Below are 144179 nucleotides of genomic sequence, written 5' to 3'. Positions count from 1 at the left end.
TACATATAGAAGCTGGGTATGATACGGGTACATATACCCTAGATATACGTATAGAAATCTTGAGGAAACGAAATGAGAATTCAAATATAGCTATCTTTTGTGAACATACTTATATTGTTTTATGTATTTAAGTCCTTAAAAAGTGATTAAATACATTATATATACGATACATGTATAAGCATTATAGGTTATAAGTATATATATCAAAGAATGTTACGTATAGTTATCGTTTTGAAAACTTAAGTTAGTAGTTTCAAAATATACTTATAACTCATTGTCATTAGTACACAATGAGATGTTAAACCATCCTTAGATCATGTTAAATATATATAAATACATATATATACACAAACGTATAATTATCGTATGTTATATAGTTCGTGATATCATCGGTCAAATTGGACTGTCAAACGTTGTGTAAAACTCTTTTTAAAAACACAAGTCTCAACAATTTGGATTGCTTATCATGTTGGTAAGGTTTAATTTATGTAAATATTAATCTCATAAGTATAAAACGATTGGAAAAATCTGGGTCATTACAGAATACATGCAATTTATTTTATATTTTGGACATAAGTGGAAGTTGGTTTAAATTATTCATTGTGGGTTGAACAAAAATATTCTCTAGTCTGGTAACTGTAATCACTGGTTTCCACTGGTGAACGCGAATCCTACGGATAGATCTATCGGGTTTGACAACCCCATTTCGAGCTAGTCGCGCTAGCAATTTATAATCGGAATGTTTAGTACTTCGTATTTTGTTGTAGATACACTTGTTCGGTGTATATTATTTATTGTGTTTGGAAAGGGTAAATAAATGGTTAAGTGGTTACCAGGTGGCTCACGGTAAATGGAATAATGTTTTATATGTTTTCTAGCATATAATTTTGTGGTCCAAAAAGGAGTTTTTATGTTTTTAAACATAAATTTTTACGGTTTAAATTAAATATTGCTTGCAATATTAAACCTATAATTCACTCAATATTTTTGTTGACAGTTACTCGCATGTTTTATTCTCAGGTTCATGATTGATTGCTTCCGCTGTGCTTAGAGAGTCTGCATATTTATGATGGTAGCTTTTGTTAAACATTAACTTGCATTCTATTTTGATATATTTAATAGTGGATGTTGTTGACTTTGTTTAGGTCAACTTTTGGTTAAGTAATAATGTATGGTTTTTCTAAACTTACATATTTTGATAGGTTTCCTTTATAGGAAATCATTTTTAAATAAAGAATGCAAGGTTATTTATTAAATTCATATAGAGTTATGATCAAGCTGTGGGACCAAGATAACGATGGTCGTCAAGTGTACTTTGAGGGTCGTTAAAGCTGGTATCAGAGCTCTGGTTGTAGGGAATTAGGCTGCATTGATGTCGTTACCCGAGTCAATAGGGTGCATTAGTGAGTCTAGTCTACAGCCCGGCCTATAATATATTATTATATGTGATTATTTGTATCGTATTGGTATGTATATTGTTATCATACATACATTCCAATTATGTTCTGAATCCGGGAGGAACTCCCATTCCGACTTAAACGAATTCTCCGACTCATGCGAACTTATCCTTATAAAAACACATCGGGTAGTGAAACCGAGGGGCGTCATTCTTGACTTCTGAAATTCGCGACATTTCTATGTCATCTATTATGGTTATGTATATAATGTTTGAGTTATTTTACGCGAGATGTCATTCTTGACTTCTAAATGCTCGGCATTTCAATGTCAGCTATTATGTTTAGGTATATAACATTCTTGTTATATTACGTGCCTTTGTGCCGTTGTGCCGTTGTGCCTATGTGCTTTGGTTTTTGAACTGGAAGACGTCATTCTTGACTTTTAGAGATTTTTGGCACTTCGAAGACATTTCTATGTCATCGTTACTCCTATTTGTTACTTATGATGTTTTGTCCCTTGTGCTATCCTTAACACGTTGTTTAAGAAAATGTTTTAGAGAAATTTTGTGGAAATCCGAGGTTGATCGCGTGTCCTGACCTTATGTAGTGCTATTGGAATGGAGATATGAATTAGTGAAATATAATGGCGTCAGGCCAACGTGATTATATTACGTTAATTCATAAAGAAGTCCCAATATTGTGACATGAGGAATAGAAAGCGAGTCAAAGAAAATTTTTACACTGCTCATTCAGAAATTCCGATGTATTACATGGGTAGGGAAGATATTCATTATCTTATTTGTCGATATACTAGAAGCTCATTTTAACCAGGTTATCTATCTCATGCCCAATCCTCCATAACTCGCTTGTTAGCAACTGCTTCGCTCAGGAACAGTTTTGGCCCAAGGACTTCTGTCCTGATAATAGTCAAAATAACATTTAACTCATTGGGTTTCATGACCTTGTAACATTTATTGGTCAAATGTCGCATGACGATACAAGTCATTTACTCGATCTTTCACGATCTTACTTCAACTTGTAACCTCTAAAATACAGATACTCTGTTTATCATCGGGAGTTTTACACATTTGTTTAATTGGGCGGTTCTCACGGGATTTATGGGTGAATAGAAGTAATGAAATATTTTGTCATGTATACAATTTATAAAATCGTATATGTACGTATAGATTCAAATGAATAAGTTTACCTTAACTTATTTTGATTAGTACATACTAAATTATGCCTTCAAAATAATTTTAAAACCACACCTTTATTGAGTTGTTTAATTAAGTCAGATTATTTTATATAAAATGGTACACATTGTACATACTTCTAAATTACTAAGAACTTCATTCCGTTTATGTTGTCACATCAAACGTTTAAAGCTTTTTCAAAACCCCTTTTGATTGATCTTATCAAATTTTTGCATTACTCTACAGAGTGTTTGGATCACGGTTCTTCTTATTCTCCGTTTAAGGATGAAACTTACCATTAAGTTCGTTGATAGAAACTCTTACACCACTTTGGATTCCGGTTTTATGAAAATTGTTGGAAAGTCTTGCGCTCATAAAATTTTCCCTCTTATGGTTGGACATGGCCGAAACACGGACCGATAAATCAATTTTTCGGGGTACACTCGGTGGTCACCCTATTGTAGAAAAGGCGCTATGTGGGTTTCTACCCCAACTGTTGTTATAGTGGGTATCATGGATATATATTTCACTAGACCGTTTGAGGAGTTTCTACTCTCAATAATCGCTGTCAACCACAACACCCTTTTAAACATCAATCCTAGGATTCAATACTTTGAGGTGCACGAAATTATTTTTAGAGATTCATCTCACCTGGAGGCGGCCATTATTTATAACCCATGATTCGCGTTCTTTTCATCCGCACATAAATTTAAGAATATGGATGAATCCTAGATTTCCTCGCTCATTGTACAAGGAAGTACACTCTCGTTGAAATATCACACCTTTCGTACGTCTTCCTTTCGGAAATGTAATGAAAATTCACTTTGAAGTCTATGATCCTCGTTATCTCCTTTGAGAGAATTGCCTTAAATATCTATGCCACCGATGTGACTAATCCATAAATTTCTTCCTTCATTGTTGCAACTATATTTTATTCGTCCCAGTTCGTCCCCTTAGGGAGCTTCTGTTTTGTTTGTTAAGAACAAAGATGGTTCATTCCGAATGTGCATTGATTATCGTGAATTAAACAAGCTTACGGTTAAGAATCGTTACTCTCTTCCGAGAATTGATGATCTGTTAGATCAACTTCAAAGTTCGTCCGTTTATTTTAAGATTGATCTTCGTTCCGGTTATCACCAACTGCGGGCTAAAGAAACTGATATTCTGAAAGCCGCTTTCCGTACCCGTTATGGTCACTAAGAATTTCTTGTTATGTCGTTCGGATTAACCAACGCACCTGCTGTGTTCATGGACCTCATGAACCGCGTGTGTATACCCTATCTGGACAAATTCGTTATTGTTTTCATCGACAACATCCTTATTTATTCTAAGAATGATGAAGAGCACGAAGAACATTTGAAGTTAGTGCTTGATTTATTGAGAAAAGACGATTTGTACACTAAGTTCTCTAAGTGTGCTTTCTAGTTAAGAGAAGTTCAATTCCTTGGACATATTGTTAGTGAACAGGGAATACAAGTTGATCCTGCCAAGATTGAGGCAATTGAGAAGTGGGAAATTCCGAAGACTCCTACTCAGATTCGTCAGTTTCTAGGGTTGGCAGGTTACTATAGAAGGTTCATTCAAGATTTCTCTCGTATAGCGAAACCTCTGACTGCTTTAACGCACAAGGGGAAGAAGTATGAGTGGAAGGATGAACAAGAGACTGCTTTTCATATTTTGAAGAAGAAGTTGACTACTGCTCCGATATTGTCACTACCTGATGATAATGATGATTTTGTCGTTTATTGTGATGCTTCGCGTCAAGGCTTTGGTAGTGTTTTGATGCAACGAAAGAAAGTCATCGCTTATGCGTCACGTCAGTTGAAGATCCATGAACAGAATTATACAACCCATGATTTAGAATTGGGAGCTGTTGCGTTTGCGCTTAAGAATTGGAGACATTACTTATATAGAGTCAAATGTACTGCGTACACTAATCACAAAAGTCTTCAACATATCCTTGATCAGAAACAGTCGAATATGAGGCAACAAAGATGGATTGAGACGTTGAACGATTATGATTGTGAACTTTTATATCATCCGGGGAAGGCTAATGTTGTGGCCGATACATTAAGTCGTAAAGAGAGGACTGAACCTCATAGGTTTAGGGCCTTAAATATGACCATTCGAACAAACCTTGCAAGGCAGATTCTTGCAGCTCAATAAGAAGCCTTGAAGGAGGAGAATTTTGTAACGGGAAGGTTCGAGGCTTGAGTAAACAGTTAGAGGTACGAACCGATGGTACTCGGTATTTTACGGAACGCCTTTGGGTTCCGAAGTTTGGTGATCTGCGACAACTTGTTCTAGAGGAGGCTCATAAGTCTAGGTACTCTATTCATCCTGATTCAGGAAAGATGTATCATGATCTTAAGGAGCTGTATTGGTGGCCTCATTTGAAGGCTGATGTGGCTACGTATGTGGCTAAGTGTTTGACCTGTGCTAAGGTTAAAGCTGAACATCAGAACCGTCAGGACCTTTGGTGCAACCTGAAATTCCCGAGTGGAAGTGGGAAGGTATTACTACGAATTTTATTACAAAACTACCGAGAGCTGTGGGTGGTTATGATACCATTTGGGTTATTGTTGACCGACTCATAAATTTAGCTCATTTCTTTTCGATTAAGGAAACAGATTCGATGGAGAAGCTTACTCGTTTGTATTTGAAGGGAATTGTTTCAAGACAGGGTGTTCCTGTATATACTATTCCAGACCGAGACAGTCGATTTACATAGAGGTTTTGGCAATCCTTACAGGAAGCTTTGAGAACAAAGTTTGGATATGAGCACCGCTTATCATCCACAGTCGGGGGGTTAGAGTGAAAGGACCATTCAAACGTTAGAAGACATGTTACGAGCGTGTCTTATTGATTTTGGTAATGGGTGGGATAGATATTTGCCGCTAGCTGAATTTTTTTTTATAACAACAGTTATCATGCAAGTATTATAGCCGCACCGTTTGATGCTCTGTATGGTAGAAAGTGTAGGTCTCCTATCTGTTGGAATGAGGTTGGGGATGCTCAACTCACAGGTCTAAAAATTATTCATGAGACTACCGAGAAGATCGTATAGATCAAAGGAAGGTTAAGAATTGCCAGGAGTCGGCAAAAGAGTTATGCCGAGGTTAGAAGAAAAGATTTAGAATTTCAAGTTGGTGATCTTGTCATGTTAAAGGTATCACTCTGGAAGGGTGTGGTACAATTTGGTAAGAGAGGAAAGTTGAATCCTCGTTGTGTTAGACCGTTTGAGATTATTGAGAAAGTTGGACTCGTGGCTTATCGTTTGAAATTGCCACAAGAACTCAGTGCTGTTCATGATGTTTATCATGTATCGAATTTGAAGAAGTGTTTGGCCGAGGCCGATAAGACTATTCCTCTAGAGGAACTTCGTGTTGATAAGCAACTACATTTTATTGAGGAACCTGTTGAAATTATGGATCGAGGGGTTAAGACTCTTAAGCAGAGTAGAATTCCTATTGTTCGAGTTAGATGGAACGCCAGACGCGATCCCAATGTCACTTGAGAGCGTGAAGGTCAGATGAGGCAGAAGTACCCGCATTTGTTCCCAAATGACGAGGAAACCCCTGCACCTGCTTAAATTTCGGGACGAAATTTCCGTAACGGGAAGGTACTGTAACGACCCTACTTTTTTCGTTATCTTTTACCTTTAATTATTTAACGACCGTTAACTGTTATTCGTGCCACGTCATTTCTATGACCTATATTATTATTTTTGTAATAATATATTAATTATTAGGTGTTATATGAATATTTGTATTCATATCTTTAATTTTACATTTCTACGTGTCGCGGATTTCTATCCGACGAATATTCTCGATTTTCAAACCAACGGTCGAGTTTTTGGGATTTTAAAACCTAATTATTTTAAATATGATATTTTAAGGTCATGTTATTATATAGAGTATTTATATTTATTTTTCGTCGCGCGTTTGTTATCTTTCCGAATAATTAATCGCGTAGTAGCGTTTTCGCGTTTCGGGCTTCGATCGGGCGTTCGGGCTAAAAGCAATTATCCAAATTATGAAGTTGGCCCACCATGGGGCCCACCCCATGCCAAATTCGGCCGAACCCTTGTAGAGGGGGGGAGCCTTGCTTTTTTTTTTTTGTCATTCCACATTTACACTTCAAAATTTATTTCCTTTTCATTAAACCTAACAACTTTCTCTCAAAGTTTTCTTCTCCTCTTCTCCCTTTTGTGGCCGCCACTTTCACATCACCATTATCATCAATTGATCATCTTCTAGTACTTGGGTCAAGGGGCTTTTTGCATAATCGGATTCATCTCTTCAATCTCTACGCGTACATATTCATCAATTCTTGATTTGGGTATAAACCCTAACCCTAGATTTTCAATTTTTCAATTATTTTTCTGTTATTACATGTTATATTGATGGTATGATGATTATATGTTATTGTATTGATGATTGTATGCATAGAAATGCTCAAATATATATGTTTTCGGTTTGATTGAATTGGGACAGCATCATATTCGTTCATTTTTGGTTATGTAACTGATATAAAAGTGAAATTAAAGTATCTAGATGAGTTTCTCTCATCAAGACATTAATTTTAGACTCCGGATTCATGTCGTTTCGATTCCCGGAGCCCTAAATATGATCAAAGTGGTATTTTGTTAAGATTGAAATGTGATTTTGGTATGAACCAGGTTTGGTCCGACTTTGTGACCATATTTGGTGACTTTAGGGTGTGTTAGTGTGTTAGGACTGATGGTGGGGCAAACTTTCATGTTCGGGTCATCTCAATCCGAGCCACGAATCACCCGTTGCGTCTAAAACACGATTTTGGTTGAATTGAAGTTCCAAGTAGTGAATTGGCTGTACATCATGACTTGTGGGCTGTTCATGGTGTGTTCTTGAGTTTACCAAAGTGTCGGGTGGTTTGCTTAGGCGGAGATATATGTAGGGCTCGCCGAAAACCGACACCCGGGGCTCAGGATACGACCCGATGAACTTTTGATTTAAAACTTGTGATTAATTATTAAACTTATGATATAAATAATGGATTTCATTATCATTTAATTACTTATGATAAAAAAAAGTAATTATTATTATTTACAACTTATGATATATATTTATTATATCATTTAATTAATACTTATGATTTAATTAACATTTTAATTAAACATATGATTAATGATACTTCATTATTAATGGAAAATACTTATGATAAGTATTAAACTTATATTATGAGATTACTATTATAAGACCTATAATAAGGATTAATTAATTATTTAATTTTTATAAGGCTTAGTTATTATTTAATTATAATTTAATTATTAAATACTTATGATTTAATAATTATAATTAGAAACTTATGATATGATTAATAATTCATTATTAATTAATAATACTTATGATATGATTTAAAATTTATTATTAATTAATAATACTTACATTATGACTAATATTTAATTAATTAATTAATTACTTATGTTATATTAATTATATCATTTAAACTTATATTAACTTTAATAATTTATTTTAATTTAATTAAACTTATGTTATGACATAATTAGACATATCTAACTTTAATAAACGTTATAACTTATATTATTATTATAACTTACACTTTTAAAATTAACGTTGACTATGTTTGACCAAGGTTGACTTTTGAGTTGACTTTCGGTTGACTTTGACTTTCAATTGACTTTTGTTGACTTTCTAATTAAGGAAACTTTCCTAACTTATAAACTTTCCTAAAATAGCAACTTTCTAAATTTGGAAACTTTCCAAAAATAGAAACTTTCCAAAAATAAAAACTTTCCAAAAATAGAAACTTTCCAAAAATAGAAACTTTCCAAAAATGGAAACCTGCTAAAAATAGAAACTTTCTAAAAATAGAAAGTGTGTTATAGTCCCATTTACTTTACTTCTTTATAGGTCGGCGTTGTGATCATTCCTGATCACTTTACTTCATTTGCTGTTCGCATATTTGTGTGATTGCTTCGTTTGCTATTAAGGTGAGTTATAGTCCCATTTTTCTATTTTAAAGCTTTTGGGATGAGAATACATGCAATTTATTTTATATTTTGGACATAAGTGGAAGTTGGTTTAAATTATTCATTGTGGGTTGAACAAAAATATTCCCTAGTCTGGTAACTGTAATCACTGGTTTCTACTGGTGAACGCGAATCCTACGGATAGATCTATCGGGTTTGACAACCCCATTTCGAGCTAGTCGCGCTAGCAATTTATAATCGGAATGTTTAGTACTTCGTATTTTGTTGTAGATACACTTGTTCGGTGTATATTATTTATTGTGTTTGGCAAGGGTAAATAAATGGTTAAGTGGTTACCAGGTGGCTCACGGTAAATGGAATAATGTTTTATATGTTTTCTAGCATATAATTTTGTGGTATAAAAAGGAGTTTTTATGTTTTTAAACATAAATTTTTATGGTTTAAATTAAATATTGCTTGCAATATTAAACCTATAATTCACTCAACATTTTTATTAACAGTTACTCGCATGTTTTATTCTCAGGTTCATGATTGATTGCTTCCGCTGTGCTTAGAGAGTCTGCATATTTATGATGACAGCTTTTGTTAAACATTAACTTGCATTCTATTTTGATATATTTAATAGTGGATGTTGTTGACTTTGTTTAGGTCAATTTTTGGTTAAGTAATAATGTATGGTTTTTCTAAACTTACATATTTTGATAGGTTTCCTTTATAGGAAATCATTTTTAAATAAAGAATGCAAGGTTATTTATTAAATTCATATAGAGTTATGATCAAGCTGTGGGACCAAGATAACGATGGTCATCAAGTGTACTTTGACGGGTCGTTAAATCAAATGTTGGCGATGATGATGCGGTTGCTGGTGATGAACGTTGGTGGTGATGAGGTTTATAAAAAGATGAAGTTGTTAAAAAGATAACAAATGGTGAAAGGTGTTGTTCATGTAGATGAAATGAATCACATGGTGAAAGGTGAATGATTTAAATGCAGGTAAAAAGCAGTACGAGAGACTCCAGTGTCTCTTAAACATCACAATATTTTTCAGAGTATCCTATCGGGAATTTTATTCTGATAAGTTAAGTCGCAAGGCGAACCTTGCGAGTCGTTCATCACCATTGTATGCCTCATAAAACTTGGTAAGTCGCAAGATGACCGTGCGAATGTGCGACTCGTGTTGTCTCGGTCAAGAGTCCATGTCTCGGTCAAGAGTCCATGTCTCAGTTAGTGACTCGAATTTCCTCGGCAATGACTCAAAATCACGAGTCGCATGAAGGCCTTGCGACTTGCGAGGGCATTTTGGTAATACCTTTTTTCAGGACAAATTATTAGAGTTAGTTGGTAAAATCAGCGTTTTGATCAATAACCCTATAAATAATCTATTGTCACGACTCGGAAAAATTTCGACTAATTTTGAACCAAACTCACGATACGATTTCATAATTCTGACATGATAAGCAAAGTCCGTTATATTGCGTCTCAAAAATTTTGAACTGTTTTCATACATTCATTTAACCTCGGCCAATTTCCGACGAATCACGAACAACTATTTGTAAATAGATACATATATATATATATATATATATATATATATATATATATATATATATATATATATATATATATATATATATATATATATATATATATATAATAATTTGGAATATAATTTGAAATATTGTATGATGTAATTGATAGAATTAATAATATAAAAATAAAACAATATATAATAATTAGTAGTTAAAACACATCTATATATATAAATAAAGTATATTAAATATATACTTTGTGATTTCGAATCTATTTAGTAAACGACGTTAATACTCAATTGTCATTCGATCGATATTAAACAAGTTAAAAACGAACTTATGTGATTTCTAAAATAAATGGTGATCCGAAAATGAGTCATATATATTATAGGCTTATTAAAAATACATTTAGAAGATAATTAATAAATTTTAACACTTTTTATATTTTACCTGAGATCGAGCGCGGATAGTGATTTAAATTTTATTTAATAAAAACAGTTAAGGACCACGATATAATCTCCGTGATAAGACTGTTGATAGATTAAAACAAAATGATGGCTGTTAATTCTAATTCACATGTTTATTATTTATTATTATAATATTAATAGTATTATAATATTATATATATTTTTGTTCTAAATTTACACATCCGTGAAATTGATTTGAGATGTACTGTGACTGATTGATGAATTATTTGGATATTACTATGCTTGTTTGATTCTCTCCACTTACTGCTGCTACGAAGATTACTGCTATTGCTGCTAAACGAGTTTCTGTTGCGTTGTAAATCAACCAATCACCCCCATCGTTGCCACCATCAACCCACCACTTAGCCCATGATCACCATTATTTTCGCAAACTACCACCACCACGAAGACCTGCAACTTCCTTACTATTCCCGTTTCTTGATTCACATCGAAATCCATCTGCAAATACCTTCTTTTGCTGCAGTAAGTTTCTGTTTCGATTTCTGTAATAACAAGATGATGGTATTGCTTTATACGAATGAAAAGATGAGATAGAAAGATGTTTTTCTTGTGGTCGACAGATAAGAAATCAATCACCACTTGGACGTGGACCCATTCCCTAATTAACCGTGAAACCTTTATTTAAAACCTTGACATATTCATACTTCTAAATTGTAGTAACCCGTCCTAATCCACCTGGATGAAGTCTTCAACAGCTGGTCCCATTGCGAGGTACTGACCTCTATATGCTATGAACGACTCCATGTAATATCTTTAAAATGAGCAAATGCACAGCGGAAGATTTCTTTCAGACCTGAGAATAAACATGTTTTAAAAGTGTCAACCAAAAGGTTGGCGAGTTCATAAGTTTATTATAAACAATAAAATTCAGTAATTTTGATAGACCGCAAGATTTAAATACAGTACACCTATCTCGTGTATGAAACCATTTTTCATAAATGCTTGGCAGAGTAGGTTCATATCCTTTTCTCCCCCGTAGGTTGCCTCACGATTTTTAAATAACCGTACACATATCTCGTGTACAAAATAACATACACATAACCTGTGTATAAAATCATTCCTTTTATATATAACCTTTGCTTGATAATCGACCTTAACATATAATGCGCATAAAGAATATCCCCAAAACAGAACATCTCGTCTGTATAAATATATAAACCTTGAAGTACCAAACACCACGCCCACTAGCTCTTCTGTCTAGTGAACATTCTGGGTGGGGGTGTTAAACCTGGTAGCTACCTTTAGGATTCGCGTCAATTTGGGGCCAGTTCTTAAAATCTTAGGTTACCAAGCTATAATAATCAGGGGGAAATATTCGATATAACAACTTACAGAACTTCTGTCTGTATAATAATTCATTCGAGGAATGTTTTGCGTGTGTCTATCGCGTCAAACATTTATAAAAGCATTTCATGTATTCTCAGTCCCAAAAATGTATATTACAAAAGCATTTAGTAAAAAGGGAGCAAATGAAACTCACGATACGATATTTTGTAGTAAAAATATGCATACGACGGAACTGAACAATGCAAGGTTGGCCTTGGATTCACCTACCTATATCAGTTATATATATTAAAACGTATGATTATCATGTAATAATAATCAAACCAGTTTATATATATTAATTATATAATATATTACTTATTATAATGTATTTGTTATTTCAAATGTTATATATATCTATATGTTTCTTTTATATTAAAATAGTAAATTAGATATACTTATGATATATGTAATAATTATATTTTTATATAAATATCTTTTATTTGTTAAAATAATAATTATGATAATACTAAAATAATGATAATAATACTAATAATGATATTGATAATAATAATTTTGATAATAACATTAGTCTTTTTATTTGTAGTAATAATAATTATAATAATAATAATATCAATAAAATATTAATAATGATAATAATAATAGAAATAATGTTAATGCTAATATTAATAATACTAATAAAAAAAATGGTAATAAATTTTAATTAAAAAAATACTAATAATGATAATTTTACTTATGTTAATAATGATAAAAATACTAATTTTAATGATGATAATAATGTTAATTCTAATACTAATGTTAGTAATAATAATAACAATAATTTTATTAATCATTTTAATACTAATGATAATAATATTAAGAGTAATAATAATAATAATAATAAAAATAATAATAATAATAATAATAATAAATAATAATAATAATAATAATAATAATAAATAATAATAATAATAATAATAATAATAATAATAATAATGATAATAATATTAATCGTATTAATGATAATAATAATTATATATATATATTTTTTAGTATTAGTAATAACATAATAACAATAATAATTAATAATTAATAATAACAATAATAATAGTAATAATAATAATAATAATAATAATAATAATAATAATAATAATAATAATAATAATAATAATAATAATAATAATAATAATAATAATAATAATAATAATAATAATTAAAATGTAATTACTACCTTAATGAGTGAGTTTCATAAAAATTGCCTCAGTCTGGGCTTGAACCCGAGACCTCTCGTTAACCCATCACAACACCAAACCACTCCGCTGTTAACTCCTATCTGATTTAATACCCAAACTAAATCTCTTATCCCGTTTTCTGTTTCATCATCATAATATCAATCATCCTAATAGTCCAACAGAAAAACATCGGCCCAACATGTTTAAATATTTTCATGGCCTGAAATAAACTGACCCAATATCCCTTCAGCCCACGATGTATTAGGTTTAAATGTCCAGATTCAATCACGAAGTCGCAGATCAAAAGAAAATAGAAGGGTTTCGGTTTCTTTTTTTTATATAAACAAGTGGGGTTCTCTTTTTAGTGAGTGTCGGCCATCAAGAGAAATCACTTTTAGCAACAACTTTGTTCGAGTATAATTTAGTTTACAGGTAATTCGATAACAATATTGTCATTATCGTTTTTGTATATGGTTTGCAGGTTTGTTTGTGTCGACAAAAGGAAATAGAAGTGAAAGTGCAGCAACAGTAGTAATTGTGTTTGATGGATTTCGATCTTAGAATAGGCACATAAAATAATGGTGATGGTGACAGAACAGTGGAAGTAAGTAATAAAACAGATGGTGATGTTTGATAATGGTTGTTTTGGGTTGGGTTGTTCGATAGTAGTAGTAAACGAGTACAGACAAGAAACAGTAACATCGTAACAGAAGGTAATGGTGTTCGAATAGTGGTGGGTTGCAGGCTATTTAAAATAGAAATAGGAGACGTGTGCAGCTGTAGCAGCAACAGGAAGTGTACAGCAGTTTCAGGTTGATGATAATGGTGATCGTAGGTGATGGAGTTGGTGGTTTATGGGGGTTAACCGAACAAGAAATAGCAACCCAGCTGCAGTAGTGATGAAAGGACCCGTCCTAATCCATCCGGATGAAGTCCATATCGATTATAAACGATTCAAAACAGTTGATTACATCGCGAGGTACTAGACCTCTATATGATACATTTTACAAACATGGCATTCGTTTTTGAAAAGACAATCTTTCATTACATCGAAAGTTGACAACATGCATACCACTTCGTAGTATATATTACTATAATGGACTTAATAATAATCTTAATGTACTCAATGACTCGAATGCAACGTCTTTTGAAATATGTCATGAATGACTCCAAGTAATATCTCTAAGATGAGCAAATGCACAGCGGAAGATTTCTTTCGTACCTGTGAATAAACATGCTTTAAAGTGTCAACCAAAAGGTTGGTGAGTTCATTAGTTTAACATAAATAATCATTTCATAATTTTTAATAGACCACAAGATTTCATATTTCCATTTCTCATAAACATACGTCCCATGCATAGAGACAAAAATATCATTCATATGGATTGAACACTGTAGTGACCCGAACTTTTCCATGTTTATATATATTAATTGAGATTGATATTTACATGATTAAATGTTTCCAACATGTTAAGCAATCAAACTTGTTAAGACTTGATTAATTGAAATATGTTTCATATAGACAATTGATCACCCAAGTTGACCGGTGATTCACGAACGTTAAAACTTGTAAAAACTATATGATGACATATATATGGATATATATATATATAGTTAACATGATACTATGATAAGTAAACATATCATTAAGTATATTAACAATGAACTACATATGTAAAAAACAAGAATACTAACTTAATGATTTTTAAACGAGACATATATGTAACGATTATCGTTGTAAAGACATTTAATGTATATATATCATATTAAGAGATATTCATACATGATAATATCATGATAATATAATAATTTAAAATCTCATTTGATATTATAAACATTGGGTTAACAACATTTAACAAGATCGTTAACCTAAAGGTTTCAAAACAACACTTACATGTAACGACTAACGATGACTTAACGACTCAGTTAAAATGTATATACATGTAGTGTTTTAATATGTATTTATACACTTTTTAAAGACTTCAATACACTTATCAAAATACTTCTACTTAACAAAAATGCTTACAATTACATCCTCGTTCAGTTTCATCAACAATTCTACTCGTATGCACCCGTATTCGTACTCGTACAATACACAGCTTTTAGATGTATGTACTATTGGTATATACACTCCAATGATCAGCTCTTAGCAGCCCATGTGAGTCACCTAACACATGTGGGAACCATCATTTGGCAACTAGCATGAAATATCTCATAAAATTACAAAAATATGAGTAATCATTCATGACTTATTTACATGAAAATAAAATTACATATCCTTTATATCTAATCCATACACCAATGACCAAAAACACCTACAAACACTTTCATTCTTCAATTTTCTTCATCTAATTGATCTCTCTCAAGTTCTATCTTCAAGTTCTAAGTGTTCTTCATAAATTCTACAAGTTCTAGTTACATAAAATCAAGAATACTTTCAAGTTTGCTAGCTCACTTCCAATCTTGTAAGGTGATCATCCAACCTCAAGAAATCTTTGTTTCTTACAGTAGGTTATCATTCTAATACAAGGTAATAATCATATTCAAACTTTGGTTCAATTTCTATAACTATAACAATCTTATTTCAAGTGATGATCTTACTTGAACTTGTTTTCGTGTCATGATTCTGCTTCAAGAACTTCGAGCCATCCAAGGATCCGTTGAAGCTAGATCCATTTTTCTCTTTTCCAGTAGGTTTATCCAAGGAACTTAAGGTAGTAATGATGTTCATAACATCATTCGATTCATACATATAAAGCTATCTTATTCAAAGGTTTAAACTTGTAATCACTAGAACATAGTTTAGTTAATTCTAAACTTGTTCGCAAATAAAAGTTAATCCTTATAACTTGACTTTTAAAATCAACTAAAAACATGTTCTATATCTATATGATATGCTAACTTAATGATTTAAAACCTGGAAACATGAAAAACACCGTAAAACCGGATTTACGCCGTCGTAGTAACACCGCGGGCTGTTTTGGGTTAGTTAATTAAAAACTATGATAAACTTTGATTTAAAAGTTGTTATTCTGCGAAAATAATTTTTATTATGAACATGAAACTATATCCAAAAATTATGGTTAAACTCAAAGTGGAAGTATGTTTTCTAAAATGGTCATCTAGACGTCGTTCTTTCGACTGAAATGACTACCGTTACAAAAATGACTTGTAACTTATTTTTCTGACTATAAACCTATACTTTTTCTGTTTAGATTCATAAAATAGAGTTCAATATGAAACCATAGCAATTTGATTCACTCAAAACGGATTTAAAATGAAGAAGTTATGGGTAAAACAAGATTGGATAATTTTTCTCATTTTAGCTACGTGAAAATTGGTAACAAATCTATTCCAACCATAACTTAATCAACTTGTATTGTATATTATGTAATCTTGAGATACCATAGACACGTATACAATGTTTCGACCTATCATGTCGACACATCTATATATATTTCGGAACAACCATAGACACTCTATATGTGAATGTTGGAGTTAGCTATACAGGGTTGAGGTTGATTCCAAAATATATATAGTTTGAGTTGTGATCAATACTGAGATACGTATACACTGGGTCGTGGATTGATTCAAGATAATATTTATCTATTTATTTCTGTACATCTAACTGTGGACAACTAGTTGTAGGTTACTAACGAGGACAGCTGACTTAATAAACTTAAAACATCAAAATATATTAAAAGTGTTGTAAATATATTTTGAACATACTTTGATATATATGTATATATTGTTATAGGTTCGTGAATCAACCAGTGGCCAAGTCTTACTTCCCGACGAAGTAAAAATCTGTGAAAGTGAGTTATAGTCCCACTTTTAAAATCTAATATTTTTGGGATGAGAATACATGCAGGTTTTATAAATGATTTACAAAATAGACACAAGTACGTGAAACTACATTCTATGGTTGAATTATCGAAATCGAATATGCCCCTTTTATGTAAGTCTGGTAATCTAAAAATTAGGGAACAGACACCCTAATTGACGCGAATCCTAAAGATAGATCTATTGGACCTAACAAACCCCATCCAAAGTACCGGATGCTTTAGTACTTCGAAATTTATATCATATCCGAAGGGTGTCCCAGAATGATGGGGATATTCTTATATATGCATCTTGTTAACGTCGGTTACCAGGTGTTCACCATATGAATGATTTTTATCTCTATGTATGGGATGTGTATTGAAATATGAAATCTTGTGGTCTATTATTATGATTTGATATATATAGGTTAAACCTATAACTCACCAACATTTTTGTTGACGTTTTAAGCATGTTTATTCTCAGGTGATTATTAAGAGCTTCCGCTGTTGCATACTTAAATAAGGACGAGATTTGGAGTCCATGCTTGTATGATATTGTGTAAAAACTGCATTCAAGAAACTTATTTTGTTGTAACATATTTGTATTGTAAACCATTATGTAATGGTCGTGTGTAAACAGGATATTTTAGATTATCATTATTTGATAATCTACGTAAAGCTTTTTAAACCTTTATTGATGAAATAAAGGTTATGGTTTGTTTTAAAATGAATGCAGTCTTTGAAAAACGTCTCATATAGAGGTCAAAACCTCGCAACGAAATTAATTAATATGGAACGTTTTTAATCAATAAGAACGGGACATTTCAGTTGGTATCCGAGCGTTGGTCTTAGAGAACCAGAATTTTGCATTAGTGTGTCTTATCGAGTTTGTTAGGATGCATTAGTGAGTCTGGACTTCGACCGTGTTTACTTGAAAAATGATTGCTTAACAAATTTTGTGGGAAACTATATATTTTTAACATGTGAATATTATGTGATATATTAATCTCTTAACGCGTTTGATATTATGTGATAGATGTCTACCTCTAGAACAAGTCCCATTGACTCACCTAATAATAATGAAGAGTCAAATGTAAATTGGAATGATTCGTGGACTGATTCACAAGTTCCCGAAGAGGAACCGGAAGAAGAGTCGGAACCGGAAGAAGAATCGGAACCGGAAGAAGAATCGGAACCGGATGAAGAAATAGAACCGGTGGGGGAAATAATAAAACGGTTAAGTAAAAGAAAATCCCCAACCAACCGACCAAGGTTAATTATGGTCAATGGTGTTTCCGCCAAGGAAGCAAAATATTGGGAGGATTACCAATTCTTCGATGAATCAGATTCCGACGAGAATTCCGATGATGTTATAGAAATTACCCCAACTGAATTTAAAAAGGCAAAAGAAAATAATAAGGGAAAGGGCATAAAAATAGAGAAATCTAATTCCAACCCCCATGAACTTTATATGTATCGTCAACCCCCGAAGTCCTTAAGTTGTAACAATGACCCAGGAACCTCTAAACCACCAGGTTTTTCTAGACCAATGTGGAAAACGACGGCTCGTAATAGGGGAACATCATATATCCCTAAAAACTTAGCAAAAAGAACCAAGTTCGAAAAAGAAGAAACGAGTGTGTCGGAATAAGATAGTTGTATTCGTGTGGTGTAATATATGTAATATAGTGTGCTTATGCTTTATGATATATGTAAAAATTGCTTGTATTAATAAGTATTTTTTTATGAATCTAACTCTTGTCTATTTTACAGTATAAAAACACAAAATGGATAGACAACCTAATATTTTAAGAGACCTACCCGGAGACATGATTGATGAAATCTTGTCTAGAGTCGGTCAGAATTCTTCGGCACAACTATTTAAGGCGAGATCAGTTTGTAAGACATTCGAAGAACGTTCCAAGAATGCTTTGGTTTATAAAAGGCTTTCGTTCGAAAGATGGGGGATATCACATTGGGAAATCCATAAGTTACGATGTGTTTACTTTGACGCATATATTGCGGGGAACCCAAATGCTATTTTACGCAATGGGTTAAGAAATTATTTTGACTCAATATATTCGAATATTGGACTTCGTGATTTAGAAAAAGCGGCTAACATGCAACATAAAGAAGCATGTTATGCTTACGGATTAGTAATGTTCGCTTCTCACCAAAGTGAGAACAAGAACATCGAGCTACAACTATTAAACAAAATGTTCCCACAAGTGACGGAGTCGGTAATTGGGGTAAGAAATGAGGTTTTTAGATTGTTACGGGATTGTTGGACATTACGTAACCCTCGTCCCTTTGACGACGTTACAACACGCTGTCTTATCAACGGCCATAACGGTTATGTTCCACAAGACCAAGGATGGGAAGTAATCCTAGTAAAACCAGAATGCATGACTTGTTTCTGGACGTATGAATTACGTGTCTTTATTGCCTTTGCTGAACGACTTGTGTACTAGCTAGAATTATCTTCACAACCATCTTGTATCAAATTTATTGTGTGCTATATTTCATGCTATATGTAAAATAAGCGGTATTGTAAGTTTGTAAAATATTGTGTAAAAGTTTAAACGCGAAATATTATTATAATCAGTTTTTCATATAGAATTGTAGTGGTTGAATTGTATATTAGCTACGAAGTATGAACTTAACGGGTAGGTACTACCCGAATTTAAACTTATAAAACGCTAATATGAAGAAAAAGCTTTTATAAATGAGTTCATATTATGCTACGAAATACTATTAACTACTCTTAATATTCTGTATGATTAACTTGTTCCATTTGACTATTTTGAAGAAAATGGCACCGACTACTCGACACACCGTGAATATGAATGAAGAGGAATTCCGTACTTTTCTAGCTTCAAACATAGCCGCAGTACAGGCTGCGCTACATACCAACAATAACCTTGGATCTAGCAGTACAGGAAATTGTGTAGGATGCACCTACAAAGAATTCACTGCCTGCAAACCTTTGGAATTTGATGGAACCGAAGGACCGATCGGATTGAAACGGTGGACCGAGAAGGTCGAATCGGTGTTTGCCATAAGTAAGTGTACTGAAGAGGACAAAGTGAAGTACGCTACGCATACCTTCACAGGTTCTGCGTTAACATGGTGGAATACCTATCTAGAGCAAGTGGGACAAGACGATGCGTACGCACTACCGTGGTCAGCATTCAAGCACTTGATGAACGAGAAGTACCGTCCCAGAACCGAGGTCAATAAGCTCAAGACAGAACTTAGAGGGTTACGAACCCAAGGATTTGATATTACCACGTACGAAAGACGATTCACAGAATTATGCCTATTGTGTCCGGGAGCATTCGAAGATGAGGAAGAGAAGATCGACGCGTTTGTGAAAGGATTACCGGAAAGAATCCAAGAAGATATAAGTTCACACGAGCCCGCCTCCATACAACAGGCATGTAGAATGGCTCACAAACTAGTGAACCAGATTGAAGAAAGAATTAAAGAACAGACTGCTGAAGAGGCCAATGTGAAGCAAGTCAAAAGAAAGTGGGAGGAAAACGGTGATAAGAATCACCAATACAACAACAACAGCAATTACAACAATAATCGCAACAATTATCCCAACAATCGCAACATCAATCGCAACTACAACAAACGGCCCAACAACAACAACAACAACAACAACAACAACAACAACAACAACAACAACAACAACAACAGCAACTACAACAATCATCCCAACAACAATAATAAACGCAACAACAACAACAATCAGAAGCAGCTATGCCAAAGGTGTGAAAAGTATCACTCGGGGTTCTGCACCAAATTTTGCAACAAGTGTAAAAGAAATGGTCATAGCGCGGCAAAGTGTGAGGTCTATGGACCAGGGGTTAATAGAACGAAAGGAACAAATGGTGTAGGAACGAGTAATGGCGGAGCAAGTAGTGTCGGAGCAAGTTATGCCAATGTAGTTTGTTATAAATGTGGAAAACCGGGCCACATTATTAGAAATTGCCCGAACCAGGAGAACACGAATGGACAAGGCCGCGAAAGAGTTTTCAATATTAATGCGGCAGAGGCACAGGAAGACCCGGAGCTTGTTACGGGTACGTTTCTTATTGACAATAAATCTGCTTACGTTTTATTTGATTTGGGTGCGGATAGAAGCTATATGAGTAGAGATTTTTGTGCTAAATTAAGTTGTCCATTGACGCCTTTGGATAGTAAATTTTTACTCGAATTAGCAAATGGTAAATTAATTTCAGCAGATAATATATGTCGGAATCGAGAAATTAAACTGGTTAGCGAAACATTTAAGATTGATTAGATACCAGTAGAGTTAGGGAGTTTTGATGTGATAATCGGTATGGACTGGTTGAAAGAAGTGAAAGCAGAGATCGTTTGTTACAAAAATGTAATTCGCATTATACGAGAAAAAGGAAAACCCTTAATGGTGTACGGAAAAAAGGGCAACACAAAGCTACATCTTATTAGTAATTTGAAGGCACAAAAACTAATAAGAAAAGGTTGCTATGCTGTTCTAGCACACATCGAGAAAGTACAAACTGAAGAAAAGAGCATCAATGATGTTCCCGTTGCAAAAGAATTTCCCGATGTATTTCCGAAAGAATTACCGGGATTACCTCCACATCGATCTGTTGAATTTCAAATAGATCTTGTACCAGGAGCTGTACCAATAGCTGGTGCTCCTTATAGACTCGCACCCAGCGAGATGAAAGAACTGCAAAGCCAACTGCAAGAACTATTAGAACATGGTTTCATTCGACCAAGCACATCACCATGGGGAGCTCCTGTTTTGTTTGTCAAGAAGAAGGATGGTACATTTAGGTTGTGTATTGACTACAGAGAGTTGAACAAACTTACCATCAAAAACCGTTATCCACTGCCGAGAATTGACGACTTATTTGATCAACTACAAGGCTCGTCGGTTTATTCGAAGATCGATTTACGTTCTGGATATCATCAAATGCGAATAAAGGAGGATGATATTCCAAAAACTGCTTTTAGGACGCGTTATGGTCATTACGAGTTTATGGTTATGCCGTTTAGATTGACTAACGCACCAGCTGTGTTCATGGACCTTATGAACCGAGTGTGTGGGACATATCTTGACAAGTTTGTCATTGTTTTCATCGATGACATACTTATTTACTCAAAGAATGATCAAGAGCACGAAGAACATTTGAGAAAAGTGCTAGAAGTATTGAGGAAAGAAAAACTGTACGCTAAGTTTTCAAAGTGTGCATTTTGGTTGGAAGAAGTTCAATTCCTCGGTCACATAGTGAACAAAGAAGGTATCCAGGTGGACCCGACAAAGATAGAAACTGTTGAAAAGTAGGAAACCCCAAAAACTCCAAAACACATACGCCAGTTTTTAGGACTAGCTGGTTACTACAGAAGGTTCATCCAATACTTTTCCAGAATAGCAAAACCCTTGACTGCATTAACGCATAAAGGGAAGAAATTTGAATGGAATGATGAACAAGAGAAAGCGTTTCAGTTATTGAAGAAAAAGCTAACTACGGCACCTATATTGTCATTGCCTGAAGGGAATGATGATTTTGTGATTTATTGTGACGCATCAAAGCAAGGTCTCGGTTGTGTATTAATGCAACGAACGAAGGTGATTGCTTATGCGTCTAGACAATTGAAGATTCATGAACAAAATTATGCGACGCATGATTTGGAATTAGGCGCGGTTGTTTTTGCATTAAAGACTTGGAGGCACTACTTATATGGGGTCAAAAGTATTATATATACCGACCACAAAAGTCTTCAACACATATTTAATCAGAAACAACTGAATATGAGGCAGCGTAGGTGGATTGAATTGTTGAACGATTACGACTTTGAGATTCGTTACCACCCGGGGAAGGCAAATGTGGTAGCCGATGCCTTGAGCAGGAAGGACAGAGAACCCATTCGAGTAAAATCTATGAATATAATGATTCATAATAACCTTACAACTCAAATAAAGGAGGCGCAACAAGGAGTTTTAAAAGAGGGAAATTTAAAGGATGAAATACCCAAAGGATCGGAGAAGCATCTTAATATTCGGGAAGACGGAACCCGGTATAGGGCTGAAAGGATTTGGGTACCAAAATTTGGAGATATGAGAGAAATGGTACTTAGAGAAGCTCATAAAACCAGATACTCAATACATCCTGGAACGGGGAAGATGTACAAGGATCTTAAGAAAAATTTTTGGTGGCCAAGTATGAAAGCCGATATTGCTAAATATGTAGGAGAATGTTTGACGTGTTCTAAGGTCAAAGCTGAACATCAGAAACCATCAGGTCTACTACAACAACCTGAAATCCCGGAATGGAAATGGGAAAACATTACCATGGATTTCATTACTAAATTGCCAAGGACTGCAAGTGGTTATGATACTATTTGGATAATAGTTGATCGTCTCACCAAGTCAGCACACTTCCTGCCAATAAGAGAAGATGACAAGATGGATAAGTTAGCATGACTGTATTTGAAGGAAGTCGTCTCCAGACATGGAATACCAATCTCTATTATCTCTGATAGGGATGGCAGATTTATTTCAAGATTCTGGCAGACATTACAGCAAGCATTGGGAACTCGTCTAGACATGAGTACTGCCTATCATCCACAAACTAATGGGCAGAGCGAAAGGACGATGCAAACGCTTGAATACATGCTACAAGCTTGTGTTATTGATTTCGGAAACAGTTGGGATCGACATCTACCGTTAGCAGAATTTTCCTACAACAACAGCTACTATTCAAGCATTGAGATGGCACCGTTTGAAGCACTTTATGGTAGAAAGTGCAGGTCTCCAATTTGTTGGAGTGAAGTGGGGGATAGACAGATTACGGGTCCGGAGATTATACAAGAAACTACCGAGAAGATCATCCAAATTCAACAACGGTTGAAAACCGCCCAAAGTCGACAAAAGAGCTACGCTGACATTAAAAGAAAAGATATAGAATTTGAAATTGGAGAGATGGTCATGCTTAAAGTTGCACCTTGGAAAGGCGTTGTTCGATTTGGTAAACGAGGGAAATTAAATCCAAGGTATATTGGACCATTCAAGATTATTGATCGTGTCGGACCAGTAGCTTACCGACTTGAGTTACCTCAACAACTCGCGGCTGTACATAAAACTTTCCACGTCTCGAATTTGAAGAAATGTTTTGCTAAAGAAGATCTCACTATTCCGTTAGATGAAATCCAAATCAACGAAAAACTTCAATTCATCGAAGAACCCGTCGAAATAATGGATCTTGAGGTTAAAAGACTTAAGCAAAACAAGATACCAATTGTTAAGGTTCGATGGAATGCTCGTAAAGGACCCGAGTTCACCTGGGAGCATGAAGATCAGATGAAGAAGAAATACCCGCATCTATTTCCAGAAGATTCGTCAACACCTTCAACAGCTTAAAATTTCGGGACGAAATTTATTTAACGGGTAGGTACTGTAGTGACCCGAACTTTTCCATGTTTATATATATTAATTGAGATTGATATTTACATGATTAAATATTTCCAACATGTTAAGCAATCAAACTTGTTAAGACTTGATTAATTGAAATATGTTTCATATAGACAATTGATCACCCAAGTTGACCGGTGATTCACGAACGTTAAAACTTGTAAAAACTATATGATGACATATATATGGATATATATATATATATATAGTTAACATGATACTATGATAAGTAAACATATCATTAAGTATATTAACAATGAACTACATATGTAAAAAACAAGACTACTAACTTAATGATTTTTAAACGAGACATATATGTAACGATTATCGTTGTAAAGACATTTAATGTATATATATCATATTAAGAGATATTCATACATGATAATATCATGATAATATAATAATTTAAAATCTCATTTGATATTATAAACATTGGGTTAACAACATTTAACAAGATCGTTAACCTAAAGGTTTCAAAACAACACTTACATGTAACGACTAACGATGACTTAACGACTCAGTTAAAATGTATATACATGTAGTGTTTTAATATGTATTTATACACTTTTGAAAGACTTCAATACACTTATCAAAATACTTCTACTTAACAAAAATGCTTACAATTACATCCTCGTTCAGTTTCATCAACAATTCTACTCGTATGCACCCGTATTCGTACTCGTACAATACACAGCTTTTAGATGTATGTACTATTGGTATATACACTCCAATGATCAGCTCTTAGTAGCCCATGTGAGTCACCTAACACATGTGGGAACCATCACTTGGCAACTAGCATGAAATATCTCATAAAATTGCAAAAATATGAGTAATCATTCATGACTTATTTACATGGAAACAAAATTACATATCCTTTATATCTAATCCATACACCAATGACCAAAAACACCTATAAACACTTTCATTCTTCAATTTTCTTCATCTAATTGATCTCTCTCAAGTTCTATCTTCAAGTTCTAAGTGTTCTTCATAAATTCTACAACTTCTAGTTACATAAAATCAAGAATACTTTCAAGTTTGCTAGCTCACTTCCAATCTTGTAAGGTGATCATCCAACCTCAAGAAATCTTTGTTTCTTACAGTAGGTTATCATTCTAATACAAGGTAATAATCATATTCAAACTTTGGTTCAATTTCTATAACTATAACAATCTTATTTCAAGTGATGATCTTACTTGAACTTGTTTTCGTGTCATGATTCTGCTTCAAGAACTTCGAGCCATCCAAGGATCCGTTGAAGCTAGATCCATTTTTCTCTTTTCCAGTAGGTTTATCCAAGGAACTTAAGGTAGTAATGATGTTCATAACATCATTCGATTCATACATATAAAGCTATCTTATTCAAAGGTTTAAACTTGTAATCACTAGAACATAGTTTAGTTAATTCTAAACTTGTTCGCAAATAAAAGTTAATCCTTCTAAATTGACTTTTAAAATCAACTAAAAACATGTTCTATATCTATATGATATGCTAACTTAATGATTTAAAACCTGGAAACACGAAAAACACCGTAAAACCGGATTTACGCCGTCGTAGTAACACCGCGGGCTGTTTTGGGTTAGTTAATTAAAAACTATGATAAACTTTGATTTAAAATTTGTTATTCTGAGAAAATAATTTTTATTATGAACATGAAACTATATCCAAAAATTATGATTAAACTCAAAGTGGAAGTATGTTTTCTAAAATGGTCATCTAGACGTCGTTCTTTCGACTGAAATGACTACCTTTACAAAAATGACTTGTAACTTATTTTTCTGACTATAAACCTATACTTTTTCTGTTTAGATTCATAAAATAGAGTTCAATATGAAACCATAGCAATTTGATTCACTCAAAACGGATTTAAAATGAAGAAGTTATGGGTAAAACAAGATTGGATAATTTTTCTCATTTTAGCTACGTGAAAATTGGTAACAAATCTATTCCAACCATAACTTAATCAACTTGTATTGTATATTATGTAACCTTGAGATACCATAGACACGTATACAATGTTTCGACCTATCATGTCGACACATCTATATATATTTCGGAACAACCATAGACACTCTATATGTGAATGTTGGAGTTAGCTATACAGGGTTGAGGTTGATTCCAAAATATATATAGTTTGAGTTGTGATCAATACTAAGATACGTATACACTGGGTCGTGGATTGATTCAAGATAATATTTATCGATTTATTTCTGTACATCTAACTGTGGACAACTAGTTGTAGGTTACTAACGAGGACAGTTGACTTAATAAACTTAAAACATCAAAATATATTAAAAGTGTTGTAAATATATTTTGAACATACTTTGATATATATGTATATATTGTTATAGGTTCGTGAATCAACCAGTGGCCAATTCTTACCTCCCGACGAAGTAAAAATCTGTGAAAGTGAGTTATAGTCCCACTTTTAAAATCTAATATTTTTGGGATGAGAATACATGCAGGTTTTATAAATGATTTACAAAATAGACACAAGTACGTGAAACTACATTCTATGGTTGAATTATCGAAATCGAATATGCCCCTTTTATGTAAGTCTGGTAATCTAAGAATTAGGGAACAGACACCCTAATTGACGCGAATCCTAAAGATAGATCTATTGGGCCTAACAAACCCCATCCAAAGTACCGGATGCTTTAGTACTTCGAAATTTATATCATATCCGAAGGGTGTCCCGGAATGATGGGGATATTCTTATATATGCATCTTGTTAATGTCGGTTACCAGGTGTTCACCCTATGAATGATTTTTATCTCTATGTATGGGATGTGTATTGAAATATGAAATCTTGTGGTCTATTATTATGATTTGATATATATAGGTTAAACCTATAACTCACCAACATTTTTGTTGACGTTTTAAGCATGTTTATTCTCAGGTGATTATTAAGAGCTTCCGCTGTTGCATACTTAAATAAGGACGAGATTTGGAGTCCATGCTTGTATGATATTGTGTAAAAACTGCATTCAAGAAACTTATTTTGTTGTAACATATTTGTATTGTAAACCATTATGTAATGGTCGTGTGTAAACAGGATATTTTAGATTATCATTATTTGATAATCTACGTAAAGCTTTTTAAACCTTTATTGATGAAATAAAGGTTATGGTTTGTTTTAAAATGAATGCAGTCTTTGAAAAACGTCTCATATAGAGGTCAAAACCTCGCAACGAAATTAATTAATATGGAACGTTTTTAATCAATAAGAACGGGACATTTCAAACACCTGGTAACCGACATTCACAATATGCATATAAGAATATCCCCATCATTCCGGGATCCTCCTTCGGACATGATATAAATTTTGAAGTACTAAAGCATCCGGTACTTTGGATGGGGCTTGTTGGGCCCGATAGATCTATCTTTAGAGTTCGCGTCAATTAGGGTGTCTGTTCCCTAATTCTTAGATTACCATACTTAATAAAAAGGGCATATTCGATTAGATAATCCAACCATAGAATGTTGTTTCAATTACTTGTGTCTATTTCGTAAAGCAGTTATAAAAGTTGCGCATGTATTCTCAGCCAAAAAATGTAATGAGTAAAAGGGAGCAAATGAAACTCACCTAATGTATTTTGTAGTAAAAATACATATGACTATATCGAACAACTGAATAATGCAGGGTTGGCCTCGGATTCACGAACCTATATCATTCGTATATATATTAAAACATGTAATCGTAATCGAGCAAGTTTATATATTTTATTATTAATAATATACTTGTTATATTTCATGTTATTTAGATCATTTTAATATATTTAATATATACATTTTTATATAGTTAGTATTTATCATTATTTATATTATAATATATATATATATATATATATATATATATATATATATATATATATATATATATATATATATATATATATATATATATATATATATATATATATATATATAAGGTTTTGTATATAATAACAATATATATTTGTGTATTAACTGATACATTATATATATATAATATAGTAATTATCATTTTAATATTAACAATATAAAGATACATAATAATAATATTATTGTAATGTATTGAAGTATAAAGTATCTATTTGTAATAACACTAGTGTTGACAAGAATGATAATAATAATAATGATAATAATAATAGTAATAATAATAGTAGTAATAGTACCTATTTTAATGTAAATGGTAATCTTAATAAAAATGCTAATTTTGATAATTTTAATTAAAATGATACATTTAGTAAAATGATAATAATATCAGTGCTACTAATACATATCAGATTTAACATAAGCTTCGTATAATTTTCTAAACTTATGACTATAGTTCCTATAACTTAAATTCGTAATCGTATTCATAATTGTACATATATTCAAATAATTATGACCATTTTCCATAAACTTTATCGTATCATTTTTATTATTAAAATTTGCAACATAAATGTTTTTAATACGTTCATAATCATCTTAATGATGATAATCATAATATTACAATAAATAATCATAATAATATTAATAATAATAATGATACTAATACTAGTAATAATAATAATACTATAGTAATAATAATAATATCAACAACAACAACAATAATAATAATAATAATAATAATAATAATAATAATAATAATAATAATAATAATAATAACAACAATAGTAATAATAAAATGGTAATAATTATAGTAATAACAAATAAAAGCTACCTTTAAATATTTTTTCCCAAAAAGAAGACCACGCCCAGGTTCGAACCCGAGACCTCTCGGGAACCCGAGACCTCTCGTGTACCCAAACACCTCCCTAACCATCGAACCGTTCATGCTTTTCTGATTAAAACCCAGGAACATAAAATATAACCCGTCTGTTTACTCTTACTTTCTTCTTCATCAATTCAAAACCAGACACCAGACTCAATCAAATTAACCCGAGTTCAAATCAACTTCCAATGAATTGCAAATTAGTTTTAGGACTCTTACACAATATATAATCATCCTATAACATTCCTTAAATAAGTTAAAAACGAAAACAAAATAAAATAAATACCTGTCTGTTCGTCGCTAATGAGAAAGGAAAAAAAATTAAAGTTTGATTTTGAAATTGTTTTAGACCAAACTCACAACATAAGATTAGTTTCAAATCTTTCTTAAAACCTTTCTAAATCATCAATTGATTCAAAAACAATCAAACGAACTCTAATTTCTCTATGAACACGACTGTTGACTTTTTGTAAAGCTATCTTTGACTCGAAAATTTGTAATTGTTAAGAGGAATTGGAGACTCAAACTTTGCAGATAGTTTGAGATAGAGATTCTAAGGAAAACTGCATTGTTACATTTTTAGTTTCAAATCGAATTCGAGTTATGGCTAAAAAGTTGGAAAACAGAGATAACCGACCTGTGTTCTTCGTTTTCTGATTTAATTCAAAGAACTCGGAGCTGTTAAAAGTATTTGAGTTTGATATATGATAACGTGATGTCATTGGGTACCAATTACAACTGGTATTGATCATTTTATTGTATAAAGGAATTTGACAGGAATTTAAATAAAAAAAATTAATAAATAAAAATATAAAAAGGAGATTGGGACGTGCAACTTATTCTTGGTTGTATTAGATATATTGAGTCTGACTGCTAACAAAATTGAGACAAGGACAACAATTCAGATCGTGATTGTTATCCAGAATCTAGCTTATATCTGATATTAGTATTAATAATTAATAAATAAATAATTATATTAATTATTAATAATAATAATAATAATAATAATAATAATAATAATAATAATAATAATTATATAAATAATAATAATAAATAATATTTATTCTAATAACACTAATAATTTACATTATCTTTATAATAATATTTATAATTTTATTAATAATTTTATGATAATGGAAGGAAAATAATGAAAAAAATGATAATCTTATTAATAACTAAAATCATGATTTTTACTACTAATTAAATAATAATGGTATTAATAACAATGACAATATCAATAACAATAATAATATTATAAGAAATTAGGTGTATCAATTTCATATGTATGTATTATATATAATAGTATTAATAATAGTGATATTAATATTAACATTATCGATATTAATAATGAAGTAATAATAATATTAGTATAACACTATATTTTTAACTTGAAACCTAATTTTAATATGCTAATATTACGTATTATTAATTATTAATTATTTATATTTATTACTTATATATATTAATTAAATACACATATTGAATGTTTAATACTTATACGCTTTATATATTATAATATACATACAATCAATAATTATGTATCAATCATATATACATGTATATTCCAACTACTACATATTTAATTTTGTTTTAATTATCAAATTTAAGTTTAATATATATATTTTCGATTTAAGGTTCGTGAATCGTCGGAAATAGTCAAAGGGTAATTTGAATATATGAACATAGTTCCCAAAATTTTCGAGACTCAACATTACAGACTTTGCTTATCATATCGAAATCATATAAAGATTAAGTTTAAATTTAGTTGGAAATTCCCGGGTCATTACAGTACCTACCCGTTAAAGAAATTTCGTCCCGAAATTTGAGTGAGGTGGTCATGGCTAACAATAAAAATATTTTCATGACGAATATAAGTTGATAAATTGAGTTTTATCATCATTGATTAATATGGATAAAATAATTCGATTATTCGATGAGTACGAATGAAGCTATCACAAAAGATTGAAATAGGAAAAATAAGGATTCGTCTTAACTTTTGACTGAGCCAGGGTTGAATTCCGGAATTCAAGGGATTTCGAGAAGATCTTCGAAATCTAAAAGATTTGATTCTTCGGCGAGCAAGTAAATTAAGATCTCTATAATTAAATACCGTGATCTGCCTCGATTACTCTGTCTGATTTTTCCATTATAAATCAAACTCTTCCATTTCATTATTCTCACCATTCCTATACTTTCTTTCTTAGTCCATACATCCAAAAGATTGTGAAATGCTTAATCCCGTTCTAATCCTTGATGTTTTCTAAATCATCATTTTTGTCATCCTTCTTTCCAATCTTCCACCAGAAGAATCTGTTTACTCCTACTATTACCTTCGGGTAATACTATTCTTAATTATTCCATGTCTTTATATTGTTATTCGTATTAATATCCACGGTTTGTAACCTCCGTGTTGTTATTGGGCTTTATATTTTCTCTTATATTTTGGAGCTTTGTCCCTTCATTTTTATATTAATTACCTTTATTTATTTTAGTTATTATAAAACGGTCAGTAATTTATTAAATAAAAATTACATCAACTGTCCGCGCTCGATCCTGGATAAAATATAAAAAGTGTTAAAATTTATCAAATAGATTCTAAATACATTTTTAATAAGCCTAAAATTTATATCACTCATCTTCGGATCACCGTTTATTTTTAAAATCATATAAGTTTGAATCTATCTTGCTTAATATCAATCGGAACATCAAACGAGTATTACAATCATTTAATATTTTTTTATACTTATATATATATATATATATATATATATATATATATATATATATATATATATATATAATATCATATTTTATTTTTATTTTACATTGTTAATTTTAATAACAACAACATATAATATTTAAAATTATATTTACAATTGTTATATTTATATATACATATATATTTAAATACACACAAATCTATTTACAATTATCTGTTCGTGAATCATCGGGAATGGTCGAGGGTCAATTGAATATATGAAACATTTCAAAAATTTTGAGACTCAACCTTACATACCTTTCTTATCGTGTCAAAAATATTAAATCGTATCAAGATTTTATTTAAAATTAGTCGAAATTTTTCGGGTCATGACAGTACCTACCCGTTAAAGAAATTTCGTCCTGAAATTTGATCGAGGTCGTCGTGGCTAACAATAAAATGTTTTTCATGACGAATATGAGTTGATAAATAGAGTTTTATCCTTATTAATTAATATAGATAAAACGATTCGATTATGTGAAGCGTACGAGAGAAGCTGTCACAAAAGATTGAGATAGAGTTTTAATTTTTGACGTAGTCACGGTGGATTTTCGGAATTCAAAGAATTAAAAGAAAATCTTCGAAATCTTTAAAAGATTTGATTCTTCGGAAATTAAGAGAATTATGATCCTCTTTGATTAATTGCGTGATCTGCCTCGATTGCTATGTCTGGTAGTTCTCTATAAATTAACCTCTTTCGTTTTCATTATTTTCATTATTCTTATACTTTCTTCCTTAATTCATTCTTCCAAAGATTGTGAAAATGCTTAATCCAGTTCTGATACTTGACCTTATATTGACTATCTCAACAATCATCCTTCTTTTTCAACTCCCACCGGATGAATCTATTTACTTCTACTTCGCTTATAATTCTCCCGTGTCTTTATATTGCTATACGCATTGATATACACGGTTTGTAATTTCTATTGTTGTTGTCGTGCTTATATTTTGGAGCTCCATGCTTTTGTTTTCTCTTCCCGACCTGAATGAAAGCGATCAAGACATCTCGAATTTGTAGATATGAACATGACTAATGTTCTAAGCAGAAAGGAAATGTAGTAGCACAATTTGATTTGTTAAATTACCAGAAATCAAAGAGAAGATAGAAATATCAAGTAAATATGTTCTTGATATGTTTAGAGGTTAAATATAATGAAAGAGTTATGTAACATGGCACATGATGATGGTATGGTCTGTGAATCATCATCACGTTCCATTAGAAATTCAGGATGACTTACTGTAATATAATCACGTTGGCCGGGCGTCATTATATTTTACTAACTCATGCTTCAATTCCCAACACTTCTCCAGGAATTCTTTCATAATTTAAACTCAGATTTTACAGAAAGATAGAAACTAAAACAGTTTCTTTTATGATGTAACATAGATAGCACGAGGAGATAGATAATTTCGGACAAAGATATTTATGAAGGTATCTTCAAAAATATCGAAGATATTTATAACGAAAGATACGATGATATCTTAGAATTTAAAATATTTAAGATCAGAAGATGATGAAGAAATTTGTCCGCAAGGATTTAGAATAAGTAGGAGCAAAGTATTCGCTAAAGATTTCAGCAGATACTGAATCATATGAATTCTATAAGTACAGATTTTGTGATTTATCCACAGTCTCTTTATAGTCTGTTCAATCCATTTTTCAGTTTCGCAACTGAGCCTTTTCAACATACCATTCTTTATTATTAAGCTTCTGGTCATTAGGACCATCTATAGCTTTTGCTACTTCACCAGCACTCTCATATCTGAATCATTGGTTATCAATCTGAGGTGTTTTCAAGAGTCTGAAGGGTTTGAATCAAGATTGTAATTATCAAGATACAAATGATGTTTAAGATGGAATCAAGTGGCAAACTTGAAAAAATGTTTAACTATAGAAGATGTAGCTTGTTAACGATATTTTAAATCAAAATGTGTTATAATTAATTTTTCCTACTCTTTTAATACTTTTTAATTGTCCAAGGTTAGTAGTCCAATGTTAGTAGTCCAATAGTCCAATAGTTCAATATATAATCTAGTTAATCAAGGTTATATTATATTGTCTCGGGATTAAACAAGACCAGTATATTATGACATTATTTAAATGACAATATTTAAAGTGCATAAAATAAATAACAGTATTTAAATGACGATAATTAAAATTGCGAGTATTAAAGTTGCGATAATTAATTGCGATAATATGCGATAAATAAATTGCGATAATTAAAATGACAATAAATAAAATGTAATAAGGAAATAGTCATAATGGTTATAGGAACAGTTATCTAGGATTTGGTTAGTATAGATTTAAAATTTTACGGAGTTAATTAATTGGTTACTAATCAATTTTATTTTGTCTGTTATTTTCTTCATTATGCCACTTGTCAAATCTTGACTTAGATTCTGATCGGTCAAAAAATCCGAATATAAAATTGGATTTGAATGAAAATAGTTGTTCTTTGATGAACGGATACGTATATATGTGGATTTGAGTAGGATGGTAAACGATTGTTGAATCCGAATCGAAGAATGTACAGTGTAAATATTAATGTGAAATCTAAATATTTCTCGGATATTACCTACCCGTTAAAATATTCTCATCATTAATAGTTTGTACAAATGAATTTTTAATTACAATCTTTATGAAAATATACTTACATATATATTTTTTTCAGATGTAATCGTGGATTTACTGAGTCAATATGATATTAATCTCATTTGAATTACCGTTAGAACGAGAGTAAATAATCTCTAAAACATTAGAGATTACATAATTTCCATGTAGATCGAAGATAAATGATATAGAAAGATATGTAGAACGAAGATCATGCTCGAGGTATAGATTGTGATGTTGAGGCGTGTGTTGTTGATGGTACAGCTGTTGTCGGTGCTGATGTTGGTGGTACTGTTGTTGCCGGTAATGCTGCTGGTGCTTGTAAGTTTTGCACCATATACTCCAAGGCTATTACTCGAGCACGAAGTTCATTGACTTCTTCCATTACACCGGGATGATTGGCGGTTGGAATGATTGGATGAATAAGGATTTGTATTTGAGATAGTATATAATCATGGCAAGATATTCAGGAAATGAGGGTGAAAATGGCGTTTCGGACTGGTTCGCCGGTAAGTGCTTCAGGTTCTTCGTCAATGGCAATATGTTGGGTGGAAAGGATTACCTTCTTCTCATCTCCATTGATTAAGTCTATTACGAACCCATCCCCAAATCATCCAGAATTGATGATGGCTGGTTGGTTGATCCATTCCGGTTACACTGCTTTCGGAGCTCGCGTGGAAATCCATATCGGAATTGCTATCAGAATCCGAGGAATTTGAACTAGTTGCGAGTTCCATCTTGTACGGTTAGATAAAGGATTTTCGATATGAAACGATTTTCGGATGTCAGATGATATTCTAATTACATGGAATACCGAATATATATATATATATATATATATATATATATATATATATATATATATATATATATATATATATATATATATATATATATATATATATATATATATATATAGTAGAGAGGATCCCGTAGATTATGGAGAAAATTAAGAAAACGTGTCAGTCAAGGTCTAATGTGATGGGATATGAATTTGTCTGTACACCATCTATGCAATAATTGCAATAAGACGTGTTGAGACTGAAAATGATAGGTAGATATTTTTCGACAAAGAATGGTAAACAAAACTTTTGACATGCAGACAATGTAGTGACCCGAACTTTTCCATGTTTATATATATTAATTGAGATTGATATTTACATGATTAAATGTTTCCAACATGTTAAGCAATCAAACTTGTTAAGACTTGATTAATTGAAATATGTTTCATATAGACAATTGACCACCCAAGTTGACCGGTGATTCACGAACGTTAAAACTTGTAAAAACTATATGATGACATATACATGGATATATATATAGTTAACATGATACTATGATAAGTAAACATATCATTAAGTATATTAACAATGAACTACATATGTAAAAACAAGACTATTAACTTAATAATTTTTAAACGAGACATATATGTAACGATTATCGTTGTAAAGACATTTAATGTATATATATCATATTAAGAGATATTCATACATGATAATATCATGATAATATAATAATTTAAAATCTCATTTGATATTATAAACATTGGGTTAACAACATTTAACAAGATCGTTAACCTAAAGGTTTCAAAACAACACTTACATGTAACGACTAACGATGACTTAACGACTCAGTTAAAATGTATATACATGTAGTGTTTTAATATGTATTTATACACTTTTGAAAGACTTCAATACACTTATCAAAATACTTCTACTTAACAAAAATGCTTACAATTACATCCTCGTTCAGTTTCATCAACAATTCTACTCGTATGCACCCGTATTCGTACTCGTACAATACACAGCTTTTAGATGTATGTACTATTGGTATATACACTCCAATGATCAGCTCTTAGCAGCCCATGTGAGTCACCTAACACATGTGGGAACCATCATTTGGCAACTAGCATGAAATATCTCATAAAATTACAAAAATATCAGTAATCATTCATGACTTATTTACATGAAAACAAAATTACATATCCTTTATATCTAATCCATACACCAACGACCAAAAACACCTACAAACACTTTAATTCTTCAATTTTCTTCATCTAATTGATCTCTCTCAAGTTCTATCTTCAAGTTCTAAGTGTTCTTCATAAATTCCAAAAGTTCTAGTTTCATAAAATCAAGAATACTTTCAAGTTGCTAGCTCACTTCCTATCTTGTAAGGTGATCATCCAACCTCAAGAAATCTTTGTTTCTTACAGTAGGTTATCATTCTAATACAAGGTAATAATCATATTCAAACTTTGGTTCAATTTCTATAACTATAACAATCTTATTTCAAGTGATGATCTTACTTGAACTTGTTTTCGTGTCATGATTCTGCTTCAAGAACTTCGAGCCATCCAAGGATCCGTTGAAGCTAGATCCATTTTTCTCTTTTCCAGAAGGTTTATCCAAGGAACTTAAGGTAGTAATGATGTTCATAACATCATTCGATTCATACATATAAAACTATCTTATTCGAAGGTTTAAACTTGTAATCACTAGAACATAGTTTAGTTAATTCTAAACTTGTTCGCAAACAAAAGTTAATCCTTCTAACTTGACTTTTAAAATTAACTAAACACATGTTCTATATCTATATGATATGCTAACTTAATGATTTAAAACCTGGAAACACGAAAAACACCGTAAAACCGGATTTACGCCGTCGTAGTAACACCGCGGGCTGTTTTAGGTTAGTTAATTAAAAACTATGATAAACTTTGATTTAAAAGTTGTTATTCTGAGAAAATGATTTTTATTATGAACATGAAACTATATCTAAAAATTATGGTTAAACTCAAAGTGGAAGTATGTTTTCTAAAATGGTCATCTAGACGTCGTTCTTTCGACTGAAATGACTACCTTTACAAAAACGACTTGTAACTTATTTTTCCGACTATAAACCTATACTTTTTCTGTTTAGATTCATAAAATAGAGTTCAATATGAAACCATAGCAATTTGATTCACTCAAAACGGATTTAAAATGAAGAAGTTATGGGTAAAACAAGATTGGATAATTTTTCTCATTTTAGCTACGTGAAAATTGGTAACAAATCTATTCCAACCATAACTTAATCAACTTGTATTGTATATTATGTAATCTTGAGATACCATAGACACGTATACAATGTTTCGACCTATCATGTCGACACATCTATATATATTTCGGAACAACCATAGACACTCTATATGTGAATGTTGGAGTTAGCTATACAGGGTTGAGGTTGATTCCAAAATATATATAGTTTGAGTTGTGATCAATACTGAGATACGTATACACTGGGTCGTGGATTGATTCAAGATAATATTTATCGATTTATTTCTGTACATCTAACTGTGGATAACTAGTTGTAGGTTACTAACGAGGACAGCTGACTTAATAAACTTAAAACATCAAAATATATTAAAAGTGTTGTAAATATATTTTGAACATACTTTGATATATATGTATATATTGTTATAGGTTCGTGAATCAACCAGTGGCCAAGTCTTACTTCCCGACGAAGTAAAAATCTGTGAAAGTGAGTTATAGTCCCACTTTTAAAATCTAATATTTTTGGGATGAGAATACATGCAGGTTTTATAAATGATTTACAAAATAGACACAAGTACGTGAAACTACATTCTATGGTTGAATTATCGAAATCGAATATGCCCCTTTTTATTAAGTCTGGTAATCTGAGAATTAGGGAACAGACACCCTAATTGACGCGAATCCTAAAGATAGATCTATTGGGCTTAACAAACCCCATCTAAAGTACCGGATGCTTTAGTACTTCGAAATTTATATCATATCCGAAGGGTGTCCCGGAATGATGGGGATATTCTTATATATGCATCTTGTTAATGTCGGTTACCAGGTGTTCACCATATGAATGATTTTTATCTCTATGTATGGGATGTGTATTGAAATATGAAATCTTGTGGTCTATTATTATGATTTGATATATATAGGTTAAACCTATAACTCACCAACATTTTTGTTGACGTTTTAAGCATGTTTATTCTCAGGTGATTATTAAGAGCTTCCGCTGTCGCATACTTAAATAAAGACGAGATTTGGAGTCCATGCTTGTATGATATTGTGTAAAAACTGCATTCAAGAAACTTATTTTGTTGTAACATATTTGTATTGTAAACCATTATGTAATGGTCGTGTGTAAACAGGATATTTTAGATTATCATTATTTGATAATCTACGTAAAGCTTTTTAAAACCTTTATCTATGAAATAAAGGTTATGGTTTGTTTAAAAAAATGAATGCAGTCTTTGAAAAAACGTCTCATATAGAGGTCAAAACCTCGCAACGAAATCAATTAATATGGAACGTTTTTAATCAATAAGAACGGGACATTTCAGTTGGTATCCGAGCGTTGGTCTTAGAGAACCAGAATTTTGCATTAGTGTGTCTTATCGAGTTTGTTAGGATGCATTAGTGAGTCTGGACTTCGACCGTGTTTACTTGAAAAATGATTGCTTAACAAATTTTGTTGGAAACTATATATTTTTAACATGTGAATATTATGTTATATATTAATCTCTTAACGCGTTTGATATTATGTGATAGATGTCTACCTCTAGAACAAGTCCCATTGACTCACCTAATAATAATGAAGAGTCAAATGTAAATTGGAATGATTCGTGGACTGATTCACAAGTTCCCGAAGAGGAACCGGAAGAAGAGTCGGAACCGGAAGAAGAATCGGAACCGGAAGAAGAATCGGAACCGGATGAAGAAATAGAACCGGTGGGGGAAATAATAAAACGGTTAAGTAAAAGAAAATCCTCAACCAACCGACCAAGGTTAATTATGGTCAATGGTGTTTCCGCCAAGGAGGCAAAATATTGGGAGGATTACCAATTCTCCGATGAATCGGATTCCGACGAGAATTCCGATGATGTTATAGAAATTACCCCAACTGAATTTAAAAAGGCAAAAGAAAATAATAAGGGAAAGGGTATAAAAATAGAGAAATCTAATTCCAACCCCGATGAACTTTATATGTATCGTCAACCCCCGAAGCCCTTAAGTTGTAACAATGACCCGGGAACCTCTAAACCACCAGGTTTTTCTAAACCAATGTGGATAACGACGGCTCGTATTAGGGGAACATCATATATCCCTAGAAACTTGGCAAAACGAACCAAAACCGAAGAAGAAGAAACAAGCGAGTCGGAATAAGATAGTTGTATTCGTGTGGTGTAATATATGTAATATAGTGTGCTTATGCTTTATGATATATGTAAAAATTGCTTGTATTAATAAGTATTTTTTTTATGAATCTAACTCTTGTCTATTTTACAGTATAAAAACACAAAATGGATAGACAACCCAATATTTTAAGAGACCTACCCGGAGACATGATTGATGAAATCTTGTCTAGAGTCGGTCAGAATTCTTCGGCACAACTATTTAAGGCGAGATCAGTTTGTAAGACATTCGAAGAACGTTCCAAGAATGCCTTGGTTTATAAAAGGCTTTCGTTCGAAAGATGGGGGATATCACATTGGGAAATCCATAAGTTACGATGTGTTTACTTTGACGCATATATTGCGGGGAACCCAAATGCTATTTTACGCAATGGGTTAAGAAATTATTTTGACTCAATATATCCGAATATTGGACTTCGTGATTTAGAAAAAGCGGCTAACATGCAACATAAAGAAGCATGTTATGCTTACGGATTAGTAATGTTCGCTTCTCACCAAAGTGAGAACAAGAAAATCGGGCTACAACTATTAAACAAAACATTCCCACAAGTGACGGAGTCGGTAATTGGGGTAAGAAATGAGGTTTTTAGATTGTTACGGGACTGTTGGACATTACGTAACCCTCGTCCCTTTGACGAAGTTACAACACGCTGTCTTATCAACGGCCATAACGGTTATGTTCCACGAGACCAAGGATGGGAAGTAGTCCTTGTAAAACCAGAATGCATGACTTTTTTCTGGACGTATGAATTACGTGTCTTTATTGCCTTTGCTGAACGACTTGTGTACTAGCTAGAATTATCTTCACAACTATCTTGTATCAAAGTTATTGTGTGCTATATTTCATGCTTTATGTAAAATAAGCAGTATTGTAAGTTTGTAAAATATTGTATAAAAGTTTGAACGCGAAATATTATTATAATCAGTTTTTCATATAGAATTGTAGTAGTTGAATTGTATATTAGCTACTATGTATGAACTTAACGGGTAGGTACTACCCGAATTTAAACTTATAAAACGCTAATATGAAGAAAAAGCTTTTATAAATGAGTTCATATTATGCTACGAAATACTATTAACTACTCTTAATATTCTGTATGATTAACTTGTTCCATTTGACTATTTTGAAGGAAATGGCACCGACTACTCGACACACCGTGAATATGAATGAAGAGGAATTCCGTACTTTTCTAGCTTCAAACATAGCCGCAGTACAGGCTGCGCTACATACCAACAATAACCTTGGATCTAGCAGTACAGGAAATCGTGTAGGATGCACCTACAAAGAATTCACTGCCTGCAAACCTTTAGAATTTGATGGAACCGAAGGACCGATCGGATTGAAACGGTGGACCGAGAAGGTCGAATCGGTGTTTGCCATAAGTAAGTGTACTGAAGAGGACAAAGTGAAGTACGCTACGCATACCTTCACAGGTTCTGCGTTAACATGGTGGAATACCTATCTAGAGCAAGTGGGACAAGACGATGCGTACGCACTACCGTGGTCAGCATTCAAGCACTTGATGAACGAGAAGTACCGTCCCAGAACCGAGGTCAATAAGCTCAAGACAGAACTTAGAGGGTTACGAACCCAAGGATTTGAAATTACCACGTACGAAAGACGATTCACAGAATTGTGCCTATTGTGTCCGGGAGCATTCGAAGATGAGGAAGAGAAGATCGATGCGTTTGTGAAAGGATTACCGGAAAGAATCCAAGAAGATATAAGTTCACACGAGCCCGCCTCCATACAACAGGCATGTAGAATGGCTCACAAACTAGTGAACCAGATTGAAGAAAGAATTAAAGAACAGACTGCTGAAGAGGCCAATGTGAAGCAAGTCAAAAGAAAGTGGGAGGAAAACGGTGATAAGAATCACCAATACAACAACAGCAGCAATTATAACAATAATCGCAACAATTATCCCAAAAATCGCAACATCAATCGCAACTACAACAAACGGCTCAACAACAACAACAACAACAACAACAACAACAACAACAACAACAACAACAACAACAGCAACTACAATAATCATCCCAACAACAATAATAACCGCAACAACAACAACAATCAGAAGCAGCTATGCCAAAGGTGTGAAAAGTATCACTCGGGGTTCTGCACCAAATTTTGCAACAAGTGTAAAAGAAATGGTCATAGCGCGGCGAAGTGTGATGTCTACGGACCAGGGGTTAACAGAACGAAAGGAACAAATGGTGTCGGAACGAGTAATGGCGGAGCAAGTAGTGTCGGAGCAAGTTATGCCAATGTAGTTTGTTATAAATGTGGAAAACCGGGCCACATTATTAGAAATTGCCCGAACCAGGAGAACACGAATGGACAAGGCCGCGGAAGAGTTTTCAATATTAATGCGGCAGAGGCACAGGAAGACCCGGAGCTTGTTACGGGTACGTTTCTTATTGACAATAAATCTGCTTACGTTTTATTTGATTCGGGTGCGGATAGAAGCTATATGAGTAGAGATTTTTGTGCTAAATTAAGTTGTCCATTGACGCCTTTGGATAGTAAATTTTTACTCGAATTAGCAAATGGTAAATTAATTTCAGCAGATAATATATGTCGGAATCGAGAAATTAAACTGGTTAGCGAAACATTTAAGATTGATTTGATACCAGTAGAGTTAGGGAGTTTTGATGTGATAATCCGTATGGACTGGTTGAAAGAAGTGAAAGCAGAGATCGTTTGTTACAAAAATGCAATTCGCATTATACGAGAAAAAGGAAAACCCTTAATGGTGTACGGAGAAAATGGCAACACGAAGCTACATCTTATTAGTAATTTGAAGGCACAAAAACTAATAAGAAAAGGTTGCTATGCTGTTCTAGCACACGTCGAGAAAGTACAAACTGAAGAAAAGAGCATCAATGATGTTCCCGTCGCAAAAGAATTTCCCGATGTATTTCCGAAAGAATTACCGGGACTACCTCCACATCGATCTGTTGAATTTCAAATAGATCTTGTACCAGGAGCAGCACCAATAGCTCGTGCTCCTTATAGACTCGCACCCAGCGAGATGAAAGAACTGCAAAGCCAACTGCAAGAACTTTTAGAGCGTGGTTTCATTCGAGCAAGCACATCACCGTGGGGAGCTCCTGTTTTGTTTGTCAAGAAGAAAGATGGTACATTCAGGTTGTGTATCGACTACCGAGAGTTGAACAAACTTACCATCAAGAACCGCTACCCACTACCGAGAATCGACGACTTATTTGATCAACTACAAGGCTCGTCTGTTTATTCAAAGATTGACTTACATTCCGGGTATCATCAAATGCGGGTGAAAGAAGATGATATTCCAAAGACTGCTTTCAGAACACGTTACGGTCATTACGAGTTTATGGTCATGCCGTTTGGTTTAACTAATGCACCAGCTGTGTTCATGGACCTTATGAACCGAGTGTGTGGACCATACCTTGACAAGTTTGTCATTGTTTTCATTGATGACATACTTATTTACTCAAAGAATGACCAAGAACACGGTGAACATTTGAGAAAAGTGTTAGAAGTATTGAGGAAGGAAGAATTGTACGCTAAGTTTTCGAAGTGTGCATTTTGGTTGGAAGAAGTTCAATTCCTCGGTCACATAGTGAACAAAGAAGGTATTAAGGTGGATCCAGCAAAGATAGAAACTGTTGAAAAGTGGGAAACCCCGAAAACTCCGAAACACATACGCCAGTTTTTAGGACTAGCTGGTTACTACAGAAGGTTCATCCAAGACTTTTCCAGAATAGCAAAACCCTTGACTGCATTAACGCATAAAGGGAAGAAATTTGAATGGAATGATGAACAAGAGAAAGCGTTTCAGTTATTGAAGAAAAAGCTAACTACGGCACCTATATTGTCATTGCCTGAAGGGAATGATGATTTTGTGATTTATTGTGACGCATCAAAGCAAGGTCTCGGTTGTGTATTAATGCAACGAACGAAGGTGATTGCTTATGCGTCTAGACAATTGAAGATTCACGAACAAAATTATACGACGCATGATTTGGAATTAGGCGCGGTTGTTTTTGCATTAAAGACTTGGAGGCACTACTTATATGGGGTCAAAAGTATTATATATACCGACCACAAAAGTCTTCAACACATATTTAATCAGAAACAACTGAATATGAGGCAGCGTAGGTGGATTGAATTATTGAATGATTACGACTTTGAGATTCGTTACCACCCGGGGAAGGCAAATGTGGTAGCCGATGCCTTGAGCAGGAAGGACAGAGAACCCATTCGAGTAAAATCTATGAATATAATGATTCATAATAACCTTACTACTCAAATAAAGGAGGCGCAACAAGGAGTTTTAAAAGAAGGAAATTTAAAGGATGAAATACCCAAAGGATCGGAGCAGCATCTTAATATTCGGGAAGACGGAACCCGGTATAGGGCTGAAAGGATTTGGGTACCAAAATTTGGAGATATGAGAGAAATGGTACTTAGAGAAGCTCATAAAACCAGATACTCAATACATCCTGGAACGGGGAAGATGTACAAGGATCTGAAGAAACATTTTTGGTGGCCGGGTATGAAAGCCGATGTTGCTAAATACGTAGGAGAATGTTTGACGTGTTCTAAGGTCAAAGCTGAGCATCAGAAACCATCAGGTCTACTTCAACAACCCGAAATCCCAGAATGGAAATGGGAAAACATTACCATGGATTTCATCACTAAATTGCCAAGGACTGCAAGTGGTTTTGATACTATTTGGGTAATAGTTGATCGTCTCACCAAATCAGCACACTTCCTACCAATAAGAGAAGATGACAAGATGGAGAAGTTAGCACGACTGTATTTAAAGGAAGTCATCTCCAGACATGGAATACCAATCTCTATTATCTCTGATAGGGATGGCAGATTTATTTCAAGATTCTGGCAGACATTACAGCAAGCATTAGGAACTCGTCTAGACATGAGTACTGCCTATCATCCACAAACTGATGGGCAGAGCGAAAGGACGATACAAACGCTTAAAGACATGCTACGAGCATGTGTTATTGATTTCGAAAACAGTTGGGATCGACATCTACCGTTAGCAGAATTTTCCTACAACAACAGCTACCATTCAAGCATTGAGATGGCGCCGTTTGAAGCACTTTATGGTAGAAAGTGCAGGTCTCCAATTTGTTGGAGTGAAGTGGGGGATAGACAGATTACGGGTCCGGAGATTATACAAGAAACTACCGAGAAGATCATCCAAATTCAACAACGGTTGAAAACCGCCTAAAGTCGACAAAAGAGCTACGCTGACATTAAAAGAAAAGATATAGAATTTGAAATTGGAGAGATGGTCATGCTTAAAGTTGCACCTTGGAAAGGCGTTGATCGATTTGGTAAACGAGGGAAATTAAATCCAAGGTATATTGGACCATTCAAGATTATTGATCGTGTCAGAACAGTAGCTTACCGACTTGAGTTACCTCAACAACTCGCGGCTGTACATAACACTTTCCACGTCTCGAATTTGAAGAAATGTTTTGCTAAAGAAGATCTCACTATTCCGTTAGATGAAATCCAAATCAACGAAAAACTTCAATTCATCGAAGAACCCGTCGAAATAATGGATCGTGAGGTTAAAAGACTTAAGCAAAACAAGATACCAATTGTTAAGGTTCGATGGAATGCTCGTAGAGGACCCGAGTTCACCTGGGAGCATGAAGATCAGATGAAGAAGAAATACCCGCATCTATTTCCAGAAGATTCGTCAACACCTTCAACAGCTTAAAATTTCGGGACGAAATTTATTTAACGGGTAGGTACTGTAGTGACCCGAACTTTTCCATGTTTATATATATTAATTGAGATTGATATTTACATGATTAAATGTTTCCAACATGTTAAGCAATCAAACTTGTTAAGACTTGATTAATTGAAATATGTTTCATATAGACAATTGACCACCCAAGTTGACCGGTGATTCACGAACGTTAAAACTTGTAAAAACTATATGATGACATATACATGGATATATATATAGTTAACATGATACTATGATAAGTAAACATATCATTAAGTATATTAACAATGAACTACATATGTAAAAACAAGACTATTAACTTAATAATTTTTAAACGAGACATATATGTAACGATTATCGTTGTAAAGACATTTAATGTATATATATCATATTAAGAGATATTCATACATGATAATATCATGATAATATAATAATTTAAAATCTCATTTGATATTATAAACATTGGGTTAACAACATTTAACAAGATCGTTAACCTAAAGGTTTCAAAACAACACTTACATGTAACGACTAACGATGACTTAACGACTCAGTTAAAATGTATATACATGTAGTGTTTTAATATGTATTTATACACTTTTGAAAGACTTCAATACACTTATCAAAATACTTCTACTTAACAAAAATGCTTACAATTACATCCTCGTTCAGTTTCATCAACAATTCTACTCGTATGCACCCGTATTCGTACTCGTACAATACACAGCTTTTAGATGTATGTACTATTGGTATATACACTCCAATGATCAGCTCTTAGCAGCCCATGTGAGTCACCTAACACATGTGGGAACCATCATTTGGCAACTAGCATGAAATATCTCATAAAATTACAAAAATATCAGTAATCATTCATGACTTATTTACATGAAAACAAAATTACATATCCTTTATATCTAATCCATACACCAACGACCAAAAACACCTACAAACACTTTCATTCTTCAATTTTCTTCATCTAATTAATCTCTCTCAAGTTCTATCTTCAAGTTCTAAGTGTTCTTCATAAATTCCAAAAGTTCTAGTTTCATAAAATCAAGAATACTTTCAAGTTGCTAGCTCACTTCCTATCTTGTAAGGTGATCATCCAACCTCAAGAAATCTTTGTTTCTTACAGTAGGTTATCATTCTAATACAAGGTAATAATCATATTCAAACTTTGGTTCAATTTCTATAACTATAACAATCTTATTTCAAGTGATGATCTTACTTGAACTTGTTTTCGTGTCATGATTCTGCTTCAAGAACTTCGAGCCATCCAAGGATCCGTTGAAGCTAGATCCATTTTTCTCTTTTCCAGTAGGTTTATCCAAGGAACTTAAGGTAGTAATGATGTTCATAACATCATTCGATTCATACATATAAAACTATCTTATTCGAAGGTTTAAACTCGTAATCACTAGAACATAGTTTAGTTAATTCTAAACTTGTTCGCAAACAAAAGTTAATCCTTCTAACTTGACTTTTAAAATTAACTAAACACATGTTCTATATCTATATGATATGCTAACTTAATGATTTAAAACCTGAAAACACGAAAAACACCGTAAAACCGGATTTACGCCGTCGTAGTAACACCGCGGGCTGTTTTAGGTTAGTTAATTAAAAACTATGATAAACTTTGATTTAAAAGTTGTTATTCTGAGAAAATGATTTTTATTATGAACATGAAACTATATCTAAAAATTATGGTTAAACTCAAAGTGGAAGTATGTTTTCTAAAATGGTCATCTAGACGTCGTTCTTTCGACTGAAATAACTACCTTTACAAAAACGACTTGTAACTTATTTTTACGACTATAAACCTATACTTTTTCTTTTTAGATTCATAAAATAGAGTTCAATATGAAACCATAGCAATTTGATTCACTCAAAACGGATTTAAAATGAAGAAGTTATGGGTAAAACAAGATTGGATAATTTTTCTCATTTTAGCTACGTGAAAATTGGTAACAAATCTATTCCAACCATAACTTAATCAACTTGTATTGTATATTATGTAATCTTGAGATACCATAGACACGTATACAATGTTTCGACCTATCATGTCGACACATCTATATATATTTCGGAACAACCATAGACACTCTATATGTGAATGTTGGAGTTAGCTATACAGGGTTGAGGTTGATTCCAAAATATATATAGTTTGAGTTGTGATCAATACTGAGATACGTATACACTGGGTCGTGGATTGATTCAAGATAATATTTATCGATTTATTTCTATACATCTAACTGTGGACAACTAGTTGTAGGTTACTAACGAGGACAGCTGACTTAATAAACTTAAAACATCAAAATATATTAAAAGTGTTGTAAATATATTTTGAACATACTTTGATATATATGTATATATTGTTATAGGTTCGTGAATCAACCAGTGGCCAAGTCTTACTTCCCGACGAAGTAAAAATCTGTGAAAGTGAGTTATAGTCCCACTTTTAAAATCTAATATTTTTGGGATGAGAATACATGCAGGTTTTATAAATGATTTACAAAATAGACACAAGTACGTGAAACTACATTCTATGGTTGAATTATCGAAATCGAATATGCCCCTTTTTATTAAGTCTGGTAATTTAAGAATTAGGGAACAGACACCCTAATTGACGCGAATCCTAAAGATAGATCTATTGGGCTTAACAAACCCCATCCAAAGTACCGGATGCTTTAGTACTTCGAAATTTATATCATATCCGAAGGGTGTCCCGGAATGATGGGGATATTCTTATATATGCATCTTGTTAATGTCGGTTACCAGGTGTTCACCATATGAATGATTTTTATCTCTATGTATGGGATGTGTATTGAAATATGAAATCTTGTGGTCTATTATTATGATTTGATATATATAGGTTAAACCTATAACTCACCAACATTTTTGTTGACGTTTTAAGCATGTTTATTCTCAGGTGATTATTAAGAGCTTCCGCTGTCGCATACTTAAATAAGGACGAGATTTGGAGTCCATGCTTGTATGATATTGTGTAAAAACTGCATTCAAGAAACTTATTTTGTTGTAACATATTTGTATTGTAAACCATTATGTAATGGTCGTGTGTAAACAGGATATTTTAGATTATCATTATTTGATAATCTACGTAAAGCTTTTTAAAACCTTTATCTATGAAATAAAGGTTATGGTTTGTTTAAAAAAATGAATGCAGTCTTTGAAAAAACGTCTCATATAGAGGTCAAAACCTCGCAACGAAATCAATTAATATGGAACGTTTTTAATCAATAAGAACGGGACATTTCAGACAAGGTCCATGTCCAGACTCATTAATGCATCCTAACAACTAATAGGTCGAAGTCCAGACTCACTAATGCAAGACCTGGTTCGCTAAGACCACCGCTCTGATACCACCTGTAGTAACCCGTCCTAATCCACCTGGACGAAGTCTTCAACAGCTGGTCCCATTGTGAGGTACTGACCTCTATATGCCATGAACGACTCCATGTAAAATCTTTAAAATAAGCAAATACACAGCGGAAGATTTCTTTCAGACCTGAGAATAAACATGTTTTAAAAGTGTTAACCAAAAGGTTGGTGAGTTCATAAGTTTATTATAAACAATAAAATTCAGTAATTTTGATCGACCACAAAATTTAAATACAGTACACCTATCTCGTGTACGAAACCATTTTTCATAAATGCTTGGCAGAGTAGGTTCGTATCCTTTTCTCCCCCGTTGGTTGCCTCGCAATTTTTAAATAACCGTACACATATCTCGTGTACAAAATAACATACACATAACCTGTGTATAAAATCATTCCTTCTATATATAACCTTTGCTTGATAACCGACCTTAACATATAATGCGCATAAAGAATATCCACAAAACAGAACATCTCGTCTGTATAAATATATAAACCTCGAAGTACTAAACACCACTCCCACTAGCTCTTCTGTCTAGTGAACATTCTGGGTGGGGGTGTTAAACCCGGTAGCTACCTTTAAGATTTGCGTCAATTTGGGGCCAGTTCCCAAAATCTTAGGTTACCAAACTATAATAATCAGGGGGAAATATTCGATATAACAACTTACAGAACTTCTGACTGTATAATAATTCATTCGAGGAATGTTTTGCGTGTGTCTATCGCGTCAAACATTTATAAAAGCATTTCATGTATTCTCAGTTCCAAAATATATATTGCAAAAGCATTTAGTAAAAAGGGAGCAAATGAAACTCACGATTAGGGATGGAAATGGATCGGATATGGATCGGGTGAGGCCGTATCCATATCCATATCAATTTATTTTTTTTTGTTTTCATCCATCCATATTCATATCCGTCGGGTGAAGTGGGTTAATGGATAATTTTCCATATCCGTTTAAATTTATCTTATTTCTAACAATTATAAGCGGTGGTTCATTATATACGATCAAAAGTAAAAAAATTTAATAGTTTATGCGACCGAAAGTCATATTTTTACTAATCTATATAACAAATATTCAATAAATAGCCTATTAAATGTGTAAAGATATCGACATGTAAGTTGCTTACTTTTAGTTACATTAAATCACATTTAAACCACCAAAGTATGATAAATACATTTAAATTAAACAAACAAAATATAAGAATAAAGTTATATTTTTAGAAAAAATATAAATAAAGATGAATATGAATATAATTAATGAAATATCACGACATAAATGATACAAATTTGAGTGATAAATTTATGTATTTGGTTATTTCGGGTGGAAGCGGGTTCATCCATGGATGAAATTTTTTCATCCATATCCATATCCATTTAGATCGTCCATATCCACGAATAATCGGGTGGATCGGATGGATATCCACTGGATCGGGTATCCATTGCCATCCCTACTCACGATACAATATTTTGTAGTAAAAATATGCATACGACGGAACTGAACAATGCAAGGTTGGCCTTGGATTCACCTACCTATATCAGTAGGTGATGGAGTTGGCGATTTATGGGGGTTAACCGAACAGGAAATAGCAACCCAGCTGCAGTAGTGATGGCATCTTGTAATAGTAGCTGCAGTAGTAGTTTACAACCAAAACAATCGAGCAAGAAGATGATGATGGTTGGTGTTCGATGGTAAAACATAGGAGGAACCGAATAGTAGCAGTAACAAGTTGTTTGTGGTGATGTTTTGGTGATCTGTTTGAAGACTAACATGAAGATGGTGGTAAGGGTGGCGAGATGTGGTGGTTAAAGGTGGACAGTAGGATAAAGATGATTGATGATGGTGGTTGCCTTGTTCATCGACTAGAAATAGGAAGTAGCAAGATCACGATGGAATTTGGGTATGTGAACAGTGTATAGAAACAAAGTGGGTTTGTAATCAAAGTGGAGTGGAGATGATTTAGGTGGTGGTGAAGTTTGGTTCTTGGAAATGTCAAACAGATAATGAAGAGTAAGAGAGCAATTAAATGATGGTGGTTTGGTTCCGATATTCTTGATGAAGGAGAAGGAAGAAGAAACATAACTAGGTGATGGTTGAGTCTATCTATCTGTTATGTATATGTATATATAAATATATAAGGATAGATAGATGAGATAGTGGACAGTGAATGAAACCAAAATAATATCAATCAAATTATCAATCATCAAAAGTAATTTGTAGCGCAGTGAATGAATTGAAACTTTTAAAAACAGTAAATTTCAATCAATTGGCGGATCCAATGAATTGTGAATGTAAATATATAATATAATAATATTTGAAAATTAAAACGTGCAATTAGTTAGCCGTCGCCTATTACGGACTAAATTTTGTACCTCATCGTTAATCAGTGGCGGATAAGAATACTCCGAAAAATCCCAATTTTTTTATATTAATTAACTTTATTTATTTTAGTCATTATTTATTTTTTTTATTAATTAAAACGAGTATTACAATCATTTAATATTTATTTTTTTATTTTTTTATACTATATATATATATATATATATATATATATATATATATATATATATATATATCTATTTATAATATCATATTTTATTTTTATTTTACATTGTAAATTTTAACAACAACAACATATAATATTTAAAATTATATTTACAATTGTTATATTTATATATACATATATATTTATATACACATAAATCTATTTACAATTTTTTGTTCGTAAATCGTCGGGAATGGTCGAGGGTCAATTGAATATATGAAACATTTCAAAAATTTTGAGACTCAACCTTACAGACTTTTCTTATCGTGTCAAAAATATAAAATCGTATCGAGAGTTTAATTTAAAATTAGTCGAAATTTTCTGGGTCATGACATAAATGGGCTACTATTTTAGACTGTTAGTGAATTCATTTGATTCCTGTCGAAGCCCAACACTAAACCTACTGAACGTTTGTTTTTTTTTTTTTACTATATGATATTTTGTTTAAACAAAAAGATGATGAAGATGGGTAATTACACGATGATGATGATAGATATGTACTGTGATGATGATATTCACGAAATAATGATGATGATTATGATATCACGATGATGTTATAACCTGTTTATGATGATGAGGATAACCGAGTTGATAATGATGGGTATGATGAATACATATAAAGAGAACGATAGCGAGATGATGATTGATATAGATGATGATTAGATAATGAATATGATAATTATAACTCAAGTTAATGATGATAATTATGATGATAATGATGATTTGATTAATATTGATGAAGAAGAAGAAAAAAGAAACAGAATCAGAAAGACAGAAATAGAGGAACGGTTAAGGAGTGTTTTCGGTTAGCGGGAGGTCGCAGGTTTGAGCCCGGGCTGGGGCATTATTTTCTTAGCCTATTTTTTTTGATGTAGAACTTTTATTATTATTATTATTATTATTATTATTATTATTATTATTATTATTATTATTATTCTTATTATTATTATTATTATTATTATTATTATTATTATTATTATTATTATTATTATTATATTATTGGTATTATTAATATATTCAAATAAAGATTTTCTATATAAAAAAATATATTTATGACATAACTATATTAATATTTTTTTATATAATTAACTATTTATTTAAAAGTATATATATAAAATAAATATACTTATTTAATTAATAAAACCTATAAATTATTAAATATAACAATTATATCACTAATAATATATATGAATTTGTTCGATTACCATTATATGTTCATTATATGTGTTAATATATATAAATGATATAGGTTCGTGAATCTGAGGCCAACCCTGCATTGTTCAGTACCGTCGTATGCATATTTTTACTACAAAATATCGTATTGTGAGTTTCATTTGCTCCCCTTTTAAATGCTTTTACAATATATATTTTTGGGACTGAGAATACATGCGCTGATTTTATAACTGTTTTACGAAATAGACACAAGTAATTGAAACTACATTCTATGGCTAGATTATCAAATCGAATATGCCCCTTTTTAGTCTGGTAATCTAAGAATTAGGGAACAGAAACCCTAATTGACGTGAATCCTAAAGATAGATCTATTGGGCCTAACAAACCCCATCCGGGTTACGGATGCTTTAGTACTTCGATTTTATCATGTCCGATGAGAGTCCCGGAATGATGGGGATATTCTAGATGCATTTTGTTAATGTCGGTTATCAGGTGTTCACCATATGAATGATTTTTATGCAGTTGCGAAATGCCTGTATGATGTTTATGAAAATGAAATCTTGTGGTCTATTAAAATTATGGAAATGATTGATTATGATAAACTAATGAACTCACCAACCTTTTAGTTGACACTTTTAAGCATGTTTATTCTCAGGTATGAAAGAAATCTTCCGCTGTGCATTTGCTCATTTTAGAGATATTATTTGGAGTCATTCATGGCATATTTAGGTCGGTACCTCGCAATGGGACCAAATGTTGAAGACTTCGTCCAGGTAGATTAGGAAGGGTTGTCACAGGTGGTATCAGAGCAGGGGTCTTAGCGAACCAGGTCTTGCATTAGTGTGTCTAACTGATAGTTGATTAGATGCATTAGTGAGTCTGGACTTCGACCGTGTCTACATGTCAAAAGTTTTGCTTATCATTTCGTGTCAAAAATTATCTGCTTATCATTCTTAAGTCTAGACACGTCTTACTGCACTTACTGCATAGAGAGTGTATAGATGTAACGACCCGACATCGTTTTCCCAAAAACACGCCTAAAAAAAATCTTTGTGAGACAGTGCATCTGGACGGCGTCCAGTTATTTGGACGGCGTCCAGTTGTTAAGGGCGGGACGGCGTCCAAATGATCTACAACTTTCTGCCCTCCGGGTTCAACTTACGCGAGCGGAAAACCCGTTTCCCGACACTTTTAAACTAAACGGCTTTCACAACATGTTATAATAATTAAAACTAAGGGGTTTCCACAATAAAATCAAGTTTTACATCACCGAGCCCACAACGACCCAAATTACGTTATAGTAGAAATTTCGACCCAAATGAGTTTAAGTTCCAAACAAAACTACGAGCATGATGTTTGGGGATAAACTACCCAAATCCTAGGCCGAATCCAAAATATAATCCAAGCAAGCATCAAAAGGGGAAATCATCTAATCCCGAGCATACCCTTGCCACGTCCGCCTCCGAACTTAAAAATGTAAACAACGAGAGGGTAAGCTAAATCTTAGTGAATGCAATACTTATACGCATACATACATAATTCAATCACTTGCATGCACCTACACAAACAACACAATATCATTAGCAAACCGCAATAAACGTATAATCGTACGTACAACAAGTCAACACCATTAGCATAGAGATCTCAACAATAATACGTGCCAACAACAAAATACGTACAATGCTAGTGAAACTTACACACCCCAACATACAAAATGTCGACATTCGACTCGATGGTGGCCGACGAAGAGCGGTCAAACATGTTAACCACTCACCACCCATCGCAACGCGTACGTGGCCGACGAAGAGCGGTAGGTCAAATACGTTAACCACTCACCACTACGCACCATGAGGCCGACGAAAAGTGCAACCGAAACGTTAACACTTACCTCAATCACAAGGACGGATGACGAAAAGCGTAACCGCTTACCATCCTACGATAAGTGGCCAACGAAGAGTGGATCCCCAAACGGATAACACTCACCACTTACCCCAACACACATATGTGGACGACGAAGAGCGATAAGTCAAACATTAATCACTCGCCACATAACCAAACAAACACATGTGACCGACGAAGAGTGATAGGTCTAGCATTAATCACTCGTCACATAACCAAACGCATACATGTAGCTGACGAAGAGTGATAGGTCAATCATTAATCACTCGCTACATAACCAAACACACACATGTGACCAACGAAGAGCGATAGGTCAAACATTAATCACTCGTCACATGCCTCACCTCCAATCTGTTGGATTGCAAGTGTAAAGGTATGTTCTGTATTATTCTTCACAATATACAAGATGCCATATAAATAGATACATAGAGTACAAATGAAGAGTTCTATAATAAATACAATAAATGTAGGAAGATGAATAGGCTAACATCCCCCCGCAGTTAGAGCGGGAGTGCTGCGGACGCATAAACTGGATCTGAAATCTGCAAATAACGCATATGGAAGGCCTTTGGTGAAGATGTCTGCAAACTGATATCGTGATGGTACGTGTAAAACCCGGACCTGTCCCTGTGCAACAAGATCATGGATGAAATGTATGTCAATCTCAACGTGTTTGGTCAGCTTATGCTGAACCGGGTTAGTGGAGAGGTAAACCGAGCTGACGTTATCACAATATACCAATGTAGCCGAGGTGAGAGGACAATGAAGCTCGCGCAATAGGTTACGAATCCAACACGTTTCTGCAACGGCATTAGTAACCCCACGATACTCTGCTTCGGCACTGAAGCGAGAGGGCGTGAGTTACCACTTGGAAGACCAGGAAAGGAGGTTGTTGCCGAGAAAGACACAGTAGCCGGAGGTAGAGCGCCTCGTGGTTGGGCATCCGGCCCAGTCAGCATCAGAGTATGCAATCAGACTGGAAGGAGACGATGCATATAACTGTAAACCAAGATCAGTGGTACCCTGTAAGTAGCGAATGATGCGTCTGAGAGCGTGCATGTGTTGTTCCCGAGGATCGTGCATGAAGAGACAGATTTGCTGAACTGCGTATGAGATGTCTGGGCGAGTAAAAGTGAGATACTGAAGAGTGCCGGCAAGGCTCCGATAGAGAGTCGGATCCTTGACGGAAGGGCCGTGACAGGTAAGCTTGGCCCCCGGTTCAACCGGGTTCGTGCAAGGGTGACAAGGAGAGATACCTGCCCGAGAAATAATCTCGGTAGCATATTGTTTTTGAGACAGAAACATGCCGGAGGAAGTACGGGTTGCCTGTACCCCTAGAAAGTAGTTCAAGGGACCCAAGTCTGTCATGGAAAATTCCTTATGCAAAGATGTGATGATGCGCTAAAGTAAAGTGGTAGAAGAGGCAGTCAACACGATGTCATCAACGTATAGGAGCAGGTAAGCAGTGTCGGAACCCTGCCTATAAATGAAAAGAGATGTATCACAGCGGCTGTGGTGAAACCCAATACACTGGGCATATCCGGCAAAGCACTGAAACCAAGCACGAGGGGCCTGTTTGAGGCCATATGATAATGCTAAAAACGAATATATATTTCATAGCATTATTCCTCAAGAAAGACAAGCTTTTAGTTGCAATTGTTCTATTTACAAGTAATATTCGTTTAAATAATAAAAGGTGAAGACAAAAGACAGATTCGACGAATTGAAGACGCAAACGACCAAAAAGCTCAAAAGTACAAAAGACAATCAAAGAGGTTCCAATTATTGATAAGAAACGTCTCGAAATTATAAGAGTACAAGATTCAAAAAGCAAAGTACAAGATATTAAATTGTACGCAAGGACGTTCGAAAATCCAGAACCGGGACCAGAGTCAACTCTCAACGCTCGACGCAACGGACTAAAAATTACAAGTTAATTATATATATAAATATAATATAATATATAATTAATTATATTAATTATATATATATTATATTTATAAAATAAATCGTCGGCAAACAAAGAGCCAAAAGCTGGTGAGCTGTATTTACAAACTCCGCGACTCGCGGAGTTTGAAGGCAAAATGGGCCGCGAGTCGCGGAGCCCCAAAGTTTGAAAATCCCTATAAAAGCAAATGAATTCTGATCGCAAAAATCACAATATATCCATCCATCTATCTAAACGTATATATTTATATTTATATTATAATTTTAATTTTAATTTTAATTTTAATTTTAATTTTAATCCTAATAATAAGGGTATGTTAGCGAATGTTGTAAGGGTGTAAGTCGAAATTCTGTCTGTGTAACGCTACGCTATTTTTAATCATTGTAAGTTATGTTCAACCTTTTTACATTAATGTCTCGTAGCTAAGTTATTATTATGCTTATTTAATCCGAAGTAATCATGATGTTGGGCTAATTACTAAAATTAGGTAATTGGGCTTTGTACCATAATTGGGGTTTGGACAAAAGAACGACACTTGTGGAAATTAGACTATGGGCTATTAATGGGTTTTATATTAACTAAACAATACCTTGTTAATTTAATATACAAACTTATAATTCGACGTATTTATATATAACCACATACGCTTGACTGGGTACGGTGGGCGGGATATCTATAAATACCAATAATTATTCATTTTACCGGACACGGAACTGGATTAATAGTTAATAGACTTGTTGAAACAGGGGTGAGTTACATTCAAGGGTAATTGGTGTAATTGTTAACAAAGTAGTAAAACCTTGGTTTACACGCAGTCGATAACCTAGTGTATTCATTAAACAAAGTATTAAAACCATGTTACAATTCGAATCCCCAATTAGTTGGAATATTTGACTTCGGGAATAAGAATAATTTGACGAAGGCTTTCGCTCTTTATATTTATGACTGATGGACTATTATGGACAAATCCGTATGGACATATTAAATAATCCAGGACAAATGACAATTAACCCATGGGCATAAAACTAAAATCAACACGTCAAACATCATGATTACGGAAGTTTAAATAAGCATAATTCTTTTATTTCATATTTAATTTCCTATATTTTATATTTAATTGCACTTCTAATTATCGCATTTTTATTTATTGTTATTGTATTTAATTGCACTTTTAATTATCGTACTTTTTAATTATCGCAAGTTTATTTTATAGCACTTTTATTATTCGCAATTTCATTATCGTTATTTACTTTACGCTTTAATTTAAGTCTTGTATTTATTTTTAATATTTTACATTTGGTTTTAACTGCGACTAAAGTTTTAAAATCGACAAACCGGTCATTAAACGATAAAAACCCCCCTTTATAATAATAATATTACTTATATATATATTTGTATTTTTATAAAAGTAAACTAATATAGCGTTAAGCTTTGTTTAAAAAGATTCCCTGTGGAACGAACCGGACTTACTAAAAACTACACTACTGTACGATTAGGTACACTGCCTATAAGTGTTGTAGCAAGGTTTAAGTATATCCATTCTCTAAATAAATAAATATCTTGTGTAAAATTGTATCGTATTTAATAGTATTTCCTGCAAAAATATAAGCTACTACTCTGCTAAAACATCAAGTATTTTTGGCGCCGCTGCCGGGGAACTCTTAAACGCCGAAAGCGCAACGCTAATATATAAAAAAAAACGCGTCAATTTAAACTGTGCCAGAGTTGAATTTCTGAACCCCGCGACTCGCGGGGTTTGCTGCATTGAATACCGCGACTCGCGGAGAAAACCTGACACCGACAGAAACCCTAACTGCAATTAATTACGGAGTAATTATTAATTATTATTATTATAAACCCTAATTACTTAATATTATTATAATTAGTTTTATTTTAAAGTTTTACTTTTTATTTAATTTATATAATTAGTTAAATTAGTTTAATTAAATTGTAAAATTAATAGTTTTAATAAATAAATAATATTTTTATAAAAAAATTGTACTTTTTACAACTTTTTGTATATTTTTATATTTTGTTCCTTTTTAATTGTTTTAGCGTAATATTTGTATTTTTTGCTCATATTTAGTTTTAAACTTAGTTTTTGCCATAGTTATTTTTACTTCTAGATTTTTAGGCTTTGCCGTAGAATTCCTTAAGTACTTTTTCTTTAGACTAAGATTTAAGTACTTTAGAATTTTGCGACGCCTTTTTAAGTTTTAGTTTCTTTTTAAGTTATTTCCATTTGGGATTTAGTTTTTCCTGTAAGCTTTAATATTTTTAGACGACTTTTACCTATGTATCAATTATCATTCCAATTAGTAATCTCAATTTGCGATTATAATTTTAAGTTAGTTGTAGTGATAAGGTTGGGTTAGTCAAGTGTTTTTAAGTTTTATAAGTTTCTTTTATTTTTCCGTCACCTTTTATTTTTCAACCATTTTTCTTTTTCGACCTTTTTCGACGAACTCTTTTTCTTTCTTATTTCTCGCTATTCTAGTATTAGGACATAGATTTTTATTCTACTTCTTATCTAAATTTCTTAAAATTACGAAAATTTATTTTAAGTGGTTAAATTAATAGACATCAAAATTTTCTGGTTCGTAGTAATAGTTGGATTTGTACGTGGACCGGGTTATTGGAGCCAAACAGTCCTCAATTATATTGAGACCAAACGAATCCTGCCCCTCTGCTGCATCTTTTGGCTATTCGAAACGTGGGCAAAATCAGAAAAGTCTATTGATTGGATAACTTATTATAATTTTTCTTTCCTTTTAAAAACTAATAGGATATTCAGTGAATGCACCGAGCAAGACGTTCACCACCTTTTGTACGTTCACCACCTGTAACTAGATCAAGACATTTAGCAAATATTACTGCCGTTGATTTCTCTTTAGAATCGTCATCCAGTCGACCAAGTACTTCAGTTCAAATTTCCGATAATCCATTTTTTGAACCCGACCTCACAATTGAGAATTCGGAGAATATTCAGGAATGATTCGTAGATCTTGAACCACTAAACTTTCCTCCAGAACCACCAATCATTCAAACAGAGATTGTTGAGGAACGAACCATTAAATCAGAATCCTCTAGTGATTCCGATTCAACAAATTCAATTATGGAGAATCTGGAACCTTTAAGTATGGAAGACCGAATGAGAGCTAAACGCACTGGCCAAGGTCACGCAATTACTCATCCAGACATTAATGCGCCAGATTATGAAATCAAAGGACAAATTCTACACATGGTGACTAATCAATGCCAATTTAGTAGTGCGCCGAAGGAAGATCCAAATGAACATCTACGTACCTTTAATAGGATCTGCACACTATTTAAAATAAGAGAAGTGGAGGATGAACAGATATATCTCATGTTATTTCCCTGGACTTTAAAGGGAGAAGCCAAAGATTGGTTGGAATCGTTACCTGAAGGGGCGATTGATACATAGGATGTTTTTGTTGAAAAATTTCTTAAACAATTCTTTCCGGCATCTAAAGCCGTAAGACTTCAAGCAGAAATTGTTACGTTTACACAGAAACCAAATGAAACTCTATATGAGTCGTGGACAAGATATGGAAAGTTATTAAGAAGATGTCCGCAACATGGTTTAGACACCTGTCAAATAGTACAAATATTCTACCAAGGATGCGACATCACTACAAGAAAAGACATAGATATAGCAGCTGGTGGTTCTATTATGAAGAAAACCGAAACTGATGCTTACAAAATTATTGATAACACTGCTTCCCACTCACATGAGTGGCACCAAGAAAAAGATATCGTTAGATCATCTAAAGCAGCTAGAGCCGATTCTAGCCATGACTTAGATTCCATTTCAGCAAAGATAGATGCTGTCGAGAGACGAATGGAAAAGATGACTAAAGATATTCACTCAATACGAATTAGTTGTGAGCAGTGTGGAGGACCACATTTGACAAAAGATTGTCTCAGTATTGAATTAACAATGGAACAAAGAGAGAATATTTCATACATAAACCAAAGGCCTGGAAATAATTATCAGAATAATTATCAACCGCCAAGACTGATTTACAATCAAAACTAGAATTATAACCGAAATATTCCATACAACAACCAACAAGGTCCTAGCAATCAAAAAGTATCCAATAATACTTACAATCAGCAAAGACCTAATTTTCAAAACAAACCACCACAACAAACCGATGATAAAAAGCCGAATTTAGAAGATATGATGACGAAGCTAGTTGAAACTCAAACGCAGTTTTTTACATCTCAGAAACAAACCAATGAACAAAATGCTCAAGCATTTAGAAATCAACAAGCTTCTATTCAAAATCTGGAACAAGAAGTAAGTAACCTAGCAAGGTTAATAGGTGAAAGAAAACCGGGAAGTCTACCTAGTGATACAAATGCTAACCCCCGGAATGAAACAGCTAAAGCCATTACCACAAGAAGTGGTACAACACTTAAACCACCTGAAATACCTGCAACTTCTGATGAAGCTATTCCTACTCCACAAGAACCACAACCTGATCAAGATAAGGAAAAAGAACCGGTAGTTGAAAAGGTTAATGAAGATAACACAGTTAATGCTAAACCTTATGTTAAACCATACCAACCACCACTTCCTTACCCGAGTAAAATGAAGAAAGAGAAACTTGAAGCCGAGCAATCCAAATTCTTGGATATGTTTAAACAGATAAATGTAAATCTTCCTTTCATTGATGTGATTTCAGGAATGCCTAGATATGCCAAATTCTTGAAAGATCTAATCTCAAATAGAAAGAAAATGGAAGAACTCTCGGCTGTTACTATGAATGCTAATTGTTCAGCAGTGCTGTTGAATAAGATACCAGAAAAACTATCTGATCCAGGAAGTTTCACAATTCCATGTTTTCTAGGTAGTCTTAGTTTAATAGAAGCATTGGCAGACTTAGGTGCTAGTATAAATCTAATGCCGTATTCACTTTACGCTAAACTAGACCTTGGAGAATTGAAACCAACCAGAATAAGCATACAACTAGCCGATAGATCAATAAAATATCCTAGAGGGATAATGGAGAACATGCTAGTTAAAGTTAGTACTTTAGTATTTCCGGTAGATTTTGTTGTTTTGGACATGGAAGAAGATTCTCAAGTTCCTCTCATATTAGGAAGACCATTCTTAAACACGGCTAAAGCAATGATAGACATGTTCGGTAAGAAATTGACCCTAAGTATAGAGGATGAGAGTGTTACCTTTTCAGTTGATAGAGCAATGCAACAACCACAATCTGCAGATGATACATGTTATTATATTCAATCTATAGATGCACATGCAGAATTATTAGAAGAATTTCCAGAATTACAAGGAACAGGAGAATGTTCTTTAGGAGAAGGTAATGAACCAATTGATGAAGCTGAAATGTTAGCTACACTTATAGCTAATGGATATGAACCAACAACAGAAGAAATTCAAATGCTAAAAGAAGAAGACAGATATCGATATAAATCATCGATATAAGAACCACCGAAATTAGAGTTAAAGCCACTTCCAAACCATTTGGAATACGCTTATTTACATGGTGAATCTGAATTACCTGTAATAATATCGTCTTCTCTTACTGAAAATGAGAAATCACAACTCATTTCTGTGTTGAAAGCACATAAACCAGCCATTGCATGGAAGATTCATGATATTAAAGGAATAAGTCCTTCGTATTGCACACATAAAATCCTTATGGAAGAAGGTCATAAAACGTATGTGCAACGCCAACGAAGACTAAATCCTAATATGCAAGATGTAGTTAAAAAAGAGATTATTAAACTGCTAGATGCAGGTTTGATATATCCAATTTCTGATAGTCTATGGGTAAGCCCAGTTCAATGCGTGCCTAAGAAGGGTGGCATGACTGTCATTACAAATGAGAAAAATGAGCTTATTCCTACTAGGACTGTAACAGGATGGCGTGTATGTATTGATTATAGAAAATTAAATGACGCCACCAGAAAAGATCACTTTCCCTTACCTTTTATTGATCAAATGTTGGAAAGATTAGCCGGGAATAGTTACTATTGTTTTCTAGATGGATTTTCCGGATATTTTCAAATTCCAATAGCACCCGAAGATCAAGAGAAAACCACATTCACGTGCCCTTATGGTACTTTTGCTTACAAACGCATGCCATTTGGACTTTGCAACGCCCCTGCAACCTTTCAAAGGTGCATGAAGGCGATTTTTCACGACATGATAGAAGAATGCATGGAAGTTTTCATGGATGACTTTTCAGTCTTCGGTGATACATTTGAATCATGTCTAGTTAATCTAGAACGAATGCTTATTAGATGCGAACAATCAAATCTAGTTCTTAATTGGGAGAAATGCCATTTTATGGTTAAAGAAGGCATCGTTCTTGGTCATAAAATTTCAAAAGAAGGAATTGAAGTGGATAGAGCTAAAGTAGATGTAATTGCTAAACTTCCACATCCCACCAATGTTAGAGGAGTTAGGAGTTTTCTAGGGCATGCCGGTTTTTACCGACGTTTCATAAAAGATTTTTCTAAAATTGCCACTCCTATGAATAAACTCCTAGAAAAGGATGCTCTATTCATCTTTTCAGATGAGTGTATCAATTCTTTTAATATTCTTAAAGAGAAACTCACTAATGCACCGATCATGATAACACCAAATTGGAATCTACCATTTGAACTAATGTGCGATGCAAGTGATTTTGCAATGGGAGCCGTTTTAGGACAAAGGATTGAAAAACGATTTCAACCTATATATTATGCTAGTAAGACGTTACAAGGAGCACAAACGAACTATACAACTACTGAAAAAGAACTTCTTGCTATTGTCTTTGCTTTTGACAAATTTCGTTCATATCTCGTTCTAGCAAAAATGGTGGTCTATACCGACCATTCTGCTCTTAGATACCTATTTTCGAAACAAGATGCTAAACCAAGATTAATCCGTTGGATCTTACTCTTACAAGAGTTTGATATTGAAATCCGAGATAAAAGAGGAGCAGAAAATCTCGCCGCTGATCATCTTTCTCGTCTTGAAAATCCCGAATTAGAAGTTCTAAATGAATCGGCCATACAAGACAACTTTCCTGATGAATATCTATTGAAGATAGATTATAAAGAAATTCCATGGTTTGCAGACTATGCAAACTACTTAGTTTGTGGATTCCTTGAAAAAGGATTATCGTACCAAAGACGAAAGAAATTCTTCAGTGATATAAAACACTATTTTTGGGAAGATCCACATTTGTTTAAAAGTTGTCCCGATGGAATAATACGCCGATGTGTATTTGGAGATGAAGCTAGTAAAATATTAAACCATTGTCACACAGGACCAACAGGAGGGCATTATGGGCCTCAACTAACAGCAAGAAAAGTTTATGATGCTGGATTCTATTGGCCTACAATTTACAAAGACGCACACCTTCTTTGCAAATCCTGTGATGCATGTCAAAGGGCCGGAAAAATAAGTCAACGTGATGAAATGCCACAAAATGTCATCCAAGTATGTGAAGTATTTGACATTTGGGGTATTGACTTTATGGGTCCATTTCCAAAATCTCATAATAATCTATATATACCCGTAGCCATTGATTATGTATCTAAATGGGCGGAAGCACAAGCTCTCCCAACTAACGATGCACGAGTTGTAGTCAACTTTTTAAAAAGTCTTTTTGCAAGGTTTGGAACACCGAAAGCTTTAATAAGTGATCGGGGTACTCATTTCTGTAATAATCAACTTGAGAAAGTTCTTAAAAGATATGGAGTAACTCATAAAATCTCCACCGCATATCATCCACAAACAAGTGGGCAAAATGAAAATACCAACCGAGCTTTAAAACGTATTCTAGAGAAAACCGTAGGATCAAATCCGAAAGAATGGTCCATTAAATTGGAGGATGCACTCTGGGCTTTTAGAACAGCCTACAAAACTCCAATTGGAACCACACCTTTTAGACTTGTTTATGGAAAAGCATGTCATCTTCCAGTAGAAATTGAACACAAAGCATTTGGGCTTTGAAGACATGTAATCTTGATTTACATGAAGCTGGACGTCTACGATTAAATCAATTAAACGAATTAGAAGAATTAAGACATGAAGCATACGAAAATTCGTTAATCTATAAAGAAAGAACGAAGAAATGGCATGGTAAAAGAATCAGAAGTTCAAAAGAATTTAAGGAAGGAGACAGAGTTCTTCTTTTCAATTCACGATTCAAGCTATTTCCTGGAAAATTGAAATCAAGATGGTCTGGACCATTCATAGTCAAAAGAGTTTTCCCATACGGAACGATAGAATTAATAAATTCAAATGGGATTGAATTTAAAGTTAATGGTCACAGAGTTAAACATTACATACATGGTCCGATGGAAGTTGACAATGAAGTTAATCATAATTTCACCACCCAAGAAAACCTTCAAAATGAAAACATAAATATGTTATCAACAACATATGAAAAATCAAAACTGGAATATAGGGAGGATTCAAATTTGAGTGATGAAAAGAATTCCTATACAAACCTCCCATTCCAAGAAACGAAGAAAAATGTGAACAAGAAATTCAAATAGAAATGAAAGAACCAAGGAAAGAACACCCGAAAAAGGTTTACAAACCAACTCGACTTACTAAAGCAGGAGACCCAGGTGAATTTATTATTTCTTGCTTACTTAATGATGGTGCTGTATATAATGGACTCGCAGATTTAGGAGCAAGTGCAAATATTATGCCTCTTTCCTTATACAAAAGATTAGGCATGGGTAAATTAAAACCAACCAAAATAGGTGTTCAATCATTTGACCAAACCATTAAACACCCGGTTGGAATAGGAAATAATTTACTTGTTAACGTGGGAAGTTTGACCTTTGTTGCAAACTTCATAGTGATTAATATGGAGGAAAACCTTGATATTCCTCTAATTCTAGGTCGCCCATTTTTAGCAACCACCGAGGCATTCATTGATGTAAGATAAGGTAGAATGACACTTAGGGATGGTGATACATCGATCACCTTTGTGAACCGAAAGTTTAGATCTCCACAAACCAAAACTGTTAGACCAATAAAAACGCATAAGTGTGGGGAAGATGAAGAAACACTTAATGATGATCCAATCACAAAGAATGCCGTTGATGATACGAAATTAGATGAACCCATTTTTAACAGTTCAACGAAGAAACTTTATAAACGGATTCACGATGCTAAGATTAAAGGAAACTTTAAGTTATATAATCGATTAATATCCAATTTATCGTCAAAAGAAAAGGCAATGTTAGTTGAATTTGTGAAAGTTACGGAGGAAATCAACAAATGGATTGAAGTAAAAGTCAAAGATATACAAGTTGTTGATGATTCAATTGAAAATAATGTTAATCACAATTTCAACTAATTATAGGGGGTTTATGTATTTCTGTTAGAGTTAGATTGTCTGTTTTCGTGTAGTTCTCAAAAATGGAACCCGAATGGTCTTTCCCTAGCAGACCCTAAAGAACTAGTCTTCTCCCCCCATTCTGAATTTTTATTTTTTTAGGAAATGAAAACTGCCTGTGAACTAAACCATGGTCTAATGCTACACGCTTTGATCACTAAACGTAATAATGACACACTTCCGAGTGAAATAGTATCAGTAATCAGAGAAAGAATGGACGGAGTTAGAAAAGAATCCAGATGCGAAGATAATAAGTTACAATTTGGTAAAGGAAAATCAAAATCCGCAGCGAAAAGAAGAGCACAACACCTAGAAAGATGTCACAAATGCGGAAAATGGTCACATGGAGGTAAATGTTCAAATAATCAAACCTATTCAAATACCGAATTTGTTACTTTATGCAGAGACGGACCGTTCATATGTTTAGAAGAAAAGACACTGAATGCTCGAGGTTACGCCTATGTAGCTATGGAAAACCAATTAAACCGACTATCTTATGAATGTGATAGATCATATAACTAAGAAATCTATTTCATAGGTAAGTCTGTACAGTTTTTTTTTTTTAACCTTTTGATAATAAACGCTAATTTGTTCGCTATAAAGTATTAAATTGGTATTGAATAAAATTAGGTTTGGCGACCAAAATTGTTGATATCATACAAAAATTTATTACATCACTGCGAAATTTAACGTTTATTCTTAAGGTATAAATATCTTTAAACAATCAACCCAAAATATTTCAAAAATTCGTCATGAGTTAAATTAGGTCTTGGAACCGAAATTACTTTACCGAAAAGAGGGGCGCATATTTTTGATAATATTTGATTGATTAAAGTGGGATAAAAAGCCAAAAAGATTTTTAATTTTATTTTTACCATGTTTTTAAAATTAATATATAAATCTTAAATTAATATTGTAAACTTTGTAAAAACAATATATTTAAAATTGTAAATATTTGAAAAATTAATATAAGTTTGGTGTGAATTTATAATATGAATTTTTAAATTAAGTTTGGTGTGAATTTTTAATTTTTTTTAAAAATATGAATTTTATTTTTATGCATTTCAAATTTTAAGTTTGGTGTGAATTTTTAATATTAATTTTTAATTTTATATTTAAGTTGTGTGAATTTAAAAACAAAAATTTACTTTATCTCATTAAGTTAAAAATATGATTTTTAAAATTCGTCGTAAGTTGAAGACTAGGTCGTTGAACCGAAATTGCTTTACCCAAGGGAGGGACGAGAACTTTCATTATCATTATTTTTAATCTTATTGAATTAAAGTATGCCAAAAACATTAAAAAACCCAAAAATCTTAGCTTTTAAAACAATCGCTACAAAAAGACAAATTTTAAAATTTTGTCGAGGGACGGACTAGGACATCGATCCGAAACGACCTCGTCCTAAATAACAAGGGAAACAAAATTTTAAAATTAATTACTTAATTGTTTTAATTAATATAAGATAAGATATAAAAAAAAAATACAAACTCCGCGAGTCGCGGAGTTTGAAGGGTCCAAACACCGTGACTCGCGGGAGGACCGAAATACAGAAAAAAATATATACTGATCGATTTGATCAGTCCCAACACAGAAAAAAAAACCTGCGAAATACTGCGCGAAAAAACCCTAAAAACACCCCCAAAATCACAATTTTTAACCGTTAATCATCAAATCTTTTACTAAAATCATGTTGAGAAGGATGCTATCAAGGAATTACTCAAGAAAAACGACTGAAAGGGGTGAATCTTCATCCCAAGCTCGCAATGCTCCTGCTGAGAATGCGGAACAACAGGAGGTGGATAACTACTACAAGCAAGATATACCTCATCCAGTCATGACATTTTCTGATATGCACTTGGAAGATTTGCATCCGAACCTGAGATTTGACAGACTTTGGATAGATTATCCAAAATACCAAAGGGGTTTGCATACTCTTCATTCTAAAATAGTTGAGGTACCGAGGTTCATAGAATGGGTACCATTAGAAGCTGTAGAATTGGCCGGGCCAATTAGGGAATTACTTGTACAGAGGTATGGTAATTCTACTTTTAATGACTGGGTACATTTATTCACCATGCGTAGACCTGTATATAAAGTATGGTGTGAAGAATTGTTGTGTAGTATAGAATTAAATGACCGGGTAGCTAGTTTAACCGATCGATCTTTTATTAGATTTTTGTTAGGAGGTTCGATGCGCCACATGTATTTACTAGACATGGCTCAGGCTTTACGTATATATACGCCTGAGGAGTTAGCATCTGCCGATTGTAGAGGGTTGATACTAAACGGTAGAAAGATAGATGAAAATTTTGATACACACGGTGTATGGAGTCAAATGACAAGCCATCACCGATTCAAAGGGGGAAATTACTCTTATTTGGATATAGATAGAGCTGAATTAAGAGTGATTCATAGGTTTTTAGCTAATTCGATTACACAAAGAGGTAAGAACAAGGAAAAGGTAAATGAACAGGATTTGTTTTACCATATGTGTATTCGAGACCCACAAAGCGCTGTAAGTATACCTTATTGTGTGGGTTATTATTTATCAGCTATGGTTAGGGGGATGAGACCGCATAGCATAATAGGAGGTGGTATTTTTATTACTTTGATTGCTGAATATCTCGGTGTGGATATAAGTCGGGGGGGATTATTAGTAGAAGAACCAGAACCCCGCGATACGATAGGTTTAAATGTATACCATGGTGCGAAAGTTTTGAAGAGGCGAAATAACGCCGCAGTCCAATACCATGGTAGACATCCACAGGTTGAGAGAAACCAACAGCAAGGTAATGTAGGAGGGGAAAATGAAATGCAAGAAATGCAAAGGTTTATAGCTTCACAGGAGTACGAAAATGCTAGACAGAGAGCATTTGAATATTGGCAAGTTCATCAAAACCAAATCATAGCTCACTGCCAACATATAGGTAGAAACTATATTCCTACACCAAAACCCATATTCCCTCCCTGGTCTATGGAGATGCAACCGCCGTATCCTACGTATAACCCTGCTGAAGCATTCTATAGCACCTATGGTTATGCATGGAACCCCTATTGGTACCAGTATCATCCCTAGTCTACTTAGTTTTATTTATTTTGTAATTTATAATATTGATACGTTTAATACTTATGTTAATATTGTAATAGTTTTTATAATTTTCTAACTTTTATTCTTAGATTTTAATAATTTTTGAATGTGGGGTAATATACCAAACTTCAAAAATATGTATATATGTTTGCAGTTTATCTTATGTACACAACATGATAAAACAACGCATTTTCAAAGACTGGCATTAAGTTCAGCAAAAGCAACTAATTTTGACGACAAGATGCAAAATATATGTGAAATAACAACAAGACGGAATGAACAAATGATGTGCACCATTTATCATTCAGCAAACAAACGCCAATATGTTGGGAAAATTTGGTAAAATTTAATCATTTTCACACAAATCACCCTCAATAATTTAAATTGTTACTGATTTCTTGCAAATGAGGGCATTGCAAGATCTTAAGTGTGGGAAGGGGTTAAATTCTTTCGGATTTTAAAATTTTTATCTTAAACACCTGGTTACCATTAAAAATACTAGTAAAGCAGTAGTTGTATTAGAATCTAGTGCTCTCTGATAATAAAGAACAGCCCTAGTCTTATATACTGACTACCCAATTCTAGTAAAATTTTTCAAAATTTTCAATTAAATGAATTCAAAATCATGTTTATACATATTTATGAACGATAAAACTAGGTTTTAACACCGAAATTATTATTACCTCGGAAAGGACATAAATTGAGAAACAAACCAAAATGTTAAAATTCATTTAAAATGGAATAGAGGACGATAAAAAGGAAAATAAAAGCCAAGTGTGGGAAAATTTACCAAGTTATCTTAAACATATGTCACATATATCTGTAACAAATAACTGAAAATACTTTTGCTTTGGACTAAACTAAACTGTTTTACCTGATTTACTGTAAGAAAGATGGATCTACACGGTGAATCAATTCCATCATTAAAAGGAAGTAAAGTCTTCCGAAAAAGACACGCGCTTTTTGATTTAGGTCATGAAGTTGTCGTCCAGACCAGCTGTAGGTTGACGAAAAATCTAGAAAAGTCATCACTAAAATCAGCAGGAAATCCACGGACCTCAGCATTAAACAGGTTCGCCAAGTGGTCAGATTTATCCTAACCATGAGAAGGATTTATCTCGTACAATGGGGGGGCACCATGCAAATTAGCTGGATAAGACTAATAAATCAGATCCCCAGAAAGGATAATCTCCTTAAAAGATCAAAAATCAGCTTTTAATCCTGATATTACTCAATCCTAGAGATTGACCTTAAAGATTGAGAATTCAAACTCATGGAATTCAATGATATCTAAACTCGAGCTTGAACGAGAAAATATTTTGATCAAAATTACAAACCGATTTGTTTTCTGAAAACCCTATTTTCAATGCGTTCATTACCATTGAACGTAAAATCCTAGGAATTCACCTGGAATTCATTAGGTCACCTGAACCAAATCGGGTGTCAACCGTAAGAACGGTGGTTGCATAGTGGTCAAAGACAGGACCTTGTGCCAGACCGAAAAATCATAAGGGTGAGCTTTACTATTGCTCCTACCAAGGATAGTAATTGCGTCTGACACATTATAGACCATAATTAAAAGCATGTCAGGGGACATTGCCTTAACAGTTGCTTGTTCAACACTTTCCTTTACAACCGGACGGTAGTTTGCCGAAAGGTAATATACGGGACAAGTAAATTGGACGTGTTGCTTTCCAAATACAAGGTTAGCAAGTGGGTGACACAAAACCGCAAGTTTTGAGCTAAAATTTTCAAATCTGAAACCCACCAAACCCACAAAAATATTTTGCAAACACCGGTAAAGGGTTATTCCGGAAAACTTATCTAGGGTAAAAACTAGATTTAATTTTCAAAAGATCAAATGTTTTCATAAAGATCCAATTTCCTTAATGGATCTAAATTTTTATAGTCATGTGGGACTGTAAACCATATCGTTACTACCATTGTTTATACCGCCATATAGAAATCACTGATGTACAAAGTGTGAAGAATAAAGAAGTGATTCTAGTATTTCAAGACAATATTGCTTGAGGACAAGCAACGCTTAAGTGTGGGAATATTTGATAATGCTAAAAACGAACATATATTTCATAGCATTATTCCTCAAGAAAGACAAGCTTTTAGTTGCAATTGTTCTATTTACAAGTGATATTCATTTAAATAATAAAAGGTGAAGACAAAAGACAGATTCGACGAATTGAAGACGCAAACGATCAAAAAGCTCAAAAGTACAAAAGACAATCAAAGAGGTTCCAATTATTGATAAGAAACGTCTCGAAATTACAAGAGTACAAGATTCAAAACGCAAAGTACAAGATATTAAATTGTACGCAAGGACGTTCGAAAATCCGGAACCGGGACCAGAGTCAACTCTCAACGCTCGACGCAACGGACTAAAAATTACAAGTTAATTATATATATAAATATAATATAATATATAATTAATTATATTAATTATATATATATTATATTTATAAAATAAATCGTCGGCAAACAAAGAGCCAAAAGCTGGTGAGCTGTATTTACAAACTCCACGACTCGCGGAGTTTGAAGGCAAAATGGGCCGCGAGTCGCGGAGCCCCAAAGTTTGAAAATCCCTATAAAAGCAAACGAATTCTGATCGCAAAAATCACAATATATCCATCCATCTATCTAAACGTATATATTTATATTTATATTATAATTTTAATTTTAATTTTAATTTTAATCCTAATAATAAGGGTATGTTAGCGAATGTTGTAAGGGTGTAAGTCGAAATTCTGTCCGTGTAACGCTACGCTATTTTTAATCATTGTAAGTTATGTTCAACCTTTTTACATTAATGTCTCGTAGCTAAGTTATTATTATGCTTATTTAATCCGAAGTAATCATGATGTTGTGCTAATTACTAAAATTGGGTAATTGGGCTTTGTACAATAATTGGGGTTTGGACAAAAGAACGACACTTGTGGAAATTAGACTATGGGCTATTAATGGGTTTTATATTAACTAAACAATACCTTGTTAATTTAATATACAAACTTATAATTCGACGTATTTATATATAACCACATACGCTTGACTAGGTACGGTGGGCGGGATATCTATAAATACCAATAATTATTCATTTTACCGGACACGGAACTGGATTAATAGTTAATAGACTTGTTGAAACAGGGGTGAATTACATTCAAGGGTAATTGGTGTAATTGTTAACAAAGTAGTAAAACCTTGGTTTACACGCAGTCGATAACCTGGTGTATTCATTAAACAAAGTATTAAAACCTTGTTACAATTCGAATCCCCAATTGGTTGGAATATTTGACTTCGGGAATAAGAATAATTTGACGAAGGCTTTCGCTCTTTATATTTATGACTGATGGACTATTATGGACAAATCCGTATGGACATATTAAATAATCCAGGACAAAGGACAATTAACCCATGGGCATAAAACTAAAATCAACACGTCAAACATCATGATTAAGGAAGTTTAAATAAGCATAATTCTTTTATTTCATATTTAATTTCCTTTATTTTATATTTAATTGCACTTCTAATTATCGCATTTTTATTTATTGTTATTGTATTTAATTGCACTTTTAATTATCGTACTTTTTAATTATCGCAAGTTTATTTTATCGCACTTTTATTATTCGCAATTTTATTATCATTATTTACTTTACGCTTTAATTTAAGTCTTGTATTTATTTTTAATATTTTACATTTGGTTTTAACTGCGACTAAAGATTTAAAATCGACAAACCGGTCATTAAACGATAAAAACCCCCCTTTATAATAATAATATTACGTATATATATATATTTGTATTTTTATAAAAGTAAACTAATATAGCGTTAAGCTTTGTTTAAAAAGATTCCCTGTGGAACGAACCGGACTTACTAAAAACTACACTACTGTACGATTAGGTACACTGCCTATAAGTGTTGTAGCAAGGTTTAAGTATATCCATTCTCTAAATAAATAAATATCTTGTGTAAAATTGTATCGTATTTAATAGTATTTCCTGCAAAAATATAAGCTATTTTATATACTACTCTGCTAAAACATCACCATATAAGGATTTCTGTAATAAGCAGACATGATCCGGGTGTTGAGGATCCTTAAACCCGGGTGGCTGATGCATATAAACGGTCTCGGAAAACGGTCCGCGAAGGAAGGCGTTCTTGACGTCGAGCTGATGAATCGGCCAGTGTCGAGAAACCGCCAAGCTGAGGACAGTGCGAATCGATGCCGGTTTGACAACCGGACTAAAAGTCTCATCACAATCAATGCCAACCTGCTGGCTGCGACCGTTAGCAACGAGGCAAGCTTTGTATCTGCTCAAACTACCGTCAGCATTAAACTTGTGTCAGAAGAGCCACATGGAGCGAACAATGTTCGTGTCTGAAGGGTGAGGCACAAGAGTCCAAGTACAGTTTTTTAATTAAAGCAAGATATTCGTCAGTCATAGCTTGTTTCCAGTTGGGATCGGAGAGAGCTTCAGGATAGGTGCGGGGGACGGGAGAGATGACACTGGTGTGAAGATTAAGTCGTTGAACGGGTTTGGTGGTGCCGTCATGTGTTTGAGTGATCATAGGATGAGTGGAGGTATAGGAAGAGGTAGCCTCAGTAGGAGGAGGCTGTGTCTCCGTGCTGGAAGGTGGGTGAGTTGTGCTGGCAGGAGCCTCATCAGGAGGAGGCTGTGTCCCCGGAGTGTGAGGTGGGATGACGGTAGCCTCAGTAGGAGGAAGCTGTGTCTTCGGTGTGTAAGGTGGGGTGGCGGTAGCCTCAGTATGAGGAGGCTGTGTCTCCAGAGTGGAGAGAGAATATGAGCAGGAAAAGAGACTGGGAGGAGGATCGAGAAAGGCATAAGATGGTGGCTGAGTGGGTATCATGGAGCTGAAGGGAAAGGAGGTCTCGTCAAATGTGACGTGACGGGACAGGATGATGCGGTTATTTGTGAGGTCGAGGCAGCGGTATCTGCGGTGATTGGACGGGTATCCGAGGAAGATGCAAGGGGTAGATCGGGGAGCAAGTTTGTGGCCAGTGGGGAGGTGAGGATAGCAGAGGCAACCGAAAATGCGGAGAGTGTTGTAGTCTGGTTGTTGTTTGTATAGGCGAGTGTGTGGGATTTCGTTGTTTATAGCAGAAGTGGGAAGGATATTAAGAAGGTAGGCTGCCATGTGGAGAGCCTCGACCCAATAAGTGGGTGGAAGGTGAGCTTGAAAAAGGAGAGTGCGGATGAGGTTATTAATGGTGCGGAGCATGCGTTCAGACTTCCCGTTTTGTTGAGAAGTGTATGGACAGGAGAAGCGAAACTAAATGCCGTGATTTTGAAGGAGATGGTGGAATGAAGTGTTATCGAATTCACCACCGTTGTCACACTGAAAAGCTTTTATGTCTTGTTTGAACTGATTGCGTACAAAGGTGAGAAAATGTATGAAAGTATTGAGAGCGTCGGATTTGTTTCGTAAAGGGAAGACCCATACATAGTGTGAGTAATGGTCAAGGAAAATAATATAATACTTTAAACCACTAAGACTAGCAACAGGTGAAGTCCAAAGATCGGAATGGATAATATCAAAAGTGGCATTTACATTAGAACCAGAAACAGAAAAAGGGGGTCGTACATGTTTGCCAAGCTGACAGGCATGACAAAATAAAGGTGACGACATTTTATTGCAAGTAATATATTTATTATTGATAAGTCTTCGAAAGACATCGTGTCCGGGATGTCCAAGACGTTGATGCCATGTAACAGGACTAGTGAGATAGGCTTGCGGTGAGTTGTGAGAAGTAGGTGATGTAAGTGGGTAAAGATCTCCGGTGCTATCACATCGGAGAAGAAGTCGCTGTGTCTGCAAATCCTTCACAGAAAAACCAAATGGGTCAAATTCAACAGAAACAAGATTATCGCGAGTAAATTGTCGGACAGAAATAAGGTTTTTAACAATATTAGGGGTGACAAGAATATTGTGTAAATGTAATCATCGGTGAGTAGTAGGTAACAAGCTATGGCCGGAATTGGTGACGGGAATGGTGTTCCCGTTACCGACGGCGACCGACGAATATTTGCAATTATTAAAAACAGTCTTTAGACTATTAACACTTGAGGTTAAATGAGAGGTCGCACCAGTATCCATGTGCCACCCGGCAGTCCTGTAATCTTGCAGAGTCATAGTACTGAAAGCATGAGGTAAGACGGTTTCCTGGGTCTGAGTCCTTGGGTCAACCGTATAAGTCCCGTATGTGGTAGGTTGGGCCGAAGTAGTTTGGCCAAGGGAGTTGGGCTAGCCAGAAACAAAGGCCTGTTGTCCATGAGAGCCCCCTTTCTGCCCAGTAAGGTTAGTGGACTGCTGAGGCCCAAATCCAGGAGGGCTAGAATAAATAGGAGAGTGGGCTTGTAAGGGAATATGAGTCCTAGTCGATTGGACCAACTGTTGTTGTTGGGTCGCAATAAGTTGTAACAGGTAAGCCCGGTTTAGATTAAAAGAACGAGGGATTTGAGAAGAGCTGCTACTATTGCGTTTGTTGTGTGGGGCCTGTTGTGGGCGCTGATGAAGATAACGACAACGATCCTCAAACCTACAGTAACCTCGTGAAAAATTCTTACAAATAGGCTGTCGATTGGTTGTCTGAGATGGCAATTGAACAAGCAGGGCAGAAGGATTTGACGCGTTAAGAGGTGGTTCAGGAGCTGATGGTTGCTTGCGGTGAAGAGTCATCTCCTCCATTAGGAGCATCGAATGAACAGTATCATAATTGGGAAAGGGTTGTTGAAGAAGGATAATATGTGAGGCATGGGGATACTTATCGTGTAACCCGTGAACAGCGTACATAACCAGGTTGTTGTCGTCGACAGTGGAGCCTAGATTGCGAAGGTGAGTGGCTATACGATAGATTTTGCAGAAGTACTCATCAACCGATTGGTCACCAATATTTAATCCGCGTAATTCGGCGGTCAATTCCATAGTTTTAGAGAGCTTGTTGTCTTGAAAGAGTTTTTCAAGGAATACCCATGCTGCGTGTGATGTCGAAGCATCACTGTTAAGAAGCCTTTCAAGTAGAGGTTCGGAAATTGTGTTGTAGATCCAAGTGGTGACGACAGCATCGGCCTTGAGCCATTCTGTGGTTGCGGATTCTTCGGCAGTGGAGGTGCCTTGGATGAATTTTAGGACATCAAAGCCCGAGCAATGCGTGGTAAACAATTTCTTCCAATGAGCATAATTCAGTTTTGTGAGATCAAGTTTGACAGGAATTAGATGTGAGATAGAGGTAACCGTGTATATTTTGTCATATTTATTGGCCATGGTTGCAGGTATGTAGGCGAAAAGGGTGGGAGAAGAAGAGGATCAGGAAGCGATTGGGTGGGATATGATGGCTGCTGATACCATGTTGGATTGCAAGTGTAAAGGTATGTTCTGTATTATTCTTCACAATATACAAGATGCCATATAAATAGATACATAGAGTACAAATGAAAAGTTCTATAATAAATACAATAAATGTGGGAAGATGAATAGGCTAACACAATCGTGGTCGACAAAGAGTTATTCCTTCCGGATATTACTCACCACATATTGCAACCAAATATAGCCAACGAAGAGCTATCCATACGGATATCACTCACTATATTTTCCAACCCAATTGTGGTCCCCGAAAAGTGAATCCTAAAGAACGTCACTTACCACGCCGCACACAAGCAACCAAATTATATACATAAACGTATAAATATTCTACTCACCTCGATTACTTGAAAAGCAATCCTGCTTGAGCTCCTTGTTGTCCAAATGTAAATCACCTAAGTAATTCACAACAAATAAGCTAAACACTCTAGCTTATACCCAAAACACCAATAAGTGCAATATTGACCCATTTGCACTTACTTTCACTTTGACTAAGTCAAATCTCACCCGAAAACCCCCATAATCACAATCGACTAGTGATTATGTTCCAACAACTCATTTAGCTCGAGGTTTCATCATCAAAACATATTACTTGCAACATTTGACACAAAACTCATTTTGACCTAATCTCAAAGTCAAAACACCCATTTTGCAAGCTTACACCACTAATCACTTATAATCTAAGTTAACTAGTGATTTCACACCCAAACATGATTATCAACTAATCAATCTTATCATCCAACCCAAAACCCACCAACAATGGTCATCAACACCATTTACTCGCTTAAACACCCATTTATCAACTAGTGGGTCTTATTCAAGAACACACAATCAAAACCCTAACTTGGAACTCAAATCTAACAAATGAAATTCGGAGTTAGAACTTACTAATACTACCACAACGTAGCCGAAAATGAAAGGAACAACTTTAAAACCCGGACCTTCGATCAATTCAAGCTCCTTCTTCCCCAAATCTCCAAATCTCTCTCTAGAATCTCTCTCTCTCTCCCTCTCCCTCTCTCCCTCTCTCTCTCTCTCTCTCTCTCTCTCTCTTTCTAAGAATGAAGTGGGAGTGTTTGTGGATGTGAAAAGTGATCCAAAACTGAATCCCAACTGATAATATGGCTACAAGTCCGGCCTCAAGTGAAAAGACACAAATGCCCCTCTTAATATAACAAAACTGCACAGCTTGCCCGCCAGTTCATCTGGACGGCGTCCAATAATCTGGACGGCGTCCAGTCTTTCTTTACTGGACGGCGTCCCACCATCTAGACGGCGTCCCATTTAACTGTACAAGACTGAAACTGAAACAGGGTCTTACAACTCTCCCCCACTTAAATTGGATCACTTCCTCGTGATCTCGCCACTTCATCAACAGGACCCACGCTCTATGGTCCTTTGACATACGTCCAAACTAGATGTCCACCACAATTTCCACAAATCCAAAAATTTCACACAATTCCTTTAGGCGACTTAACTCAAAAGTTACCCTTCTGATTTAAATCATCATCTGTGATTTACCCAAATCTACCAAACCGAGCACTAAGTCTCGCTTCATTCCCAAACTGGAACGAACTTATGCCTCGACCGCATGACAAACACATGCTAACATTCCAAAATCTCGTACCGAGTTAGCAATCCCTTTAGCGTACCCTTATCATGTACATCGCTGAAGTAACAACACACCAAATAAATGGCCAACATACAACACAATGGAGCCGACGAAAAGTGAATCCTCACGATTGGATACCTTGCCCCACATCCTCACGCGTACGTGGTCGATGAAAGCGGTAGATCAAATGTTAACCACTTACCACTACGCAACAAGAGGCCGACAAAAAGCGCATCCTTACGGATCACACTTACCTCTCCTCACACATGGCCAAACAAAAGCGATTCCTAACAGAAAACGCATTCCACACAACAATAAGTAGCCGACGAAAAGTGAATCCTAACGGATAACACTTACTACTTATCACACCTCAACCGTGGCCGACGAAAAGTGAATCCTCGCAATTGGATAGCACTTGCCACAATACACACAACAAGCTAAGTATACACGCATACTTAGAATCATTCCACTCGACTTGGAATCTCCCGCATACGAACCATACGTATGCACAAACATCACTATCACGATCGCGCAAACCATAACCTATATCACGCATAGGTTCAAGAATACATTTCTCTAAAAGAGAAATTGGCATACCATCCCTCGATTACGGGACCCTAACTTGCTAGACGAGCCCGCCCATTTGTCTCTTAAAGAGCTTAACCACATTACCACCTCAAGTAGTAATTCACATCCAAACCAATAAATACAATTTAACCAAAATTGTACTTTACCACAAATTGACTAATATAGATCTTGACACTAACTCTGGATCTACCATGAGCATCATCCGAAGCTTCCCGCGATAATTACGACCCCCCGATATACGTGACCAATCTCTCCATCGGTCGTAGCACTCGAATTCCCAAGAATTCATTTAGCACACTAGAAATTGACGCTTACCGTCACCCGTTGGCATCATTTAAGCAACGACAAAAAGCCAACACAACACGCACCTTGTACAACCGTACAACGCTACCAAAAGGTAGACTTTTCTAACCATTGGGTTCACACGACCCATCACCACATCTTGCTCCAACCTTAAGCATACAAAGGACCTTAACCTATCCTTAGTCACTTCGAACGAAAAGTTCATCACAAAATACACAAACTTTATTCTTGCAATCCTCCAATTATCATAGCTTGTTAAAGTTCCACCTAGTCACTCATGTACCTAAGGGTTTCTCTCCGGCACCCTAAGTTCAATGTAACCACAACATCGTCGGAGTCGAACATTACGCTTGCAGGTATGAAAGAGGCACCTGACATCGGGTCACATAGACTCCATTATCAACATTCATCGAGACCGAAAAGTTCGACCTCGAGGGTTCCATTCATCCGATATCACCCATCACAACACTAAGTGACCTTAAGTCATCCGTACTGGAAGAAACTCATGTTTCATCAATTACGACACAAAAGCGACTACGCGCTACCAAAACAACACCAAAGCCCATTCTCATGGCTTGGTAAAATCTTTCGCCCAACACTAAGGAATGCTTGGAAGCACCAAGTCTTACGCCCTTCACCCGTCAATCCGACCATCATCATAGGGTAATTCCATAAGGAACGCTACCCCTCATCACACTACGCACTAACACAAAATGCATCAAACAAAATCATAAATACCTTTCAATTGAAATATCGGAAAATACCTGAACATCATCATCAGGTTCTCATGCATCACCAACTAATTTTGGGCATGCCGACTTTCGGTGTCCCTCCTTTCGACAATTAAAACATGTAACCTTGTTAGACTTCGCATTCATACATTCGCGCGACAAATGACCCCGTTGTCCGCAATTATAACACGTGGGTATAAAACCACTGGTACCACTCTTTTTCATGCTTCTGACACCCTCAAAAATACACTTACTCTTTTTTTTCGAATGCATCGTAGTTTCGGACTTCCGCTTACTAACAATGGAACCACTCTTCTTCAAGACAAGCATCTCAAAACCCTTCGCCATGTAAAACAACTCGTTAAAAGTTTTTACCGAGTTCCTACTAATCTTCTCTTGGTAATGATCATTCAAGGTTAGGTAAAAGTCTTCCTTCAACATGTGGTCATTCCCGACATACTCCGGGAAAAATTGGGTCTTCGATAAGAAAACGGATTTGAGAGTGTTTAAATTCATTGACCCTTTCCTCAAAGCACACAACTCATCCTTAAGCTTAGAAAGATCAGCCGAAGTTCGGTATTCCTTGAAAAATTCCGTAGAGTTAAATTTTCGTATCCTACCACAACTCCCCTTAGCATACTACTACCATACCTCATCTTCTTATCGAGAGGGCACTCACTAGTACGAAAGGCCCCCTCCATATCGGAGATCCATCGAGCACTCTTGAGTGGGTCGTGTTCGCCCTCAAAAGTGGGAGGTTGAGCATCCTTGAAGTTTTTGTAGTAGAAGTCTCCCCTTCCTATATTATCTTCTTGAAGAACAATCTTCACTTGTTCCTTGACTAGAACGACTACTTCCTCATTAATCAAATCTAGGAACATCTTCCTAACGTCCTCTAGAAAGGCCGCACGTTGCCTTTGTATAATGGCCTCAACCTTGGCCGTGAACTCGGAGTCATCGCCTTGATCTTCGTTATCATGTCCGTTCCTCGTCTTCATTCTGAGAAATGAACCCGGTAAGGAACGCAACACAAGTAAATTATATACACAGTCACGATCAATATTCACAATCATATAAATATGCCAACGTTCGTGCATCCCATCTAGTCCAATACTTGTTGTACATCACTTGCATGACTTGGCTTGCAATCGTAATAATGGTCGCGAAGCATTATTACGCTCACACACCATGCCGAGCTCATGAATACAACAACCATCTCGCTAGATGTCCAACGCAAACAACATGATTAATACATAGCTAGTTCACCTACAATCTAAGGCACTAGTCAAAACACGAGCCGACCCGTAATCCTGCAAGTCCTGCAACAAATAAGCACACATAAAAAGTCTAAGTCTAGGCACCTATCTCAAGTCACCTAAATCCCTTAGACCATGCTCTGATACCACTTGTAACGACCCGACATCATTTTCCCAAAAATATGCCTAAAAAAAAATCTTTGTGGACGGCGTCCAGTTGTTAAGGGCGGGATGGCGTCCAAGAGACTTGGACGGCGTCCAAATGATCTACAACTTTCTGCCCTCCGGGTCCAACTTACGAGAGCGGAAAACCCGTTTCCCGACACTTTTAAACTAAACGGCTTTCACAACATGTTATAATAATTAAAACTAAGGGGTTTCCATAATAAAATCAAGTTTTACATCACCGGGCCCACAACGACCCAAATTACTTTATAGTAGCAATTTCGACCCAAATGTGTTTAAGTTCCAAACAAAACTACGAGCATAATGTTTGGGGATAAACTACCCAAATCCTAGGCCGAATCCAAAATATAATCCAAGCAAGCATCAAAAGGGGAAATCATCTAATCCCGAGCATACCCTTGCCACGTCCGCCTCCGAACCTAAAAATGTAAATAACGAGAGGGTAAGCTAAAGCTTAGTGAATGCAATACTGATATTGCTCTAAACATACATATTATTCGACGCAATATCACTTATATTTCATAGGTTTTTATCATCTACAAAGACATTCAATGCGCATTTCACGAGAAAAACGACAAAAGTGGATAAGAGCTTACTATTTGAAGATTCGACGATAAAACGATAGTTTTAACCAGATTTATATCAAGAAACGTTTATCCGAATGAAAGTACAAGATAGATGAAGAAAAGAGTTCAAATGTAAAGTGCCAAGTCAGAACACGTCAACACGGGATCAACAGAGAACGAACGAAAAAGAAAAATAAAGAAAACTGCTTTTACTCTTACACGAATAGTGTAGGTCTACACGAATAGTGTAGAATATTTTTACACGAATAGTGTAGGTCTACACGAATCGTGTAGAATATTTGTTCTTACACGAATAGTGTAGCCATACACGAATCGTGTAATGTTAGGCCGAATTTAATCATTCATCAGATAAGGGGCGGCTACTTTTGAGTTTTAAAACCTTTCTTTTTGATAGTGCTGTAGCAAATGGAAGCTTTTTGAACCTACCTACTACTTCAAGTCAAGCATAAATACGGAGTACGTTCAGAAGTTGAACACACAGAGAATATATCATATTTCACATATCATTTACTATACATAATTACTATTGTCAATTTTATTACTTGTATCAGTTTCAATAAATTTCAAGGTTCAATATTAGAATTAGTTTCAAATATTAAAGGGATATTGTTCGTGATTAAAGGTGTTATTGTACGCGTGAAAGGGGTGTTATTATTGTAATTTTTCTACCGTTTGAAGTTAATGCAAGTGAAGATATTTTAGTAAGTTTACTCTGTTAAAATTAGCGTTGTTATTATGTTTGCATATCTATATTTTTATGTATACCTTAGTGTAATGGATAGCTAAATTTCCCTAGTGTTTGCTTAAATGTAGAGCCCCTAGTGAAATGGATTGTTACCATTAGTAAAAGTTAAAATGTAACTTTAGTATTTTTAATATTGAGCCTAGTTAAAAGAACCATTTTTATGTAATTAGGTATTTAACCCTTGCCACTTAATTTATTAAATTTAAATAACGAAAGTTGTTTTTATCTACATAAATTGAGCTTCAACATTAAAAATGATCTAGACGAATTTATGGATAAGTTATTGACACCAATTTAGAAATAAACTTCGGTGGTTTGGGTGATATCAATAAATTATATGAAGGTGAAATTATAAAAAGGGAAACCGTTATAATTTGGGTATTGGCGAAGGTCAAAACTAGGCTAGGTCTCAATTTAAATACTTAGGGAATAGTAGCTTTCTAAAAAGAATCCAATAAAAATTAGATTTTATTTAGTTAAGTTGTAACCTTATATTTATTCGAGAGAAAAATGTAAAGTTTGATACTAGAACATTTTAAATAGGGCGTAAACTTAAAACAATCCATGGATCTAGGGGTGACACAATTAAGTAAACACTCCCTTTTATCTTATTTATATTTCTTATAAAAGTTTTATCATTATTATTTACGAATTATCGTTTTAAAATATAAAAAAATACATAAAAACATCTAGTTTTCGTAACAGTAATCTGTCACATATTTTTAGCCTTACACGAATCGTGTATCATCATACGAATCGTGTAGGAATTAAACTCGGCTACAGTAACAGCTAGGTTAAAATTAGGGTTTTAATTATTTAATTATATATATTTAGGTTATTAGTTATTTTAATTATTAGATTTAGGTTATTTATTATATAGCTAGTTTTAATTAATGTAAAATACTTAAATACATGTTTTAATCCTAAAATTAATATTAATTATTATAGGTTTATAAATTGTAACTAGTTTATAATTAATTAATTAATTTTCCTTTTAATTTGTATTAGTTTTATTAAAAATGTCATTTAGTTAATTTAAATAAGTTTATATAATAATTACTTAAAACAAAATTCTAAACATATAGTTTTATTAAAAATTATTATTTTACTAATTACCATCTAGTAATATAATTGTCGCATCATAATTAGTATACTTTCATTTAGTTCTTTTTTAAGTTAATTTTTGTAATCTTGTAATTTTATTTAGTAAATTAGTTTAAGTTATTTTCTTTTACTGTTATTTTACAATTGCCTAATCCAAAACCCTCTTTAATTAAGTTTGACATCAAAGACTATTAAAAACCATTAAACACTCCATCTCCCTGTGGAACGAATCGGATTTACCAACAAACTAAACTACACGGATAGGACTAGTTGCCTATATATATGTGTGAAATCAACCTGAAATCAATAAAATATCACATATACAATAAATCAATTCGTGTAACAAAACAACTCAAATCCGTTCATAAATAAAGGTTACGTTTCCGCACATCAACTTTTTGGCGCCGCTGCCGGGGAAGTTGGCAGTTAAATAAATAGATAATTTTTCTGATTCGTAGTAGTAGTTGGATTTGTACGTGGACCGGGTTGTTGGATCACCAATTTTATTGGTCAATAGAAGGATCCTACCCCTCTGCTGCATCTTTTGGCTATTCAAAACGTGGGCAAAATCAGAAGGAAAATCTGTTTGTTTAAGGGTTTTTATCATTGTTTTTATGTTATTCGATCCTCTCGAGGAAATTCATTTCCAAGAAAGTTCAAAGTTTTTGAATAAATCCTTTAATTCTTTGTACAATTTCCCAAATTGTATGATCCGTTCAATCCTAAACTCGTTAAACTTAATCCGGAACCTCAAAGAATTAATAAAGGACAAAAACAACAAAAAAGAAATAGGAAGTACTAGTAATTTTAAAACACCGAAAAATACTAAAAAAAAGAGAAACAAATAGGTAACCCTAGATAAACCTTCAGTGTTGTGATTTCATAAAAGAAATTAATGTATGAACTTACGTTCCTCCAACGCTGAATTAACACCTTCACATCCTGAACCCGAAAGAAAACTCCACGAACGCTTAAGAGCTCAAGAAGTAGAATCTCTTGCTAAAAATTTAGAGTCACTTTCCTTAGAATCCGACTCTGAACCAATAATTCAACCAATCATAGAGCCGATTATTAAAGAAGAAGAAGAAATGGCTGATACAAATCAAACGATGGAAGCATTAATGAAGGCCACAAGAAAAGGTCAAGGCCACGCAATCATCCAACCCCCGATGACTGATGGCTTTGAAATAAAAGGTCAATTTTTACACATGGTAACTAATACATGCCAATTCGGTGGAGCTCCAAATGAGGATGCTAACGAGCATCTTCGTAAGTTTGTAAGCATTTGCAAACTATTCAAAATTAAGGATGTCACCGATGATGTCGCATGTTTAAAAATCTTTCCATGGTCATTAAAAGATGAAGCTAGGGATTGGCTAGACTCATTACCTGAAGGCTATATTGAAGACTGGAATGATATGATGGACAAATTTTTGTCAGAATTCTTTCCTGCTTCAAAAGCAGCAAAATTACAAAGTGATATAAATCACTTTAAACAAAAGCCTAATGAAACTCTTTATGAAGCTTGGACTCGATTCAATAAAATGCTTCGAATATGTCCTCAACACGGGTTGAGTACATTCCAAAAAGTCTGTGTATTTTATAAAGGAGTCAATGTTGCAACTCGAAAAGATATAGATGTTGCAGCCGGAGGTTCGGTTATGAAGAAAACACCTGAAGATGCTCATACAATCATTGCTGATTTAGCGTCCCATTCTCATAACTGGCATCAAGAAATGGAATTCTCTAGATCATCAAATTTTGCTAGTATCGAAAGCAATGATGAAATTGCTTCTTTAAAAGTTCAAATAGCAAATCAAGCAAGACAAATCGAGAAAGTAACCAAGGAAATGCATGCTATTAGAGTAGGATGTGAACTATGCCAAGGTCCCCATCTTACTAGAGATTGTGATCAAAGTACAATGGAAGAACAAGCAAATTTCTTAGGTTACTTACGAAAAGGTGAAATGAACTTTAGCGATTTTCCAGCTATAGAAGCAAACAATCGAAAGTATCCTCCTATAAACAGCTATCAAGCAGGAGGACCTTCAGGATCAAATAATAACTATTAAAATAACAATAACTATCAAGGAGGAAATCCAGGTTACCAAAACAACCGGAATTTCCCAAAGCAAAATCAAAGAAATCCGCCACCAGGTTATAATAACCGAAATCAACCTCAACGAAATTATCAAAATAATTTCTAACACAATCAACCACAACCACTAGCACTCATGCAACCACAACCATTAGCAATTATGCAACCTCAACCCGAGAGGAAATCTGGTTTAGAAGATCTCTTAAGAGATTTTATGGTTAAGCATGAGCAAAATGCAGAGCTCCAAACTCAGCAAATTCGAAATCAACAAGCCACAATTCAGATTTTAGAAAGAGATGTTGGAAGGATCTCACAGTTACTAGCAGAGAGACCACCAATTGCAAGTAACCCTCCGTTTATACTAAAGAATAATGATCCTCAAGCCCCAGCATATTCACAAGTGAATGCTATTTATAGTTTCTGTGAGGATGAAGCAAATTTCAAAACACCGGAGCATAGTCCTATTTTTACTCTTGGGTGTGAAGATGATGATGAAGAGTGTGATGAGTTTATATTTTCTGATTTATCCAATATGGCGGATTACACTCCTTATCAAGAGATGGATGATACCCGAGTTGAAAGTGTGAAAAGTATAACATGTGAAGATGAAGAGATCCGAGTTGGTGACATAACTCCCGAGTATGGTGATTATTTGATGAGGTTGATGTCGGGAAATCATGCGGAAGTGCAGAAAATTGAAACCACCGAGCCTTCCGAATTTAGGGTTGATGATGATTTGAAGATGATCAAAGAAGAAGCGGAAGATACGGTGAAGCAAGCACCTAAAGTGGAAGACTATAAAGAACCCATTCCATACCCACAAGCACTTGCATCCGAAAAACCAAAGGAGAATCATTGTAAGCCTTTAAATACGGATAATATCTGTGTAAATGTACATTTGGTTGATGTTGTTGCAGGTATGCCAAACTATGGGAAATTCTTGAATGATTTAATGGCAAAAGAAGGAGTGTGTGAGCAGGCATCATCTGCGTTTCTTAAAGCAGAATGTGCTGCTATTATGAAAAAGAATGAATTGCCACCTAAGTTAGGTGATCCTGGACCGTTCATAGTACCTTGTAAGCTTAATGAATCTGAAATTCTTAGATCATTAGCTGACTCAGGTGCAAGTATAAATCTCATGCCTTATTCCATTTACTCGCATTTGAACTTAGGTGAACTTAAACCCACCAATTCAGGCATTAGATTCATTGATCAGTCGGTTAATAAACCTATAGGGATTGCTGAAAACTTAATAGTAAAAACAGGTGAACTTGAGTTTCTAGCTGACTTTGTAGTTGTAGACATGAAAGAAGATAAGTTTGTACCTATTATTTTAGGTAGACCATTCTTAGCAACTGCATGTGCTTTAACAGATTGGAAAACAGGAAAACTAGTTTTGAAGGATAGAGGAAAGAGTGTAACCTATCAAACTGAGTTTAGTATGAACCCACCACCCACACCGATAGTTTCAGTGAATATTGTTGATAATGTCAAACCCATTAGTCAACAAGCTAAGTTTGGGGAGGGTGATGAGGAGAAACTAGATAGTAAACCGCCCAATGATAGTGTTGTTGAGAAAACCATGAAGAAGTTATATGGTAGGATTAGAAATGCTATGTTGAAAAAAGATAAACATTTGAGAGAGAGATTGATTTCAAACCTATCAAAACTTGAGAAATATAAAAAACTGGTTGAAGAGTCAAGATTTTCGGACTCTTGGTTATTATCAAAAATTAGTGGTAAGAATGGTTGCAGTAATGGTTCTATTGGAGTAAAGAAGGGTGATGTTTATCACCCCGACGTTAGTTAAAATTAGGGTGGAGTCGCGTGAACGACTCGCTAATAAACTTCACAAATTGTAAATAGTCCCATTCGTGTGTCTCATTTTTTTTTATATTGTGTTTTAAATTCCTTTTTATTTTTTTTTATTTTTCATATACTTGTTTTAAAATTTCAAAATGTTAATCTTTTTAACACAAAAATAGAGTGTTTTTATTTTATTTTAAATTTGTTTTCGAAAAACATTAAAAACTTTAACTTTTAATGGATTAAATTTTATAAATTGAATTTAAAAATTTATAAACGGATTAAGATCAGGTATAACAACCGAATTTCCGTTACAAATATAAATCTATAAAAGATATTTTAAATTTAATTGATTATAAGTTATAAAAAAATATATATATATATATATAAAAAGAAAAAAAAAATTTTAGTTTGTAATAACATAATTTTTTGGTGTGTATTGAAACTTATTATGTTTTTATTTTTTTATATATTAGCAAGAAAATATAGTGTGGGGTAAAAAATTGTGTTGTACGATTGAATTAAAACCCCATATTTTGTGTGTTTTTAACATGGTTTTGACAGGTACAGACGAAAATGCAATTAGACGAAACGAAACATCAAATTACATTGTGATACAAACATTGGATATGATCATAGGTAAAACAATTTGAAAATCCAAATCGGTTAACAAAGGAAGTTCCAAATACTCTACACTTTTTGTCCTCTCAAATTTATACATTATTATCTGATTTTATGTAATGAGGGCATTACATAATCTTAAGTGTGGGGTGGGAATATATAAATTCTCGAGAACTAATAAGTTATTGGTTTTTATGAAAATTTGAAATTTTTTAAACAAATGTATCTAATCAATTTTTAAGGTAATTACGAGCAATTAAAGATCAGGTGTAAAAACCGAAATTGTTGTCTCCATACATTAAAAATACATAAGTTTATTTGTTTAAAACTTATAAAAGAAAACCATTTATAACAAGAATTTATAAATCCTTATATTGAGAACCATTTATCACATGTTTCTTTGAAGTTTATTGCAGATATCATTGCTAAGGAATGTATAAACCTGAATATTCCACTATTACGAGTAATAGAGGATGAATCAAGTCCATCCCGTAAGGAAGTAAGGTCTTCCAAATTGACACACTTGCTAACTTTTGTTAGAAGATGTAGTCCAGAACAGCTGTAGGTTGACGAAAAATCTTGAAAAGTCATCCCTAAAATCGGCTGGAAATCCACCTAACCTCAGCATCAAACAGGGTTTTTGGTGGTCAGACTTATCCTAACCATGAGAAGGATATGTCCCGTACAATGGGGGGGCACAATGCAAATTAGCTTTTAAGACTAATGAATCTAATCCCCAGATGGATGATCTCCGTAAAGATTAACCGCATCTATGTTTGACCGCGGTCAACATACATATGCCATAACAAATTGAGGTGTGCAAACTCATGGTTCACCGATGATATTTGGACACGATATAATTTTGTTCTAAAACTTATGCTATTTTATGAATTATATTTGTGTAAAACTATTTTTGGACATTTGGCTTCAAGTTCCATGATACTACAATCATGGGGGCGAATAGCTTGCTAATCGCCGACTGAGACTACGGTTTTCAGTTACCCTCAACCGGAATTTGAGGTTAAAACCGGAAAACGTGTCTAGTGTAAAAACTAGCATGACATTTTATAAAAATCATAAAACGTTTTTCACAAGGTCCAATTTTCCCTAAGGATCCAAATTTTTAAACCCTAATCACGAGTTTCATGTTTGTTTCTGTTGTCAGAATTTCATTTCGTGTGGTGTGCGTGTGATCCAATAAATACTGTGTTGTGTAATATATTTCATATAGCGTGTGTTTCATTTCGTGTAGTGTGTGTTGTGTGATCTAAATGTTCGATAAGAAAGATATATAATGTTCTAACTCTGTTAAAAGATGTAATTGCTTGAGGACAAGCAACGTTCTAGTGTGGGGTATTTTGATATTGCTCTAAACATACATATTATTCGACGCAATATCACTTATATTTCATAGGTTTTATCATCTACAAAGACATTCAATGCGCATTTCACAAGAAAAACGACAAAAGTGGATAAGAGCTTACTATTTGAAGATTCGACGATAAAACGATAGTTTTAACCAGATTTATATCAAGAAACGTTTATCCGAATGAAAGTACAAGATAGATGAAGAAAAGAGTTCAAATGTAAAGTGCCAAGTCAGAACACGTCAACACGGGATCAACAGAGAACGAACGAAAAAGAAAAATAAAGAAAACTGCTTTTACTCTTACACGAATAGTGTAGGTCTACACGAATCGTGTAGAATATTTGTTCTTACACGAATAGTGTAGCCATACACGAATCGTGTAATGTTAGGCCGAATTTAATCATTCATCAGATAAGGGGCGGCTACTTTTGAGTTTTAAAACCTTTCTTTTTGATAGTGCTGTAGCAAATGGAAGCTTTTTGAACCTACCTACTACTTCAAGTCAAGCATAAATACGGAGTACGTTCAGAAGTTGAACACACAGAGAATATATCATATTTCACATATCATTTACTATACATAATTACTATTGTCAATTTTATTACTTGTATCAGTTTCAATAAATTTCAAGGTTCAATATTAGAATTAGTTTCAAATATTAAAGGGATATTGTTCGTGATTAAGGGTGTTATTGTACGCGTGAAAGGGGTGTTATTATTGTAATTTTTCTACCGTTTGAAGTTAATGCAAGTGAAGATATTTTAGTAAGTTTACTCTGTTAAAATTAGCGTTGTTATTATGTTTGCATATCTATATTTTTATGTATACCTTAGTGTAATGGATAGCTAAATTTCCCTAGTGTTTGCTTAAATGTAGAGCCCCTAGTGAAATGGATTGTTACCATTAGTAAAAGTTAAAATGTAACTTTAGTATTTTTAATATTGAGCCTAGTTAAAAGAACCATTTTTATGTAATTAGGTATTTAACCCTTGCCACTTAATTTATTAAATTTAAATAACGAAAGTTGTTTTTATCTACATAAATTGAGCTTCAACATTAAAAATGATCTAGACGAATTTATGGATAAGTTATTGACACCAATTTAGAAATAAACTTCGGTGGTTTGGGTGATATCAATAAATTATATGAAGGTGAAATTATAAAAAGGGAAACCGTTATAATTTGGGTATTGGCGAAGGTCAAAACTAGGCTAGGTCTCAATTTAAATACTTAGGGAATAGTAGCTTTCTAAAAAGAATCCAATGAAAATTAGATTTTATTTAGTTAAGTTGTAACCTTATATTTATTCGAGAGAAAAATGTAAAGTTTGATACTAGAACATTTTAAATAGGGCGTAAACTTAAAACAATCCATGGACCTAGGGGTGACACAATTAAGTAAACACTCCCTTTTATCTTATTTATATTTCTTATAAAAGTTTTATCATTATTATTTACGAATTATCGTTTTAAAATATAAAAAAATACATAAAAACATCTAGTTTTCATAACAGTAATCTGTCACATATTTTTAGCCTTACACGAATCGTGTATCATCACACGAATCGTGTAGGAATTAAACTCGGCTACAGTAACAGCTAGGTTAAAATTAGGGTTTTAATTATTTAATTATATATATTTAGGTTATTAGTTATTTTAATTATTAGATTTAGGTTATTTATTATATAGCTAGTTTTAATTAATGTAAAATACTTAAATACATGTTTTAATCCTAAAATTAATATTAATTATTATAGGTTTATAAATTGTAACTAGTTTATAATTAATTAATTAATTTTCCTTTTAATTTGTATTAGTTTTATTAAAAATGTCATTTAGTTAATTTAAATAAGTTTATATAATAATTACTTAAAACAAAATTCTAAACATATAGTTTTATTAAAAATTATTATTTTACTAATTAACATCTAGTAATATAATTGTCGCATCATAATTAGTATACTTTCATTTAGTTCTTTTTTAAGTTAATTTTTGTAATCTTGTAATTTTATTTAGTAAATTAGTTTAAGTTATTTTCTTTTACTGTTATTTTACAATTGCCTAATCCAAAACCCTCTTTAATTAAGTTTGACATCAAAGACTATTAAAAACCATTAAACACTCCATCTCCCTGTGGAACGAATCGGATTTACCAACAAACTAAACTACACGGATAGGACTAGTTGCCTATATATATGTGTGAAATCAACCTGAAATCAATAAAATATCACATATACAATAAATCAATTCGTGTAACAAAACAACTCAAATCCGTTCATAAATAAAGGTTACGTTTCCGCACATCAAATACTTATACGCATACATACATAATTCAATCACATGCATGCACCTACACAAACAACACAATATCATTAGCAAACCACAATAAACGTATCATCGTACGTACAACAAGTCGACACCATTAGCATAGAGATCTCAACAATAACAACAAAATACGTACAATGCTAGTGAAACTTACACACCCCAACATACACAATGTCGACATTCGACTCGATGGTGGCCGACAAAGAGCGGTAGGTCAAATATGTTAACCACTCACCACCCATCGTAACGCGTACGTGGCTGACAAAGAGCGGTAGGTCAAATACGTTAACCACTCACCACTACGCACCATGAGGCTGACGAAAAGTGCAACCGAAATGTTAGCACTTACCTTAAACACAAGGACGGCCGATGAAAAGCGTAACCGCTTACCATCCTACGATAAGTGGCCAACGAAGAGTGGATCCCTAAACGGATAACACTCACCACTTACCTCAACACACATATGTGGACGACGAAGAGCGATAAGTCAAACATTAATCACTCGCCACATAACCAAACAAACACATGTGACCAACAAAGAGTGATAGGTCTAGCATTAATCACTCGTCACATAACCAAACGCACATGTGACAACCCGGAAATTTCTGACCAAATTTAAACTTTAATCTTTATATATTCCCGACACGATAAGCAAAGTTTGTAAGTTGAATCTCAAGAATTTTAAACTGTGTTCATACACTCATTTAACCTCGACCAAATTCCAATGATTCACGAACCATTATATGAACGAATATGATTATATATGTATATGTGTATATATTATAACTTGAAAACATTAGCAAAGTATTAGACGTATAATACTTTATATGAATGTATTTGTTTCAATATGTTTACTGACGGAATTAGAAGATAATATCAAATGATTAATCAGATACATTATAATATTGCGAGTCTCTGTTGAGAGATCCACTATGATTTAGAAAATCTTTCTTTTTAACGGTATTCGGAATAATTGGTAATGTGATTTATTAGAAAGAACAAAAGTGTCAATTAACGGGAACTAGTCAAGGGTTAGTGGAGATTCCCGTTTGATTTTCAATTTATGCTTTACAATAATTGTCTCGTGACTTTTGATAAGATAAACTATTAAACTTGTATATTATTTAACGTGGAAGTAAAATTATAGAATATAGATAACATAGAAGATGGATATCGACAAGTTAAGTAAATTAACATTTTACATTAAAATGATTTTATATGTTTATCTAACCTTTAGACTTTATACCACGTTGCACCAACAAATGTTAAGAACAAGAGACCTATGAAAAGTATATTTAATTTTATTCTCTAAGATGTTTTACGATATAACAACCTCTACTAATATAACTTTTTAGTAAAATGATTCTTAAAAATACTTAGTTTGAAAAATAAAGTTTTCATATTTATTTAATATTTTTTCAAACGTACAAAAACAATTTTTAAAGAACTTTATTAGTGAAACGTTTTATAAGATAAATTGTTCATAAGTTTTAAGGAACTAATTAAAGCTTGTATTATATATATATATATATATATATATATATATATATATATATATATATATATATATATATATATATATATATATATATATATATATATATTATTTCAAAAACTTAAAACATGATACGACATGATATTTTCTATTACTTAAACGTTTTGAACTTTAAAATATAATTAGATAGATATTTCAATTATATATAAGATATACAAAATTATATTTTGAAGTAAGAATATATATATATTTTATAAACGCGTTGATGCTTAATTTAAAACGTTTCGATATTATTAAAAGTATTTTAATAAACAGCGAGCCCCAGAATTATAGAAGCAAATGACCACAATGCTCAAATATATAAATTACATTTATTATAATATGATTCACCGACGTTAAAGTCTAATCTTTGCAAAAGGTACACGTCGCGTAACGAAAAGTGTTAGTTATCTAAGCGTACGATTATGCGTTAGAAAAACCGAAAGCGGAACATGAGTCGAGTGACAACGTACGAGTCAGTGGAATGAAAATTACATTTTTACTGAAATTACATTTTTACCATACTCATAAATATAATATATTATATAAATAATTACCTACATTATTAATATATATACATTATTATTTAAAAATGGTTATTGTTATTGTTATTGTTATTGTTATTATTATTATTATTATTATTATTATTATTATTATATTATCATTAAAATAATTATTAGTATTATCGTTAATAATATTATAGTAATTATCATTATTAGTATTATTGTAATTAAAACTAATATTAGTAACACCTAATTATTTTGATTACTATTATTATCATTATTATGAACACGATATAAAAGACGATTAAAAGCTATTAAATGAAACGATTAGGAAATAATGAGTATGAGTATCATGATGAAATTAAAATATTGTAAGATATTGAATTAGATAAAACTATCGTTCTTAGTATTTTTATCATTACTATTATTAAACGTATCATTAGTATTGAAACTATCATTCTAACAAAAATTATCATTTTAAATGAAATGTCATTGTTATTATAAAATATCATTATTATTACTATTTTAAATAAAATTACTATTTTAAAGTTAATATTAAAAGGTATCGTAAATATTAAAGTTATTATAATTAGAATTATCATTTTATCATGATACCAATTTGAGTAATTATAAATATTGATATTTTTATTAATAGAATAATAATAATTATTATTATAAAATAATACAACTTTTACTTATTATTATCATCAATGTTATTTTATCAAATAAATATGTAATACAAATAATATAATTACCTTAATAATATTTATCATAATATTTTTATGAACTTTATAAATTTTATTACTTAAGATATATAAAAGTATATTTTTTTATATATAAAGTTATTTATTAATAAATGAATTATATTACTTACTTTATTAAATCTTTTAAAAATATTTAAAGATATAAAACGACGATATTTAAACTATATAATAATCATGTATAAATTTTGGAAATCATTTTAAGTCAAATTGACTTTTGTCTTCTTTTGCATACTTAATTAGACACGAGCATTAGGATTGTGATACACTATGACCTAACCTAAATTGTTAGACAAATATTGACCAATATATATATATATATATATATATATATATATATATATATATATATATATATATATATATATATATATATATAGGTTCGTGAATCTGAGGCCAACCTTGCTTTTGTTCAATGACGTTATATGTATTTTTACTACGAAATACAATATGGTGAGTTTCATTTGCTCCCTTTTTAAATGCTTTTGCAATGTATATTTTTGGGACTGAGAATACATGCGCTGCTTTTATAACTGTTTTACGAAATAGACACAAGTAATCGAAACTACATTCTATGGTTGGATTATCGAATCGAATATGCCCCTTTTTAGCTTGGTAGCCTAAGAATTGGTGTTTATTATAATTGCCACCAGTTGACGCGAATCCTAAAGATAGATCTATCGGGCCCAACAAGCCCCATCCGGGTTACGGATGCTTTAGTACTTCGATTTATCATGTCCGATGAGAGTCCCGGAATGATGGGGATATTCTATATGCATCTGTTAAGGTCGCTTACCAGGTGTTCACCATATGAATGAATTTTAATTCACGAGTTACGCGTGACAATATATGAGATCAGAGCAGTGGTCTTAGCGAACCAGGTCTGCATTAGTGTGTCTAACTGATAAGTCGTTAGGATGCATTAGTGAGTCTGGACTTCGACCGTGTCTGCATGTCAAAAGTTTTGCTTATCATTTCTAGTCGGAAATCATCTGCTTATCATCCTTAGGAAATTATCTGCTTATCATTATTAGTCTATACACGTCTTGCTACATTAATTGCATGAGTAGTGTATAGACAAAATTCATATCTTAGCGTATCTGCTAAATCATATCTTATCGTATCTGTTACTTTAAACTTTGCCTGACATATTCCGTAAATTCCTCCGTAATCTACGAAATCTTTTGCTCTATATATATAGATATTCTATGTAATTAGAATACCATCCGATAGCCGAAAAATCATTTCATATCGAAAAATCCTTTATTAAATCGTACAAAATGGAATTCATCATTAGTTCAAGTTCCTCAGATTATGAAATGGAATCCCATTCAAGCTCCGAAAGCAGTGTGACCGAAATGGACTAACCAATCAGTCGTCATCTATTCTGTATGAATTAGGGATGGGTTCGTAGCCTCCTTAATCATTGGAGATAAGAAGAAGGCGATCCTTTCCATCCACCACATTGCCCTCTTGGTGATGAACCTGAAGCACTTATCGGCGAACCTGTTCGAGACGCCATTTTCTCTCTCATTTCTAGAGTATCTCATCACGATTATATACTACATCAAATTCTATATTTTATTTATCCGCTCGTCCGAACCGACAATCACCCCTGTGTACTAGAAGAAGTCAACGAACTTCGCGCTCAGGTAGTGGCTTTGGAGAATATGGTGCAGAGATTACAAACACCAGCAGCAGCACCAGCAGCACAATCAGTACCACCATCATCAACGCCAATAGTACCATTACCACCTCCAACCACAATCGCGTTGTAAACCTCAACTTCACAATCTGTCCCACGAGCATCAACGACATACGCACCATAGATACCAAGGAGTACCAATAACAATAACTGATGAAGTATTAATTCATAACTTCATTGGAGAAACATTCCACGGCGATTATGTAATCTCTAAAGTCTTAGAGATTTACTAATCTAGCCCTAACCATAAATCAGTTAAGCGAACCAAAATGATAGAAGGAAGAGTAGAAACCCTGACAAAAATGGTGTGTGATTAACAAGCTAAACTTGTTTTACCAACAACATCAACAATACCGTCAGCGTCACCAGCATCGTCAGTGCAGTCAACATCAGAATCAACAACCCCTATAACATTACAAACCCCGTCAGCTCAAGAATCACTGTGGACATCATTACGAATCAATAACGCGTATATTGTATCAACGAGTTATGAAGAATTAACTCATTCCCTCTGAAGAAATTATATGTATATTTTATATATATATATATATATATATATATATTTTGAAATAAAAATAAATCTTTCCGTACTAAGCTATTGTGTGTGAATCTTAACTACTCTGTTAATTCATATTACAAATATGCAATAATGTACGTCCTTCGCCCGCGACTTAACCATCGTTAACTACAATCACTATCTCAATTCAACAAATTCCAATTCCTAATAAATCAAGGATATATTTGATTTTACACCTTCATCATCGATGTAACCGAAACTTTTCAGATACCATCATTCGTACTTTGCGAAGTTCACAAGAATTTAACAAAAACCAACATCACGCCTCAACAAATAACGAAGTATTGATTCATAATTTCAATATTATTGAAGAAACACTTATGTAATCTCTAAAGCCTTCAAGAGATTATTCAATTCTAGTTCCAACCGTAAATCGAATGAGTTTAATTTAGTATTAACTCATTAAAATCTATGTTACGTCTGAGGAGAATATATACATATATATTTTCATAAAGATTGTAATAAAATTCTTATGTGTTGTGAAATTTTTTTAACGGGTAGGTAATACCCGAGAGATATATATATATTCACAATTAATATGTTACATTCTTCGAATCTGATTAAGCAAATTATTAACTATACTTCCTACTTTCACAATAATATACATTCATTCATAACAATCAAAATAACAATACGCATTCAAACCCTATTACATATTCTGATTTTGAAATCTCAGAATTCAATTCTAGATATAACCGGTACCATCACTTTTAGATTCCTACATCTTTTAAAGATATACTTTGACTTCAAAACTGTGTTAGAACATCAAATGTATACTAACGATTACAATTTGTGTTCAAACCCTTCGAAAATTTCCGAAGACACTTCAAATAATGAGCAATCGAGATAATGATCCAACCACATATTACCCACAGCTATGTACTTAAAAAGCTCTCGAAACCAAAGTCATAATTCAACACATATCTGTGTCAAATCCTTTGGCATTTATTAGCAAAAATGACTTTTCAATTCCTTTCCAAAGTAGTCAGTTTTGTCACAGCTCCAGCAAGTCAACTTCGGCTCTTCATTCGACGCAACCTTATTATAACCCTGATATATATGCGTGCTCTTTTATTGTTACTGGGGAACCTTTCATATTCCACCACATTAGCAATAAACTTATTCACAACTTCATTGATCTTTAAGCCTCTCCGAAAAATCGCTGTACCTATTCATTTGAAACATCCGCATCTTGTAACAAGAATTTTCATGCCAATTACTGGGAATCAGCAATCAGTATTTTGAAATATCGCAGCATGTCTACGCCAATAGTTATATGTGTACATATAACGTCTATCTTCTGGACTTACACACTTCAAATGTGAAGTTTCTGAAAAACACCCTAAATTGCGAACTAATTCCCCGAAAGTGGAAAAATGCTGATGAAGCAGCAAAAACTGTAAACGACTTGACAGTAAAAAGTTTGATGATAAAGATTAGTGTATTAGCGAAGTTCAGAGAAAGAGAAGTTTTGGAACTGAAAAACAGATTGAGCGAAGTATGAAGGAGGCTGTGGACAAATCACAAAGACTGAACCTGCCTTCAAAGAATACAAATGATTCAGTACCTGCTGAAGTCATTGACAAATATCTTACTCCTGATCATAAACCCCTGCAGACAATATTCTTCATCATTCTCTGATATTAGAAATCCTAAGATATCATCATATTTTTCAATATAAATATCCTCCATATTTCTGAAGATATTTTCATATTTATTCTTATCTGAAATCATTTACCTCTTTGCACTATCTGTATTACATCATAAAAGAAATTATTTTAGTTTCTAAATTCTGAAACCATCGAGTTTAAATTATGAATGTTTTGAAGTAGTGTTGGGAATTGAAGCATGAGTTAGTATAATATAATGACACTTGATCAACGTGATTATATTACAGTAATTCATGCTGAGTTTCTAAATGGAACGTGATGATTCACAGATCATAACGTCATCATGTGCCATGCTACACGACTCTTGTATTCTACTTAATCTTTAAAATATCAAGAAAATATTTCTTAATGATTCAGCTTTTTCTGAGGTATTTCGGTAATTTGACAAGTCAAGATCGTACCATTACAATTTCCTTCCTAGAACATTAACAATGTTTATTCCAAAATTCATCTCTGCAAATTCTGTACCCTTACAAGCGGTGCTTAAATCGCAAGAAGAAGAAACGAAAGGACAAAGCTCCGAAACAGAAATTGGGGTATAAATCGCAGCAAATTAAAGAAAGCATTAACTGGGGATGACAATGATTATAGAAGACAGAAGCAGGGACATCGAAGTATAAGGGAAGATATAAAACCCAACAACAATGTAGAAATTACAAACCATATATATCGATGCAAATAGCAATATAAAGACACGGGATAACTAAAAACACTATAAACCCAAGGGTATAGTAAAAGTAAATAGATTCTTCCTGCGACAGATGAAAAAGAAGAATGACAGATATGAAGGTAAGGAGTATATCGAGAATTAGAACTGGATGGAGCATATTGACAAATACTTTAAAGTATGAGTTGAGGGAGAAAGAAGAGAAGGTGTGAGCTGTAAGGAAACGAAGGTAGTGGATTTATAGTAAAATAACCGACAGAGCAATCAAAATGGATGATCGCATTTAAAATGGATCCTAAATTTCCTTAATCAAATCTTATTACTAAGATCTTCTCTATATCTCTTGAACTTCGAAAATCAACCTGTCTACGTCAAACGATATGACGAAACTTTACCTTTCTCATTTCACTCTTTTGGTAATAGCTTCACTCGTACTCTTCACAAAATCAAATGATTTTATCCCTATTACTCAATGATGATAAAACCCTAATCTTCAGCTTTTATGCGTCATGAAAACATACTTATTGTCAGCCATGACCATCCCAATCAAATTTCAAGACGAAATTTCTTTAACGGGTAGGTACTGTGACAACCCAGAAATTTCTGACCAAATTTAAACTTTAATCTTTATATATTCCCGACACGATAAGCAAAGTTTGTAAGTTGAATCTCAAGAATTTTAAACTGTGTTCATACACTCATTTAACCTCGACCAAATTTCAATGATTCACGAACCATTATATGAACGAATATGATTATATATGTATATTGTGATGACCCGGGAATTTTCGACTAAATTTAAACTTAATCTTTATATGATTTCGACACGATAAGCAAAGTCTATCATGTTGAGTCTCAAAATTTCCAAAATGTGTTTATGTATTCACTTACCATTTGACTACTCCCGACGATTCACGAACAACTATTTATAAATAGATATATATATATATATATATATATATATATATATATATATATATATATATATATATATATATATATATATATATATATATATATATATATATATGTGTGTGTGTGTGTGTGTGTGTGTGTGTGTGTATAAATGTGTATATAAATACTACTTGGAAATATACAAAATAATATTAAATCCATTTGTTTAAAAATATATAATATATATTTATGTGATAAAACTTGTTATTTAAAACTGATTATATATAGAGAGAGAGTGAATGGAAAATGAATGATTTCGAGCTTAATTAGTAAACGTCAGTAACACTCAGCTGATGTTTTGTTAGTTTTAATATAGATATTGTACATGTTCATGAAGGATTGAAATAAAAGTTAGACTGTAAATTGATTACGAAGATTTTACATTTGTCAAAAATATTTTTACCTTTTTAAGTTTAAATATTAGTACTCCGTACATATAAATTGGAACAGAAAATAAATATTTATTTAACCTTTCTGATTAGGTTTCAAACAGTTAATGAGTGAAATAATTAATTATATTTAATCTAAAAGTTTGGAATTTTTAGGAACACTTTTATACGACAACTGTTTAGCAACGGACACGATATAGCCAGCCGTGATAAACTGTCGATAGAATGAATCCAATGTAAGCGGCTGCGTAATGTTCTTTTATTCACATGTTCCTCAATCATTGATTTCTATTACCATTTTATATTATATTTATTAATATTATAATTATTTAATTTACATATATATCTATATGTATGTAATCCGAGAGATAGGGGGAGTTAGATGCACTTGTTTACTTCATCTTCTAAAACACACACACCACCGAATACCATCACAGAGCATCTCACTTTCGGTATCCTCATGACCACCACAAGCCACCGGAGAGCCACCGTAAGCACCATCTTTATTATTTCACTTTCTTCCTTGTTTTGGCATACCATGGAAACACACCACCCATGCCACCACCATCGGGTAACATCACCAAACCATTCCACCACCCTAATCACCCCCATCATGAAACGCCACACCACAGAACAACATCTTCCTCGTCGAAAGTTGATGTTGCTGCCTAGTTGTTTCTGTTTCTTTTTCGCTGCAAAACCACCTTCCATCCACCATCTCACTCTCTCCACCTATACCTCTCTCTCCTAATCCTTGTCACCAAGAACTGCCGCAAACCACCTCCACCATCATCGTCTTATATAACAACAATTAACCACCATCATAACCCACCCAAACATTTACTTTTGCTGATGAGTTGCAGCTCACGAAACCCCAGACAAACCGACTGCTCACTGCTATTTTTGCTACAGTTTATACTTCGGTTCTGCAATAAATAAATTATTAACAATGGTGATTAGATAATGCCGTGTAGTTAATGATAATGATATACGATGTGGATGATGACATGAAGATTGCTTATAATGATGATGATGGACCTTGATACACGAAGATGATGATGAACAGTGACAATAATGATCCACTGTTACGATGAAGAAACAAGATTTAATTCGACTATATATTGATGATCATAGCGATAAAAGTAATAGAAGATTAGAGACGGTATTATGATGAATATTAAATAGGTTTTGTTGAGAAGACGATAATTAGTGACGGGTTAAATATATATGTAAGGTTTATAAAATCAGATGTGAGCTAGTAGCTCAATGGTTTTGGAGGAGTGATGATGAATGAGAGGTCCAGGGATCAAACCTAGTCAGCTGCATGAATTTTTTTTAATTAAATAGAAACTGCTGGGCCGAATCCTTATGTTTCCATGTTGGGCTGTGTATAAGTTGTTGGGCGTAAAAACCATCTTAAATGTTGGGGCCGTAAAAACCATTGTGGTGATTGGGCCGAAATACATATGGGCCGAACTATAGGATAAGAGAATTTATTGGGTAAATTAAGATAGAATAAGAGAATTTATTGGGTAAATTAATGGTTGGGAGTGAGGTTCTTGATAGAGAGGTCTCAAATTCGAGTCCCGTCTGCAGCATTCTTTTTAGGAGGGTATACATTTTTCCATTTCCATTATTATTATTATTCTTATTATTATTATTATCATTATTATCATTAGTAGTAAAATTATTATTATCGTTACTGTTATTATTAGTGTTATAAAGATTATTATTATTATCACTTGCATACGTATTAAAATTATTACTATTACTATTAGTATTACTAATACAAGTAGTAAATATAAATTATTATTAATACGATTATAATTACAATGATAATATATATTGTTATTACTAAAATTAACACCATTACTAATATGTGTGTTATTATTATTAACATGTTTAGGATTATTGTTATCATTATTAACGATATCATTATTATTATTAGTATTATCATTATTAATAAAGTTATTATTATTAGTAACTCATTAATATAAAAACTATCATTTTTAACAAATAAGTATTTTCATACAAAATATATTTAGTACATATACTATAACGATATTAACATCTCATATAACTACATATTAACATTATATAGATAAATATATATTTTTATCATGTACAAACCCTAAAATAAATTGTTATATTAGCTATATAAATATATAAACTAAATATATTAAATTTATCTATATCTATATAACATATGAGATAACAAGTATATTATTAATAATAACATATATAACTTGTTCGATTACAAATTATTAAACTTGTTCGATTACGAATTATATATTTTAATAAATATATAAATGATATAGTTTCGTGAATTCGAGGCCAACCCTACACTTGTTCTATGACGTCATATGTATTTTTACTACAAAATACAGTAATGTAAGTTCATTTGATTCCCTTTTACTCTTTACATTTTTAGGACTGAGAATACATGCGCTGTTTTTACAACTGCTTTATTAAATGTTTTGAAATATATTTTGAACTGCGAATACATAAAATGCTTTTATAAATGTTTGACAAGATAGACACAAGCAAAACATTCCTTGAATGAATTATTATGCAGACAGAAGTTCTGTGGATTATTATTGAATTATGTGGACATGATAATTGCCACCAATTGATGTGAATATTTTTCCCCTGATTATCATTGCTTGGTAACCTAAGAATTAGAATCGGGTATGGCCTTAATTCACGTGAATCCTAAAGGTAGCTACCGGGTTTAACACCCCCACCCAGAATGTTCACTAGACGGAAGGGCTAGTGGGTGTGGTGTTTAGTACTTCGAAGTTTATATGATTATTATACAGACGAGATGTTCTGTTTTGGGGATATTATTATGCGCATTATATGTTAAGGTCGGTTACCAAGCCAAGCTATGAAAGCAATGAAAAGTGAATGTTATGTATCGAGAGAATGATTTTATACACAGGTTATGTGTATGTTATTTTTGTGCACAAGATATGTGTACGGTTACTAAGATTTATGAAAGATGATTTCATACACAAGAAATGTGTACTGTATTTAAAAGATATCGCATGTACATTACAGGTGGGTATAGAATTCGGGCCCATTTGTACCACGCAGAATTTAAATCTTGTGATCTATCAAAATGATGAATTTTATTGTTTTATGATAAACCTATGAACTCACCAACCTTTTGGTTGACACTTTAAATCATGTTTATTCTCAGGTATGAACGAAATCTTCCGCTGTGCATTTGTTCATATTACATGGAGTCATTTATGGCATATAGAGGTCAGAACCTCACAATGGGACCAACCGTTGAAGACTTCGTCCAGATGGATTAGGACGGGGCATCACAGTTGGTATCAGAGCGGTGGTCTTAGCGAACCAGGTCTTGCATTAGTGTGTCTAACTAATAGTTGTTTAGATGCATTAGTGAGTCTGAACTTCGACTGTGTCTGCATGTCAAAAGTTTTGCTTATCATTTCGTGTCGAAAATTACTTGCTTATCATCCTAAAAGTCTAGACACATCTTACTGCCTCCATTGCATAGATAGTGTATAGAAAAATTCATATCTTAGCGTATCTGCTAATTCATATCTTAGCATATCTGTTACTGTAAACTTTACCTAACATGTTCCGTAGAATCCTCCGTAATTTATGGAATTTTAGTATTATATATGCATATGTAAATTATGTATTATAGAGTACTAATCTACATCCTATAACCTATTTCTTACTAAAAATTCTTCATTTGATCGTACGATATGGATCCCTCAACCAGTTCAAATTCCTCAAATTCCGACAGTTATTCCGACACGGATATTCACCTAAGCTCCAGAAGCAGCGTCACCAGAATGAATCAACCAGTCATCCATCCCCAAATTATCTAATGGGTTTGTGATCTACTTAACCAATGGAGACGAGAAGAAGGCGATCCTTTCCAACCACCAACCTGCACTTTAGATAAAGAACCTGAAGCACTTACCGGCGAACCCATTCGAAACACCATTTTCACACTCATTTTTCGAATATCGCCATGATTATATTCTATCCGCAATTCTAAATCTCATTCATCCGCTCGCTCCGACCGACAATCATCCTCGAATAATAGAAGAAGTCAACGAACTTCGTGCTCGAGTAATAACTTGGGAAAATATGGTGCAAAACATACCAGCCTCAGCAACATCACCGGCATCAACAGAACCATCAGTAACAACACCCGTACCATCAACAACACACGCCTCAACATCTCATTCTGTACCTCGATTATAATCATCATACTACGTATCGTTCTACATCCATTATCTTTGTTCGACATGGCGATTATGTAATCTCTAATGTTTTAGAGATTATATATTCTTGTTCTAACGGTAAATCAAATGAGTTTAATATTATATTAATTCATTAAATTCATGATTACATCTGAAGAAAATATATATGTATATATGTTTTCATAAAGATTGTAATTAAAAATTCTTTTGTATAAACTGTTAATGGTGAAAATATTATAACGGGTAGGTAATACCCGAGAAATATTTAAATTTCACATTAATAAGTCACATTGTACATTCTTCGAATCTGATTCAACAGTCATTTACTATCCTATTTACAACCACCGATATACGTATCCATTCACCATAGAATAACCCTTTTCATTCAATTTCATATTTGAATTTTGATCTATCAGAATCCAACAAGTGGCATAATGAAGAAAACATTTGACAAAATAAAATTTGTTAGAAACAAACAAATTAACTATGAGGAATTTTGTTAAGAATCCACGCTAACTGTTCCTAGCTAATTGTTCCTAGCTAACTAATTACATTTTATTTATCACAGTTTAATTATAGCAATTTTATTTATCGTCATTTAATTTCTGTTATTTAATTTACGCACTTTAGTTATCGTCATTTAAATTTCTGTTATTTATATTACGTACTTTAAATATCGGGACACGTATACAAAGTTTTGACATATCATATCGACACATCTATATATATTATTTGGAATCACCATAGACACTCTATATGCAGTAATGATCGAGTTCTCTATACAGGGTTGAGGTTGATTCTCAAATAATATATATACTTTGAGTTGTGATTGAGTCTGAGACATGTACACGGGTCACGATACGTATTAATTAATTCAAATATTATATATTAAACTATATATGAATTATTGGACTGTTAATTGTGGACTATCGACTGTGGACTAATAATATTGGACAATTAAAATGAATTAAAATATTGATTATAACATATGAAACTAAACATTTCTTCAAGTTTGCCACTTGATTTCATCTTAAACCTCATTTGTATCTTGACAATTACAATCCGCGTTCAAACCTTTCATGATTCTTGAAAACACCTCAATCGAGAGGATGAACCAACCGCACTTCAACTACGGAAGAAAAGATTGGTGCATATAGTTATACACCAGAAAACACTCAGAACCTGAGTAAAAGTTTAACACGTATCTGTAGTTATACACCTGAAAACACTCAGAACCTGAGTAAAAGTTTAACACGTATCTGTACTAGTTCCTTTGGCGTTGTTATTACCGAAATTAACTTTGCAATCCCTTTCCAAAGTAGTCAATTTTGTCACAGCTTCAACAAATTAACATCGACTTTTCACTCGAATAAGTCTTACTATAACTTTGTTATATAAGTCTACCTTTCGTCATCGTTACCGGAGAACCGTTTATATCCCACCACATTAGTAGTAAACTTACCAACAACTTCGTTGAACTTTGACTTTCCAAAAAATCATTATAATTATGGAGACCTTATCCGCATCTTGTAACGAGAACTGCCATACCAATTACCGGGAATCAATAATCAGTACTTTGAAAACTTACAGTATGTCTACATCAACAGTTATATGTATAACATTCATCTCTTAGAATTATGATCTTCCATTCTGAAATTGTGAAAAGCACTCAGTCTACGAATCAATACTCCGAACATTGAAAAAGTTGAAGGAAACAACAAAAACTGTAAACGACCTTAACCGTTGAAGGCATGATAATACAGAATGGATGGTTGGAAAACTCTCAATAGAAAATTTAGTACCGAAAAACAGATTATGCGAAACTATGAAGGAAGCCGTGGACAAATCACAAAGACTAAACTTGCCTTCAAAGAATCCAAATGATTCAATGCCTGCTGAAGTCTTTAGCGAATATCTTGCTCCTTACTCTAAACTCTTGCGGACAAATTTTCTTCACCGTCCTTCGATATTATAACTTCCAAGATATCATCGTATCTTTCATTATAAATATCCTCCATATTTCTAAAGATATTTTTATAACTATTCTTATCTGAAATCATTAATCTCTGCGTGCTATCAGTGTTACATCATATAGAAACTGTTAGTTTCTATATTTTGTAAATTTTCGAGCTTAAAATATGAATGTTATTTGAAATGTCCCGTTCTTATTGATTAAAAATGTTCCATATTAATTAATTTCGTTGCGAGGTTTTGACCTCTATATGAGACGTTTTTCAAAGACTGCATTCATTTTAAAACAAACCATAACCTTTATTTCATCAATAAAGGTTTAAAAAGCTTTACGTAGATTATCAAATAATGATAATCTAAAATATCCTGTTTACACACGACCATTACATAATGGTTTACAATACAAATATGTTACAACAAAATAAGTTTCTTGAATGCAGTTTTTACACAATATCATACAAGCATGGACTCCAAATCTCGTCCTTATTTAAGTATGCAACAGCGGAAGCTCTTAATAATCACCTGAGAATAAACATGCTTAAAACGTCAACAAAAATGTTGGTGAGTTATAGGTTTAACCTATATATATCAAATCATAATAATAGACCACAAGATTTCATATTTCAATACACATCCCATACATAGAGATAAAAATCATTCATATGGTGAACACCTGGTAACCGAAATTAACAAGATGCATATATAAGAATATCCCCATCATTCCAGGACACCCTTCGGATATGATATAAATTTCGAAGTACTAAAGCATCCGGTACTTTGGATGGGGTTTGTTAGGCCCAATAGATCTATCTTTAGGATTCGCGTCAATTAGGGTGTCTGTTCCCTAATTCTTAGATTACCAGACTTACATAAAAGGGGCATATTCGATTTCGATAATTCAACCATAGAATGTAGTTTCACGTACTTGTGTCTATTTTGTAAATCATTTATAAAACCTGCATGTATTCTCATCCCAAAAATATTAGATTTTAAAAGTGGGACTATAACTCACTTTCACAGATTTTTACTTCGTCGGGAAGTAAGACTTGGCCACTGGTTGATTCACGAACCTATAACAATATATACATATATATCAAAGTATGTTCAAAATATATTTACAACACTTTTAATATATTTTGATGTTTTAAGTTTATTAAGTCAGCTGTCCTCGTTAGTAACCTACAACTAGTTGTCCACAGTTAGATGTACAGAAATAAATCGATAAATATTATCTTGAATCAATCCACGACCCAGTGTATACGTATCTCAGTATTGATCACAACTCAAACTATATATATTTTGGAATCAACCTCAACCCTGTATAGCTAACTCCAACATTCACATATAGAGTGTCTATGGTTGTTCCGAAATATATATAGATGTGTCGACATGATAGGTCGAAACATTGTATACGTGTCTATGGTATCTCAAGATTACATAATATACAATACAAGTTGATTAAGTTATGGTTGGAATAGATTTGTTACCAATTTTCACGTAGCTAAAATGAGAAAAATTATCCAATCTTGTTTTACCCGTAACTTCTTCATTTTAAATCCGTTTTGAGTGAATCAAATTGCTATGGTTTCATATTGAACTCTATTTTATGAATCTAAACAGAAAAAGTATAGGTTTATAGTCAGAAAAATAAGTTACAAGTCATTTTTGTAAAGGTAGTCATTTCAGTCGAAAGAACGACGTCTAGATGACCATTTTAGAAAACATACTTCCACTTTGAGTTTAACCATAATTTTTGGATATAGTTTCATGTTCATAATAAAAATTATTTTCTCAGAATAACAACTTTTAAATCAAAGTTTATCATAGTTTTTAATTAACTAACCCAAAACAGCCCGCGGTGTTACTACGACGGCGTAAATCCGGTTTTACGGTGTTTTTCGTGTTTCTAGGTTTTAAATCATTAAGTTAGCATATCATATAGATATAGAACATGTTTTTAGTTGATTTTAAAAGTCAAGTTAGAAGGATTAACTTTTATTTGCGAACAAGTTTAGAATTAACTAAACTATGTTCTAGTGATTACAAGTTTAAACCTTTGAATAAGATAGCTTTATATGTATGAATCGAATGATGTTATGAACATCATTACTACCTTAAGTTCCTTGGATAAACCTACTGGAAAATAGAAAAATGGATCTAGCTTCAACGGATCCTTGGATGGCTCGAAGTTCTTGAAGCAGAATCATGACACGAAAACAAGTTCAAGTAAGATCATCACTTGAAATAAGATTGTTATAGTTATAGAAATTGAACCAAAGTTTGAATATGATTATTACCTTGTATTAGAATGATAACCTACTGTAAGAAACAAAGATTTTTTGAGGTTGGATGATCACCTTACAAGATTGGAAGTGAGCTAGCAAACTTGAAAGTATTCTTGATTTTATGTAACTAGAACTTGTAGAATTTATGAAGAACACTTAGAACTTGAAGATAGAACTTGAGAGAGATCAATTAGATGAAGAAAATTGAAGAATGAAAGTGTTTGTAGGTGTTTTTGGTCATTGGTGTATGGATTAGATATAAAGGATATGTAATTTTGTTTTCATGTAAATAAGTCATGAATGATTACTCATATTTTTGTAATTTTATGAGATATTTCATGCTAGTTGCCAAATGATGGTTCCCACATGTGTTAGGTGACTCACATGGGCTGCTAAGAGCTGATCATTGGAGTGTATATACCAATAGTACATACATCTAAAAGCTGTGTATTGTACGAGTACGAATACGGGTGCATACGAGTAGAATTGTTGATGAAACTGAACGAGGATGTAATTGTAAGCATTTTTGTTAAGTAGAAGTATTTTGATAAGTGTATTGAAGTCTTTAAAAAGTGTATAAATACATATTAAAACACTACATGTATATACATTTTAACTGAGTCGTTAAGTCATCGTTAGTCGTTACATGTAAGTGTTGTTTTGAAACCTTTAGGTTAACGATCTTGTTAAATGTTGTTAACCCAATGTTTATAATATCAAATGAGATTTTAAATTATTATATTATCATGATATTATCAAGTATGAATATCTCATAATATGATATATATACATTAAATGTCTTTACAACGATAATCGTTACATATATGTCTCGTTTAAAAATCATTAAGTTAGTAGTCTTGTTTTTTTACATATGTAGTTCATTGTTAATATACTTAATGATATGTTTACTTATCATAGTATCATGTTAACTATATATATATATCCATATATATATATATATATATATATATATATATATATATATTTATATATATATATATATATATCCATATATATGTCATCATATAGTTTTTACAAGTTTTAACGTTCGTGAATCACCGGTCAACTTGGGTGATCAATTGTCTATATGAAACATATTTCAATTAATCAAGTCTTAACAAGTTTGATTGCTTAACATGTTGGAAACATTTAATCATGTAAATATCAATCTCAATTAATATATATAAACATGGAAAAGTTCGGGTCACTACAGTACCTACCCGTTAAATATATTTCGTCCCGAAATTTTAAGCTGTTGAAGGTGTTGACGAATCTTCTGGAAATAGATGCGGGTATTTCTTCTTCATCTGATCTTCATGCTCCCAGGTGAACTCGGGTCCTCTACGAGCATTCCATCGAACCTTAACAATTGGTATCTTATTTTACTTAAGTCTTTTAACCTCACGATCCATTATTTCGACGGGTTCTTCGATGAATTGAAGTTTTTCGTTGATTTGGATTTCATCTAACGGAATAGTGAGATCTTCTTTAGCAAAACATTTCTTCAAATTCGAGACGTGGAAAGTTTTATGTACAGCCGCGAGTTGTTGAGGTAACTCAAGTCGGTAAGCTACTGGTCCGACACGATCAATAATCTTGAATGGTCCAATATACCTTGGATTTAATTTCCCTCGTTTACCAAATCGAACAACGCCTTTCCAAGGTGCAACTTTAAGCATGACCATCTCTCCAATTTCAAATTCTATATCTTTTCTTTTAATGTCAGCGTAGCTCTTTTGTCGACTTTGGGCGGTTTTCAACCGTTGTTGAATTTGGATGATCTTCTCGATAGTTTCTTGTATAATCTCCGGACCCGTAATCTGTCTATCCCCCACTTCACTCCAACAAATCGGAGACACGCAATTTCTACCATAAAGTGCTTCAAACGGTGCCATCTCAATGCTTGAATAGTAGCTGTTGTTGTAGGAAAATTCTGCTAACGGTAGATGTCGATCCCAACTGTTTCCGAAATCAATAACAAAAGCTCGTAGCATGTCTTCAAGCGTTTGTATCGTCCTTTCGCTCTGCCCATCAGTTTGTGGATGATAGGCAGTACTCATGTCTAGACGAGTTCTCAATGCTTGCTGTAATGTCTGCCAGAATCTTGAAATAAATCTGCCATCCCTATCAGAGATAATAGAGATTGGTATTCCATGTCTGGAGACGACTTCCTTCAAATACAGTCGTGCTAACTTATCCATCTTGTCATCTTCTCTTATTGGCAGGAAGTGTGCTGACTTGGTGAGACGATCAACTATTATCCAAATAGTATCATAACCACTTGCAGTCCTTGGCAATTTAGTAATGAAATCCATGGTAATGTTTTCCCATTTCCATTCCGGGATTTCAGGTTGTTGTAGTAGACCTGATGGTTTCTGATGTTCAGCTTTGACCTTAGAACACGTCAAAAATTCTCCTACATATTTAGCAATATCGGCTTTCATACTTGGCCACCAAAAATTTTTCTTAAGATCCTTGTACATCTTCCCCGTTCCAGGATGTATTGAGTATCTGGTTTTATGAGCTTCTCTAAGTACCATTTCTCTCATATCTCCAAATTTTGGTACCCAAATCCTTTCAGCCCTATACCGGGTTCCGTCTTCCCGAATATTAAGATGCTTCTCCGATCCTTTGGGTATTTCATCCTTTAAATTTCCCTCTTTTAAAACTCCTTGTTGCGCCTCCTTTATTTGAGTTGTAAGGTTATTATGAATCATTATATTCATAGATTTTACTCGAATGTGTTCTCTGTCCTTCCTGCTCAAGGCATCGGCTACCACATTTGCCTTCCCCGGGTGGTAACGAATCTCAAAGTCGTAATCGTTCAACAATTCAATCCACCTACGCTGCCTCATATTCAGTTGTTTCTGATTAAATATGTGTTGAAGACTTTTGTGGTCGGTATATATAATACTTTTGACCCCATATAAGTAGTGCCTCCAAGTCTTTAATGCAAAAACAACCGCGCCTAATTCCAAATCATGCGTCGTATAATTTTGTTCGTGAATCTTCAATTGTCTAGACGCATAAGCAATCACCTTTGTTCATTGCATTAATACACAACCGAGACCTTGCTTTGATGCGTCACAATAAATCACAAAATCATCATTCCCTTCAGGCAATGACAATATAGGTGCCGTAGTTAGCTTTTTCTTCAATAACTGAAACGCTTTCTCTTGTTCATCATTCCATTCAAATTTCTTCCCTTTATGCGTTAATACAGTCAAGGGTTTTGCTATTCTGGAAAAGTATTGGATGAACCTTCTGTAGTAACCAGCTAGTCCTAAAAACTGGCGTATGTGTTTCAGAGTTTTTGGGGTTTCCCACTTTTCAACAGTTTCTATCTTTGCCGGGTCCACCTGGATACCTTCTTTATTCACTATGTGACCGAGGAATTGAACTTCTTCCAACCAAAATGCACACTTTGAAAACTTAGCGTACAGTTTTTCTTTCCTCAATACTTCTAGCACTTTTCTCAAATGTTCTTCGTGCTCTTGATCATTCTTTGAGTAAATAAGTATGTCATCATTGAAAACAATGACAAACTTGTCAAGATATGGCCCACACACTCGGTTCATAAGGTCCATGAACACAGCTGGTGCGTTAGTCAATCCAAACGGCATAACCATAAACTCGTAATGACCATAACGCGTCCTAAAAGCTGTTTTTGGAATATCATCCTCCTTTACTCGCATTTGATGATATCCAGAACGTAAATCGATCTTCGAATAAACCGACGAGCCTTGTAGTTGATCAAATAAGTCGTCAATTCTCGGCAGTGGATAACGGTTTTTGATGGTAAGTTTGTTCAACTCTCTGTAGTCAATACACAACCTAAATGTACCATCCTTCTTCTTGACAAACAAAACAGGAGCTCCCCATGGTGATGTGCTTGGTCGAATGAAACCACGTTCTAATAGTTCTTGCAGTTGGCTTTGCAGTTCTTTCATCTCGCTGGGTGCGAGTCTATAAGGAGCACGAGCTATTGGTGCAGCTCCTGGTACAAGATCTATTTGAAATTCAACAGATCGATGTGGAGGTAATCCCGGTAATTCTTTCGGAAATACATCGGGAAATTCTTTTGCAACGGGAACATCATTGATGCTCTTTTCTTCAGCTTGTACTTTCTCGATGTGTGCTAGAACAGCATAGCAACCTTTTCTTATTAGTTTTTGTGCCTTCAAATTACTAATAAGATGTAGCTTTGTGTTGCCCTTTTCTCCGTACACCATTAAGGGTTTTCCTTTTTCTCGTATAATGCGAATTACATTTTTGTAACAAACGATCTCTGCTTTCACTTCTTTCAACCAGTCCATACCGATTATCACATCAAAACTCCCTAACTCTACTGGTATCTAATCAATCTTAAATGTTTCGCTAACCAGTTTAATTTCTCGATTGCAGCATATATTATCTGCTGAAATTAATATACCATTTGCTAATTCGAGTAAAAATTTACTATCCAAAGGCGTCAATGGACAACTTAATTTAGCACAAAAATCTCTACTCATATAGCTTCTATCCGCACCCGAATCAAATAAAACGTAAGCAGATTTATTGTCAATAAGAAACGTACCCGTAACAAGCTCCGGGTCTTCCTGTGCCTCTGCCGCATTAATATTGAAAACTCTTCCGCGGCCTTGTCCATTCGTGTTCTCCTGGTTCGGGCAATTTCTAATAATGTGGCCCGGTATTCCACATTTATAACAAACTACATTGGCATAACTTGCTCCGACACTACTTGCTCCGCCATTACTCGTTCCTACACCATTTGTTCCTTTCGTTCTATTAACCCCTGGTCCATAGACCTCACACTTTGCCGCGCTATGACCATTTCTTTTATACTTATTGCAAAATTTGGTGCAGAACCCCGAGTGATACTTTTCACACCTTTGGCATAGCTGCTTCTGATTGTTGTTGTTGTTGCGGTTATTATTGTTGTTGGGATGATTGTTGTAGTTGCTGCTGTTGTTGTTGTTGTTGTTGTTGTTGTTGTTGGGCCGTTTGTTGTAGTTGCGATTGATGTTGCGATTGTTGGGATAATTGTTGCGATTATTGTTGTAATTGCTGTTGTTGTTGTATTGGTGATTCTTATCACCGTTTTCCTCCCACTTTCTTTTGACTTGCTTCACATTGGCCTCTTCAGCAGTCTGTTCTTTAATTCTTTCTTCAATCTGGTTCACTAGTTTGTGAGCCATTCTACATGCCTATTGTATGGAGGCGGGCTCGTGTGAACTTATATCTTCTTGGATTCTTTCCGGTAATCCTTTCACAAACGCGTCGATCTTCTCTTCCTCATCTTCGAATGCTCCCGGACACAATAGGCACAATTCTGTGAATCGTCTTTTGTACGTGGTAATATCAAATCCTTGGGTTCGTAACCCTCTAAGTTCTGTCTTGAGCTTATTGACCTCGGTTCTGGGACGGTACTTCTCGTTCATCAAGTGCTTGAATGCTGACCACGGTAGTGCGTACGCATCGTCTTGTCCCACTTGCTCTAGATAGGTATTCCACCATGTTAACGCAGAACCTGTGAAGGTATGCGTAGCGTACTTCACTTTGTCCTCTTCAGTACACTTACTTATGGCAAACACCGATTCGACCTTCTCGGTCCACCGTTTCAATCCGATCGGTCCTTCGGTTCCATCAAATTCCAAAGGTTTGCAGGCAGTGAATTCTTTGTAGGTGCATCCTACACGATTTCCTGTACTTCTAGATCCAAGGTTATTGTTGGTATGTAGCGCAGCCTGTACTGCGGCTATGTTTGAAGCTAGAAAAGTACGGAATTCCTCTTCATTCATATTCACAGTGTGTCGAGTAGTCGGTGCCATTTCCTTCAAAATAGTCAAATGGAACAAGTTAATCATACAGAATATTAAGAGTAGTTAATAGTATTTCGTAGCATAATATGAACTCATTTATAAAAGCTTTTTCTTCATATTAGCGTTTTATAAGTTTAAATTCGGGTAGTACCTACCCGTTAAGTTCATATTTCGTAGCTAATATACAATTCAACTACTACAATTCTATATGAAAAACTGATTATAATAATATTTCGCGTTTAAACTTTTACACAATATTTTACAAACTTACAATACCGCTTATTTTACATATAGCATGAAATATAGCACACAATAAATTTGATACAAGATGGTTGTGAAGATAATTCTAGCTAGTACACAAGTCGTTCAGCAAAGGCAATAAAGACACGTAATTCATACGTCCAGAAACAAGTCATGCATTCTGGTTTTACTAGGATTACTTCCCATCCTTGGTCTTGTGGAACATAACCGTTATGGCCGTTGATAAGACAGCGTGTTGTAACGTCGTCAAAGGGACGAGGGTTACGTAATGTCCAACAATCCCGTAACAATCTAAAAACCTCATTTCTTACCCCAATTACCGACTCTGTCACTTGTGGGAACGTTTTGTTTAATAGTTGTAGCTCGATGTTCTTGTTCTCACTTTGGTGAGAAGCGAACATTACTAATCCGTAAGCATAACATGCTTCTTTATGTTGCATGTTAGCCGCTTTTTCTAAATCACGAAGTCCAATATTCGAATATATTGAGTCAAAATAATTTCTTAACCCATTGCGTAAAATAGCATTTGGGTTCCCCGCAATATATGCGTCAAAGTAAACACATCGTAACTTATGGATTTCCCAATGTGATATCCCCCATCTTTCAAACAAAAGCCTTTTATAAACCAAGGCATTCTTGGAACGTTCTTCGAATGTCTTACAAACTGATCTCGCCTTAAATAGTTGTGCCGAAGAATTCTGACCGACTCTAGACAAGATTTCATCAATCATGTCTCCGGGTAGGTCTCTTAAAATATTGGGTTGTCTATCCATTTTGTGTTTTTATACTGTAAAATAGACAAGAGTTAGATTCATAAAAAAATACTTATTAATACAAGCAATTTTTACATATATCATAAAGCATAAGCACACTATATTACATATATTACACCACACGAATACAACTATCTTATTCCGACTCACTCGTTTCTTCTTTTTCGAACTTGGTTCTTTTGGCTAAGTTTTTAGGGATATATGATGTTCCCCTATTACGAGCCGTCGTTTTCCACATTGGTCTAGAAAAACCTGGTGGTTTAGAGGTTCCTGGGTCATTGTTACAACTTAAGGACTTCGGGGGTTGACGATACATATAAAGTTCATGGGGGTTGGAATTAGATTTCTCTATTTTTATGCCCTTTCCCTTATTATTTTCTTTTGCCTTTTTAAATTCAGTTGGGGTAATTTCTATAACATCATCGGAATTCTCGTCGGAATCCGATTCATCGGAGAATTGGTAATCCTCCCAATATTTTGCTTCCTTGGCGGAAACACCATTGACCATAATTAACCTTGGTCAGTTGGTTGGGGATTTTCTTTTACTTAACCGTTTTATTATTTCCCCCACCGGTTCTATTTCTTCATCCGGTTCCGATTCTTCTTTCGATTTCGATTCTTCTTCCGGTTCCGACTCTTCTTCCGGTTCCTCTTCGGGAACTTGTGAATCAGTCCACGAATCATTCCAATTTACATTTGACTCTTCATTATTATTAGGTGAGTCAATGGGACTTGTTCTAGAGGTAGACATCTATCACATAATATCAAACGCGTTAAGAGATTAATATATCACATAATATTCACATGTTAAAAATATATAGTTTCCCACAAAATTTGTTAAGCAATCATTTTTCAAGTAAACACGGTCGAAGTCCAGACTCACTAATGCATCCTAACAAACTCGATAAGACACACTAATGCAAAATTCTGGTTCTCTAAGACCAACGCTTGGATACCAACTGAAATGTCCCGTTCTTATTGATTAAAAACGTTCCATATTAATTAATTTCGTTGCGAGGTTTTGACCTCTATATGAGACGTTTTTCAAAGACTGCATTCATTTTAAAACAAACCATAACCTTTATTTCATCAATAAAGGTTTAAAAAGCTTTATGTAGATTATCAAATAATGATAATCTAAAATATCCTGTTTACACACGACCATTACATAATGGTTTACAATACAAATATGTTACAACAAAATAAGTTTCTTGAATGCAGTTTTTACACAATATCATACAAGCATGGACTCCAAATCTCGTCCTTATTTAAGTATGCAACAGCGGAAGCTCTTAATAATCACCTAAGAATAAACATGCTTAAAACGTCAACAAAAATGTTGGTGAGTTATAGGTTTAACCTATATATATCAAATCATAATAATAGACCACAAGATTTCATATTTCAATACACATCCCATACATAGAGATAAAAATCATTCATATGGTGAACACCTGGTAACCGACATTAACAAGATGCATATATAAGAATATCCCCATCATTCCGGGACACCCTTCGGATATGATATAAATTTCGAAGTACTAAAGCATCCGGTACTTTGGATGGGGTTTGTTAGGCCCAATAGATCTATCTTTAGGATTCGCGTCAATTAGGGTGTCTGTTCCCTAATTCTTAGATTACCAGACTTACATAAAAGGGGCATATTCGATTTCGATAATTCAACCATAGAATGTAGTTTCACGTACTTGTGTCTATTTTGTAAATCATTTATAAAACCTGCATGTATTCTCATCCCAAAAATATTAGATTTTAAAAGTGGGACTATAACTCACTTTCACAGATTTTTACTTCGTCGGGAAGTAAGACTTGGCCACTGGTTGATTCACGAACCTATAACAATATATACATATATATCAAAGTATGTTCAAAATATATTTACAACACTTTTAATATATTTTGATGTTTTAAGTTTATTAAGTCAGCTGTCCTCGTTAGTAACCTACAACTAGTTGTCCACAGTTAGATGTACAGAAATAAATCGATAAATATTATCTTGAATCAATCCACGACCCAGTGTATACGTATCTCAGTATTGATCACAACTCAAACTATATATATTTTGGAATCAACCTCAACCCTGTATAGCTAACTCCAACATTCACATATAGAATGTCTATGGTTGTTCCGAAATATATATAGATGTGTCGACATGATAGGTCGAAAAATTGTATACGTGTCTATGGTATCTCAAGATTACATAATATACAATACAAGTTGATTAAGTTATGGTTGGAATAGATTTGTTACCAATTTTCACGTAGCTAAAATGAGAAAAATTATCCAATCTTGTTTTACCCATAACTTCTTCATTTTAAATCCGTTTTGAGTGAATCAAATTGCTATGGTTTCATATTGAACTATATTTTATGAATCTAAACAGAAAAAGTATAGGTTTATAGTCAGAAAAATAAGTTACAAGTCATTTTTGTAAAGGTAGTCATTTCAGTCGAAAGAACGACGTCTAGATGACCATTTTAGAAAACATACTTCCACTTTGAGTTTAACCATAATTTTTGGATATAGTTTCATGTTCATAATAAAAATTATTTTCTCAGAATAACAACTTTTAAATCAAAGTTTATCATAGTTTTTAATTAACTAACCCAAAACAGCCCGCAGTGTTACTACGACGGCGTAAATCCGGTTTTACGGTGTTTTTCGTGTTTCCAGGTTTTAAATCATTAAGTTAGCATATCATATAGATATAGAACATGTTTTTAGTTGATTTTAAAAGTCAAGTTAGAAGGATTAACTTTTATTTGTGAACAAGTTTAGAATTAACTAAACTATGTTCTAGTGATTACAAGTTTAAACCTTTGAATAAGATAGCTTTATATGTATGAATCGAATGATGTTATGAACATCATTACTACCTTAAGTTCCTTGGATAAACCTACTGGAAAAGAGAAAAATGGATCTAGCTTCAACGGATCCTTGGATGGCTCGAAGTTCTTGAAGCAGAATCATGACACGAAAACAAGTTCAAGTAAGATCATCACTTGAAATAAGATTGTTATAGTTATAGAAATTGAACCAAAGTTTGAATATGATTATTACCTTGTATTAGAATGATAACCTACTGTAAGAAACAAAGATTTCTTGAGGTTGGATGATCACCTTACAAGATTGGAAGTGAGCTAGCAAACTTGAAAGTATTCTTGATTTTATGTAACTAGAACTTGTAGAATTTATGAAGAACACTTAGAACTTGAAGATAGAACTTGAGAGAGATCAATTATATGAAGAAAATTGAAGAATGAAAGTGTTTGTAGGTGTTTTTGGTCATTGGTGTATGGATTAGATATAAAGGATATGTAATATTGTTTTCATGTAAATAAGTCATGAATGATTACTCATATTTTTGTAATTTTATGAGATATTTCATGCTAGTTGCCAAATGATGGTTCCCACATGTGTTAGGTGACTCACATGGGCTGCTAAGGGCTGATCATTGGAGTGTATATACCAATAGTACATACATCTAAAAGCTGTGTATTGTACGAGTACGAATACGGGTGCATACGAGTAGAATTGTTGATGAAACTGAATGAGGATGTAATTGTAAGCATTTTTGTTAAGTAGAAGTATTTTGATAAGTGTATTGAAGTCTTTAAAAAGTGTATAAATACATATTAAAACACTACATGTATATACATTTTAACTGAGTCGTTAAGTCATCGTTAGTCGTTACATGTAAGTGTTGTTTTGAAACCTTTAGGTTAACGATCTTGTTAAATGTTGTTAACCCAATGTTTATAATATCAAATGAGATTTTAAATTATTATATTATCATGATATTATCATGTATGAATATCTCTTAATATGATATATATACATTAAATGTCTTTACAACGATAATCGTTACATATATGTCTCGTTTAAAAATCATTAAGTTAGTAGTCTTGTTTTTTTACATATGTAGTTCATTGTTAATATACTTAATGATATGTTTACTTATCATAGTATCATGTTAACTATATATATATATCCATATATATGTCATCATATAGTTTTTACAAGTTTTAACGTTCGTGAATCACCGGTCAACTTGGGTGATCAATTGTCTATATGAAACATATTTCAATTAATCAAGTCTTAACAAGTTTGATTGCTTAACATGTTGGAAACATTTAATCATGTAAATATCAATCTCAATTAATATATATAAACATGGAAAAGTTCGGGTCACTACATTATTGAAGTAATGTTGGGAACTGATGCATGAGTTAGTATAATATAATGACACTTGATCAACGTGATTATATTACAGTAAGTCATGCTGAGTTTCTAAACGGAACATGATGATTCACAGATTATAACGTCATCATGTGTCATGTTACATAACTTTTTCATTCTGATTAACTTCTGAACATATCAAGAAAATATATTCTTGATCGTTCTATTCTCAGTGATTCTGGTAATTTGACAAATCAAATCGTGCTAATACATTCTTCTTATTTAGAACATGATGTTTATCCGAAATTCCATACTTATGAATTCTGGACCGTTACTCGCTTTACTAGAGGTCGGGAGGATAATAAAAAGGCAAAGAGCTTCAAAATATAAGAGAAAATATAAAGCCCAATGACGACACGGAGGTTACAAACTGTGGATATTAATACGAATAGCAATATAAAGACACGGTATAATTAAGAATAGTATCACCCAAGGTAATAGTAGAAGTAAACAGATTTTTCTGGTGGAAGATTGAAAAGAAGGATGACAGAAATGATAATTAGGAAAATATCAAGGATTAGAACTGGATTAAGCATTTTCACAATCCTTTGGATGTACGAACTAAGAAAGAAAGTATTGGAATAGTGAAAATAATGGAACGGAAGAAGTTCATTTATATTGGAAATACCTGATAGAGCAATCGAAACAAATGATAGCAATTAATTAAAAAGATCTTAAATTCCATAAATCACGAAGAATCAGATTTTATAGATTTCATAGATTTTCTTTTAAATCTCTTGAATTTCGGAATTCAACCAAGACTACGTCAAAAGTTAAGACGCAACTTATTTTCTAAATTCAATCGTGACTACGTCACCGATTAAGTCGAATCTTCATTTACTCATTTCACTCTTTTGCGATAGCTTCACTCGTATTCTTAGAATAATCAAATTATTTTATCATTACTATTCAATGATGATAAACCTCTAATTATCAACTCATATTGGTCATGAAAACATTTTTATTATAAGCCATGACCACCTCACTCAAATATCGGGACGAAATTTCTTTAACGGTTAGGTACTGTGATGACCCGGAAATTTTCGACTAAATTTAAACTTAATCTTTATATGATTTCGACACGATAAGCAAAGTCTATAATGTTGAGTCTCAAAACTTCCAAAATGTGTTTATGTATTCACTTACCATTTGACTACTCCCGACGATTCACGAACAACTATTTGTAAATATATATATATATATATATATATATATATATATATATATATATATATATATATATATATATGTGTGTGTGTGTGTGTGTGTGTGTGTGTGTGTGTGTGTGTGTGTGTGTGTATAAATGTGTATATAAATACTACTTGGAAATATACAAAATAATATTAAATCCATTTGTTTAAAAATATATAATATATATTTATGTGATAAAACTTGTTATTTAAAACTGATTATATATAGAGAGAGTGAATGGAAAATGAATGATTTCGAGCTTAATTAGAAAACGTCAGTAACACTCGGTTGATATTTTGTTAGTTTTAATATAGATATTGTACATGTTCATGAAGGATTGAAATAAAAGTTGGACTGTAAATTGATTACGAAGATTTTAGATTTGTCAAAAATATTTTTACCTTTTTAAGTTTAAATATTAGTACTCCGTACATATAAATTGGAACAAAAAATAAATATTTATTTAACCTTTCTGATCAGGTTTCAAACAGTTAATGAGTGAAATAATTAATTATATTTAATCTAAAAGTTTGGGATTTTTAGGAACACTTTTATACGACAACTGTTTAGCAACGGACACGATATAGCCAGCCGTGATAAACTGTCGGTAGAATGAATCCAATGTAAGCGGCTGCGTACTGTTCTTTTATTTCACATGTTCCTCAATCATTGATTTCTATTACCATTTTATATTATATTTATTAATATTATAATTATTTAATTTACATATATATCTATATGTATGTAATCCGAGAGATAGGGGGAGTTAGATGCACTTGTTTACTTCATCTTCTAAAACACACACACCACCGAATACCATCACAGAGCACCTCACTTTCGGTATCCTCATGACCACCACGAGCCACCGGAGAGCCACCGTAAGCACCATCATTATTATTTCACTTTCTTCCTTATTTTGGTGTACCATGGAAACACACCACCCATGCCACCACCATCGGGTAACATCACCAAACCATTCCACCACCCTAATCACCCCCATCATGAAATGCCACACCACATAATAGCATCTTCCTCATCGAAAGTTGCTGTTGCTGCCTAGTTGTTTCTATTTCTTTTTCGCTGCAAAACCACCTTCCATCCACCATCTCACTCTCTCCACCTATACCTCTCTCTCCTAATCCTTGTCACCAAGAACTGCCGCAAACCACCTCCACCATCATCGTCTTATATAACACCAATTAACCACCATCATAACCCACCCAAACAGTTACTTTCGCTGCTGAGTTGCAGCTCACGAAACCCCAGACAAACCGGCTGCTCACTGCTATTTTTGCTGCAGTTTATACTTCGGTTTTGCAACAAATAAATTATTAACAATGGTGATTAGATGATGCCGTGTAGTTAATGATAATGATATACGATGTGGATGATGACATGAAGATTGCTTATAATGATGATGATGGACCTTGATACACGAAGATGATGATGAACAGTGACAATAATGATCCAATATTACGATGAAGAAACAAGATTTAATTCGACTATATATTGATGATCACAGCGATAAAAGTAATAGAAGATTAGAGACGGTATTATGATGAATATTAAATAGGTTTTGTTGAGAAGACGATAATTAGTGACGGGTTAAATATATATGTAAGGTTTATAAAATCAGATGTGAGCTAGTAGCTCAATGGTTTTGGAGGAGTGATGATGAATGAGAGGTCCAGGGATCAAACCTAGTCAGCTGCACGAATTTTTTTTAATTAAATAGAAACTGCTGGGCTAAATCCTTCTGTTTCAATGTTGGGCTGTGTATAAGTTGTTGGGCCGAAAAACCATCTTAAATGTTGGGGCCGTAAAAACCATTGTGGTGATTGGGCCGAAATACATATGGGCCGAACTATAGGATAAGAGAATTTATTGGGTAAATTAAGATAGAAAGTAACCAAGGGTTCAATGGTTGGAAGTGAGGTTCTTGATCGAGAGGTCTCAAATTCGAGTCCCGTCTGCAGCATTCTTTTTAGGAGGGTATACATTTTTCCATTTCCATTATTATTATTATTCTTATTATTATTATTATTATCATTATTATCATTAGTAGTAAAATTATTATTATCGTTACTGTTATTATTAGTGTTATAAAGATTATTATTATTATCACTTGCATAAGTATTAAAATTATTACTATTACTATTAGTATTACTAATACAAGTAGTAAATATAAATTATTATTAATACGATTATAATTACAATGATAATATATATTGTTATTACTAAAATTAACACCATTACTAATATGTGTGTTATTATTATTGACATGTTTAGGATTATTATTATCATTATTAATGATATCATTATTATTATTAGTATTATCATTATTAATAAAGTTATTATTATTAGTAACTCATTAATATAAAAACTATCATTTTTAACAAATAAGTATTTTCATACAAAATATATTTAGTACATATACTATAACGATATTAACATCTCATATAACTACATATTAACATTATATAGATAAATATATATTTTTATCATGTACAAACCCTAAAATAAATTGTTATATTAGCTAAATAAATATATAAACTAAATATATTAAATTTATCTATATCTATATAACATATGAGATAACAAGTATATTATTAATAATAACATATATAACTTGTTCGATTACAAATTATTAAACTTGTTCGATTACAAATTATATATTTTAATAAATATATAAATGATATAGGTTCGTGAATTCGAGGCCAACCCTACACTTGTTCTATGACGTCATATGTATTTTTACTACAAAATACAGTAATGTGAGTTCATTTGATTCCCTTTTACTCTTTACATTTTTGGGACTGAGAATACATGCGCTGTTTTTACAACTGCTTTATTAAATGTTTTGAAATATATTTTGAACTGCGAATACATGAAATGCATTTATAAATGTTTGACGAGATAGACACAAGCAAAACATTTCTCGAATGAATTATTATGCAGACAGAAGTTCTGTGGATTATTATTGAATTATGTGGACATGATAATTGCCACCAATTGATGTGAATATTTTTCCCCTGATTATCATTGCTTGGTAACCTAAGAATTAGAATCGGGTATGGCCCTAATTCACGCGAATCCTAAAGGTAGCTACCGGGTTTAACACCCCCACCCAGAATGTTCACTAGACGGAAGGGCTAGTGGGTGTGGTGTTTAGTACTTCGAAGTTTATATGATTATTATACAGACGAGATGTTCTGTTTTGGGGATATTATTATGCGCATTATATGTTAAGGTCGGTTACCAAGCCAAGCTATGAAAGCAATGAAAAGTGAATGTTATGTATCGAGAGAATGATTTTATACACAGGTTATGTGTATGTTATTTTTGTGCACAAGATATGTGTACGGTTACTAAGATTTATGAAAGATGATTTCATACACAAGAAAGGTGTACTGTATTTAAAAGATATCGCATGTACATTACAGGTGGGTATAGGATTCGGGCCCATTTGTACCACGCAGAATTTAAATCTTGTGATCTATCAAAATGATGAATTTTATTGTTTTATGATAAACCTATGAACTCACCAACCTTTTGGTTGACACTTAAAAGCATGTTTATTCTCAGGTATGAAAGAAATCTTCCGCTGTGCATTTGTTCATATTACATGGAGTCATTTATGGCATATAGAGGTCAGAACCTCGTAATGGGACCAACCGTTGAAGACTTCGTCCAGATGGATTAGGACGGGGCATCACATATATGTGTATATATTATAACTTGAAAACATTAGCAAAGTATTAGACGTATAATACTTTTTATGAATGTATTTGTTTCAATATGTTTACCGACGGAATTAGAAGATAATATCAAATGATTAATCAGATACATTGTAATATTGCGAGTCTCTATTGAGAGGTCCACTTTGATTTAGAAAACATTTATTTTTAACGGTATTCGAAATAATTGGTAATGTGATTTATTAGAAAGAACAAAAGTGTCAATTAACGAGAACTAGTCAAGGGTTAGTGGAGATTCCCGTTTGATTTTCAATTTATGCTTTACAATAATTGTCTCCTGACTTTTGATAAGATAAACTATTAAACTTGTATATTATTTAACGTGAAAGTAAAATTGTAGAATATAGATAACTTAGAAGATGGAAATCTACAAGTTAAGTAAATTAACATTTTACATTAAAATGATTTTATATGTTTATCTAACCTTTAGAATTTATACCACGTTGCACCAACAAACGTTAAGAACAAGAGACCTATGAAAAGTATATTTAATTTTATTCTCTAAAATGTTTTACGATATAACAACCTCTACTAATATAACTTTTTAGTAAAATGATTCTTAAAAATACTTAGTTTGGAAAATAAAGTTTTCATATTTATTTAATATTGTTTCAAACGTACAAAAACAATTTTTAAAGAACTTTATTAGTGAATTATTTTATAAGATAAATTGTTCATAAGTTTTAAGGAACTAATTAAAGCTTGTATTATAATATATATATATATATATATATATATATATATATATATATATATATATATATATATATATATATATATATATATATATATATATATATATATATTATTTCAAAAACTTAAAACGTGATACGACATGATATTTTCTATTATTTAAACGTTTTAAACTTTGAAATATAATTAGATAGATATTTCAATTATATATAAGATATACCAAATTATATTTTGAAGTAATAATATGTATATATATATATTTTACAAACGCGTTGATGCTTAATTTAAAACGTTTCGATATTATTAAAAGTATTTTAATAAACAGCGAGCCCCTGAATTATAGAAGCAAATGACCACAACGCTCAAATATATAAATTACATTTATTATAATATGATTCCCCGATGTTAAACTATAATCTTTGTAAAAGGTACACGTCGCGTAACGAAAAGTGTTAGTTATCTAAGCGTACGATTATGCGTTCAAAAAACCGAAAGCGGAACATGAGTCGAGTGACAACGTACGAGTCAGTGGAACGAAAATTACATTTTTACCATACTCATAAATATAATATATTATATAAATAATTACCTAGATTAAATATATATTAATATATATATATATATATATTATAATTTAATAAGAGTGTCGGCAAGACTTTTGATCGAATGTGAGCTGGATGTGGCACCCATGCGATCGCATGGCTGCACCACACAAACCCCATGCGACCGCATGGGGTGGTTTTGGTGTCCAACTCCTATAAGTTCGAGCGTTCTCTGATTTGTGATTCAATTTCATCTACCTATCTCTATATATTACTCCGTAATATTTACTTTATTTATTTATTTATTTTATTATTTACTAATATTATTATCAAAGATTATTATTTATCTTATGATATTAAACTAGTAGTAATATTAGTATTTACATAAAATACTACGACGGAGTGCTGCTCGAATGATCTAAAATGGGTTTTCAAAATGGATTTTATGAGTAGGATAGGGCTAAGGAAATTATGGGTTACAACTATGGAGGTGATGGGTATGGTTCATGGGTATACTCATGAGATCAATCTAGTGTTTATCGTCTCCATTGCGTCTATGTACCTTTCCTACAATATTGAATCTCAATATTGATACGTAAGCGCTCATAATTTAATTTTTACATACTATTAGTGTATCCCTGACTAGTGCTCGAGTATTTAGGATTATGCATGCTTGTACTTTTGATATTGCCTTTAGTTAGGTTATGTTGAATCCTGAATTAGTTACATATACGGTTGAGATAAGGTATAAGATATGCATGTCGTTGGAAAGCTAGCGAAAAATTAAGAACTTTTCCATTAGATATCGAATGGTTTCGATGAACGGATTTGAAGTTATAGTCAATCGAATTTTTATATTATTATTAAAAATGATTATTATTATCGTCGTTATTATCGTCATTCTAGTTTTATCTTATTATTATTATCTTTATCAATAAAAGGATTTATCATTAAAAATTTCTATTTTTTTATTATTACTATTGTTATGTTATTATCGTTAAAGTTATAATTAGTATTATTATTATTGTTATCTAATTATTAATATTATTATTATTATTATTATATTATTATTATTATTATTATTATTATTATTATTATTATTATTATTATTATTATTATTATTATTATTATTATTATTATTATTATTATTACTATCATTATTATTATTATTATCATTATTAATATATATACATTATTATTTAAAAATGGTTATTGTTATTGTTATTATTATTATTATTATTATTATTATTATTATTATTATTATTATATTATCATTAAAATAATTATTAGTATTATCGTTAATAATATTATAGTAATTATCATTATTAGTATTATTGTAATTAAAACTAATATTAGTAACACCTAATTATTTTGATTACTATTATTATCACTATTATGAACTCGATATAAAAGACGATTAAAAGCTATTAAACAAAACGATTAGGAAATAATGAGTATGAGTATCATGATAAAATTAAAATATTGTAAGATATTGAATTAGATAAAACTATCGTTCTTAGTATTTTTATCATTACCATTATTAAACGTATCGTTAGTATTGAAACTATCATTCTAACAAAATTATCATTTTAAATGAAATGTCATTGTTATTATAAAATATCATTATTATTATTATTATTTTAAATAAAATTACTATTTTAAAGTTAATATTAAAATGTATCGTAAATATTAAAGTTATTATAATTAGAATTATCATTTTATCATGATACCAATTTGAGTAATTATAAATATTGATATTTTTATTAATAGAATAATAATTATTATTATTACAAAATAATACAACTTGTACTTATTATTATCATCAATGTTATTTTATCAAATAAATATGTAATACAAATAATATAATTACCTTAATAAGATTTATCATAAAATTTTTATGAACTTTATAAACTTATTACTTAAGATATATAAAAGTATATTTTTTATATATAAAATTATTTATTAATAAATGAATTATATTATTTACTTTATTAAATCTTTTAAAAATATTTAAAGATATAAAACGACGATATTTAAACTATATAATAATCATGTATAAATTTTGAAAATCATTTTCAGTCAAATTGACTTTTGTCGACTTTTGCATACTAGACTCGCGCATTAGGATTGTGGTGCACTATGACCTAACCTAAATTGTTAGACAAATATTGACCAATATATATATATATATATATATATATATATATATATATATATATATATATATATATATATATATATATATATATATATATATATTAATATATATATATATATTAATATGGGTTCGTGAATCCGAGGCCAACCTTGCTTTTGTTCAATGACGTTATATGTATTTTTACTACGAAATACAATATGGTGAGTTTCATTTGCTCCCTTTTTAAATGCTTTTGCAATGTATATTTTTGGGACTGAGAATACATGCGCTGCTTTTATAACTGTTTTACGAAATAGACACAAGTAATCAAAACTACATTCTATGGTTGAATTATCGAATCGAATATGCCCCTTTTTAGCTTGGTAGCCTAAGAATTGGTGTTTATTATAATTGCCACCAGTTGACGCGAATCCTAAAGATAGATCTATCGGGCCCAACAAGCCCCATCCGGGTTACGGATGCTTTAGTACTTCGATTTATCATGTCCGATGAGAGTCCTGGAATGATGGGGATATTCTATATGCATCTTGTTAAGGTCGGTTACCAGGTGTTCACCATATGAATGAATTTTAATTCGCGAGTTACGCGTGACAATATATGAGATCTTGTGGTCTATTAAAATGATGGAAATGAATGATTATGATAAACTAATGAACTCACCAACCTTTTGGTTGACACTTTAAAGCATGTTTATTCTCAGGTATGAAAGAAATCTTCCGCTGTGCATTTGCTCATTTTAGAGATATTACTTGGAGTCATTCATGACATATTTCGAAAGACGTTGCATTCGATTCGTTGAGTTCATCAAGATTATTATTAAGTCAATTATAGTTGGATGTATTATGAAATGGTATGCATGCCGTCAACTTTTGTTGTAAAGAAAGTTTGTCTTTTAAAAATGAATGCAATGTTTGTAAAATGTATCATATAGAGGTCAAATACCTCGCGATGTAATCAACAATTGTGAATCATTTATAATGTATATGAACGGGTCCTTTCAGCACACATGTAGCCGACAAAGAGTGATAGGTCAATCATTAATGACTCGCTACATAACCAAACACACACATGTGACCAACGAAGAGTGATAGGTCAAACATTAATCACTCGTCACATGCCTCACCTCCAATCGTGGTCGACAAAGAGTTATTCCTTCCGGATATTACTCACCACATATCGCAACCAAATATAGCCAACGAAGAGTTATCCATACAGATATCACTCACTATATTTTCCAACCCAATTGTGGTCCCCGAAAAGTAAATCCTAACGGATGTCACTTACCACGCCGCACACAAGCAACCAAATTATATACATAAGCGTATAAATATTCCACTCACCTCGATTACTTGAAAAACAATCCCGCTTGACCTCCTTGTCATCCAAATGTAAATCACCTAAGTAATTCACAACAAATAAGCTAAACATTCTAGCTTATACCCAAAACACCAATAAGTGCAATATTGACCCATTTGCACTTACTTCCACTTTGACTAAGTCAAATGTCACGACCCGGAAATTTTTGACCAAATTTAAACTTAATCTTATATGATTCCGACACGATAAGAAAAGTCTGTTAAGTTAAATCTCAAATATTTTGAACTATGTTCATGTATTCATTTAACCTCGACCAGATTCCGACGATTCACGAACGATTATATACATGGATATGTATATATATATATATATATATATATATATATATATATATATATATATATATATATATATATATATATATATATATATATATATATATATATATATATATATATATATATATATATATATATATATATATATGTATATATATATATCATAACTTGAAAACGTTAACAAAGTATTAAATGTATAATACTTTACATTAAACGTATTTTTCTCAATATATGCTTAATATATTCATCTACGGAATTAGAAGATAATACCAATGATTGAATTAGTAAATATTTCAACATTTATAAATCCCGTAAGTATTGTGATATTATTATAAGTCTTTGTTGAGAGGTCCACCTTGGTTTAGAAAATCTTTCCCTTTTTAACTGTATTTGAAATAATTATATAAATAACTTGCAACGTGTTTATATTGTATATATATATATATATATATATATATATATATATATATATATATATATATATATGGGTTCGAAATATTTTTTTTTAAAAAGGTTTATAGCACTTGTTTATTGTTTCATAATTAAATAAATATTTCAAAATAATATATATTTTACGATGTGATAATATATAATAGTGATTTAGATATAAAACATTTTGATATTATTATCTATATTTTAAGTGATAACGAGATGTTGATTTAAGGAAGCAAATGACCAAAACACTCAAATGATTAAGTTATACTTCGGGTAATATAGTTTATCATTGATTAAGTCTAATTATTGATAAATGTACACGTAGTGAAATGTAAAGTACAGGTTTTCTAAGTGTACGAAAGGACATTCGAAAAACAGAACGGGACATAAGTCGAACGTAAACGTACAAGACATCGTAACTAAAATTACAAGTCACCTATACACGAGAATATAATATAATATATATATAATTAATATAAATTATATATAATATTAATATAATTATAATAATATGTCGACGAGGAAAATAACAAAACATGTGTGAGCTGGCAGACCATCCCATGCGATCGCATGGGAAATGGCCTGGAAAGCCATGCGATCGCATGGCCACCAGTGACAGGCCACATCTATAAAAGCTCGATCATTTTTGGTTTCGTCTCACACATATCTCATCTATCTATCTCCCTCTGTATATATATATATAATTATTTATATTATTATTATTATTATTATTATTATTAAAGATTAATATTAGTATTAATCTTATTATTATTAGTAATATTTGTATTATTATTATTAGTATTATACATAAAATACTACGACGAGGTTATGTCCAAACGATTTCAAAATAAGCTTTTCGAGCGGGATAGAGTTAAGGAAACTATGGGTTTAGGCTATGGAGGTTATGAGTAATGTTCGTGGGTATTATTCGCAAGTCAAACCTAGTGTTTATCATCCCCGTTGTGTCTACGTACTTTCCTACAATATTGAATCACAATATTGATACGTGAGCATTCATATCTTATCTTTTATATATTAATAGTGTATCCATGTCTAGTGCTCGAGTATATATGTTTATGCATGCTTGTATGCTAAATTTTGTCGTTAGATAGTTTTATGATGAATCACGAATTTAATACACATACTACTGATATGAGGTATATGATATGCATGTTATTGGAAAGCTGGCGAAAAATTAATAACTTTTCATTTAGAAATCGTGTGATTTCGATGAACGAATTAAAAGATATGGTCAACTGAATTGAAATTGCTTTTGAATCTGCAATTAATATTTAAACAACTTGTTTATAAGATTGATAAATTTAATTTTAGATATTAATAGTCAAGTAAACGAACTCTTATATAAGACACGTCTCATTTTGTTAAACAAATTGTCAAAGTTGACTTTTTGAGATGACTTTTGTTAACCTTTGCATGTCGGTCTCGAGCATTAGGATTGTGATACACTATGACCTGACCTAGCTTGTTAGACATGTATTGACCAACATATGTTCTCTAGGTTGAGATCTACGGTTATTTTGCATTTCGAGTTTAGGTCACATTTCGGTGAATGACCTTATGTGCTACTAAAGTGAGTTTCATTTACTCCCTTTTTAATTGCTTTTGCAATCTATATTTTTGGGCTGAGAATACATGCACTTTATTTTAAACGCAATGGATACAAGTACATACTAAATTCTACACCGAGTTTGAACAGAAAATCCCTTAGCTTTGGTAACTAGTAACTACCGGTTATAAGAGCTGGTGGGCATGAATAGTTGTATATGGATCCATAGGGCTTGACATCCCCGTCCGTTCCAGGTATAGAAACCCTAGCCTGAACTATAAAACAGACATATGCTATTTGAGGTTAGTCCACGTTGGTTTGCGTGTATTGTACATGTTGGTTGCATGTATGTTAAAACAGGGGTACTTATTATATAGATGTTAAAGTTTAGTTACCAGGGTGCTCAATCTTGTAGAATATTTTGATAAATGTTTCTGGATGAAACAACTGAAATCTTGTGATCCACCTTTATATACAGATTATGCGCAACATTAAAACTATGAACTCACCAACCTTTGTGTTGACAATTTTAAGTATGTTTATTCTCAGGTTCCTATAAGTCTTCCGCTATTTGCTTATACGTTATACAAGCTATGTGCATGGAGTCATACATGCTTTATTCGAGAAAACGTTGCATTCACAAAATCATCACCATGAATCTTATTTTGACTGCATTATCAACAGATGTAGTATTTTAAACTATTATTTACGGTGATTGTCTATATGAAGAAATCATCAAACGTCAAAAACCTTGGAATTTGATATTCAATTATAGTGTGTCTTTTCAAAAGAATTCAATATTTACAAAACGTATCATATAGAGGTCAGTACCTCACTGTGAAATTGATGAATGATGTATTCGTCCAAATGGATTTGGACGGGTCATCACAGTTGGTATCAGAGCTTGAGGTCATAGGGAACCAGAATTTGCATTAGTGTGATTAACTGGTAATTGTTAGGATGCATTAGTGAGTTTGGACTATGACCGTATCTTTTTTTACCGAGTTTTGCTTATCATTTCTTGTCGGAAATTACGTGTTTATCATCTTAAGTCTAAGACACATCTTACTGCATTAATTTCATGAATAATGTATAGACAAAATTTATATTTTGGCATATCTATTACAGTAAACTTTGCCTGATATCTTCCGTAAAATCCTCCGTAACTTATGGGATTCTAGTATTATAAATACATATGTAAACTATGTATTGAGAAATACCAAATTAGTCCTATAATCTATTTCATTCCAAAAATCTTTTCCCTACTCTGTACGAGATGGATCCTTCAACTAGTTCAAGTTCATCAGATTCCGATATGGAGTTTCACTCAAGCTCCGAAAGCAGTGTAACCGGAATGGATCAACCAATTAGCCATCATCTATTCTGGATGAATTGGGGATGGGTTCGTAGCCTACTTAATCATTGGAGACAAGAAGAAGGCGATCCCTTCCATCCACCACATTCCCCTCTTGGCGAGGAACCTGAAGCACTTACCGGCGAACCTGTTCGTAATACCATTTTCTCTCTCATTTCCATAGTATCTCGTCATGATTATATACTATCTCAAATTCTAGATCTTATTTATCCACTCGTCCGAACCGACAACCACCCCGGTGTAATAGAAGAAGTCAACGAGCTTCGCGCTCGTGTAGTGGCTTTGGAAAATATGGTGCAAAGGTTACAAGCACCAGCAGCATCATCGGCATCAACAGTACCACCATAATCAACACCAACAGTACCATTACTACCACCAACAACAACATCCGCATCTCACACCTCAACATCACAATCTATACCTCGAGCATCAACGTCATACGCACCATATATACCAAGGAGTACCAACAACAATAACCGATGAAGTATTGATTCATAACTTCATTGGAGAAACATTCTGTGGAGATTATGTAATCTCTAAAGTCTTAGAGATTATCTATCCCAGCCGTAACCGTAAATTAGATGAGTGGACCGAAACGATAGAAGGAAGAGTAGAAACCCTGACCGGAATGGTGCATGATTTATAAGCTAGACTTGTTTTACCAGCAGCATCAACAGTACCGTTAGTATTGCCAACACCGGCAAAACCTGTAGCACTATAAGTTCCGCCAATTCCATAATCACCAACATCATCACAAATCAACAACGCGTATATTGTATCAACGAGTTATGAAGTACTAACTCATTCCCCCTGAAGAAATTATATGTATATTTTATATATATATGAATTTTGAGACCAAAATAAATCTTTTCGTACTAAGCTATTATGTATGAATTGAAGAAGGGTAGATACTACTCGGTTAAATTATATTACTAATATGCTATAATGTACATCCTTCGTCAACAACTTAACCATCGTTAACTACAATCTCGGTTTCAATTCAATAAATTCCATTTCATAATAAACCAAGTGTATTATTCAATTATATGTTTGATTTTACACTTTCATCTTCGATGCACTCGAAACTTTCTAAAAACATCATTCGTACCTTGCGAAGAGTTCCATGAGCACAAACATGATTCACTAAGGAAATATCAATAAAATTGAATAATGAAGTATTGATTACATTAGTGAAATACTCCGCGAAGATTATGAAATCTTTAATGTTTTAGAGATTATTCATTTCTAATCCAGCCGAAAATCAAATGAGCTTAATATGATATTAACTCATTAAATTTGTATTATATCTGAAGAAAATATACATACATATCTTTTCATAAAGACTGTAATAAAATTCTCTGGTACAAATTATTACTTGTAAAACTTTTAAAGGGTAGGTAATACTCGAGAGATATATAAATTCACAATTAATATGTTACAGTCTTCGATTCTGATTCAGCAAATCAACTTCGACTTTTCATCCGAATAAGCCTTATTATAACTGTGATATATACGTTTCCTCTTTTCGTCATCGTTACCGGGGAACCGTTTATATTCCACCACATTAGCAGTAAACTTACCAGTAACATCATTGATCTTTAACTTTCCGAAAAATCATTATATTCATTGAAACCCTATCATGTACTCATATGCATCTTGTAATGATAATTTTCATACCAAAAAGCTTCAATCATTATTCTCGAATTTCCCAGCAATTCTACGCCAACAGTTATATATGTACATATAACATCTATCTTCTAGACTTACACACTTCGAATGTGAAGTTTCTGAAAAACACCTAAACTGCGAAGTAGTTCTCCGAATTTTGGAAAAATGCTAATGAAGCAGCAAAAACTGTAAACGACCTTAACAGTCAAAAGTTTGATGATAAAGAATAATGTGTTGGCAAAGCTCAGAAAAATAGAAGGTTTGGAACTGGAAAACGGATTGAGCAAACCATGAAGGAGGCTGTGGACAAATTACAAAGACTAAACCTACCTTCAAAGAATCCAAATGATTCAGTATCTGCTGAAGTCATTAACGAATACCTTGCTCCTTACTCTAAACCCCTGAGGACACTATTCTTCATCATCCTCTTATCTTAAATATTCTAAGATATCATCATATCTTTCATTATAAATATCTTCGATATTTCTGGAGATATCATCATAACTATTCTTATCCGAAATTATTTATTTCCTCACGCTATCTGTGTTACATCATAAAATAAACTATTTTAGTTTCTAAATTCTGAAACCTTCGAGTTTAAAATATGAATGTTTTTGAAGTAGTGTTGGGAACTGAAGCATGAGTTAGTATAATATAATGACACTTGATCAACGTGATTATATTACAGTAAGTAATGTTGAGTTTTTAATGGAACATGACGATTCACAGACCATACCATCATCATGTGCCATGTTACACGACTCTTATATTCTATTTAACTTCTAAAAATATCAAGAAAATATTTTCTTGATGATTCGGTCTTTTTCGAATATTCTGGTAATTTGACAAATCAAGATCGTGCCATTACAATTTCCTTCTTAGAACATTAACTATGTTCATTTCGAAATTCGTACCCACAAATTCTGGACAATTACTTACTGTACTTAAGGTCGAGAAGAGAAGACAAAAACATGAAGCTTCGAAGTATAAAGAGGAGTATGAATCACGGTAAATTGGAGAGAGCATTAACTGTGGATGTCAATGATTATAGAAAGACAGAAGCAGAGACATCGAAATATAAGGGAAGATATAAAACCCAACAACAACCCAGAAATTACAAATCGTATATATCGATGCATATAGAAATATAAAGACACGGGAGGACTAAAAACACTATAAACTAAGAGTATAATAGAAGTAAATAGATTCCTCCGGTGGCAGATAAAAAAGAAAAATGACAGATATGAAAGTTAAGAGTATATCAGGAATCAGAACTGGATGGAGCATATTGACGAATGCTTTGATGGAGAAAGAATAGAAGGGTGAGTTGTGGAAAATGAGGAAACGAAGGGAGTGGATTTATAGTGAAACATCCGACGGAGCAATCGAAATAGATTATTGCATTTAATCAAAGAAGATCCTAATTTCCTTAATTACCGAAGAATCAAATCTTATCAAGAAGATTTTCTCTAAATCCCTTGAACTCCGGAAATCAACCCTATCTACGTCAAAAGATATGACGAAACTTTATTTTCTCATTTCACTCTTTTGCGATAGCTTCACTCGTACTCTTCACATAAACGAATTGTTTTATCCATATTACTCAATGATGATAAAACTCTAATTTTCAACTCGTATGAGTCATGAAAACATACTTATTGTCAGCCATGACGATCCCAATAAAATTTCGGGACGAAATTTCTTTAACGGGTAGGTACTGTGATGACCCAGAAATTTTTGACCAAATTTAAACTTAATCTTATATGATTCCGACACGATAAGCAAAGTCTGTTAAGTTAAATCTCAAATATTTTGAACTATGTTCATGTATTCATTTAACCTCGACCAGATTTCGACGATTCACGAACGATTATATATATGGATATGAATATATATATATATATATATATATATATATATATATATATATATATATATATATATATATATATATATATAACTTGAAAACGTTAACAAAGTATTAAATGTATAATACTTTACATTAAACGTATTTTTCTCAATATATGCTTCATATATTCATCTACGGAATTAGAAGATAATACCAATGATTGAATTAGTAAATATTTCAATATTTATAAATCCCATAAGTATTGTGATATTATTATAAGTCTTTGTTGAGAGGTCCACCTTGGTTTAGGAAATCTTTCCCTTTTTGACTGTATTTGAATTAATTATATAAATAACTTGCAACGTGTTTATATTGTGTGTGTGTGTGTGTATATATATATATATATATATATATATATATATATATATATATATATATATATATATATATATATATATATATATATATGTTCAAAATATATTTTTTTTAAAAAGGTTTATAGCACTCGTTTATTGTTTCGTAATTAAATAAATATTTCAAAATAATATATATTTTACGATGTGATAATATATAATAGTGATTTAGATATAAAACATTTTGATATTATTATCTATATTTTAATTGATAACGAGATGTTGATTTAAGGAAGCAAATGAACAAAACACTCAAATGATTAAGTTATACTTCGGGTAATAAAGTTTATCATTGATTAAGTCTAATTATTGATAAATGTACACGTAGCGAAACGTAAAGTACATGTTTTCTAAGTGTACGAAAGGACGTTCGAAAAATCGGAACCGGGACATAAGTCGAACGTAAACGTACAAGACATCGGAACTAAAATTACAAGTCACCTATACACGAGAATATATTATAATATATATATAATTTATATAAATTATATATAATATTAATATAATTATAATAATATGTCGACGAGGAAAATAACAAAACATGTGTGAGCTGGCAGACCATCCCATGCGATCGCATGGGAAATGGCCTGGAAAGCCATGCAATCGCATGGCCACCAGGGACATGCCACATCTATAAAATCTCGATCATTTTTGGTTTCGTCTCACACATATCTCATCTATCTATCTCCCTCTGTATATATATAATTATTTATATTATTATTATTATTATTATTATTATTATTATTAAAGATTAATATTAGTATTGATCTTATTATTATTAGTAATATTTGTATTATTATTAGTATTATATATAAAATACTACGACGAGGTTATGTCCAAACGATTTCAAAACAAGCTTTTCGAGCGGGGTAGAGTTAAAGAAACTATGGGTTATAGCTATGGAGGTTATGGGTAATGTTCGTGGGTATTGTTCGCAAGTCAAACCTAGTGTTTATCATCCCCGTTGCATCTACGTACTTTCCTACAATATTGAATCACAATATTGATACGTGAGCATTCATATCTTATCTTTTATATATTAATAGTGTATCAATGTCCAGTGCTCGAGTATATATGTTTATGCATGCTTGTATGCTAAATTTTGTCGTTAGATAGTTTTATGATGAATCACGAATTTAATGCATATACTACTTATATAAGGTATATGATATGCATGTTATTGGAAAGCTGGCGAAAAATTAATAACTTTTCATTTAGAAATCGTGTGATTTCGACGAACGAATTAAAAGATATGGTCAACTGAATTGAAATTGCTTTTGAATCTGCAATTAATATTTAAACAACTTGTTTATAAGATTGATAAATTGGATTTTTAGATATTAATAGTCGATTAAACGAACTCTTATATAAGACACGTCTCGTTTTGTTAAACAAATTGTCAAAGTTGACTTTTTGAGATGACTTTTGTTAACTTTTGCATGTCGGCCTCGAGCATTAGGATTGTGATACACTATGATCTGACCTAGCTTGTTAGACATGTATTGACCAACATATGTTCTCTAGGTTGAGATCTACAGTTATTTTGCATTCCGAGTTTAGGTCACATTTCGGTTAATGAACTTATGTGCTGCTAAGGTGAGTTTTATTTGCTCCCTTTTTAATTGCTTTTGCAATCTATCTTTTTGGACTGAGAATACATGCACTTTATTTTAAACGCAATGGATACATGTACATACTAAATTCTACACCGAGTTTGAACCGAAAATCCCTTAGCTTTGGTAACTAGTAACTGCCGGTTATAAGAACTGGCGGGCGCGAATAGTTGTATATGGATCCATAGGGCTTGACATCCCCGTCTATTCCAGGTATAGAAACCCTAGCCTGAACTATAAAACAGACGTATGCTATTTAAGGTTAGTACACATTGGTTTGCGTGTATTGTACATGTTGGTTGCATGTATGTTAAAACAGGGATACTTATTATATGGACGTTAAAGTTTAGTTACCAGGGTGCTCAATCTTGTAGAATATTTTGATAAACGTTTCTGGATGAAACAACTGAAATCTTGTGATCCGCCTTTATATACAGATTATGCGCAACATTAAAACTACGAACTCACCAACCTTTATGTTGACACTTTTAAGCATGTTTATTCTTAGGTTCCTAGAAGTCTTTCGCTATTTGCTTATATGTGATACAAGCTATGTGCATGGAGTCATACATGCTTTATTCGAGAAAATGTTGCATTCACAAAATCATCACCATATATCTTATTTTGACTGCATTATCAACGGATGTAGTATTGTAAACTATTAATTACGGTGAGTGTCTATATGTAGATATCATCAAACGTCAAAAACCTTGGAATTTGATATTCAATTATGGTGTGCCTTTTCAAAAGAATGCAATGTTTACAAAACGTATCATGTAGAGGTCAGTACCTCACTGTGAAATCGATGAATGATGTATTCGTCCAAATGGATTTGGACGGGTCATCACATCAAATCTCACCTGAAAACCCCCATAATCACAATCGACTAGTGATTATGTTCCAACAACTCATTTAACTCGAGGTTTCATCATCAAAACATATTACTTGCAACATTTGACACAAAACTCATTTTGACCTAATCTCAAAGTCAAAACACCCATTTTGCAAGCTTACACCACTAATCACTTATAATCAAAGTTAACTAGTGATTTCACACCCAAACATGATTATCAACTAATCAATCTCATCATCCAACCTAAAACCCACCAACAATGGTCATCAACACCATTTACTCTCTTAAACACCCATTTATCAACTAGTGGGTCTTATTCAAGAACACACAATCAAAACCCTAACTTGGAACTCAAATCTAACAAATGAAATTCTGAGTAAGAACTTACCAATACTACCACAACGTAGCCGAGAACGAAAGGAAAAACTTTAAAACCCGGACCTTCGATCGATTCAAGCTCCTTCTTCCCCAAATCTCCAAATCTCTCTATAGAATCACTCTCTCTCTCTCTCTAAGAATGAAGTGGGAGTGTTTGTGGATGTGAAAAGTGATCCAAAACTGAATCCCAACTGATAATATGGCTACAAGTCCGGCCTCAAGTGAAAAGACACAAATGCCCCTCTTAATATAACAAACCTGGACAGCTGGCCCGCCAGTTCATCTGGACAGCGTCCAATAATCTGGACAGCGTCCAGTCTTTCTTTACTGGACGGTGTCCCACCATCTGGACGGCATCCCATTTACCTGCACAAGACTGAAACTGAAACAGGGTCTTACAATAGACAAAACTCATATCTTAGCGCATCTGTTATTGTAAACTTTGCCTGACAACTTTCGAAGATTCCTCCGTAACTTATGCGATTTTGGTATTATATATGCATATTTAAATTATGTATTGCATGGTACTAATCTACGCCCTATAAATCTATTTCATATCGAAAATCCTTTATCTGATCGTACCAAATGGAACTCGTAACTAGTTCAAGTCCCTTGGATTCCGATAGCTATTTCGATATGGATATCCACTTGAGCTCCGAAGGCAGCGTAATCGGAATGGATCAACCAATTAGCCATCATCAATTCTGGATGAATTGGGGGTGGGTTCGTAGTCAACTTAATCAATGGAGACGAGAAGAAGGCGATCCTTTCCATCAACCAAATTCACCTCTTGGCGAAGAACCTGAAGCACTTACCGGCGAACCAGTCCGAAACACCATTTTCACCCTCATTTCCAGAATAGCTCGCAATGATTACATAATATCTACAATTCTAAATCTTATTCATTCCCTTATTCAAACCGCCAATCATCCTGGAGTATTAGAAGAAGTCAATGAACTTTGTGCTCGAGTAGTAGCTTTGGAGAGTACGATGCACAACTTGCAGGCATCACAGTTAATACCGGCACCAACAATACCAGTACCACCAACAACGCACGCCTCAACATCACAATTTGTACCTCGAGCATAATCATCGTTCAACATGACGTTCTACATCATTTATCCTCGTTCGACATGGCGATTATGTAATCTCTAATATTTTAGAGATTATGTATTATAGTTCTAATGGTAAATCAAATGAGTTTAATATTATATTAACTCATTAAATCCATGATTACATCTGAAGAAAATATATATGTATATATATTTTCATAAAGATTGCAATTAAAAGTTCTCTTGTACAAACTATTAATGATGAGAATATTTTAACGGGTAGGTAATACCCTAGAAATACTTAGATCTCACATTAACATGTTACACTGTACATTCTTAAATCCGATTCAAAAGTCATTTACTATCCTACTTGCAACTACAGATATACGTATCCATTCATCCACGAATAACCATTTTCATTCCAATTTAAATTCATATACGAATTTTTACCGATCAGAATCCAAGCCAAGATTTGACAAGTGGCATAATGAAGACAATAATGGACGAAATAAAAATTGAATTAGAAACCAATTAATTAACAACGTAAAATTTTAAATCTATACTAACTAAATCCTAGCTAACTATTCCTATACCCGTTATGACTATTTCTTTATTATATTTTATTTATTGTCATTTTAATTATCGCAATTTAAATATTCGCAATTTTATTTATCGTCACTTAAATACTGTTATTTATTTTACGCACTTTAAATATCGTCATTTAATTACTGTTATTTATTTTACGCACTTTAAATATCGTCATTTAAATACTGTCATAATATACTAGTCTTGGTTAATCCCGAGACAATATAATATAACCTTGATTAACTAGATAATATATTGAACTATTGAACTACTAACATTGGACTACTAACCTTGGACAATTAAAAAGTATTAAAAGAGTAGGAAATATTAATTTTTAACACATTTTGATTTAAAATATCGTTAATAAATTACATCTTCTACAGTTAAACATTCCTTCAAGTTTGCCACTTGATTCCATCTTAAACATCATTTGTATCTTGACAATTACAATCTTCATTCAAACCCTTCAAACTCTTGAAAACACCTCGGATTGATGACCAATGATTCAGATATGAGAGTGCTGATGAAGCAGCAAAAGCTATAGATGGTCCTAATGACCAGAACCTTAATAATAAAGAATGGTGTATTGAAAAGGTTCAATTTTGGAACTGAAAAATGGATTAAGCAGACTATGAAGGAGGCTGTGGATAAATCACAAAATCTGTACTTACAGAATCCATATGATTCAGTATCTGCTGAAATCTTTAGCGAATACTTTGCTCCTTACTTATTCTAAATTCTTGCGAAAAAGTTCTGCAACATCCTTTGATTCTAGATATTTTAAATTCTAAGATATCATGGTATTTTTTGTTATAAATATCTTCGATATTTCTGAAGATACCTTCATAAATATCTTTGTCTGAAATTATCTATCTCCCAGTGCTATCTATGTTACATCATAATAGAAACTGTTTTAGTTTCTATCCTTCTATAAAATTTGAGTTTAAATTATGAATGATTTCTGGAGAAGTGTTGGGAGTTGAAGCATGAGTTAGTATAATATAATGATTTCCGACCAACGTGATTATATTACAGTAAGTCATGCTAAATTTCTAATGGAACGTGATGATGGTTCACAGATCTTACCCTCATCATGTGCCATGTTACATAACTTTTTCATTCTACTTAACCTCTAAACATATCAAAAGATTATTTTCTTGATAGTTCTATCCTTACCGTGATTCCAACAGTTTGCTAATTAATCATGATATTACATTTTCTTTTGGGTTATAAGATTTCTTTAAATTCCTTGAATTCCGGAAGTTAACTATGACTACGTCAAAAGTTAACACGAAACTTTATTACCTCATTTCACTCTTTTGTGATAACTTCACCCATACGCTTCAAGTAATCGAATCATTTTATCTATATTACATAAATAATGATAAAACTCTATTTATCAACTCATATTCGTCATGAAAACATTCTTATTGTTAGCCATGATGACCTCGATCAAATTTCGGGATGAAATTTCTTTAACGGGTAGGTACTGTCACGACCCGAAAAATTTTTGACTAATTTTGAACCAAACTCACGATACGATTTCATAATTCTGACATGATAAGCAAAGTCCGTTATATTGCGTCTCAAAAATTTTGAACTGTTTTCATATATTCATTTAACCTCGGCCAATTTCCGACGATTCATGAACAACTATTTGTAAATAGATACATATATATTTAAATATATATATATATATATATATATATATATATATATATATATATATATATATATATATATATATATAAAATAATTTGGAATATAATTTGAAATATTGTATGATGTAATTGATAGAATTAATAATATAAAAATAAAGCAATATATAATAATTAGTAGTTAAAACACATCTGTATATATAAATAAAGTATATTAAATATATACTTTGTGATTTCGAATCTATTTAGTAAACGACAGTAATACTCAATTGTCATTCGATCGATATTAAACAAGTTAAAAATGAACTAATGTGATTTCTAAAATAAACGGTGATCCGAAAATGAGTCATATATATTATAGGCTTATTAAAAATACATTTAGAAGATAATTAATAAATTTTAACACTTTTTATATTTTACCTGAGATCGAGCGCGGATAGTGATTTAAATTTTATATAATAAAAACAGTTAAGGACCACGATATAATCTCCGTGATAAGACTGTTGATAGATTAAAAACAAAATGATGGCTGCTAATTCAAATTCACATGTTTATTATTTATTATTATAATATTAATAGTATTATAATATTATATATATTTATGTTCTAAATTTACACATCCGTGAAATTGATTTGAGACATACTGTGACTGACTGATGAATTATTTGGATATTACTATGCTTGTTTCATTCTCTCCACTTACTGCTGCTACAAAGATTACTGC

This window comes from Rutidosis leptorrhynchoides, chromosome 4 (genome assembly GCF_046630445.1).
Source record: "Rutidosis leptorrhynchoides isolate AG116_Rl617_1_P2 chromosome 4, CSIRO_AGI_Rlap_v1, whole genome shotgun sequence".
Lineage (NCBI taxonomy): Eukaryota > Viridiplantae > Streptophyta > Magnoliopsida > Asterales > Asteraceae > Rutidosis > Rutidosis leptorrhynchoides.
The sequence above is the reverse complement of the archived record's forward strand: the minus strand, read 5'-3'. Positions refer to the sequence as shown.